At 43.1% G+C, this 144,179-nt stretch overlaps 6 protein-coding genes and 1 pseudogene across 9 annotated transcripts; 2 read left to right on the top strand and 5 right to left on the bottom strand.

The window, feature by feature from the left end:
* Positions 1-9,066: 9,066 nt before the first annotated feature.
* On the top strand, positions 9,067-17,842 carry LOC119655319. Its single transcript, XM_038061155.1, has 3 exons — positions 9,067-9,794; positions 9,991-10,327; positions 17,328-17,842. The coding sequence occupies exons 1-2, from the start codon at positions 9,704-9,706 to the stop codon at positions 10,239-10,241; spliced, it is 342 nt and encodes a 113-aa protein (XP_037917083.1). The 5' UTR covers positions 9,067-9,703; the 3' UTR covers positions 10,242-10,327; positions 17,328-17,842.
* A 6,470-nt stretch (positions 17,843-24,312) lies between these two features.
* Positions 24,313-51,461, bottom strand: LOC119654320 (tsukushin). Of its 3 annotated transcripts, none has more exons than XM_038059647.1 (2): positions 51,239-51,461; positions 24,313-25,958 (listed from the first exon to the last, which is right to left on the bottom strand). In XM_038059647.1, the coding sequence occupies exon 2, from the start codon at positions 25,912-25,914 to the stop codon at positions 24,502-24,504; it is 1,413 nt and encodes a 470-aa protein (XP_037915575.1). In that variant the 5' UTR covers positions 25,915-25,958; positions 51,239-51,461; the 3' UTR covers positions 24,313-24,501. The 3 variants fall into 3 exon arrangements, with proteins under 3 accessions (XP_037915575.1, XP_037915574.1, XP_037915576.1); XM_038059646.1 differs by lacking the exon at positions 51,239-51,461 and adding an exon at positions 41,097-42,044; XM_038059648.1 differs by lacking the exon at positions 51,239-51,461 and adding an exon at positions 40,955-41,067.
* Positions 51,462-56,061: 4,600 nt separating this feature from the next.
* Positions 56,062-58,333, bottom strand: LOC119655222 (glucose dehydrogenase [FAD, quinone]-like). Of its 2 annotated transcripts, none has more exons than XM_038061002.1 (4): positions 58,232-58,333; positions 57,943-58,113; positions 57,740-57,873; positions 56,062-57,681 (listed from the first exon to the last, which is right to left on the bottom strand). In XM_038061002.1, exons 2-4 carry the CDS (start codon positions 58,106-58,108, stop codon positions 56,149-56,151), a joined length of 1,833 nt encoding a protein of 610 aa, XP_037916930.1. In that variant the 5' UTR covers positions 58,109-58,113; positions 58,232-58,333; the 3' UTR covers positions 56,062-56,148. The 2 variants fall into 2 exon arrangements, with proteins under 2 accessions (XP_037916930.1, XP_037916929.1); XM_038061001.1 differs by having other exon boundaries at positions 58,171-58,313.
* A 7,026-nt stretch (positions 58,334-65,359) lies between these two features.
* Positions 65,360-76,630, bottom strand: LOC119654120 (glucose dehydrogenase [FAD, quinone]-like). Its single transcript, XM_038059283.1, has 4 exons — positions 76,607-76,630; positions 67,183-67,353; positions 66,951-67,084; positions 65,360-66,892 (listed from the first exon to the last, which is right to left on the bottom strand). Exons 2-4 carry the CDS (start codon positions 67,346-67,348, stop codon positions 65,360-65,362), a joined length of 1,833 nt encoding a protein of 610 aa, XP_037915211.1. The 5' UTR covers positions 67,349-67,353; positions 76,607-76,630.
* Positions 76,631-82,248: 5,618 nt separating this feature from the next.
* LOC119654121 (glucose dehydrogenase [FAD, quinone]-like) lies at positions 82,249-84,235 on the bottom strand. Its single transcript, XM_038059284.1, has 3 exons — positions 84,070-84,235; positions 83,839-83,972; positions 82,249-83,778 (listed from the first exon to the last, which is right to left on the bottom strand). Exons 1-3 carry the CDS (start codon positions 84,233-84,235, stop codon positions 82,249-82,251), a joined length of 1,830 nt encoding a protein of 609 aa, XP_037915212.1.
* Positions 84,236-95,192: 10,957 nt separating this feature from the next.
* On the bottom strand, positions 95,193-100,548 carry LOC119654122 (glucose dehydrogenase [FAD, quinone]-like). Its single transcript, XM_038059285.1, has 5 exons — positions 100,529-100,548; positions 100,351-100,445; positions 97,041-97,211; positions 96,784-96,917; positions 95,193-96,722 (listed from the first exon to the last, which is right to left on the bottom strand). The coding sequence occupies exons 3-5, from the start codon at positions 97,204-97,206 to the stop codon at positions 95,193-95,195; spliced, it is 1,830 nt and encodes a 609-aa protein (XP_037915213.1). The 5' UTR covers positions 97,207-97,211; positions 100,351-100,445; positions 100,529-100,548.
* Positions 100,549-115,356: 14,808 nt separating this feature from the next.
* LOC119654123 lies at positions 115,357-117,320 on the top strand (annotated as a pseudogene).
* The last annotated feature ends 26,859 nt before the right edge of the window (positions 117,321-144,179 follow it).

The raw sequence follows: 144,179 nt of genomic DNA on the forward strand, positions 1-144,179 counted from the left end.
CTAACGATGGTATCTACCGACCGTCTCTTCCACAAATTTTTGTTTAGTGCTTAGAAGGTCTGAGCTAGCTTCCAGCTGCATCTAAAGATATAGTTTTTTGCAATTGTTATTATTTTCTTGGACACTTTCGAATGTACGTAGTTTATAGAGGTAAATTAAAACTCAGATATCGAACACTACAGGTATGGAGAGATTAGCGACATAAAATGCATACCCAGGAATGGGCTATAATAACATTCGTGTATTGGATCATCTACTTGAAGATTATAGGACCGGATAGGTAGGTATCTGTGGCGCTGCGAGGAGCCCAATTAGCGCTGTGGTGTGTCGTTTTGATCCCACAAACTCCTAAGACCATGATCGCTGTTATGAGAGCAGGGAAACAGAGTCCAGCCGGCTCAGATCTTCAGGACAGCCGGTACCATTCACGAAAGAAAGCCAGCTCTCCCACCCTGCAGCTAGAAATCTCACTGAGCTCACCAACGAATGGTTTACCCACTCTAGTTAGTGCTGGGCAATCTGAGATGAAGTGTCTGAAGGTTTCCCCCCTTCTACGCAGCTTCGGCAATGCGAATTGTAGGGTATGCCGAGCCTGGTGAAATGATCTCCTATGGGCCAGTGCCCCGTGCAGACCGCCGTAATCTAGTATGCATTTGCACGCGTCTGGCTCAGGAGCTCTCGTGATCGATCTATGTTATAAGCGGGCCAGATCCTCCTTAACTTGGCACAGGTGGGAAGCCTTCGCAATCTAAGTTCCGCGGCAGCTAAGTAGTGCGGGTAGATTCCGCCCTTGATAGTCGCAGGCGAGACACCGACTGTATCCAAGAAGGACTGCAAGAGCGGAGTCCCGCCTGGCCAATCCGTCAGCCCGCTCATTTCCCTCTACGTTTCTATACTTGGGAACCCAGAGGAGGGTGACCTTGAACATGCCGCCCAAACTGTTCAGCGCGTTTCTGCACTACCCCGCCGCTTAGCTATTGGCCAGAATGGCTATGTCACGCTTGGACTCGGAGCATGCTTCAGCCATCGCTAGTCTTCCAGTATCGCCAGTACTTCCGCTTGGAATACACTGCCGAAACCTAGGAGACCATACGACTCGGATACACTGTGTGTATTCGAGACAATCCCTGCACCGATTCAAAGAACTATCTTTGATCCATCGGTGAAGAAACTGTGTCATAACCTTACAACACGCCGCCAGTTTTTCGCTTGGCCCTGGTTTGAAAGTCCACAGCAAAGTTACCAGCAGACAAAGGAAACGCAGTGGTCATCATGGACAAGAGAGCATACGACGACTTATCAGGTGTACTCCTAATTAATTTTCGGTTTTTTAGTTTTTATAGTTATTTTATTCGAAATATTTTCCATCGCTTTCTACACATTTTTCCACCTTTCTGGTAATTTGTGAATATCACGCCAGAAGAATTGACCGTCTTTAGAGTGTGCCCTTTCCGCAAATTTTAGTACGAGTCGAAGCGTTTCTCAGAAAGTGCGTGGCCCAACGAGGCAAAGAAGTGGTAATCCGATGGGGCCAAGTCTGGTGAGTAAGCCGCATGGTTAAGTACCTCCCACTTGAAAAGACTTTTTTTGTACCGTTGAAGCAGCATTTCACAGGTCACTTTTCGGTTCTCCATTTGTCTCTCGGTCAGTTCATACGGCACCCACTTTTGCACACTTCTGAATTTTTCCCATGGCTCGCAGACGTTTCGATATTGTTTGCTGTTGAATTCCCGACGTATTTGCAAGCTGCCGTTGCGTTTGCGTGTTGTGATTTTCGCTTGCCGGAGCCTGCGGCGTCGTTCAGGTCGAAATCTCCATTTTTGAATTGTCGAAACCACGCTTCACATGTTCGAAATGTTAATGAACGATCGCCATAAACTTCCACAAGTGCATAGTGGCCTTCTTTCCTTGATTGAACATGAAAAGAAATGCATGGCGCATATGCTCGAAATTAAGAGGCGCCTCCTGGCGGTCCTGGCGCCTTTTGAAGGCGAAAGGATTGGACGTGTTTGCCAATATTCATGTGGATGTTCAGCAACCAGATGCGAGCGACCGGTCTCCTGAAAATCTCATCGTAAGGGATGACTTTGAGATTTACGTCCTCCCAGGCGTCGCTGATTTTAGCGATACATGAACCGAAAAAGTCCCTAGAGAATTGGACCACCAGAGAGGCGTTTATGGCTCGTCGGCTGGCTGTTGCTGCTTAGTTTTCTCCAGATAGAGTTCGAGCTCTGGCTCACTCTGCTCCGCTTGTGATCTAGTTCGACCTCGTCTTGAGATCGACTGCATTTGAAAGCGCCAGGCATTTGCTGTTGTATTCCTCAACAATCGCCTGGTATTTAGCGAAGTCTTTTCCATTCCGTTCGTAGACAGTACCGGTCTCCTTATTCTTAGTAATCTTGCTAAGAATAATTCACTTGAGCAGGATATTAGTGCATCTTCGCTTTTTAGCTCGCTTTCCGTCACTTACATTCCTGTCAGTCTTTATTTTTCAGGAATCTTTCGACGTCGAGGGTTTCGGGTTAGGAGTACTCGCTACACCTAGCTCGACGGCAGTGGATTCCAGGCCGGAAACCACTAGTCCGTCTACGTCTCGCCTCAGGAGGTCCCTACGATTGGTTTCAGCACAGCGGTGCTGCAGCTGGCGAGTGTGCTGCTTTCCATGGCTACTGTCTCCTGGCTGGATGACAGCAGCTCGTCCTCCGATGATGCGTATGGCATCACCACCTCTTCTTCTATCGTCGGTTTATTGTTTTTTTTTAAATTGAGTCCATGTCTTGGTCCCACGTGTAATCCGGGAAGATAGTTTACCCTGGCTAGTCCGTCCACCAGTGTAAGGGTCTTATTTGAAACTGAAGGTGTTTAAGGTATTCAGAGTTCGCATACTAAAGACCAAGCTCCCCATTGGCCACGCAGCCATCGGCGAATGCTGTTCCACCTTGGCTTGGGGTTCAATTAGCTCCCTCTCGCGTGCAGGGAGGACGATCTTTCGTTCATCCCCCGCCAGATCCACTTGCCGTTAACATATGACCAGCAGACAAACAGATCTTCGTCAGTAGGCTCGTACTTTTAAACACTGGATTGACGCCAATGATTCGGCGCCCAAGCTTTGAAGGAAGCATTCTTGACATCACTTTTGCGTTGGAATCTCTGGCATCATCGGTGGACGGGTGGCGAGTCCTAGAAGACTTTTCAGCAAGTGATCACCAATACATCGTGTTCGAGGTGATTGACGCTACTTGCCTGTCTGTGGAATGTCGCGAGGATGAGCATCAGAAAGTTTGTTAAAGCTGTTGGAGCAGGCAGAGTTAAGCTGGAGGGCACTCCGCGGGGTGGTAGCATCGTAGCTGACACCGTCGCAAGTTCAGTGACAAGCCTTCTACATACTGGTGGAAGGCAGAAATTGCCGGCCTACGGAGGAAGTGTCGTAAGTTCCGCCGATTGTCACAACGTTTGCATGCCAGCGAGGAGGCATGCATCATAAAGGCACAGTATGCCCGAAGAGGTGCGGAGGTATGGGCTGATGCCCTTGACAAGGTAGCGCAGTGTAAGCGCCTTGCTTAAGTGCAGAGACGACCAGCTTTGTGAGTGGCGGCTGCTTATGGCACGCGACAATTTAAATTCGTGGCTGAATCGAACGCACGGTGAGATTGATTATTTTCTTACACAACTTCTAAGCGGATATGCTGGTTTTCAGTATTACCTACACAGGATTGGGAAGGTGCGATCTCCTGATTGTTTGTTCTGCGGACGACGCCGAATATACCTTTTCTTGTGAAAGGTGAGACGGGGATGCTGCGGAGCGCTAGCAGTTAGCGTCGTGTTGCGCATTATGTTAGGGTTTTTAGTATTGCGAAAAAGATTGAACTCGACCGGCGGAGGTACCGGATGGCAAGGAGTTTCCCGGAACTTACAACTCCTTTCTTTCTCTGCCGTCCCGTTGGTGAAAGGAATTCCTCTTCCCAAAGCCGGAAGAGCGGGAGGGTTAGCCTGAAGTAATGTGTCAAACGGCTCTAGGCTAGTTCTTTGATGACAATAAGGTGTATAGTTCGACGGCGTACTGTTGCGGGAGTCCAACCCTCTGTGCGTAAACGCATTCACCTGCCCTACTCCGTATAAGGCAGGAGCTCCTCTAGCTCTATCGCCCAATTTTTGATGCCTTTGTTGACGTTTTTCTGGAGGAATGTCGCAGAATGCATGCTATGCTATTCGAAGCTATGTGGTCAGCAGTTTCCACTGTGCCTCTTTCCGCAACAACAGCACTACGTGGTGCTGTTTGGGTGACCGTCTCCGTCCCAGGTGCTATATCACTTAGCGAGTGTACTTCTTTATTTGTCTCATTGGGTATTTCAGCCCTTGTTTCATCTACCGCTGGGCCAGCCAACTCTATCTCCATTCCCACTGCTTCCTCATCCATGTATGCAATTTTTATACTCCTTTGAAGTTTTTACCAGTGCATCGTGTGTAAGATAGCAGTGGTCAGGTATGAGTGTGCCCTTAGGGACAAAGCCTCTACCTCAGTTTCTTGAGGCCTGATTTACGCTTAGCTAGTCCCAGAACGAACCAGCGCTTAATCGTGGCACCACAGTCTACTAATACCGGTTTATTGTACACTATCCGACCAGGGGCTGCCTCCTGATACACGCCACAAACATCACCTTGGCAGAGCTAGGTTCACATCACCCTATTGACGTCGGCAAGGAGTTGCCGTGGAGCTTTCTCGACGCTACTACCTAGAATGGAGGTATAATACAAGCTAGGGGGTCAGTACTACTTGCTCGGCACCTCAGGAAAATCACTCCTCGTATCGTAAGCGAGATTGCATTCTTACAAAGAAAATTTCTTCCCCTATTTATTGGGATTATTGGGATTTTCTTCCCTGTGAACTGAAATCTCACTAAAAATATAGCCACAGTTGAGCCGTAAGACGAAATAATCTTTGAAATTTGCAGGTCGCGCACTTAAATATTCCGAACTCCGAACTGGGGTTCGATCCTTGACCATCCGTGGTTTACGGGGTATATAGTTTTTGGAGCGATTGTTATGTTGAATAAATATTAATAATAAAACTCCGCAGTAGCCGGTCCCAAGCCCAGTTGTGCAAAGGGGAGGGATGGATAGTTTCAGTATGAATGGCTGTACGCCACCGCTGCGTCTCAGAGGTAGGTGAGGAAAGTGCAGGGGCTTTGTAGTCTTGCAGATTACTCACTAAGGAAGCTATCCCCACACCTGTCAGCTAGGGATAAAATGCACCACCAAAAATGAGAGAAGAAGAAATTTGAGGTCCGGTATGGATAAACGGCAGGAGTCGTCTGACTTGGTGACTGAGTCGGGCTCTCATAATGGACAGCACAGCGTCGAAACCACTAGTCGTGAGGCGGTTCGACGTCTAGGTGCTACGACGAGCAGGAGCATACCTCCGCTGCAGCAGGTTCGCGTAGGCAGCGGATGAAATGGAGTGAAGAAATGAACTTCTTCATCGTCCGCTCCTACTACGAAATAACGGCGAAGGCGGGTACAGCATTTTACCGCTCCTTGTTGCATCAGAGATTCGTCGAGTGTTTTCCGCAATTCGCGCACGTGACTGTGCAGTGAGTCGCAGACCAGTACCACTTTATTACTCGTAGCAACACAATCTCGGCCACCATCAGGCAGCGTGTTCGACTTGAGGTCATCGGGGAAACTGGTGACCGACAGTCGATGGGGGCAGAGGGCCACAACATCACGCCGCACCGCAGGCGATAGTTTCAGTATTCGCCGAAGCACTCTTCTCCCCGTCTAGCTGAGGTTGCCGCTGAGGTTCGGGACGAATTCTAATGAACGTGTCTAGAATTCTTGGATGTGGATCCTTTGCATAGACCAGGTATTCCCACGCTCAATGCATTTCCAGCAACTCCGGGAATTCTATCTCAAATCAGTGATGAGATTGCATCTTGGCTGTGTGCTGATATATCGCTGCTGCAACTACAATCACTTGTGTATTGTGGCGCAGTTGCGGCTATCAGATTGCATGGTCAGAATAGTCGCTTTTGTGTTATTGGTTTGAGTGACCAAAGAGGTCCACCAAGGAAAATTCTTCTGGAACGTCGGCGGGACTCATTAAGGCAGAACATTGCTAGACTGAGCACTGGCAATGCCAGCAGACGGGTGAGAAATAAAGTGCAGAGGGTTTACCGAAACTATGCCATCCCCAGTGAGACTCCCGTAGTTTAAATTCTGGACACACTAAAGCAGAAATTTTCTGCCATATGCAGTCGGTTACGACGGTATGGCGATAGTCATTCTAAACATGTTCAGGATGCAACATTCGCGAGGAATCAGCGGAGCTTTTTCAGATCTCTCAACGAATCCCAACAGAGCGTCCAAAGAGTACAGTTTTCGGTGACGGAAGCGAAAGAGTGTTGGGGTCGACTTTGGGGGTTACTCGCCCAGCATGCACCCGCCATGCGAATACGCCTGGTATGAATTTTGCGGATGTTACCGAAGAGGAAGTTCGACGAGCCATAAATAGCTCGAAGAACTGGAGGGGCCCAGGTCTGGATCGGGTGCAGAATTTCTGGTATAAGAAATTTACCAGCGTACATAGTCGGTTGGCACACAGTATAAATGAGGTCACGAGTCAGCCGGAGGAATTTCCACCTCACTGCGGGGATTATTTACTTTATCCCTAAGAAGGATACGGTGCAGGACCCCGCAAACACAAGACCGATTGCTTGCTTACCAACCCTCTACAAATTCATAACGTCCATTATTAATGGCGGGATCAATGCGCACGTCGAGACCAACAACATTCTGTCCGAGGAGCAGAAGGGCTGCCGAGTTGGATGAAAGGGTTGCAAAGAGCAACTCATCGACTCGGTAGGACAAGTAACTAGAGACCAAAGAAACCTCTTTGGTTGCTATATCGATTATGCCAAGGCTTTCGATAGCGTCCCGCATACCTGGTTAATAGATGTCCTACATCTGTATCGCATTGATTCCCTTTCATGGCTACTGAATGATGCTAGAGGGCATGGTTTGGCAATAAAGTATGGCCTACGTGCTAAGTGCGAACTGACACACTTGATGTACTTAGATGACACTAAGCTGTATGCTGGTACTGATGACCATTCTTCTAAAGTCTGTTGCGAATAATAGACATGTTTAGCCGTGATATTCGGATGGAGTTTGGATTAGACAAGTGTCGAATCCAAGCCATCCGCAAAGGCCATCACGAGCCGCATACCGGACATAGCATTGGTGACCTCCACATCGAAGCTATGATCGAGACAGACTTCTAAAAGTACCTAGGAATTCTGCAAGGAACCCATGATCGAGTTTGTGATTGGAAGGATGCTCTGCTGTCCGAATTTCTGCGACGTGTAATGTTGGTGCTGAAATCGCATCTCTCGGGGATGAATAAAGAATAAAGTAAGCGCGTTGAATGTATTCGCTATCCCTTCACTGGCTTATGCATTCGTAATATTGTCGTGGACGAAGACCGATCTGGAAAACGTCCACCGGCGAATACGAACGAACTATGTCCAAATTCCGAATGCATCATCCAAAGTCTGCCGTGGAGCGGATGAACCTGCCTCGTGACATCGAAGGTAGGGGTGTGGTTGACGTGGCGGCATATCATCGCCAAGTCGACTCGTTACGCGCTTATTTTTACAGCAAAGAGCAGGCGAGTCCCTTGCATGCGGCTGTCTGCAAGGCAGAGTGTGGGCCGACTCCACTTAACTTGAAGGATCGATGTTTCAATCCTCTGAGTGGGGTGAAGTCGGGCCAAGAGTGGATCGATGAATAGAAGTCGAAGGCAATGCACGGTAAACACGTGAGTTGTTGAGGGGTTCATGTGTGCCATTCAGAACGGCGTGGTCGCTACCTGAGCTTACAAAAAGCTTATCATGAAAGAACGGGTGGAGAACGACCAGTGCAGAAAGTGTGGCTCAGCGTTAGAGACGTTGGACCATTTCATTTCTGGCTGTACTGTTACGTCACCGGTGCAATACATAACTAGGCATAATGCTGTATGTAAGGTTATCTGCCAGAACCTTGTATGGGCTGACCACGGGAACATGTCCGGTTTACCGATATGAGCCGGAAGCAGTAGTTGATAGTTCTGCTTGCAGCTGGTATTGGGACCGGCAAGTTCTGACTGATCGCTATACTCTACATAACAAGCCTGACGTACTGTTAGTTGGCAAGACGGGTCACTCCGCGTGTATTATTGATGTTGCTATCTCCCATAACAGCAACATCGAACGGAAATACGTGGAGAAGAAGGTGAACAATGAGGCGCTGGCTCGGGAAAACAAACAAATTTGGGGTCTCGAGCGGGTGGATGTAGTTCCCATAATATTGTCAGCTGCAGGTATTATGCCTAAATCTTTCACGGCTATCAAGGGAAGTTCTGGGACTTTCGCATAGTCTGGTTCAAACCATGCAGAAGTACACCATTCTGCATACGTGCTCGATGTTGACCATTGACCCATTGACCTGCCGCCGGCCACCGGTGATAAGTCGGAATAAAATAAAGAATGTATGTAGGAATATCTTTAAAATTAGTGATATGCAAACATAGTTGATATTCTGCGCTCCCTGAGAAATCTAAAAGTTTTTGCACTGTTGAGATTAAAGTGCTGCTTTTCAGCCAAGATAAGCACCATCTTAGGCGGAGCTGAGTTAGCAAATGCTCGAAGAAATGAGAAAGGAAAAACGAAAATCTCCATTTCTCACGTAAGCGTCGACCTTTCTTCTGAACCCCAAACTAATCTTACGAAGCAAATTCAAGTAAACAATAGTCAAGACTGCGCCACCAGATAAGCATTAAAAGCGTACAAACAACAACAAATTTGATGGAGCGGTCGTGAAGGTCGAACGGGGGAGCGAATCAGTACCACATTCTCCGTACGTGTACGGATCGTGGGCTCGCGGCCTCATCTTACAAAAGTAAGCGGAGAACGTGAGCATCATCTTCGCCAATTTAATCGCGGCCAAAGCAAAAACTGCTCCACCGAAGGTACGACTGGGGACCTCAAGATACAGATTGCGCTCTCAGATTCGGCTGCAATGGAGACTGTTCCCATGGCGAAGCCAGGCGGGCTCCAAAAGCGTGAATGCGTCCACGTTCGGGAAGTTGCTCGCTTTGCGTGGCCCCAACGGCCGCCACAGTTCGCTCCAAGACGGTTCCCAGTCGGTGTGTGTTTTGCGCTCGCTGTTTCGGAAGTGTGGAGGCCAGGCCGCCTTTGAAGCGACTTTTTGCACTGCATTTGCATACAAAGCGCGTTCCTCAGATTAGCGCGGAACCGTTAATTTTAGACTTCCGCCGTTAATGACTGGGTGGAGTGCAGTGGGTGTGAGTGGCAGTTGTGTGACACAGTTCGCAAGGGATGAAGTGCTAGTACTGCGCCCTGTTTGCGTGCGCGGGGGGACGGCTATTTCTGGACCACTCGAGGAACATCTGCTCCACAGGCACTTGTGAGGGAATTGATGGAAGCTGAGGATCCGAGACTAATGGGAAAATAAGATGATTGATTCGGTCGTCGCGAATCGCTGAGTCTGCCCATTTCGATTTATGCAACCCACGTACTCCGTCTTGAGGGGCAGCTCCACGTAGTGAAGTGCTCAGTTGACCTTTTGCCACCGAAAGGTAAATGCTCGCGCGGTAACCGTAGCAACGAATTGTTTTGTCTTCGGCAACAACAGTACCGTGTGTCGAATGGCCGGCCGTGACGAAAAGAACAAAAAGAAAAAGAAGAAGGAGCAAATGATGTCCAACGATGGCGATGGCGACGGGGAACAGGTTTCAGGTTAGTTCTCTTAGTTGTTGACCCACAAACATCAGCGGACCCAACCTCGGCGGCTGCATGGCAGTTAAGCGACATTCAAATGATGTACCGCAACGGCGGCCGGCGTTACCGGTCCGTGAAATTGCAAGAAACACGACACCGTCCACGACTAGCTTGACCCATAAACATTTTAACCCCGTTCCATTCTTGTTTCCAGAACGACGCTATGGTTGCTACCGTTTCGGGATAGTGGTCGCGGTCATCATCATTGTCATCCTAATAGCCGGGACCGTGCCCATAGTCTTCGCTATTGATAATTCCAACGTTATCCTGATTGTGATTATAGTGACGCTGGTGGTGGTGGGTATCCTGTTGTTGATTTACTGCCGATGGCAGCAGAAGCAGGCGGCACAAATGCGACAGAAGACGACTGTACGGGAGTTGGAGTACTTGGGGCAAACGGCTTGATTCGTACTGGGAATGAGTATGTGCAGCTGGGCTAGACCCACTGAAATAAGGCAGCTTCTAGGATACACAAATCCCGATATGAAGATGTGAGTATTGCACGTGCCTAAATGCCGGTTGGTTTATGTATGGAAAGAAGGGAGGGAGTGCAATTTGCTAAGAGCTATAGACAGTACTTGGGATAAAGTGGTTAGACATAGGCTGAGAATCAAAATAACATGCAATTTTAATCAATTACATACATAAACATGTATCTGGACGTTACAGGTTCATATTTGGTATAAAAATTGAATATTCCACTATAAGCTTGAAGGTCCAACTTGTCCTGAAGTTTCTGTTAAAGGAATGAATTTATCTCCTTCAAAAAACCCTTTACCATGTCCACTTAACAGTTCTGTTTTACAAAGACTTCTAGTTCTTCAAATTCTTGCACGCGCTGCACTGAGACCATTATGGAAACCTTTTTTTGTGATCCGTCTCTCGCTCCATTTTTGCGTTTCTACTCGTGGCATGCACACTGTTGAGTCCAAATATAGAGTTCTTTTGAAAAACACGTTTGAAACGCTTTCAGAAATTTCAATTTCCATCGTTAAAAGGCGAACCGTGAAAATTAATAAATTTTTACTCGTGACTAATACTCTGAAATCATTTCTATGCTCAATTTTTAAGGTTTTGTGCAAAATATGTTGAACCGTATCGAAATTGGTTCACTGTCCGTCTGTTTGTGGATTATGTGTAATTTATTCGAAAATGGGATGCATTTATGGGTGTGAAATTTTGTTGGAATTTCTCTCTCTCCTCTCCTTTGAAAGCAGTAGACGGCGCTATCTATTTGGCGTCAAGCTTAGGCGGAAGGAAAGGATGGCCTTTTCAGCTTTTTCTTTTCTGCTAACGGTGCCTGCTAGAGAATTCCATTGTTTCGGCAAACAAGATCCCGAGTAACTTGTCCAAAAATGGAATAATCGCCTCATGCAACACAGTCCAAGAATGAATTTAAAAAAGACTGCATTTTTGGCAACCGATTCCAATGAAACATAGGCACAACTACTGTCAACGGCAGTAACCTACCCAAAGCTGAGCTATTTAAATATCTCGGGTCAATGCTATCAGCCATTGGAGAACTGCGTTATGAGATTGCTGCACGTATTAACGTAACCTAGATGAAGTCTCGTTCCATAACTGGCGTTCTTTATGACCGACGTATCAACGAACGTCCCAAACCTAAAATTTACCACAATGTCGTCCATCCTGTCGGTCTCTATAGTTCTCAGTGTTGGCCGACTATAAAAGGCAATGATCGGCGTCTATGGCGTTAATGGAGACGGAGATGTTGCGTTGGACTAGTGGCGTGGCATGTTTTGATAACAGCCGAAATGATATCCGCGATCGATATGGGGTTTTGGCGTTTGTGGAAGACTTCGATGGTATGGTCACGTAATTCGCGCTAACGAAAATTCACTTGCCAAAATTGGTCTGATCATCGAAGTCGATGGTAAATGAAATGACCAAATGGTGAAGCCGATCACGACGAGCCAACTCCGCTTGTGAACGGGACCAAGGCTGAAGAAAAAGAAGAAGAAATGAGGTTATACAAATCAGCTTCAACCATTGCGGGGCAGCTCAAGACTTGCTCTCGCAGACCATCCGAGAGTTGAATGTGGACGTGGCGGTAATATGTGAACCTTACCAAAGTTACGTTGGTGCTACGTGGGTGAAAGACTCATCGGGAAACGCGAAGATACGGACATCTGGACGGCAAACTATCCAAGAAACAATAGCATTCCTAGGAGTCGGCTTTGTAAAGGCTACAGCTGTTATGCTTCTCCAAGTGCAACATTAGCGCAATATGAGGAGATGCTAGACAGCTTGGTGTTGGATGCTAGGGATCACAGCCCCAAAATCATTGCTGGCGATTTCAATGGGTGGGCCTTAGACTGGGAAGTCCGGCAACAAATACCTGGGACCAAATCTTGCTTGAAATCTTCGCGGAGCTGGACATTGTACTAGCCAACGTTGGATGCGTGCCCATATTCCGAGGCAGAGGGCTAGGCTCAATCGTCGATCTAACCTATTTCAGTACCTCGTTGGCTAGAGGGATGGTCTGGCGGGTGAGTGAACACTACACCAACTGTGACCACCAGACTATCGTTTTCGACATCAGAAATCGAGGAGACGACAGTCGAGTGAGCAGCAGAAGCGAAAAAACTAGGATAGCTGCGTGTTCCATTGAAGCTCTCGAGGAAGAGACATTCCTGGCGGCTTTCAAAAGAGGTTACGACCCGAAGGGAACGGCGCTGGAAAAAGTGAGCCAGTTATGTCAACGGGTAACTTGTGCATGCGACTCTACAATGCCGCGACGGAAGTTTCACTACAGGAGGAATCCACACTACTGATGAAACCAGGACATTGGGCTATTGAGAGTACGTGTCTGCGAGCGAGGAGGATTTATCAAAGGACCAGATGGAAGCCATAACATCGGCAGTCGGAGAAGGAATATCTTGATCTTCGCAGTAGCTTTAAGAAGGCTATACGGGAGAGTAAGCGGAATTGCTACAAGCAGTTGTGCCTTGAGGCAAATACGAACTCGTGGGACGCTGCTTACAAGCTTGTAATGAACAAGGTTCGTGGACAAAAATCACCTCAAGTGACGTGCCCGCGACTCTTGCTCAAAATAATCGCAACCATAACAGGAAGCAAGTGGATCTCAACCAACGGTGCAACAGAACGTCTTCACAATCTCAAGGGTTACCGAAGAGGAACTACGGGGTAACTATGGACTAATTGGGGATAATAAGGCTCCGGGGTTGGATGGGATTCCGAACAAAGTCCTGAAGTTGGTGGTAAAAAGTGGTCCGCATGGTTCATGAGTCTATTTGAATCGTGCATGGTGGATGAAGTGTTTCCCGCGCATTGGAAAAGGTAGAAGTTGGTTCTGCTACCGAAGCTTGAAAAACCACCTGATGCACTTTCTTCATATCGCCCTATCTGTTTTTTAGATACTATGGGGAAAATGTTAAAGAGGGTAATATACAACAGGCTGCTTCCTTCGTTTCGTCGAACTAGTGAGTGGTCTATCGGAGCGGCAGTACGGGTCTCGCAGAGCGCGGTCCGTGCTGCTCAACCAACTGGGGTTGGATTGCCTAAAATGGGTGTCCCTGGTTACTTAGCTCGGATGATCGAGAGTTACCTTTCAGAGAGACTTCTTTGGTACGAGACGGACGACAGGTTGAAGGAATATGTTTTGACAGTAGGTGTTCCCCGGGATTCTGTCCCGTTTGTGGAACATAATGTACGACGGGGTGCTCGGACTTCGCGTGGCAAATGTGGCAACATTGATTGGTTTTGCAGACGATCTGGCAGTGATAGTTGTTGCGAAAGACCAGCAGGACGTGGAACTGTATGGAAGTGAAACCATTCATGCTATCAAAGCATGGCTCCAAATAGTGAAATTCGACCTGGCGGAAGATAAGACGGAGGCAGACCTTATTACCAATCGCTGGAAATATAACACTGTCAAAATCCGCACCTGGACTATTCGCGCGAAAAGGCAGCAAAAGCTAGCTCATGTCTAGTAACGATGATGCCTAACATTGGAGGGCCAAAATCTAGTCACCGGCTGTTTATCGCAGGGTTGGTGAAATCCATCCTGCTATACGCGGCTCCTGCATGGGCTGGGCGTGCGCATTGGATAACACAGTGAACCAAGGAAGGGTAAGTTCGCGGGGATGATTCCTTTGGATCTTCTAGCGAATGAGGTACACTGTCTCTATCGGAGAAGGCGGGCAAATCCGATCGAAGTGACTACGAACTTCCGAAAGGCCACTAGGAAGGAGCTGTACAGGAGATGGCAGCTACGGTGGGATAATTCTGAAAACGGCTGCTGCACCCATACACTTATCCCGTGTATTGAGAGATGGGTCGAGCGCAATCATGGAGAATTAAACTACCACCTAATGCAGTTCCTTACGGGACACGGTAGATCTAGGAAGTACTTGCATCGCTTCGAATTGGATGACGATGCGCCGCTACAGCCGGAGACCCGGAGCATGTTATGTTCCATTGTCCGAAATTCTCGAATGAAAGACGGAGGTTAAGCGACGCTCTCAACGCAGTTTTTGGACCCTTTAATTTCGTGGAGGAGATGCTGAGGTCCGCATCAAATGAGTGCGATAAACGCAACAGTAACTGCGATACAGGAGAAGCTGAAGGAACCGGAATGAGCCCGGAAAGTGCCACGGACGCGTGACTTAGTTGCGCTGGTGCAAACTAGAGCCCTCCTCGCGAAGGAATACTTCACGGTGGTCCCGCGGGGATATGGGATATGGGTTTGATTTCAAGGAGACATTTGTTTTTAAAGACAAAGAGGTATATTTCCGGTACTTAAGCCAATCAGTTTGCTTTGTCGTCAGTTTGGTAGACTCGTAGGAATTGGATGGAGATTTGAAAAAGTTAGGAGAAGCAGCGAATGATCCTAATTTACATTAAAGTAGGGTTACGCAGACACTTGCCTCCTTTTTATATTTCTTGCTATGCCAAAGTCGATAAGGTCAGGTATTTTACCGCGATCAGTTGGCTAGCAGGTTGAGTGGCCACTCGATAACACATCGAATTCACAGTTCGTCGATGTAGCAAGCCAGAGGGTTTTGTCTCTCTGCGAAATCAGTCTTGAGTTCTAATACGTGCGTTTGGCATTGAACTCTCTAGCTACAATACCGAGCGTGTTGGAAAAGCTTATAAACTGTTCTACAGAAATGGTAAATCTTGGAGAGCAGTATACAGCATAAATTTAAGCCGGGTCATCTCATTCTACTATGCAAATAGATGTGCCTTGCATACAATCTTTAGCAAAATGTTCCTTGATGTAATGCTTTACTCAATGTTTAATAAGGATTTCTGAACCGCCATGACCTTTTCCATTAGGGTGCTTACTATCGATGAGTTTGTACCCGGGTATCTGCTTTGCCTTGGATATTGGAGGAGATTTTCCTGGCCGAATCTGGCTCTCGATTCTGTGGAACCTTCTGTGACTCCTTATGCTCACAACGTTGGGTTGGGTTTTAAGCGCCTCCTTTTCTAAGCTGCTAAATGCTACAGTGGTTAAGCCGTCTACCGCTGAATCATCGGAATTGAGGGATATTGACGATCGGGTCCTTGACCACTCCCAAAATCTGCCGGTACCAGGGCTCTGGGCCATATCTCATTCAACCGAAAAGTTTACGGGTTTGTTATTTTTTTTTTTTTAATTCCAACGATTCAGAGCTCTATTAAAACACTTTCTATTGGATTGGCATTTGTTGACTCAGATGACAGTTCGATTTTATTGACCTCTTTTTCGTTTCTGCCTTGGATGTAGAGTAGACTCTAAGATTATTGTCTTGCCGAAAACCCCAATTCCCAATGCCATATAACTTTTTAGCAGGCTTCAGCAAAAATCAACTCCCCAAAGTCTTATGTCGAAAAGCATCTATAAACATGGGCTACCGCAAGATGTTTGACATTGAAGGAACTTCTCACCTTTCTTGCATTAAACGGGATCGAAATTTTCTAAGAACCACCACGGTCTTTTTTTGTGTTTTTCCTGTGAGTAAAAGTTTCCATAAGGTACTTTTATGGGTCACATACTTTTTAAGAAATTTTTCTTAACTATTTAGGGATACGTTCGCATTATTTTTTGGCAGAATCTTTTTCATTCGTCAAAACGCTTTCAAAGTGTTCCTAGGCAGTAACAACCGAACCTCTTCTAGCGTTTCTGCAAAACCTTATTAGTAGTGATTCGGTGTCTGTCACGCCAGAATTATTCGACTGGACAGATTGTCACGATTGGTTAGAATGCGTGGCTTGTGAATCCTTACGTATAGCCAGTGGCGTCATTTTGTGTTGAGAGGGGAGCTCACCATACATGTGAAAAGGAGGTGCAATTTTTTTTCACAGAATATGGTCGTGTGGGGTACCAAATGAAAGGAATCAATCAGTACTTTTCAAAATTCATCTCATATTTGATATTGGGTGAAATGTAGAGGAGTGTGAGTTCAAAATATGATACCCAAAAAGTGTAACAGGTCTCGTTTTCAGAACCTATTCAACCGAAAAATCACAGTGGTGTATCTAAACAAAATCTAGGCCTTAAAATACATCCCGTTCTGAAATCTGCATAAATAAAGTTAGTAATAATGTATTAGCATAATTTAGAAATTTAGGGCCTTATACACTGCATTATGCAGATGATGTTTTTCTAGCGTCTAGTAGCAAAAATGATCTTCAGCAACTTGCCTAAAAGTGAAATCATCGCCTCATGCAACACAAGCTCAGATTAAATCTGAATAAAAGTGAGTTTGACGACCGATCCCCATAAAACAGGCATAATCACTGTCAGCGGCAGTGACCTACCCAGAACTAAGCGATTTAAATATCTCGGGTCAATGCTATCAGTGAATGGAGAACTGTGTTATGAAATTGCTTCATCCATTAACGCAACCTGGATGAAGTGGCGTTCCACAACTGGTATTCTATGTGATCAACGTACCAACGAACGCCTCAAATCTAAAATTTATCGTAATGTCGTCAGTTCTTTCGCTCTCTATGGTTCTGAGTGTTGGTCGACTATCAAATACGATGAACGACGTATTGCGGTAATGGATACGAAGATGTTGCGTTGGACTAGTTACGTGATACGTTTTGATAACAGCCGAAATAAGGATATCCGGGGTTGCACCAATCATGGAGAAATTATGAGAGAGGAGTCTTCGATGGTATGGTCACGTAATTCGCGCTAACGAGCATTCACTTGCCAAGAATGGTTTGAACATCGAAGTTGATGGTAAACGACCAAAAGGTCGGCCGAAACAACGGTGGCTTGATACGCTGGATGGGGATTTAAAACTCTCGGGATTACATCCAGATCAGGCATTTGATAAAATAAAATGGCGAAATCGATTACGACCAGCCGACCCCGCTTGTGAACGGGGCAAAGGCTGAAGAAAAAGAAGATACCTTTCAACGGGACTGTTCAATTTTTGACTATATTTTCTATATTGTAGTCCGTTTCTGTTGTTTGTCTTGGATTTAATAAACTTATCTTTTTTCTTTCAGATTTACACTGTTTAGCCCTTTCAATTGTTGATTTTGTCACAAAGAGCCTCATTTTAAAGCTAAGAAGCTTTCCGGAGTTGGTCATCGATTGAAACTTGAATTCAAAATTCTATTATTTGAGCGTATTTGTAACTCATACACTTTCCAGAAGTTTTCAGTGTTTACTGAAAAATCAGATGAAGATCGGGTGTTTGCATAGATTCTTATGCTTCGTGAGATATGACTTCAACGTTCCTGGATTTTCCAACATTTTCTACTTGTAATGTTCCGAAATATTTAACACTAAGAGAGGCTGAAGTAGATGGCAACTAAGCAACGGCTAGTCATTAGTTCATTCATAATGAATCCTGAGTTCCATGTAAATTTAATTTCGTAGAATTAATTCTTTAAGTTTAAGCACAAATTCTATCCTCCTATTGAAGATTATCTGTTGTAATCTATTAACATTAATTTATTGCTTTAAATTGTTATCGTGAAACGATGAGAAAATATACTTGTATTTTTTTACACAATCACCAGTGCATTGTTACTTGGGCTCGGTTCACTTTTTCCAACAGATTTTTCATTAGGTTAATTTTTCATTGATTGTGGATGTGGAACTAATCGATATTGATGGGCAGTTTAATGCATGGATTTAGATCAGACCAGGCGAAAGCAATTTTACATTGCCTTGATGGATTACGTACTTCTCTAAAATAACATGAGGCCAGACTCTGGCCACACCTTGCATAGAAACGGAGCGATAACATTTATCATGTGAAGAGTATCTGCGATATGGTGGCGTACTATACATAGTTCATAGAGAAACGTGGAATTGTTGAACGCTTTGATGCAGGCATATCAAGAGCAGTTCGATGTTCATGTTTGGATATTTTTGTGCAATCGAAAATAGGTCAAGTTCTCTTTTCCTATTTTCCCGGATTCAACTGAAATTGAATTCTATGAAGCAAAACCGCCTTTTTTGGTTAGAATGTTTGATATCCAATCATTAGAATTTGTATGAGAAATTCACGGTATTAGCAACGTGAGCGAAGCCGTTTTTGGTATGAAGGGTTAGTTTTCTCTCAACGTTGAACCCCGAATTTCATGCATTTTATCCTTCCAACAATGTTAATTGAAATTTGGGTTGAATTCCAATAAATTTAAGGTAGGCTAACTGTTGAGCTGTTTATGATGTATCCTTGTAAGCGCATTACTATAGTGAACTATCTACTATCAACTCTAAACTAGAAACCAAAACGATTTTAGTAGTTTCTACCAAGTCAGGAAAAACCCCCTTTCTCATTTGGAATCCTATTTAGCAAGTGATTGGAGTGGTGGTCAAAGGGTAGTATAGGTCACTGGGCGAAACGTGGATTGGTATCCACGATGGAGCATAAAACCTGGGAAACCGCTGCTGAACCAACACCAACAGCTGTACTATCAAACCCTATCTCCACCTCCACACGATGATCGCTGGGAGTTCTTTCTTTATGAAAAATTGCAGACGGAGAAGAATGAAGGCGAGTCTCCCGCACTTAAAAACGGGACAAAATGTACCAACTGGTCGTCCAGGTTGGAGGTTGGATAGGGCTACACGGAAAACAACTTGTTACGAAGCCACAACAGGAGCCTCGGATAGGATGGATTTCAAAACGACAAATCCGGCAATGACAAAGGAATAACGATTTGCGCATTTTCTCATGGATCGTGCGCTCCCTGTACAGCCGATACCCTGTCCCAATATAAGGCTGATCTAACAGCGTTGAAAGAGATGCGCTGGACAGGGACCGGTTTTCTGGAGAAGAGTCACTACACCATACATTATAGTGGCCATGCAGTAAACCATGTGGTCGGAGTAGGTTTCTTAGTCAGCCAAAAAATGAAACCTGCTGTTATCGGCTTTGAAAATATAAGCGAACGGCTATGCACTCTGCGTTTGCGAGGCAAAATTTAGAAACATGAGCCTCATAAACCTTCACGCCCCTACAGAGAAGACTGCAGAGTCGGAGAAGGATACCTTCTACGAGGCAGTTGAGCGGACCCTCAAAGCCTGTCCCAAGTATGATATCAAAATCATACTGGGAGATTTCAACAGGCAAGTAGGGACGGAGCCCCTATTCAGGCGATACAGTGGCTCCCATAGCTTACATAGGGATACTAATAATAACGGACTGCGGCTTATTCAGTTAGAAGTATCGTTCGAAATGGTTGTTGGAAGTACCTGGTTTGCGCGGAAAGCGGTCCACAAACATACGTGGGCCTCTCCAGACCAAATTGACCACGTGCTGATTGAACGCCGCCACCTCTCAGCCTTAATGAATGTCAGAACATATAGGGGGGCCAATATAGACTCGGACCACTATCTCGTTGGCATGGTGCTCCGAGCTCGAATAACAACACCCAGAATCCCCTTTGACAATCAGGTGAGAGTTAACACTGAAGCCATTCACAACATAGCCCTCCGCAACACTTATAAGAAGGAAATCGATGCCGCAGTAGCCACAGTCAACAGAGATCCTGGAGATGAAACATCAACAAATGATCTTCAGAACCACCTGAAGAGCATTATCATTGATACGGTCACATCGATACTTGGCCCCAGCCGCAAGAAAAGTCGGAACGGCTGGTTTAACGATGAATATAAGCTAGCAACGGAACAAAACCGGACGACGACCTAGATCCAATCGACGCCGGTAACGAGCTGTTGGAGGAAATGACGATCGAAGGTCAGACGAGGACTGACGAGCCCCCCACGCAAGCAGATCATGCTGAGGGTAACGCAGATAAATCTGCAGTACTCGAATCAGCTTGTCTTCCTTTTAGAGGAAAACATCGACATCGCACCAATACAGGAACCATCAAAGGGCTCCAAAACAAATATTTTAATTTATTCCACAGCACAGGAGACGCTGATCAGGATAGACCTAGAGCATGTATTCTCGCGAGGAAGAGTCTGCACGCTTTTATGTGTTCCAGCGACCTAGTAGTGGTCAAGCTGGAGCAGGGAACGTGTATATTTCCTTGGCTTACATGGCTCAGGACCGATCAGCCCCGCCAGAAGAACTACAACATCTGACGAACACCATAGCAACTAAGAAAGCCAACCTGTTGATAAGTTGCGACTCCAATGCAAGGCATACGCTTTGGGGTAGCTCGGAAATCAACGAGCGAGGTGAGTCATTCTTTGATTTTATTATTACTTCAAACCTATCGGTGTGTGCAGTAAACCAACTTTCCATTTCCCCTGCTCGGAGAACTGTGATGGTTGGGAGAAGGTCCTTGATATCACCCTAATAACCGATAATGGGATTCTTAGGGTGGAGGACTGGATAGTGTCTGACCAGAGATCCTTCTCTGATCACAGTTGGATATTTCTCAGTTGAGTAATTAAGAACAAATTCTCCGGTGCATAAATTGGTAAGATTGGCACGACAGACGAACTAGAGTCAAAGGTCGCGACTCTGGAAAAGGCATTCGATGCCGCCTTTAAAGTCTCGTGCCCTACTAAGTATAGCAAAAAGATACTACCACCGTGGTGGAATGGAGATCTGGAGATCTCTTCAGTCTCAGGAAGCTGACCAGAGAGAGAGAGGCAAAAATATTGGCAGCCATACAAGGACAGCCTGAAGAATTGCAAGTCGTCCATCAGGACCGCCAAGAGGTGGTCTTGGTTGGCGATTATGGAGAGTCTCTAAGTCCCAGTGTGCCTACCTGAAAGGAAAATCCACAGAAACCGCGCTCCACGAGGTAATTGGCACGGTTGAGCGGTTGCTACAATACAAGCAGTATACCCTAGCTGCCTTCTTGGATTACATCCATGCTAAGTCCCAGGATAGTCCAGTCGGATCTGGGAGGCAACCACTTGACCAGAGCTGTGAACAGAGGCACGCCCCAGGGTGGCTCTGGTTAACAGTAATGGACGCAATTTTACGAATATTGGACAGCAGCGGGGTGAAGGTGACGGTGTATGCCGACAACTTGGTGACATTAGTATCAGGGATGTTTCTGTTCATCATAAGCGACATCATGGAAGGAGCGTTGCGAAAGGTGTATCTGTGGGTTGCAAGATGCGGATTCAGCATAAACCCAACCAAAAGGGAATTGATGCTATTCACCACCAAGGCAAGGATACCTGTCCGTCTACCACGGCTAAATGAACAAAGATTGGTTCTTTCCTCTAATGTAAAGTATCTAAATTGTAGATTGAACATAGAACTGAGGATTAAGAAGGCCTTCTATGCCCGCAAGAGAACCTTTGCAAAGAAATGGGGTCTCCTGCCGAGGATGGTTTTCTGGATGTACACCGCTGTAGTGCGCCCAATCCCAACGTACGGCTCTGTTGTATGGTCGCAGGCTTTGAGAAAAAAATACAATAGTGTGCAGGTGCTACTGGGGCTCTGCAGTGCTGCCCGGAAGATGCTCTCAATGTATTCCTGCATCTCCTCCCCGTAGATCTCCTCATTAAACACGTTGTAGCGTGCAGGGTCGTCAGACTACGTAAGTTCGAATGCTGGGCAAGGGAAGCCCTACGGCAACAGCAACATCCTAGACGAAGTATATCGGGAAATTTGGGAATTCCTCACGAACTTCACGAGCAACTTTGCTGTGGCCTTTCCAACCATGGTAAAGTGGAAAACCGGCGGCGTGTTGCAAGGTTACGATTCAGTATTCTTTACCGACGGATCAAAGATGGCCTGTGGAGTCGGTGCGGAGGTTTTTTCGAATACATACAGCGTATCCAAGTCGTATGGTCTCCCAGGTTTCGCTAGTGTATTTAAAGTGGAAGTATTGGCGATATTGGAAGTCTGTCGATGGCTGGAGTGAGATTCGAGCCCCAAGCATAACATAGCCATTCTGACCGACAGCCAAGCGGCCGTCAAGGCCTTGTACTTAGCGACGACATTTTCCAGGCTGGTGGGCAGTGCAGAGACGCGCTGAACCGTCTGGGCGGCACACTCATGGTCACCCTTCTCTGGGTTCCCGGGCATAGGAACATAGAGGCGAATGAGCGGGCTGACGGATTGGCCAGGTGAGGGTCTGTTCTTGGCAGCCTTTCGGTGAATATAGTCGGTGTTTTGCTGACGGCTGTCGGGGGCCTAGTTTATTCGCACTACCTAGCAGCCGTGGGCCTAAGATGGCGAAGACTTCCCACGAGAGCGTGGAAATGCATTCAAGATTACGCCGGTCTGCACGGGGCACTGGACCATACCGTCAGGCTCGGCATACCTTATAATTCGCATTGCCAAAGCTGCGGAGAAGGAAGGGAGATCCTCATGCACTTTCTCTGCGACTGGCCAGCTCTAGCTAGAGTCAGGCTACGTACACTGGGTAAACCATTCTTTGGGGACCTCGGACAGATTTCTAGCTGCAGGGTGGGAGAGCTGCTTTCCTTCGTGAATGCTACGGGCTGGCTCTGAAGATCCGAGCTGGTTAGACTCTGCCTCCTTGTCCCATAACAACAGTCACGGTCTTAGGAGTTTGTGGCACCAACACGGCGCACCACAGCGGCAATTGGGCTCCTCCGAGCGGCCACTGATACCTATCCACCATGATTCTGGCAAATATCGCCGGGATCAATACTTTTCAGAGCTGGGGTAATGACTTATATAATAGACTGAAATTGATACATTTGCTAGTCAAAGGGCTGAAGAATTAGTAGTACACAGGGTATAGACACGTGTATTCCTAAATGCCCGTTTCATTGCTGGCAACATCCCTTCCAGAAAGGCGAATCTATAAAAAAGCTATAAAAGCCACAAGCCTGCGATAAAAATTGAGAAGGCTATATCTAAAGAGGAATACGCCTTAGACAACTTCAAGGACATTGAGGATGCCTACAACTTCTAGATCTACATATTGTCCGCATAAAAGTCTATTGAAATAGGGTTTCTTAGGAACTGGCCACAGGGAGGGGCTCTCCCTTCTTTCTAGGATGTACACTACCATAATAAAGCCCATTTTAATGTATGCATGCACTGTCTGTTGGACGCCGCTGAACTTTGTTAACAGAAGCTACCTGCTGCTTAAGATCCAAAGGCTCGATTGCCCCAATATTAATGAAGCGATGAGTATTATGTCAATCGCGACATTTAAAACTATCTTAAATCTCTTCATTGAGATGTGAAAAGGAAAGCGGTTAACAACACTTATAGGCTTGATACTATTGGTGTGTGGGAGGGCGACCAACTGTTTGGTCATGCGCCTATCTCAAAATTCGTTGGTCAACCAACATCAGGTGGCTCGAATGCCTGATGATCATATGATTTCCAGATTTATCTTTGAGAAGGCATACTTTGCCATAATCACTAAAAGAAAAGAATAATCGAGTTTTTTTAGATTACTGACTTAAGACTTAAGTCAGGCGGCGGAACAGCCTCAGGGGCATTCTCGGAAGACCAGACTAAAGAACTAGCTTCTTACAGAATAACGACAACATTCCAGGCGTATATACACGCCATTTTTGGCACTAAGTAGTAACCCCAATTTGAGGGTTAGGCTCTACAATTGTTGGACCAAAAACAGCATTTTCCGTCAGGTCATTAACTGTCAAGTCTGCTCTGAAGACTGAAGTTGCAAGGGTTCACGCAGCCGAAAAGAGAAATTTGAATTCTTGCCGGACGGCGAAAGACTTTCTGAAAGAACCCTGGGACTACAGAGCGGCATTTTCATTGTCCCTTAAGAAGTGAGACATGAAAACCGTGGTAGACGATTAGCGAGAGAAAGTGGACAATTTGCGCACTCTCTGCCTCTGGAAGGAGTTATCTGGTTTGCAAAAGCCTTTGAACGCCGCAGAGACCAAGCCGTTTAATATGCGATTTTAGGGGATAACACAGCGGGGCTAATAAAAGACCTGAGTTCTTAAACTTGTGTCTTTACTCGTCAAACTAACCTAACCCAACCCAAGTTCATATAAGTTTGTCCTGCAAAATATAATTAGTGGCCCAAGTGGGTGTGAAAAAGTAGGCGCAGGTCCTTAACGTTAACGATCAGCAAAATTGCTTGGTTCAAATTTCCGGTATATAAAATATATTTGTATTTATTACAGTATATACATAGAAAATATTATCGTTTAAGAATACTTTTAGTTCTACTTAACAGTAGTTCATTATATAATAATTAAGGAAACACATTTCAGTTTTTATATGTACATAAAAGTCTTAAGTGTACTAAAGCATATTCATCCCTGAAACAATTAAAAATGGTTCTCAGCGCGATTTGGTTCAATTGTGATAGGTGCGTAAGGACTACTGGGTCCAACTTTTCTCATTGATGAACGATGAAATGGTCGTAATCGGACCACAAGCATGTAGAATCCAACAGAACATACCACCAAGAAGACAATTAGCATCAATCCATGCATCGTGTGTTGTATCCAACCGGGCCAACTTTTACACTCAGCCTCGTGGAAGTTCATCTCCGATACTTTGCTTCCATGTAGAATCTTTGGCTCATGGCATTGAGCTCCTGTCTCAATGTCAAGATGTTTGATCCAAACCACTCGGCAATCGCAGTCCAGTGGCAAACCAGCCAAGTCGATGGTTTTCAAATTGCGGAAAACTGAGCTGAGTGATGAATTCAATGTCTCCAGAGCAGCCCCTCGAAGAATTAGCTCCTCTAATGCCAACTGTTCTGTTTCGTTGCCAGTTTGAATAGGTCCGAAAGCTTCAGGGTTGATTTTCTTCAAAGATCTTGAATTTTGGAAGCTGACTTTCTTAAGAGCTGGGAGACCATAAAGTGCGTATGGTCCAATTTCACGCAACTGGGGCATGTCTTCCATCATAAGTGTTTCTAATTGGTACATCTGCGGGAAGAATTTGGTTCCTATCACTTCAATGGGATTTCCACTCATATCTAAATACGTAACGCCACGTGGCAGGGTCGGTATGGATGTGAAGTTGTTCCATTCGAGGTAGATACTTGTAAGATTTGTTCCATGACTGAGGTCCAAGCTGGTCAAGCCACAACGATTCATTCTTATAGTTTTCAGCCTAGGAGTGGCTCCCAGTCCTAAAAATAGATCGACATCTTGCAATCCAAATGTGTCATTCAAATTTTGATTCCATGAGAGGTTGATCTCATCCAAGGCCACAAGATATGAAAATACATGGAAGGAAATTTTCCTGAGATGATTATGCGAAATGTCGAGCTTTTGCAAGTGACTGAGTCCAATAAATGCGTTTACAGATATGACTTCAATACTGTTCCAACTTAAATCTAGATCTCTAAGTTGCGGCAACTTATTGAAATTGTTATCATCCAGAGCGGTGACATTATTATGTGATGCTGTTAAGCGTTTTAAGGTGTTGCTGTCCAGATCGGGGACATATTCAAATAAATTCCATGAGATATCCAGCGTTTCACTCAGAGCAGGTAGTACCTCCCAGTTGAACGTTGTAATTGTGAACTTCCTCGATTGACAATCAATGTCGACAGTTCTTATTCCCCATGGCGAAGAACTATGGTTTTCGCACTCACATGCTCCTGTTTGGTTTTCATTGTTTGAGCACAACAAGGTCTCGTTTGTTTCAGCAGATAGCACTGAGTTTATGACCAATATGAGGACGGTGATGAAAACTAGTAAATATTTTGCCTTCTTGTCGTCCATGATGTGTTGGTGTAGATGTCATGTCATCACAGACAGTTTTAATCCTAAAATGAAGAAATTAGTTAATTAATTTAATTATTTTGATATAAAATACATGTAATAGAGGTGGACAAAAATGATTTAAGGAAAATCTAGTAAGGCTAACATACTCGGCATAGGTCTTTACGATTTTGATTGAATTTAAAAAATCGGCTGACGTTTCATCTACAATCAGTTTTTCGAAAAAGAAAGTTTTCACCGCCTCAAAAGAGGAATCAAAACGACGGATAAAAACTTTAAAATGGTTTTGTACATTACGATTCCAGAAAAATTCCGGCGGGAATCCCTCCCTTTCATCCCCCAATCCCCCCTCGACGGGTTTGAGTGTCAAACGAATACGAGCTAAAGCTCCTGATCTGCAAGGTGATATCAGGAACTAATGAAAATTTGCGATGTAAGGAGTAAGAGGCTTTCTATGAGGACCTGAATTTAGTGCAGGAGGTCGTAAGTGTTCTAGTCAAGAATGTTAATGATAGGCTGCTCGTTCAAGATGAGTTTGAGACCAGTAGAAATTCCACTTCTCGTGAATGAAGTGGCTAGGAACTAACATGCCGGCTACTCTTCCAAATAGAAGTCAACTTATTCGAATATCATTCAATATCCTCATTACAGTATCTTGCGTCAACGCGAGGTGGTGGTCCAAGCGATGAAACTGGCAGAGGCATACAGACGCCACTGCCGGCGAGTGGTGCCCCGTGTGACCCTAGACGTAAAACATAAGATGCAGGAGACTATTTAAAGAACCGTGCTGTGCTTTACAAGACCTGGGAAGGACAGCGCAGACTGAAGGTCACATCGATGGTGGTTCAGCGATGTAAGCGGAGTAAGAGGCTCTCTATGAGGACCTGAATTTAGTGCAGGACGTCGTAAGTGTTCTAGTCAAGAATGTTAATGATAGGCTGCTCGTTCAAGATGAGTTTGAGACCAGTAGAAATTCCACTTCTCGTGAATGAAGTGGCTAGGAACTAACATGCCGGCTACTCTTCCAAATAGAAGTCAACTTATTCGAATATCATTCAATATCCTCATTACAGTATCTTGCGTCAACGCGAGGTGGTGGTCCAAGCGATGAAACTGGCAGAGGCATACAGACGCCACTGCCGGCGAGTGGTGCCCCGTGTGACCCTAGACGTAAAACATAAGATGCAGGAGACTATTTAAAGAACCGTGCTGTGCTTTACAAGACCTGGGAAGGACAGCGCAGACTGAAGGTCACATCGATGGTGGTTCAGCGATTTGCCATTGGGCTGGACCTTTGGAGCGCCTTATGCGATAGTCTTTTACGACTCGAGGATACGGCGGTAATGTTGCGGCGCTGGTTAACGCATGTACGGTTGAGCACGCTCAGCGCAGACGGGGAATATTGATGTGGCGAATAAGCGGATGGTGATGGATTCTTCCTAGCTGTTTAGAAAATCGAAGTCGTTGTTCTGACCAAGGAGAGGTCTCCCACAGTTCTCCTTATTCGGGTTGGTGAAACCATGTGTTTTCGTCTGTCTCCACGGAGCGATTCGAGTGTTTTTTCAGGGCGAAGCACAGTCCTTTCAAGATTAATCACATCCCCAATGAAGTAAAATACCGACTTTTTGTCTCAGTCCCGGTGGACAACCAACCCATTGACTTATCATCCCAAAAGAGAAACATCAACCCTTGAAATACTTAGTGTTTCATGTCTACAGCTTAGTGGAGAGTAGAACATCCACACAGCTAGACTGTGCTTTAGTTTTATCATCGTCATACGCAACGCGCAAGCGATACGTCCATAACAGCGACGAAAACACAAGACGAACACAGACACCCATGACCATTGGGATTCGAACACAGGGCAGGAGATTGAGAGGGTGGCGCTCTACCTCCACAACCATTACGCCGTCGTATACTTGAAATGCTTGGCAATTCTAAATCTTTTTTCATACTTTTGAAATCCAAAATTAGCATTGACCTTTTGATTACTTGTAGTTAACAATATGTTGCTATGTATCTTTCCGTGATAGTGCACAATTAAATGTTTTTTTGCTGAACGGATCGTTGTAGATAATAGCATTTATGTATGTACTGTTGTGAAACTGCCGCTGCACTGCTAGTGTTGCGGCAAGGGCTGTCATTTTCTGTCGTTTCGCATGAGTGTCACAATTTGCGATGATCGTTTAAGTTTCTTCGTTTCGGTTGATCAGTTGGTAACTGATGGAGTGGGGGCAACTGGTCGTGCGAAGCGAAGAGTATCGATTTTTTTCCTTCATCTCGGGCGACCCGTGAATCACCTGACTGATCGTGGGCAGAACATTTTTCCATGCAGTCGACAGTTTATTTGTGGGAACTTTGCTTGAAAAAGGTAGCGAACAACTAATAATAATTTTGAATAAATCCGCTGCAAATTCGTGATTGACTGTAAATTATTGAAGTCAGGCGGACCAATTTACATTAAATTTGAAAATTTTCGCAACGACATATTAGCTGTGGATCAAACTTCGTAAAAGTTTTCGGTTCATTGGCCCAGAATGCGCTGCGTTGCTAACATTCAAAGGGATTTAGTTTTGCTATCCAAGTGAAGTTCTCCAAGAATCTAGACGTACAAGCAATCATTGAAAACGCGAGGATCGTAAGGGCTCCAAGGGTTTGCCATTTATTCCAAGCTGTAGTATTGGCATACCGGAAGCCTGTCGATAGCTGGAGTATAATCTGAACCCTAAGCATAACATAGCGATTCTGATCGACATACAATCGGTCATCAAGGCTTTTTACTCAGTGGCGACATCTTCCGCTGCTGGGGCAGTGCAGAGACGCGCTGAGGAGGCTGCACAGTACGCTGAACGTCACTCTCCTCTGGTTTCATGGTCGTAGGAAAATAGAGAAGAATGAGCGGGCTGACGAGCTAGCAGTCCTTCAGTGGGTCCCGCTGGCGACTGTCAGGAGCGAAATTTACTCGAAGCCTTTGACTTCAGATGGTGAGGGCTCACTCCCTGCGCTCAGTCAAGGAGGATTTGGCTTGCTTATAACAAGGTTTGAACGCAAAGGCTTTTGGGGTAGATTCGTGCAAACGCGTACAAGATTACAGCGGCCTGCAAGAGGCACTGACTCATAGGGAACCATATCGCCGGACTCTGCATACCTCATACCTCATACTGCCGAAGCTGCGGAGAGAAGCGTAAACCCTCAGGCATTTTTCTTTGGCGATTGATCAATTCTAATTAGAGCCAGCTTGCCGATACTCAAGGAGGTCTCTAGTTGCAGGGTGGTAAAGTTTCTATCCTTTGTAATTGCTACGGCAGCAGTTATGGTTTTAGGGAGTTTGTGACGCTACAACGGCGCAATACAGTGCTGATTGGGCACATCGAAGTGGCCGCTAATATGGTATGGATACTCATCTTTTGATCATAAAGCCGCACCTCATTGACACCTGCGAAAAAAGTAACATGGGATAGCGATATGATCTGTTGTGCGTCTCCCTCTTCGTGCGTGATGCTTAGGCCACGAGTTTTCCAGCTCCTTACACTGAGGCGGGCCGATATTTTTTTAAATTTTTCTCATTTTAGTTATGCGTGCGTTCTCGGTGCTTCTGGCCTATATATATCTTGGCCCCAGATCATAGGATACATGAAGTTTTTTTAATGGCTTGAGAGAGACTGAATAGCGCGAAAGGGGATTTTGGTCATACCCAACTCCTATGTTTGTTACAATTCCCAAGTTGGTAGTTACGCAATTGGCCAGAAAATAAACCCGTCAACTTGTTTACAAGTAATTGATGGGATTGTTGCTGAATATTGAAATGAAGTCATGTCCGTCAGCAATTCCTTTTTTTCAAGAGAATATAGAAAACCACGAAAAGATTGCAAGAAGCCATGGAGCAGGAAGAGCAGAAAACTTTAAACATTTTCTCGGAAACCTGTCGCCTACTCTGATTTCAAATTACTCTCATTGGGGTGTTGCGAAGAAGCATAATAGACCAGTGATTCGTGATACACTAATCCGAATGGAGGACAGCGGCTGGGCTTGCTCTGATCTTGAGGAAGGGTCTTTCTCTGGACCGCTCAATACTTAAATCTTGTACTTTAGTGCTCTGCTGCTAAACGCTCAGTTAATTGAGAATGAACTATTTAAAAAATTATCGAACCCAAAAATATATCTCTTATAATTGGCAAACTGTTCAGGAAGATTCTTCAATGTACCCTATAGGTGGATTATTCAATGGAACCTAAGCCTTGGTGTCTTTTCAAGAAATTGAACATTTTTTCGAATAACTATGATTCTGACAGGGGGTCAAAATTTCACATTTGCAGCATTGTATTGAACTAAGGGCTAAGGAGGAGGGACGCTCACAGTGCTTATTAACGAAAAACAACAATCGAGTTGCTCCCCGTCGCAGAGAAATAGAAAGCAAGAATCAAACAATAGGGATCGCGAGAATTTAGTCTGCTTCGTTTGAAGTCAGAAAAAAAAAGAGAGGATGAATCGTTGAGGACGGAAAGGCACAGCATGTATCCGATTACCTCCGTATTTCATCAGACTTCCTCTGTAAATCATCAGGGGGTTTTCTTACCTGTCACTTCAAACCTGAAACAAAGAGATAGCCGTTTAACATAAAAAGTAGAGGAAGACACTCCACAGAAGCTCTGACGGCAGACTTTAGGAAGGCAATCACCTACGAGACGTTAAGTCTCCAAGGCAAACACAACAAACGATTATTTCTTGTGGTATTCTACCAAGGATACTGCAGGAAACTCTAGAAGGTAGCAAGAAAAATTGAGGTTTAGGAACATTTGCTTCAGTGGGAAAAGGTGTGAAACACAAAACTAGAACGATGAAGTCCAGTGTACGTGGAACCTAGCCGAGAACACTGTTGAGAATTTATTGATTCTCTATCCGGCATTACAATTGCTTCACGTAGTAACGAAATCTAGATAAGGTGAAGGAACGAACGAACGCCTTGTCACCCTCTATAGCTCCGAGTATTGGCCGGCTACTAAAGACAATGAACACCGTCTCACGAAAGTGGAGATAAAGATGTTCTGTTGGAGACACGCTATAATTATGTCTACAATGAAGACATCCGTGACCGATATGGGCCCATCGTGGAGAAATTGCAGAAAAATGTTTCCTAGGGTATGCTTATGTATAGAATGTTGCTTCCTATGGTATGGTCATATCATAGAACATGCTAGCAAAATTTGACCGAGAGGAAGGAAAAAAAAGAAAAAAAAATAACAAAATCGATGTAGATAATACGACCCGCGTTATCGAAGAAGAAAAAAATAAAATCCGGATATGGATCTTTTAGGAATTTTTTCGGTTCTTGGAGAAAGATAGCTGCACACCATCTAAAAAATAAATTTGCTTTACGAATTTCAGTAGAAGCATTGCAGAGGGAAACTATGCATAACATATACCCAGCCATTACCAAGAATGGAACATTATTGAATTTAAATACTCGTCGTGCAGTGTATATATAGATATTACATAATTTTTACAACGTTAGATTTTATTATTCAAGTTTATTGCGTAGCAGGTAACAAATCATATAAAACCAACACTGACATAATTCAGAGCACTCAGCGTTTAGAATGAGGAACCTTGAATTTTTCTTATTTAGCGCTGATGGAGGTATTTCTTTTTTCAAGTCAATTTTCATCTCTGAAGAACAAACAAACGTAGCCTGAGTTGATGAAGATATGAAACCCTCATCCGGAAAAAGTCGTTGATTGTGGCTAAACTTTTTATTTGACTAAATTTTTATCACCTGCGCTCAAATTATCCCTCGATTCCAAATTTCTAGACATACCACAATAACGTTCATATATGGCGATTTGTAAACGTAGAACCTTAGAAATCAATATTCATTAGCAGAAGATATGGATTCAATTTTCGTTGGATCTTATTGTACACACAATTATATTCATAGGTATAAGATACTAATTAAATTTGGTAAGTATTTATCTTTCGAATTTGATCCATATGCCAAATTTTTAAGGTTTTGTGTAAAACAACACCTGATTAAAATCGATTCACTGTCTGTCTGTCTGTCGGTTACTCCTCTAAATTTGAAATTTGACAGAAAGGTGGGGCCTGTGAATCATATTGCATGTAGAGAGTAACATAGTTCCACGTTGGGTTTCAGGAGGGTCCCCATACATACAAAAGGGGGGTGTGAATTTTTTTCACCGAGTATAGTCGTCTGGGTTATGAAATTGAAGGTTCCGATTAGTACTTTACGAAGCTGATATTAGTTTTGACATTGCTTGCAAGGAGTGCAGGGGTTCGAAAGGGGTCAGTTACTTCAAGGATCCATTCTCAGAAACTACTCAACTCAAATATTTGAAAAGAAATATGGTGGTGGCCTCAAAATACTCTCCATGCCTATACCTGTTTGAATAAAGTTAATAATATATTATAGTAGTATAGCACCATATTGATTCCAAAAAAAATTGAAAAAAATTGACTGGGAACCCCTTTAAGTTCACTGACAGAAAATTTTCCCTGTGAATTCAATCTAGTTTCATAACGCAGTAATACAGGCTATACTATACATGATACTAGCAAGTTTGGTGGAAATCGTAGTATTATTAACAGAGCTAACAATAGGTCAAAATTGTCACTTTTGTGCAAATTTCTTTCATTCTAGGACTTGAATGTCCATCTCAAACGAAAGAAAATTGTTCGATAAACTAAATGCATAAACTTTACGAGCTAAATACAAATGAAACAACTGGTCATTCAAATATGCTTATCTAAGCAATACAGGTTAAATATCCGCTTGGGTCGCTTATCTCCCATTTACAGTTAATTCCGAAACATTGTAAACATTATTGAGTGCACCTGCATAACGGATGCACAAACTAATAGAATCATAAACATTATTAAGTGCACCTGCATAACGGATGCACAAACCAATAGAATCATAAACATTATTAAGTGCACCTGCATAACGGATGCACAAACGAGCGAGCATCGTAGGTATTAAGGTAGCAGTAAGATAATAAAAGGGAGAGTCTAGTTGGAACTGTGAGAGGATGAAGATCAATAAAATATATTAAATTAATAACTTCAAGTGTTATTAATTTTAGTTACACAAAACCTTTCATACCTGAAGCGTTCAGCTTGCGGTTTCCTGACTTGTTCCTGATTGTGAAGTTTTGAATCAGATTTTTTACAGCGTTTTCTCTTTACAAAAGTGTCATTTATCAAACATCGCTTAGTGCGTAGTTTAAGGTATTTTTGTTTGCTTCCCCGAGAGTTGGAGTTAGTCATTAAGCCCTACGGTTCTGATATCAGAACCCATCAATTTTGAGCCAATGCTATACATTTTGAGGAGGAATGCCATAAATCTTCAGGCTAGAAAGGAGGAACCCTCTTCCTTCTGCATACTCTACTCATCCCTTCCTCTTCCGAAATCACCATGATTATAGCAAGAAATTGCAATTTAAGGCGCCATAATTTTTGCTAAGGGGGGTGGGTGGGAGGGACCATTGCTGTGAATTTTCATTGCGTTTTGAAAGGAGAAGCTGCCTCTTCCCATTCCGTAACATCCTCACTTCCTCCGGGATGACGTTAAAAATTCAATTTTAACCTTGATATTTGCAGATCAGTAATTCAAAATACTTCTGACAAAATGTAAGAGTGTATCGAAATGAGTGAATTTAAATTGACGCGCTCGTTCTGAAGCAATAAGATTGACATCCTGTAAAAGAAACCCGGTTTCAAGAAATCTTAAGAGGCGGAAACCATACTAAAATATGTATTTTTTCTTTCTTTTGATTTTATTTAATTTTTTTTTGAGGGACAACAGTTTTCATGACTATCTTTTCTACGATTGTAAAAATTAGAGCCATGTAAATAAACCATAAACACTCCTACCAGTAATGCAATCTGTTTTCACATTCAGGGTGGGGAACAAATTGTAAATACCTGAACTTCCCAATAAAAACGTATCAAAATTTAGTGATTCGACCAAAAAGATGGAACGATAAGTTATCAAGAAATGATGACCAATTCTCCTAGTATATGCTGAATCATTGTTCATCATTTGGTAAAGATTCAATTAAATTCGATTGGTGCTGACAAGTGAAAATTTGTCACACGCTCTTATCGTATTTATAATATTTCCAATGTTCAAATTCCGAAACGTTAATGATGACAATAATTACAAATAAATTTTTCAGAGTCTCAGCATGAATAATGTACTAATTATTATCCTAATTATATTCAAAATACGGTTTGTCACCATTAGTTTCCAAGAATTAGACGTTCAACAACTGGCTTAATAGTCATTGCAACCATAGCTAAAACCTTTAAAGCAGTCTTTACTGCTGCAACGATACCTGGTAAAATTACTGTCGCTGGATGAATTTCCGTTAGTGCTAGTGATTGTCTTACCGTAGCGTTGTCAATATCCAAGGAAGTCTTCAAATGCTAACCAGTGTTATGTTTGTTTCTCGAAAAAGGGCCGAATTTCTCTGCCATGCCAGCATTTTTGCATATGGATTATATCGCCCTCAAAAGCGATCATGATCATTTGGTTTGCACTCTAAGGAAGTTCGACGGACGGTTGGAGTTGTTGTTAGATAAGGAGAGCAGGCCTTGAAGCTTCACTGTGAGCCTTATACTCAAGGAGAAGCTGGCGAACTCCTTTTTCCACCATTTCCTATCAGATACATAAAAAAATTCAAGCCAACTATGCATGAGAGGTCCAGTTTCCTAATAGGCAATTTTTCGCATGCCATTTGCATAAAGCTAACTTCCTTGTGTCCTGCTCAAGAAGACTATACACAGGAGGTGAAACTGCTTAGGCAAGCCTTGAATTTTTGCAGGACAAAAAATATAGCGTCCGTTGGACGGGACTTCTCAGTCCTGCCCGTAGTTGCGTTCTGTGCAACTTCATTGGCATTGGTTCCTATTTGTGTCATGGCGCTAGTGCACTTGGCCGCGTTTGATATAAGAATTTTCTAGCTTGGTGCCAAAATCAATCGTAGAAGACGGCGATCCGACTAATATCGCAAAGTCACTTTATCAATTTCCTATTGTATTTGTATATGTGTATGAACTGGTTGTTTGTAGCTGTTGCTTAGTTACAAGGATTCGCACACACAGAAGTGCTATAGAAACACGATACATTGCATAGGCGCAGAACACACTGTGATCCTAATTCGGCTTGAAATCGGATGGTTAATTTTTTTCACCGCTTTTTCACCCTCTGTGTGTATAGTTTCATCTTCGGTGTATAGTCTTCTTGGTCCTGCCACTATCAACTTATCCACTCGGTGTCACAGATGTCCATCTGGTTGCTCAATAGTGGTAGTAATAGCATAGCAACAACAGCAGCCGAATTGAAATGTTTGTTATAGAGAACTGACGATTATATGACTTGGTAGGTAGTAAACAATAAAATTGGCCTAACGTTGATTTTTTTCTAAATATTTCAAGTGATATTCTGATTGATTGAAACTAACTCTATTTTTAGGGAAACAGATGAGAAATATTTAAATGTTCTCCTTAGGCAAGAGTAGAGCAAAACGAAGGAACGGCTTGGATACTTTGTGGGCAACAAGGAACGCGGCACTACAATTTTTAGTTGGCGTGTTAAATCTAAAATAACAAGGATATATGGCATGCACTTGGTTACAAATAATCGGTAATGAATAGGATCTGTTTGACGAGAGTGAGAGAGGAAAGAAGTGATTTTCCCTGGGGCTGGGAGTAGAGACTTTGACGAACTAAAGCGATAAAAAGGGGACTCATATCCTAATCCTCCCAAAAAGGCAGCCTTGTATCAATAAATACTATGTTTTCATCAGAAGTTCGTTTGGAATAAGCCATTTTCCACAGTTCTTCCACAGTTTAACACCTGGTATTTGGAACAATTTGTGTGCTCACTACAAATCGAAGGAGGCAAGAGATGAAACTTTGGATCTAAGTGCAATTTCGCGGTGTATATAGTGATTAAATTATTTGAAATAATTAACACTTGCTTTTTTTTATTCGCTAGTGACATTTATTGTACTTGCAAATACCGTTATTTCGGGAACCACTTGTTCCCTTCATCAGGGCTAACAAGTCCTTGATGAAGGGAACAAGTGCCCAAACCCCGAAAACAATCTAAAAACCAGCCGGAACCAACCTAAAGCAAATCCAAAACCAGTCCGAAACCAAAAATCAACCCGATGCCAATCTAAAGCCAGCTCGTAGCCAACCTAACGTAAGCCCAAAACTAGCCCTATACTCGGCATCGACAACTGGCGCTGCGGCATGTACTACGAAGAGCGCTGGTGATGCTATATTACAACGTCACTTTTGTAATGAGATGATACTTGGTAATGAGATGATGCTTGATATGGGGTGATGCTTGGTAATGCGGTGATGCTTGGTAATGCGGTGATGCTTCGTGAGGCGGTAATGGTAGGTGAACATGATCCATTATGTTTGGATCGCGCCCGGTGATGATAATGTAATATCATACTTTGAAGTGATAACAGTTTTATAATATTACATACATCACCTACCCATCTTTAGTTATCAGTCAATGGTGAGCTGCATTATGAAACTGCCTCACGAACTTATAGGGCCCATACACTATCAAACAAATTGCACAACGCATGTTGTTGCACAATGATTGGCCAATGTATGGGCATGTTTGACGCGTTGCCCAAAGGTTTGATGAATTTCAAATATGTTTGAAATCTTTTGAGCAACGGAAACCTTTGCGCAACGCATTGTGTTGTGTATGGGTATTTTGCGTTTCGTTGCGCATTATTTTTCATTGGACGGTTGAAGTATAATTTTGGTGAAGGTTGAATTTTCAACCCTATCCCCGAATGGGGTGGAAAATTTATGGAAGGAAAAATGACTGCCTCTACAAAAACAATCAAGTTTTAGAGCTCACCCCCTTAAAAAATGGTCAATTTTGAATTTCTATGTCGATCCCGAGGGAAAAACAGGATGAAGAGGATACGTAGAAAGAAGAGAAAGGATCTCTCTTTCTAGTCCCGTAAAAAGATTGCGGCGGTTACTACCCGTTTATACCCTATAGCTCAAAATTGAGCTATATTAATTTTGAAACGTTAGTTGTGGTAAAGGAGAGGATGAAGAGAGATTGAAAAATCGTGGCGTCACTCCCGCTCTTAGAAATTTATGGCTACGATATAGTGGGAAGAAAAAAGTCCCGTCTTTCTGCTGCTGCTAAAAACCCATAACGATTACTATTTATTAAAAAGTTACGGCTCCCCGAAATTTTCGTATCATAAATAAGCTTGTTGATGGAGTTATCATCGTCACGATATCTAAGGGGGCTACAGAAGGAACCAATCCTTGCTTGTCCACTCCCTTCAACATTGAACTAGACTACATAAAAGTCTTATATGATACCATTAGATAAAATAGCTCTCGATGACATGTTGCTCGTACAACTTCCAACTTGTAACTAATGTTTGAACGAAATTTTGTGTATGGGAAATGCAATTGCAATGCAATTTGTTTGATAGGGTGTGGGCCCTATTAGATGAAGCGTTCTTTGCGATCAATGCATTAACGAACATCTCAAAACTAAAATTTATCGCAGTGTCGTCCGCCCTGTCGTTTTCTACCGTTCTCAGTGCTGGCCGGCTATAAAAGGCAATGAATGGCGCCTTGTGGTAATGTAAATGGCGTTGTTGCGTTGGACCGGTGGCGTAACTCTTCATGATCACATGCGAAATGAAGACATCCACGATTAATGAGCCGGTCTCACTTTTGAACAGGGCATATGAAGATGTGTATATAGAATGAGAAATACATCTTTCGCTATCGGAGCTTACCAATCCATGCCGACAAGAGGGAAACTTTGTAGCGTTTCTTTGTAAAGTTTGGCAGATCAATGTAGAAAATTATACTGCGCAGCTGTGATATATAAGCCAAAGTCATGGATCGAAGTAGAAAACAGATGACCTTGAGGTAGTACATTACCCAAGGAGATTTCATACAGGAGATTCCTCTCCCGGCTCATTGCTTGAATTTGTATGGTGGAAGAATAGCATTGGGCATGTTCGACGTTCTTCAATCACTTGCCGGCGGAAAATTTTGCGCAATTACTATGGTGTTACTGTCGTGAATGTGATGCTTGGGGTGGGGAAACATACACAAGAAAACAATTTAGGCCTCATCGACACATGCGCCAGTTAGCTATGTCGCCTAGAAACTCGATTTGCTCCCCCTGGATGTAGTCTCTTTGACACTACCGTTGGTGACCATGAGAGAGTTTCCAGAACAATCCCAAGATATACTCTGCATTGCAGATGTGAAATTTGGGCACTGAATGAGGTTTTTAAAAGTTAGGGGTATTTTCGTTAAAGTTGGCGAAATTAAGGATATTCATTTTTGATAATTAAAGTTCGAGAGTTCTAGTATGCCTGTTAGTTGTAGATTTCGTAACTTGACCACACCTGAAAGGCATTGAAGAATAAAAATCGATAGGGTCAGAAAAATCGCATCGTCAGGGTGAAGGCAGGTGGGAGAATTCCAACAACGTTGATACCACATCATGAAAAGCAACTAGTAGACCCGGTCATTGAGCTAAAGCGATTCAAGTAGTGCATTCTAGAATTTGAAATTTTCATTGATTTATTCTTTCCACTTACATTCCATTATCTTATATAAGTATCTGGAATATGGTCACGGATTTCGCGCTAACGAGAATTCACTTACCAAGATTGGTTTGAACATCGAAGTCGATGGTAAACAACCAAAAGGCCGGCAGAAACAACGGTGGCTGAATGCGTTGGATGAGATTTAAAACCCTCGCGATTGCATCCAGATCAGGAATTTGATAAAATAAAATGGCGAATTTGGGGAATTTTCTTCCACCTCTCGAATTCAGGCCTAGAGACGAGTGATCTTGGCTTTTACGATTCCGTGTTTGACATACTTTGCGCTGGACACGAAAGGCCTGCTGCTGGATCGTATGAATTCCCTCATAGTAAATTTTGTCTGACACTAACAAAATGCTCGATCGTATGAATAGCTTCAAACGGAAGCACTCTATATAAGGGGCATCATAAGCCACTGATTTCGCGTCTTAACCTTTTATCAAGGGGGCCCTCGGAAGACCCCAGAGAGTGCTTTTAGTAGATTGTAGCATAAATACGACAAACAATTAGACCTTGATTTTCTTATGTGTTCCAGAATAGTTAAAAATTAATATGATGTTAATATGGCTTCAATTCATTCTTCAAAAAAAAAAACTTAATAACATTTTAACGCAAACAAAAAAAAAACCAAGGGAAGAATGAGTTCTTCAAGACACTCCGGCTTGGTAAAGAACGTTGTCGGCATGAGCTTGGTACACATCAATGTGGGCTGATCTTATTTTCTGAAATAGTTCGAAATAGAACCCCATCTGATGGATTGCGTTAGTTTCTTTCTACCAGGGAGCAAACTTGTATTTGAATCACTACTGCCTCTACACGAAATAGAGTTTAAAGGGTCTTGGCACTAAGGTTGCAGGCGGAAACAATTTCGCAGAATTCGAATCTGTCTCCCTCCGGGTGTATGACTCGTTGAACGGAAGAATACTTCTTCTCAACGCCTTCAAGCTTTTCACCCCCAACAGTTTTCCCTCCGCCCCACTTCCACTGTTCTAATACTTATTGCATTATGCCAAGTGGCACAAAAAGCTATTCCTAACGAAATCGGATCGGACTTTTCAAAATTTGGTCTCCAAGACTGTTGGCATGGCTCGGAGCTGCTGTACTATACAGGACTAACACAGCTTTTCAGGGCGGACAGAATAAGGAATATTCCCTTCGTTACCGGTACTTGGGGAAAGCATAAGTGGTAGCCTATGTCGACAAGATTTTTATTGACAGATCAGTGAAGAAAATTGTACCGTGGGGCAGGGATACATAGAGAATAGTCGTGGGTCGAATAGAAATCACGTCAGAGAGATAGCACACTACCATTGGTGACTATAAGAAAGACCACAAGAGGGTTTACAAAACAACCATAAGCACAGACCACCCCATAGAGCATGCTGCAGATGTGAAGCTTGAGTACTAAATGGGATTTCTTAAAAATTACCAATTTTTCTAAAAGAAAGTTTCGAAGGCGAATTTTTTTAAGGTAAGGGTGGTAGAATTGATGTATGGCGGCCTGGAGGTTTTTGATACTTGAAGTTTGGAAAATTCCAGAATATCTGTTATGTACTTAAAGCTCACAAATCGGCCGCATCTGAAAGACATTGAAAAATGAAAATCGATAGGGTCAGAAAAATCGTATAGTCAAGCTGAAAACAGGTGGGAGAATTCCATCTACATTGATACCGTATCATTAAAAGCAACTAGTAGACGCAATCATTGATCTAAAGCGATTCAAGTAGTGCATTCTAGAAAGCTGGCTAGCAAATGTTGCGCTTGGATGAAATTTTCATTGATTTATTCTTTCGAGTTACATTTCATTATCTTATATAAGTGATGTGTCAGGAAAAAGTAGAATTTATTATAAAGTAATATCTACAATCTGAATCTAGAATATTCTAAGGTTCAGTCATATCCCTCGAATTCTCGACTTTTTCCGTATTATTAGATTATGCTTTATTGTGTGGAATATGTATTTATTAATGGATGTTATTGTGTAAAATGAGGTTTCAATTTAAGATGAGTTATTGAAAATGTTCTTATTTATAAGGACGATAAAATTAGATCATTAAAAGAATCAGATTTACAATGGGAAATAGCACAGAACAATTGAAAGAAAAGCTAGAAAAGATTTAAAATCTACACCGCGTCAAAGATAGAAATTGTTCTTGTTTTGAGGTAAACGTACATATAATGCACTGAGAACTTTCCGTACTAATTACACAGGGCTTTGCAAAAAGTAGTTCTTCACTTTTTTAACGATGAACTTAGCAAAGGAATGTTATCAGCATGGAAAATTTTCTCTATGCTTGGGGAAAATGTAAATATGGTACGTAATACGGCGTTGTATTTCAAAATATAGCCCACTGCATATGAACTCTTTCCTTAGAGAAAAAAGTTGAACGTACTTTTCCAATTGATTGAACGTTTAGCAGTTTATATCACTTTCACCTATCAAATTGTATATATTTTCACCATTGCACAGAATACGCGACAGAATTCACTTAATAAACTTAATAACAATATGGAAGTCGCGTAACACGCATTTACCTGCAGACCGGCGTATCAGCTCGAAATGTATGCTATTCCTTATCGAAGTTCAGCACTTAGAACTAAAGATACTAAAGATCTTTATTTGCCAATGAGAACTAAATTGGATGGGGTTCCAAAACTAACTTGTTTACTAATTCGATACTGGAAAAAATCACCAATGATCAATCTCGCGCAATACACTCTTTACACTGATTATTTCCGCGGATATTTTATGATTCAAGTATCTTTCTAAGGAATGCAACACTATTGTCGAGTGACTAATATTTTTATATTATTCAAGATTTGACGCAAACTTTTTCTGAACACTAACGTGAATTTCAAATCAAGCTATTTATATATTGTATAAACAGAAATATGTGAGGCATACATGTATGTGAACAATTAATGGTTATTAGTCGCAAAACAGCTTGATTGCAAAGATAGCACTGTATAAAGAATAAAGTGCACTGATTAGATTAAGATAACACGAACGATATCACATATCACTTGTAGATAGCTTTTTAACGTTCGCATCTGATAAAAACTGGTTATCGAAAGCTTCTTCACTAGAGTATCTAACGATTATGCGTAATTGAAAGCGAAATAAACGTTATGTACGTGCGCCGGTGTTCACGCGATCTGAACGTGTAATTTTACCTTTGCCGTGAATTTTATAAACAATGCAAATATGTTTTATGTACTTTGGTTACGTTTTATCAGAACGGGTCGTTGGATACGAGTTGCATTCATACAGAATTACATATATGAATGAGTTCTGGAAGAAGATACTTTTAACTACTTGCACAGATGTTGGTACTAAGTGTGGTTAATGGATGTTAACGTTTGCATCTTCACGTTACCGAATACTCAGTTTTCATTTTAGGCACGTTTCACTTTTAGCACAAACAAACGTGTTAAACTTAGACGCTCCAGGGAAAATGGACAACGGCCTTTGTTTGGCGAATCGCGCCAGTTAGTCAATACAAAATAAGCTTTTTCTGAATTGGATCTAGGGGTTGTTATCTTGCTTGTGAGTATCGTTGTTTGAACGAACTTTGGTCCGGGTTTCTCTGATGAAAGAAAGTTCGACGTTAGGAGACGCATTTATGGGCTAAAATTTGAACTTCCAGTCCAAATAATAAATCACTTCTTCAATCAAGCATCAGCAATCAGGGACTATACCGTTTTAGGCCAAAATTAATGATTCTAGTACATTGGCGGTATCTTGGGAACCATTTAGCCCCTTTTTCAGTGTAAGACATAAAAAAAATTGTTTTATCTAATTTAAAAGATTGGCTAAGAAACATACACCAGACTAAACAATGATAACTTGTTGGAGAGTAACCACGGCTTTGCGAAATTGATAACATTTTCTTTGCCTTATGCAATATTTCTTTGTTCGTCTAAACACCCCTTAGCCTTGCCAATTTACTTTTTTTCAATTTACCCATTCACATCCCTACATTCCAAATTTAACTTTCAACATGTAACTTTTAAATTGAGTAATTTTATTTATTTTATAAAAAAAACTAACTACTGATACCTTTCCCCTAACCCCAAGAATCTTTTATATTTGCACATTTCCAAATGTTATTTTAATTTCCCAAATAGTGCAAGCAAATAATGTGATAATGAACATTGGCCTCATCTGTTGGTACTTACATAATATTTGAACGTTATTGTTGGTTTGTACCGTGCTTTGGGGTGCATGCCCTAACCGTTCTGAATGTGGGGGTGTCGTTGTCGTTGTTGTTGTTGTCGCTGAGGCGGCATAAACTTCCAAATTCAAGGGCCTGTTTAGCGGACTGAGGATGAACGGGACCGAGACCGGCTGATCGATGGACAGCGGAATACCTGGACTGAGGAGTTCATGGTGTGTCTTGGAGAGAGTGAGACGTTTTGGGAGGTTGGAGATCACAAATTGTTGAAGTTGAATGGTGTTTTTAATTTCGACCTGCTTGTAGATTAAGGAACGAAAAGAAGACGTGTGGAGGATGATGTTCCTTGTAAAACGCACGTGAAAATTCTTAATTATGATTTTTGTTGTGCGGTTCCCCTTTCAGTAGTTTTCCCACGGTGTGGATTTTGGTACGTGAAGTCAATGTGTGGCTTTTTCCACGATTTTTCTTCACCATCAGGGAGAATTGAACTAACGAGATTAGCCCGGAAAATTTTCCGGAGTTAATTGTTTCGTGCAGTTTCTCTAATTTTAATAGACTTTATAAATTGAAAACTGGGAAAGTAAGCAATCAAACGTGGTGCAATTGATTTGAAAGTTGAGTTCTGAAGAGTCAATTGACTTGATCAAACTCCCACAAATAGAAGTGAAATTGGATAGAAGACTATTAGCACAACGGAGTTGTCGGGGAATGGTGCGCGTTTTCCGGTTGCCAACAATTGGAAAGATTTCGGTGTAAGGAAAGTTGATGGATATGAATCCGATAAGAGATAATAAACGGTAAGGGTTGTGGTCTTGAGGAACTGTGAACAACATGCGGCATTTTAGCGATTTCAATGCGGACGCACATAAGCAAACGAACATTGTGCAGCTCACCTGGTGTCCCTTGCTCTTCTTAGTGGCAAAGGAAGACGCGCAAAACTTACCCGTATACAAGCTTTTTAAGGAATGAAAATATATACTCGTATACACCCGGCTCTGAAGAAGGGAACAAGTTGTTCCCAAAATATCTACATTTGCTGAATAAAAAAAAGGACTGCTAGTGATGGAGACGGAGCTCCTTAAAACTTGCGAATACGCATTTATTATGAGCTTTTTTTATTATTTTTGATTATTTTATTCATTTGATATGATTATTTCCTTTCATTTTCTTTTTGTCGCTTTATTTTTATTTTAATCCTCTAATATAATGGCCTAAGGATGTCAAAGCAGGGCGGGAACCTCAGTAGTCGCGTCTCTCGAAACATCTGAGGCAGGGCAAACATCCGTCGTGGATCTCTTCCTTTCGATCCGGAGTTGTATGACTCCACGCGTGAGTTCGAGCCGATTTTTTAAATTTTGTTTTATTTTACTTCTATTATAGGTTTAGCTCGCGAGGTGTTTATTTCGTTAGGCTCGCGCGAATCCCTGTGTTTGATTTATTTTTCATAATACCGTGCGAAGCCCCGCAAAGAGATCCAAGTATTTAAAGGAGCCCCCCCCCCCCCCACATTCCCGATCCTAGCTAGGACAGAGGCGTGTAAGCATGTGGAGTACTTCAATGGAGCTTCAAAATTTGCGGGCGGTCAATTTCGACATTTTTTTTAGGTTTTTGGGATAGCACTACCCTTTTGGTCGTTTGAGGCCAATCAAGATGGTCTATTGACCATCACAATCTCAGTAGCCATTAAAGTATGCAAGAACTTATTGTACCAATGTGGATTAGAAAGACGCAACGCTTACAGAGCAGACGATGAGGCGGTAAAGTTATCACTTTACGGCAGGTGAAGGCTCAGAGTAGTTCTATCGGTATTCGTTTGAGATTAATTTAGGAGGACCCCCGCTTGAAATTGGTTTCTTGATATGGAGATGGTATACTTGTGGGACTACCCTTGTCACCATTTATGTAGCGACCAGGAAACATCTTTCTAGTCATTGTATTGCCCAAAACAGGGGCCAACAACTTGGCAGCCACGATGTTTTTTAATTTCAATGAGTGTCGTTGTTTGCGATAATGGGTTTGGTGATCGAGTCGGGCCACAGAAAATTTCGTTTGATTTTTTGACTCTTGTGGTTTTTGGCTTCTTTGAGTTTGTCTATCATCTTGTTTTGGCTGGCGTTTTCTTTTGGCTTCGATCAGACAATTGTGGTGGGAATTTACGATAGGTGACAAATGACAGTGCCTACTGCGCATGAAGCATGGCAAGAGTGGTAAGAGGCTGAGATGAAGACGCGTGAAATTTTTTTCGATGACATTTTGCCACAATATGTGTCGCTTCATGTTCGGAGGCTCAGGTGGCGCCGTCTTCTTTGGAACCCAAGCCTAGGATGTCTGCGGAATCTGCCGAGCTTCAAGACATTAAACGGAATCTACTGGGGATACCAATTTTGGCGGAGCCATCTGAATAAAGCTTTGGTGGAAAAATGCACCTGGTATTTAATATTTCCCTGGAAATCTATAAACTGGGTACACTGTCAGGGGACAATGGAGGGTTTTTTCCGAGATCACCAAGCTTCAGGATTTACTAACATCTAGACTGTTTGCAAGTCGCGATTTACTTCGAATACTTTGTAATCCTCCTCCTTGTTAATTTGCAGTTGAGGTGGCAATTTCAATTACACAGAATTTATATCGCTGTGGACGAGAAGCTACGCTTGGACGAACTCGTGTAACCGTTTTGGCAACAAGGGGACCTTCCTGATTTGGCCAGTAGGAGGAAGAACATAACTCTGCTCATATTTTCAACGATATTCATTCACGTATTAAAAGTTTTAGTTACATCGTCGTCCAGATCTCCAAACTACTTAATCACACACCACGAGCTATTTTCAATGCTTCCGCGCCAACGACCAGCGGCAATTCATTGAACAAGGTGCAGTAGAGCATACTTCCGAAACAGCTTCTTTTGCTTCCCACTCTTCAGAGATATCTTTTTCATTGCTACCTTAGCTAGCTATTAGCTAATCTCCGACGTTTGTACTTGGCTTAGGGCGGGATCCAGCCTCTGACGACTTTCTGTTCCGAGTGGATTTCCAATCCTTAACAACGCCTGGGGCAAAACGATAAGTGCTGATCGAGGTTGCCAGACATGTTGGCTTACATCAAAAATTGTTCGGGGCAAAATCGTTATCCAGTCTTTCTGGATATCTGGCTTGGCAGCTTAATATAGCGATTCTTTGCGCGGCTATGGTGAACAACCTACGTTCAGTATTATTGTTAACGGATGATTCCTAGACATATTGGACAGACTGCCAGGACTGGATTGGAATAATTTTGCAGAGATAATATCAAGTTCGGTACTTGTTAAATAGTGACAATGACTGACACAGATGGATGTCAACTGAGATGCAATAATTGGATAACTTATTCAAAGTTTCTCCAAATACGTTCCTGGTCATATATTTGTGTTTCTGCAGTTAAAAGCTGGCAATTTTTCGGGTAAATGGAAATAGGAAATTAAATGAGGACACTTCAGGAAATTCGAGTCGGAAAAACTTGTCATTGTCTGACCTTAAAAGTGCGTATTTCTCGAAACTTAAAAATATTAAAAATAATCCTTTTTCTCTCCGTAAATTAGCAAAGAGGAGCCTAGATCATGAAGATGATTTGAAATGGGAATCCATTCTACTATTTATTCTGGGTTTTTCCTCCGGCTTACCTATTTATCTACCACATTTTTATTGGGTTGTCCCATTTCAGACGTGACGGTGAGATGGTCGAAATCAACCTTTCAGTCTTTTGTCCCGAGGTCCAATTAAGGTGGATTAGGATAAAAACTAATATTTTTTTCAAAATATCTTTTCTTCGTCTTCATCGTAAGTTTATCGTCGATAATTTCAAAGTGTGAATCGTTCCCCATGTTTTATGTACGAGTATTATTGTTCCCTGGATAAGTCTAGTTGCTTTGAAAAGTTATGAGGCTTCCTCTAATAGTGGAATTAATTGCTTGGAAGGATACTCTCAAGTAACTTATAATCGATAGATTGACGTGGAGTAAAAATGGATGTAACTGCCTTATCCTTTTCATTCAATGATAATGAATATTGGATGGGCATAGGTTAAGTAACGTATATGGGAAGCAATGTAGTCAATAGAGTCTGCTTGTTTGTTGCATGTGAAGAGCGCCCACACTAAAAATTACAAGGTCAACGGTGCATAATTAGGGAGCCTTGCCCTTAGGATGCTTTTGATATGATTTGCGTGAACATGACCTTATTTTCTATCAGGAATTATATGTTTGGTATTCCAATAGAACGACATTTTCGAAATTCTTTTAGGTTTGCATTAAGGAAATAATTTGTAACATAAGGGTTGATATTCATGACTAGGCAGCTAGTGGTCTTCCGCTAGTGTGATGATGATTGCGAAGTGGAATAACACTGCATGTGTAGAAAGTGGGCTGTTTTTAACGACTTCGGTCATATCTCCAGTGGAGGGCTATGAAGATACAATTCTAGGTGGGATACAGTTCAGCTGAAACGTCTTAGTTGGTAAAAAAAGTACCAACAAGTCAGCAGGATGAAACACAAAGGCAGAGAGCGAAATCTGATTTCCGACAGAATGGGCATATTGGAGCGATGGGTTGAGTATTCTGATGAATTGCTTAACAACCAAGTTGGAGGTCCCGCCAACTGAAGACGACGGACAAATGCTGTCACCATCAAGCATAGAAGAAACAGTTCCTTCAATCCACCGGTTTAAAAACCATAAGTCGCCAGGAGCCGATGGAATTACAACCGAATTAGCTACATATGGAGGTGGCCAATTACACCAAGCGGTTCATCAACTGATGCTCAAAGTATGAGACAGCGAATCAATGCCCGACGTCTGGTAATAGGGCATTATCTGTCTCATGCATAAAATGAGAGATATAACACAGTGCAGCAATTATAGAGGTATCACGTTGCTGAGTACCATCTATAAGATATTCTCCCCTATCTTGCTAGGCCGGATAGCCGATCAGATCAGATTTTTCCTCTGCGGCAAGCGATGGAAAACTGTTAGAATGTGACCATCAGTTGCGCCATCTTTTCATTGACTTTAAAGTCGCCTATGACAGCATAGCCAGGATAAAACTATACACGGCCATGAGGGAATTTCGTATCTCAACGAAATTGGTAAGACTGACTAGGCTGACCCTGACCACTGTGTGAGTGCAGATAAAAGCAGTAGAATCACTCTCGAAACCATTCAACATCAACAACGGTCTACGACAAGGGGATGTCCTATCATGCGTCCTTTTTAACCTGGCCCTACAGAAAGTAATTCGCGATGCTGATGTAAATGCGAGAGGCACCATCCTCTTCAAGTCCACCCAACTACTGGCTTACATTGATGATATTGGCATCATGGGAAGAACAACCCAAGATGGACAGTCTACCTTCATCCAGGTCGAATAGGTGGCGCAAGATCTTGGGCTGCACATTAATGTCGGCAAGACGAAATAAATGGTGGCAATGTCAGCGCCAAAAACGAAAACAACTGGTCAATCGAAAACAGTAAAGATAGGAAACTACAACTTTGAGACCGTTGAAAGTTTCTTTTATCTCGGGATCAGGGTCGAAAATCACAACCGATAACAGCTACGATGATGAAATCCGCGAACGTTTGTTGGCAGCCAACAGACCCTATTTCACCTTACACAAATTGTTTCGCTCGAAACGTCTCCCCATAGGGTCAAAGTTCTTACTGTATAAGACTATGATCTTGCCAGTCCTCATGTATTCCTTGGAAACTTGGGTTCTTAGCAAGCCGCGTTCGAGAGAAGAATCCTCCGAAGAATTTTTGGTTCATGACGACGAAATTTATGGGCGATGACACGCCCGTCTGGTTGTGGATCAAATCCGGCTCAACAGGTTACGGTGGGCGGGTCACTTAATCCGTATGGATGAGGATGATCCAGCCAGGGCAGTATGTATGGTTGAAAAATAACACGAGGCAGATCCTGCTTGAGACGGATCGATGGCGTAGGTCAGGACTTCAGGTAGCTTTTAGGGATATCGAATTGGTGGACCTCGGCGCAAAATTGGGGTGCCTGCTGTTCCTTATTAAGGCAGGCCTAGACCGGATACCGGTTGTTGCTCCGTTGATGATGATGATGAAGTGTCTTAGGCATATTAATTTACTAGAATACTGTCCACAGAGCATGCATGATTGGCTTTATATTATATTTTAGATTTTTGGAAAATTTTGTAATCCAAGGATGAAGTTAAAAGGGGCTTTCCAATTAAATTTGAGAATGTTGTAATATACTATTATTAAACTTATTTGAACAGGGATGTCGTTGAACTCCGCGGGGACAAATTGTCTCCTTCTTTCGTGTGAAGTGAAGTGAACCGAAGTGAAGATAAAACAATGAACAAGGGGAAAGCTGGTTCCCGAAATACGGATTTGTTTAAAGTAGATACTTTTAGCCAATAGAACGGAAAAATATCTCCCAAGGCTATCTTTCATATTGAGTTGGAGTTTCATCAGATTAAGCACAATACTCATTGGTGGTTTTCCAAGGGGTATTTGCTCGAGAGTTTTATTTGGAGCAGTTGACGATACAAGAATCGTCAGCTGAAAGTATTACAACAAAACAGTTCGTAACATTTTTTGGTGAGCCCGGCGTTGAATTGAAATTATTACATACCATAAAACGGCAAAATGGATTTGTTTTCTGAAAGCAGGAAGCGATTGGGAAACAGATAGAGTCGCAAGAAGGATGGAGCCTCTAGAAAAACATTAAATTATTTTCTGGAGAAGCAGCAAAAACTAGTTCAGTTGTGGGTGATGTTCGAAAAAGGCGACAGCGAAATACGGAAACAGTTCGGGGAGAATCAATCTCATCTCTATTTTACGAAGCAGTCTTATCACCACATGAAGGAAGCCTTTCAGCGGAGTTTGCAGAAAACATTCAAAAGCTGCAAGGTCAGCCGAAACACAAAACGATTGATCCACAGTTCTAGGGGAAGTTGTAAAATGCTGTATTTTTTTAACTCAAAAAAAAAAAAAAATTGTTTTCTCCCTCAAAAGTTTTGGAATATTATTCATATTTTAAAATTCCTAAGTAAGTAAGTGGATGGCGCACTTATTGGCGGACTGCACCAGTTGCAAAGCAACATACTTTCTTGTTTGTGGTCCACGGAACCCTCATCCTTGGGCAAGCACCCAAGTTGCAAAATATATGACTTGCGGTTTCGTCCAGGGCAGAGGCAACTTATCAGATACTGTCTCACCTCTGCCCTGGGAGCAGCGTGATCGAAGTGATTACAAGGTGGTATTTGCTTCCTAGACCTAAAATTGTACAAGGCGCTTTTGTGTTCATTATAATTCAGATACATGTTACGTTTTTGAATTAATATAAGGGAGCAAATACCACCTTGTAACCACTTCGATCATGCTTCGATCTGATGAGTTGCCTCTGCCCTGGACGAAACCGCAAGTTATATTGTTTATATTTTTAGCTCTAATTTTTTTCAATAGAGAAGTATTATAAATCTGATAAAACTATGACATTTTTTAGAAAAATATTCTACCGATTAAGAAAATAGTTTACTGCGAATTGTTGAGTTACTGCTAAATATACAGTGAATTCGGCTATCTCATGTCCGTACTGACAGCCATATTTTTAAAGTCCGTCCCCCAAGAATTAAGTAGCGTGAAACTTACCTATTGCATACACACATGACGTAGCTCAACATTACTTTAAATTGCATAAAATTATATTAAGAAATATCGAAAGAACAGGAATTAGTTGAAGAGTGGCTGAGAGAGAAAAACCGTCTTATGAGTCGCATGAGTCAGTAGTTCTGAGGTTAAGCGTTGTTGGGAGTTGGTAGTGCTTTGATAGGGGACTATTTTAATTTTGGTTTTTTTTAACTTTATTTTTTACTTTTCTCAGTTTCGTTCACTCGATATAAAAGTGCGCAGACTAGGATAATGAATAAAGTAACTGCTTTTCGTACTTCATTTTAAATTTATTTTAATTGTGAACTTTTTACTGTTGGTGCTCAACTTTTGTCATGAATAGATATTGAAAAAGAGTGCACAATTGAATTTTCAGCAATATACAATGGTGTATTCATGTTCGGAAGGTTCCTTACATAAGAAAAGCACCTGAAGCACCCAACTTTCCAGAGTCTGTTTTGTTGCGACTTCTGGAATTCTCAAGATGGGAAACACGGGTTTAGCGACGTTATCTGACAGATTTCCATCGTTCTTGGGCTATGCAAACAGTTTTGCCTTCAAAGATAGGAACATTAAACTCCTGGATAAAGATTATGAAAAGCATCGAATTCAAAGATTGTATATCAAATCTTTAGACCCGACCCTAGCTTGAGCACCACCAAAGTTTGCAGTGCTAACAATACTACGCGCACTCGAAGTTGGCTTAATGTTCCGAGCTTACCACCACGTTTTCTATTGTTGTCATTACAACAGATCGTTCATTACACCACGAGCTATTGAGTTAAAGATGTGGATACCTAAGTTTGAGCTCACTGGAAGCATTTATCTCACCTTAAAAACGTTGATGACTCAACCCAAGCGATCTACCGATTTTTTCTTTTTACTGACTACCGTGTATTGGGAAACCGACGCGACGTGTTCAATACCGCGAATATGGTAGTTATCCACTGTTTTTCACTTTAGATATTCAAAGCTAAGATAGCGTCTACCAACTGGCTTAAGTCATCCAGACCGTTTTTATGATTGCGAAACGTTGACACCAACTGAAATGGGGGCTTTCAGAACTTTTTTCCTATATTTCTTGGATTTTTTTCTGATTAATGCGAAAGCTATTTATTTTTTTTTGTTGGTGAGGTTCTCTTATCAAGCAAAAAGATAAGATATCGTCGCTGTCGTTTTTGGTCGTATGTAGTTGGTGGGTAACTTCTAGTGCGGGAATTGGAGCTCTAATGTATGCAGATTGGGTTGTTTACATTGTTTCCATAAAAACAGTATCAAATGTTAGCGAGTTGTTCTTGGCAGCAGTTGGGCATGGGATAGTTGATAGTGGGTAAAACGGTTTTGAAGAGGGTTTGGTTTACTTGGAAGGTGAGATAATGAGTTTAATTAAAGAAGATGAGATAAGGCTTTGTGTGTGTATTTAAAAGCTTCCAGATTACTATAATTGTTTATATCGAAACCTGCTGTCTAATGGCCTAATATCTACTTTGGCTTTTAATTCGCACCTTCCGATTACATAACTTTTCAAGAGTATCAATCGTAATGATCGAAGTGGATATTATGAACCTATCCATATCCTATCTCAATGCAGTCGATCAATGCAGCTTGCAGCGTCAATGTCGGTGCTTTCTGAACATCAGATATCTACAAAACCATATGTATATATGCATATTCGACGCTTCAGATAACATATTGTATATATTTTGCCCCAACATCAGACAGCTTACGAATTAATTAATATTCAGACAACATATCCCCCAACAACTGTTGACTTAAGGAGCTCGCATTTCAGTGCATCATAAGAACTGGTTGAATTTTTTTTACCCTCATGCAATTTTTGTGGAATTCCTAAATACGCAAAATTAAGTTTATACATATGTATCTATATATTTGCATTGGATACATTTAATTTTTTGTGCCTTTTGGATTAAAATTCGAGACATAAACAGGGCGCTGTTCGATGAAACATACGCATGTGATCTAAATTGATATTTAATTCAAAGTTTTTGTTATCTTTGTAAAATCCGAAAATGAATGATAAAATATGTAGAGAAAAGCAAGGAAATATTGTCTTAGATTGTAAATGTTATGGAATGAAATAGTTCAAGGGAGGAGTATTAACGTTTCGAATATATTGCATAATTAACCTTTTTACACTTTTTTATCTGGATGTTACTTGCCAGCGGGGCAAGCTAGGGGTCAAGCAGTGCATTGTAGGATAGACCGACGCGGAATATAGCACCCTGAGGCCAACATATCTTTCTTAGAGGGTGAGCTGTCTCTCCTCTAGGGTGACGGCTTCCCAGGGGCCAAGCCTCTCGTCTATCAAGACTGTTAGTGAGTGGTGATAGCCACACCCTGTACGAAGTGACCCTACTATTAACAAAACGCTAGGGATCTAGACTGGGGAGTCGAAAAACACCTCCACCAATCCAGGGTGTCATGCGAGCCCGATAGTTTGCAGTCGGGGGTAACTGACTGTATTCGAACGGAGCTTCACTGGTCGCCTCAGTCAGTAAGTTAGACCTTACCGTGCTACGGGGGGCTATGGCACGGCAGACCTCCTAAACCCATACTCGTGGGAATCAAATGAGTGCCAGTAATAAAAATAAAAAAACTACAACCAATAAAGCGGGAAACCGTACCGCACGCAAACTGGTTAATCGGGCGGAGACACATCTCCGAAATTCTGAGAGCCAGGTGATTACACCCAAGAAGGGAGAAGTTGGGACGTCCAGCAGCGGAGCCAAAGTCAACATTGGTATACTCCATGGACAACAACTAACAAACGCTACTCCTCAAAAAGCAGGGACTAGCAAAAGCACGTCAGGAAGGAGACAGGTCTCAGTAGCGTAGGTGCTAAAAGAACCCTTAAGAAGGCTCAGGATAGACCTAAGCCATCTTTACCGGAGCCGAGAAAGCGAGAAGCATCAAAGATTAGCCCGCATGAAGGGAGTGCTCCCAAAAAATCCAAACCTGAATCAAAGGGGGGAAAAAACCTGGGCAGGTCAGGGGTGAAAGCAGGACTCAGCAAACTGGCCATTAGCATTGCTAGTGCGGTCGAGGGCTTTCGACTGGCCATACTGCCAAAAATGTTTCCCGAGCAAATACTCACTCTAGAGGAACAGGAACTCATCGAAGACGTTGTCGTCAGCCAGATGTGCAAGGAATTGACTGCGAAACTTGTGTTCGCCGGGATACGCTTTCAACCAGGTCATATACTGGTGGACTGCGTGACGGAAGACACTGCAGAATGGATTAGGACCATAGTTCCTAAATTGCCGGGCTGGGAAGGAGCAGAACTGTCAACATGTGCTGGGGATGATATACCAGGAGCACACAGAAGGAGTACAAAGCCGCGACAATAGAGACGGAAGATCTCACGAGCCATCTAATTGCTCAGAATGACGATCTCCATACGCGATTATGGAGAGTTTTCAGAAGCAAGGTTGAGGGAAAGGGTAAACTTCTCACGATCGGGGTAGATGACCGACCCCTGGAGGCAATCAAATGTCGGAGTTGCCATATAAACTATCGATTTGGCAACATACCCGTGCATGTGCACAGGGAAAAACTGAGGAAAGACACCTCGGAGGAGACACCGGGTGAAGCATACCGAGGTCCCCGAAGAATTCTCCAAACCTATAGAGGTGGAAAGGAGTGGATCAACCAGGGAAGTAGATCTACTGCCCAGTGAAGAGCAGAAGGTGGACGACCTAGACCTAGGACTCCTAGTGCGTCCAAATAATAACGGAGCCAATGACCAGCACTAAGATAGCCCAGATGAACCTCCACCATGCGAAAGCTGCATCTGCGGTAATTGCAAGGGCAAGTTCCAAGGAGAACATTAGAATAGTTCTGGCTTAGGAGCCCTGGATGCACCGGGGACAGATTCGCGGTTTGTAAGGAGCAAGCAGGCAGGTAATTTGGGACTCCTCTTGTGAAAAACCAAGAGCTTGCATAATTCTTAAACGCGATTTAAATTATATATGTATTTCAGAGTTCCTGATCGGGGACCCTGTGGCTATCCAAGTCTCACTGGAAGCGGGAGGAGCACTCTAGAGGCAGTCGTGGCATCGGGATATTTCCCTGGAGACAAAATCCCGGCTCCACCGGAACAAGTCGCTAAACTGGTGAAGTACTGTGAGAAGAGGGCCTTACCACTTCTCCTCATCTGCGATGCCAACGCCCATCACGAAGTCTGGGGAAGCAGCGACACCAATCGAAGAGATGTGTACCTTCTTGAATTTATTCTTAACAATAAGCTAGAAATATATAACATATGGAACACTCCAACATTTGTGACCAGCAGAGGTACTAGACATAACTTTAGGAAATGCTCTAATGAACGGGATGGTCAGGAATTAGAGGGTGTTGTATGAGCCCTCTATGTCTGATCACAGAATAATGAAATTCGACATTCAGAGTAACTCCGAAATAGAAAGAATAATAAGGAATCCCAGGAGAATGGATTGAGCATTCTATGGAACGCACCTGAGCAACAACATGACCCACATTCAAGGGGCGATGACATCAGGAGCGAACTGGAACTAGAAACAGGGGGGGGGGAAACCTCAATAGAGTCATCACTGACGCTTATGAGGCTAGTTGTCCGGCTAAGACAGTTAGGTTATCAAGGGATGTACCACAACTGGTGTTCTTTGTGATCGACATATCAACGAACGTCTCAAATCTTTACCGCAAGGTCGTCCTGTCGCTCTCTATGATTCTGAGTGTTGGCCGACTATAAAAGACAATGAACGGCGTCTTGCGTTAATGGAGATGAAGATGTTGCGTTGGACTAGTGGCGTGACATGTTTTGATCACATCTGAAATGATGGGGTGCTCAGAGGTGGCGGTGAGGAAGACGGAGCGGCAACCCTGTCGGCTGAACCAAAACCAAGTGGCTGAGGAGAACCTCCACAGTGGTGGCACCGGGAGACGGTGTATCGCATTGGGTGAAGCAGTAGGCAAATGCTCCAAAGGCCCTAGTCTGCACGGGGACTCATCTGAAGTGGCAATTAGTCACAAAACCTTACCAGGAGTATACAAGTACCATAGGAACCGGGATAGCCCCTGGACTCACATACTTCAGGAGAATTCCTGTTGTATGTGCTTTCAGCTCGGTTGTTTGCGGTTGGCCCCCAGTGGGAGCTTCATAGGGGTTGTGGTTGCGTGCAAGCGAACATAGACCTTCGGGTCTCAGCGTGGTGTTGCGTATCAACACGGGTGCCGTACTCCATAGTTCGGTAGAGATTTAGGTAATTCTTGCGTCCACCAGTATGAATACTAAGCCATGCACTTGGTATAGACTTGTACCGTTGTTGCTTGTCTCAGCGGGGCTCTGATTATGGTCACAAAATCAATCTGTGTCTTGAGAAGACCGTGGGATTAAGTCTCCATGACAGGTACTTACGTAAAACCCCCTAGGACTCACATGCGAAATGAGAGGCATCTTCGATTGTATGGTCACGTAATACGCGCTAACGAGAATTCGCTTGCTATCATAATATTGGTCTGAATATCGAAGTCGATGGTAAACGACCAAAAGGCCGGCCGGAACAACGCTGGCTTGATACGTTGGATGGGGATTTAAAGCCCTTTGGTTTCTGTGTAGTTGAACAGTGTTTTTATAGATAAAACTGCATATATTAGATAGATGGAGAAAATTAAATTAGAAAGTATTTTAAGTCGAATTAGATACCAATTTACGCTATTCACATTTAACTCGTTTTGATAAATCAATTATTCCATTCCTCTTTGATGAAATCAGCGCCTTTTGCTCCTATCACAGATACAGTTGCCTGTAAATTGGCACTCACGATTTCCGGCATAATGCTAGCGTCGATTACCCGTAGTCTTCCCACACCTTTAACCCGAAGTCTAGAGTCAACGACGGTTGCTTTATCATTAATTGGTCCCATTTTGGCAGTACCAGCTGGATGATAGTTGATGTTGTTGGTATGTCTTATGTAACAATCCCAATATTCATCTGTATCGAAAATAAAATCATCGCATTTAGGATGGTTTATCCGGTAAAGCTCCAACCCGTACTTTCTGAAGATAGGTGTCTTCTTAAGTTTTATTCCGAGCCTGATGGCTTCACGAAGAAGCCTGACATCTTCATACTCAGATAAATAATTTGGAAATATTTCCGGTTGTTCAAGATAATCTGTGCTTTTCAATTTTATGTACCCTTTTGACTTTGGGCATATTAGAACGAACAACATTGCTAGTATCTCGGTTTCTTGTACATCATCCCTTAGGAACTGTTGCAATGAACCCAGTATAGCAAATTCGGATTGTTTTGTATGTTTTGGATACCATAAGTGGTGGATTTGTATTGTGGGATATAATCCTGATTCATTGTTGACATCAACGAAACCGGCTGCATCTAACACATTTACTCCTGCCAAATATCCTGAGCGATGAATGAGGTAATCATACAATGTATCTTTCGGGTTATTTAGATGTGTCTCGATTTTGAAAACGAGTGTAACGGCAACGTGGTCTTTGAGGTTTTCGCCGACTGGTAGATCACTTATTACGGGGATACCATAAGATTCTAGATGCTTTCGACTACCTATCCCAGACAGCATAAGCAATTTGGGACTCTCGATGGTGCCAGCACTCAAAATTATTTCTTTAGAGTTTTCCGCTGTCAACTGATGGCGGACGTTGTCTTTATCTGTATATACGAAAGTGACGGATTGAGCGTTTTTGTCTTTATCGAAATTGATTTTGGTGGCAACTGCATTCTTGACTACTACGAGGTTTGGTTTAATATTCTGCAGGAAAGCTTTGGCGGGTGTATTTCGTTGTCCATTTATTATCAAACCATTCATCAGTCCATAACCTAAATAATGTCCATCACGAAAATCATCAACAAACTCATACCCGCCTTCTTTGGCCGCGTGGAAGATCAATCTTTTTATTTCTTGTAATCCTCCGTTAAATCGATCTACTACTAATGGACCTCTGGTTCCATGCACATGATATGGATTAGGAGCTTTGTAATCTTCCAATTTACGAAAATGCTCGAAAACATTATTCCATCCCCATGTTGGGTTTCCCATACTTTTCCAAATTTCAAAATCTCTTCGATTTCCTAGAATGAACTGCATACCGTTATTGGCTGAGGATCCACCTAACATTTTTCCCTGAGGCCAAGGGCAGAAGCTATTGGGAAAATCCAAACATGACTTATAGTTTGGTTCTGTTGTGTAATTCCAGTCAACTCTACCCCCCTGAAGAGCTTGTGCCATATTTGGAATCTTGAATGAAAAGGAATAATATTAGTGTGGGAATGAAAGGTTTATTTGGATACTATACTTCTGATTCGACAGGAGGATTATCCCCCGCTTCAATTAATAGTACCCGATAATCTGGATTTTCACTAAGTCGTCCTGCGACCACTGAACCGCCTGGTCCACTTCCGATCACCACAAAATCAAAGATTTCGCTTCCTGTTATATTGATGTATATACCAGTATGGTAAAAGGAGGTTGGTATAAGAACTGTATTTTGATTATCACCTTTGTTAACATAATGAGGACCATAATTTTCAGGCCATTTTTGACAACCGGTGAGTCCACATTGAGCGGCTAATAATGTCTGCAGTAAAGTATTTATAGCAGCATTTGCTGGACCAAGGCTACGTGCTGCGCACTGGGGGTTAAGTGATTCAACTGAGATGTTCATCTTTCCTGAAAAGGATAGGCCCATTAAATCTTATGACACTGTTCCAGAATAAACCGACAGACTTATTTGGACTAAACTCTTCGGCTAGATTCAGATTAAGATAACGATTAGCGAAAGGCCTACCGCAAAGTCTAATCCACTAGGTAACGTAGCTAGATACTTTCAGAACTAATTCCTATAAACTTGTACTCATCACAAGGGCTAAAAGCAACTACATATATGTTATGACTGAAATTAAAAGTAGATATTCACTATATTATATTATATTTAAACTAAGCTAAATTAGCGCCTTATCTTAGAATATTTTCCCTCGGAAAATTTCACATTCACACCCCTTAAAACTGATAATATTATAATATTATTGGGGGCAATTTTGACCTCGTGATATTTAATAAACAAGGTTACAAAAGAACGGGGTTGCCATTAGATTGTTGGAGAGTCTTCGTTTTTATTGGTGTCGTGAAAGTTATCTTTTTACCCATTAACAATTGTTTTACTTTATACAGAACCTTAAAATGTCATGTTTAAATATCTCCCTTCCTCTCCCTCTCTGTGCAACGACTATAAGTTATTCTATGAGGGGATAGAGGTAGCTTACTTTACCTAAATCTTATTTTTTCCATTCAGGCGCTTTTAACTGTATTTTTCGCTTTTGTTGGACGAACTCGTCTAAAAAATTAGTCGCATTTCAGTGTTGCATTTTTCACACTAAACTTTATGGTATCAATAAAAGGCATAAAGTTGTGTAAAACAAAACCTTATTAAAATCGGTTTACTGTCTGTCTGGCTGTTACACGCATTTCTCTCGGGAACGGTTATAGTGGTTGACATCAAATTTGGTGGAAAGGTGAAAGTTATGAACGCTCACACATACAGTGAACGTCGCCTCACCACCGAAACAGCTGTTCGTGTCAAGGTTAGCGTACTCCACCACGCCCGACGAAATTCTGGCCTATATCAGAAGCAAAACCAACTGAATTTTGTTACCTCTTTCCTGTGCGAAGCTGACGAAGGATGGCTCTCTTGACCGAGTGATAGCTTCCTTCAAAGTAGCATATCCCCACGACTGCGATGCTATCGTCCAATTTTCTTTTGGCCACAGGGGGTCTTCGTCAAGCGTTATCAGAGGTTTAAGCTTCGTGAAAATTTCCGGCCCACCCACCTGCCTCTCCGAACTTGAATGATTCCAACAACTATACGCTATTTTATCAAAATGTAAGGGGTCTAAGGACCAAGCTGTCGGATTTCAAACTGTCTGCCTTAGCATTCCAACATCATGCCATTTGCATTTTTGAAACCTGGATGACAGGATTTTAGATTCTGAGCTCCTCGAAGGTTACTCTGTCTTTCGTTGTGACAAAGACTGCGCTGCGCTTGGCAAGACAACTGGCGGAGGTGCCCTAATAGCTGTTAAGTCCCCTCTCCGTACCGAAATCATCTTTTCCTCCTCCTCCTACAATTCTGTTACCATACGTGTCCTTCCGCCAAACGTATGTCCCTTTATCATATGGTGTGTATATTTTCCCTGCCTAAGCCCGCCTGCTCTGTACAAGGATGTTTTCGACAGATTGTTGGAGGCCCTTCGTTTTGTTTCCCTCACTTCCTTTTATCCTCTGTGGCGACTTTAATCTTCCTATGCTCTCCTGGCCTTTCCTCCCTTCTTAATAACTTACCCACCCTTCCCTTCCTCTATCCACTTTCATGTATACCTGTGGCGCCCTTCAGTCTAACCTTTCTAGAAATCACTTAGATCGCACTCTTGATCTTATCCTCTCTAACCTTCCGGTGCGTTGTCTTTCCTAATACCTTCATGCTCCGTCTTACGTTGCCCCTGACGCCCATCATCCTGCTCACGAGTTCAATGTTCAGATATCCCGACTCCACCCTCCTGTCGCTCGTAGGCTTACCAAGTTTAACTTTCGTAAGGCGAACTTCGAAGGTCTGAACTCAGCCCTGGCGTCAATCAACTGGGTCCCTCTCCTCTCTCCATTTACGTGTGATTAAGCACTCCACAGTTTCTATACCATTTTATCTGATCTTCTTCCTTGTTACATTCCCTCCTCTCCTAAGTGCTTACGCTCTTACCGCGTCTGGTTCACCATTGAAATTCACAAAAAACTACGTCAAAAGCAGATTGCGAGAAAGAAGTTCCTGCCTTCCAGAAACGTTGCTGACTTAGTTTTTTTCAAATCTCTTCGTTCCTCGGTCAAATCCTTAATACGTAAGCCCAGTAACGAATATTTGTTCAGAGTGGAAGACTCACTAAAGTGCGGAATCCTGCAACCTTTCTAGTCCCACATTCGCAAGTCCCGCTGCCCCGCCCAGTTATCCTCTCCTTCCATTAAATTCTCTGGCTTCTCGGTTAACTCCCCCCAACTATTTTGTGATTTCCTCTGCCGCTACTTTTCGTCAGTCTATTTTCCCCTCTTTCCTCCGAATCCCTCCCGATAGTGAATGTAGCCTGCTCCGCATCGTTTACCATTCCCCTCCTTACCCTACCCTTGTCAAATACCTCATTGGCAAACTTGATGCCAATGTCGGACCTGGCAAACCTCTTTTTGTTCAAAACTGGTAAGTCCATTTCCCATGTCCTATCTCTTATTTTCAACAAAAGCCTCGAAGGGAATCATTTTCCCGGTTTGTGGAAAGATGCTCTCATCATCCCCATTCACAAAAATGGCGATTGTTCGCTTGCCGAGAATTACCGTCCCATTTCCCTCCTCTCCTCCTGTTCCAAAATCCTGGAAAGATATGACATATAGTGAAAGAGCAACACGGCTTCGTTAAACGTAGGTCCACTGCCTCCAAACTGCTTGACTTTACCAACTTTGTCGCCAAATGTCTAAATTCACGGCAAGAAGTGCACACCATTTACACTGAGTTCGCTAAAGCCTTCGACACTGTAAATCACAAGATACTTCTATCCAAACTCTCGTCCCTAAACGTTCCCATACCACTTGTTTTATGGCTTGCCCCTTACCTTTTCAACCGATTCTGCTGCGTCTCTTTTGACGGCTGTACTTCCCGCTTCTTCTTCCTCTCTTCTGGGATCTATTCTGGGTCCTTTGTTATTTTTATTTTTTATTAACGACCTTCCTCCCCTCCTTACTTGTCCCTGTTTGCTCTATGCGGACAACCTAAAGCTGTTTTTCGCTATATCGTCGCCTATGGACGGTGTTTCCCTTCAATCTAACCTGGACACTCTGGTTCGTTGGTGCTCGACTAATGGTTTAGCGCTAAACGTCAGAAAGTGTCACTCTATGTTCTACTCCCTGAAATCCTCACCCACTTCTTTCTCCTACTCTCTTAACGGACATTCCTTATCCTGCTTAAATTCCACTCAAGACCTCAGAGTCACTTTTGACAATAAGCTCCGCTTTGACACCCATTGCCACGATCGAGCAGCAAAATTGTCAGGCTTTATAGTTCGCTTCTCCTCTGATTTTGACTCCATCCAACCTCCTTAGCTCTCTGCAATTCCCTCGTGAGGAATACCCTTGAGTATAGCTCCGTGATCTGGTCACCCTCCCGTAACTGTAATTGTCTTGCCCTTGAAAATGTGCAACGTAAATTCACCCGTTCCCTCTTCTCTAAGAAAAGCTTCCCTCGTGTGGATTACCGCTCCCGCCTCCGCTTTCTGAACCTTCCCTTCCTACAACAGCGTAGATCTTATCTGAATCTATGCACATTCTTTAAACTTTCCTCCTTAAGACATTTTCAACGTGCCCTACGCAGAGCTCGGAGTCTACTTTCATTTCCCGATTTCTAGGCTTTGCCGAAATTACAACGCAGAACAGCTTGGTCCTTTGAATTTCTCTACTTTAAGTAGTTTTAAACGTAGGATAAGTTTTTTGCTTTCTCTTCCTCCTGAGGACAATAATTAATTGGAATTTACTCTGTTTGTTGTCTGTTAAATTAAATAAATAAATAAAAAAATAATCAATAGACTAAAAGAATGTTTACTTTATTTTTTATTTTGTTCGTACAATTTCATTTATTTTATTACACTATTTATCACAGCCTTTATAAAATTTGTTAGGATCACAAGACTTTTACTGCTTTTCGGATTTGACTTTCATTGGCCGGCGAGATTTGAGTCCTCTTTCTTTTCCTCTTGACAAAAGCCATTCTTGACATTTGTCATCCCTGTGTCATGTCAGTCCGTCAGATGTTTCTGCGGCCATTGAATGGTGACTGCAGCGGCGGAGGTGAATTCATAATGGCGCCTAGGTTCACGCCTCCAATGTGGGGCCACAGTACTCCGCCCTCAACTGTAACCGTGTGGGATCAGCTTAGCAAACCGTCTGCGTGATCCCACCAACGGGGGTCACTGGGTGAATCTGATGCTCCGCGAAAAGAGTAGATTCGAACTACGTTCTCTAGTTCGTGATGATTACGGCTGAAACACTAAAGCGCGGAATCCACCCTCTACGGAGGGTCTCGGCGCATGATTGTGCCGTAATGTCCGTCAGAAGTATTGCTTCAGGCCGCCGTATAAGCCTGTCGATGATTGTGAAGCAATACTTGTGTGGCGGTGCATCGGAGGCGCGAACCTGGGCGCTATTATGGATTCGCCACCCCTGCTGCATCCATTAGCCGCGGACAACAGCTGACGGCCTGACATAGACTGGAAGGCAAAGTGTCTCGACCGCCGCTAAACGAGGCCAGAGAACAGAAAAAGTATAAGCGCATTACAACAAAATAAAGTATTAAAGCTCAGTAAAAGTCGTGATATTAAAACAAAGGTTTGATATACCTATTAGAAGTTGGCTTTGCAATATATGGTTATAATTAGCCCTGCGCCTGCGGTTGCTCTGGACCCAGCCTGCGAGACGGAGTAGTTCATAGCGAAATGAGACAACTGCCCGGGACAAAGGCGCTCGTCCGTGAAGCATTGGGACGCCGTAGTTTGTTATTTAATTTAGCTCCGCGACGTTCGCTAGCGCCTACAAAGGGCACAGTCTTGCATATAACCGGAGTTGATCTTAGACAGAGGCCTGTTAATAGGGGAGCCTCAACTGTGTCAACAGCGGGGACTTCCTCATTGTCCTGTTCAACGCTGTAAGCCCTGTTAGAAGCGTCGGGAAAGTGATCTGCTGCCGAGAGCATTCTCGCAGAGATCGTCGTGGATCCGCGGAGTTTGTACTAGGTTAGTTCCGGAAATTGGTCCGCAGGTTGTAACCGGATCATGGCCGGGCAACATTCTTGATCGTTTAGAGTCCCGCATGGATCGTAGAATCTACAATGGCTGATCAACTTACATAAGAACAAATTTCTGAATTCTAGAGAAACATTCTCCCTATTCGAGCACTCACGTGGATGGGAGATAATATATTTTCCTTAACAAACAATAGCATTTCAGATCGTGCATTGAGAAATGTGGGGAGTTTGCGGATTCATAGTGTTAAACAAATTTCGACATTCCGCATTTCTCACGGTCAGGGTCATGACCACGCAATATTTTCTGGTATTGCCCTTTGCGCAAATTACATCTTCAGCAGCATTAATAGCATTAATGGTTGATCTGGCTCCACGGCACCCATACTGTCGATCTGAAATGCCTGCTTGGCCCTTGCATACCGGTAGCAATCTATTGCATATAACACGCTATAGCATTTTCCCCAAAGTGTTCAGAAGATGTATGGGTCTGGCGGGATGATTCATCAAGAGGTTTACCATCCTTAGGCAGCAGTACCAACTTCTGTTTCTTTCATCCTGTTGGAAACATCCTCTCAGACATGCACGCTTCGAGCAACTCTGTCCGGTCTGGATTTCATGCCAATCTTAAGGGGCTTATTTGGTATTCTGTCTAGGTCTGGAACTTTACTGTCGCCTATTCTCCTGCAAATTTCCATTACCACACTTCTAAAAAGGTTTGCTCATCAAAAGCTTTTGCAAACCAGCTTGACATCTTTCTCGCTTTGGAGCATTATAGACTTCTGCCCTGTGGCTCCGTCCAATGTTCAAAGAGCATTGCCTAGTGATTGCTGTGAGTGTAGTCCTCGCCGACGTACTAGTGCATACCACGCATCAGTGCAGAGCTGACGAAGGTCAGGTCTACAATTGAGACAGATCCTCCCTTCCAAAAGGTGTTTACATCACGTTGAGCAGGACTACATCGAACTGCGCAAAAGTATCTAACGGACTGCGTCCACTTGCATTTGTTTCCTTACTACCCTACTCAAGAGCCCAAGCATTGAAGTCACTGGCAATCGCCGGTGGACTTCGCCCTCTTATGTCGAGAACAAAATTTTCCAGTATTTCCTCGAATTCAGACATTGCATTGGGGCGTAGCAGCTGTAAACATATTCATCACCTATTTCCGACCACATAAAGCCACTGGTTGCCGGTTTGACATTGCATGGATTCTCGACCATACCCCCATAACGCCACTCTTCCCACACTCTCTCTAGTGGCAGTTGCTATAAGGTTCACATATAATGACAATTTCCAGCTCCGGTTTGTTGGTAGTCTGCTCATGCAAATCCTGAGCGACCCTGCAATGATTGAGATTTATTTGAACAAATCCCATTTTCTCATTGCAATCAATACGTTCCTGAATTGCGAGCATTTATCAAGGGGGAATGGATGCCGCAATAATCACAACTCACAGATGTCTTGGAGCTGAGGCATCAACAAATGATCTTTACAACCACCTAAAGGACATTATCGTTGATACGGTCGCAAACATACTTGGTTCTATCCGCAAGAAAAGTGGGAATGGCTGGTTCGACGATGAATGTAAGCTAACAATGGAACGGAAGAATGCTTCCTACCGAGTAATGCTGCATTCTCAAAGAACGCGGGCACGCTCAGAGACTTACGACGATCTTCGTCGAGCGGAGAAAGGACTTCACAGACGGAAGAAGGAAGCTTGGAAGAATCAACAAATCTGTGAACTCGATAAGTACAGGGAGTAACCGGCGCGGAAGTTTTACCAAGAAGTCAGCAGGATGAAACCTTAAACACCTCGATGCTCACCCTGACAATCCCTACCTGAGATGGAGCGATGACGTACGTCAGGACGCCAGATAGCTTCTAGGAATATCGAATTGGTGGACCTCGGCGCAAAGCCGGGGTGTCTAAAGTTACTTACTAAGGCAGGCCTAGACCGTATACCGGTTATAGCGCCGTTGATGATTATGATGATTTTTACTTGAGCATCGTTTCTTCTAGGTATATCAACAAAACCATATTTTATTATTCAGATGGATACTTAAAGGCTATTCAGGATCAGCTATTTCTATTAATTCAATTGTTCCAGTCCTCCTTGATGAAATCAGCCCCTTTTTCTCCAATCACAGCTACAGTCGCCTGTATGTTGGCACTCACGATTTTCGGCATAATGCTAGCATCGATTACCCGTAGTCTTCCCACACCTTTAACTCGAAGTCTAGAGTCAACGACAGTTCCTTCATCTTCTATTGGCCCCATTTTGGCAGTACCAGTTGGATGATAAATTATGTTGTTGGTATGTCTTATGTAGCAATCCCAATATTCATCTGTGTCGAAACAGAAATCATCGCATTTGGGGTGGTTTATTCGGTAAAGTTCCATGCCGTACTTTCTAAAGATAGGTGTCTTCTCAAGTTTTATTCCGAGCCTGATTGCTTGACGAAGAAGCCTGACATCATCATACTCAGACAAATAATTTGGAAATATTTCCGGTTGATCAAGATAATCTGTACTTTTTAATTTGATGTATCCCTTCGACTTTGGATTTATTAGAACGAACATCATGGCCAGGATTTCAGTTTCTTGTACGTCGCCTTTAAAAAACTGTGGCAATGAGCCGAGTATTCCAAATTCGATTGGATTGGCATTCTTCTGGAACCAGAAATGGTGGATTTGTATTGAAGGGTATAATCCTGTTTCATTGCGGACATCTACGAAACCGGCTGCATCTAGCACATTTACACCGGAGAAATATCCTGATCGATGCATAAGGTAACTATATAATGTATCTTTAGATTGATTTGTATTTGTTTTAATTTTGAAAGGAAGCACAACAGTGACATGATCTTCAAGGTTTTCGCCGACTGGTAGATCACTTATTATGGGGATACCATAAGATTCTAGATGCTTTCGACTACCTATCCCAGACAACATGAGCAATTTCGGTGTCTCTATGGTGCCAGCACTCAAAATAATTTCTTTAGAGTTTTCCGCTGTCAACTGGTGACGAACGCTATCTTTATCGGTGTATACGGAAGTGACTGAATGAGCATTTTTATCTTTATCGAAATTGATTTTGGTGGCAACTGCATTTTTGACTACTACGAGGTTTGGTTTACTATTCTGTAGGAAAGCTTTGGCGGGTGTATTTCGTTGTCCATTTATTATCAAACCATTCATCAGTCCATAACCTAAATAATGTCCATCACGAAAATCATCAACAGATTCATACCCGCCTTCTTTGGCCGCGCGAATGATCAATCTTTTTATTTCTCGTAATCCTCCCTTAAATCGATCCACTACTAATGGACCTTTGGTTCCATGTGCATGATATTGATTCGGAGCTTTATAATCTTCCAATTTACGAAAATGCTCGAAAACATTATCCCATCCCCATGTTGGGTTTCCCATCTTTTCCCAATTTTCAAAATCTCTTCGGTTTCCTAGAATAAACAGCATAGCGTTATTAGCTGAGCAACCACCCAACATTTTTCCTCGCGCCCAGGGGCAAAAGCTTTTTGGAAAATCTAGGCATGACATGTAGTTAGGTTTCGTTGTATAGTTCCAGTCAACTCTAGCTCCTTCAATCTCATAAAGCATACCTGGAATCTTGAAAGAAACAGGACAATATTAGTGTGGGTATGGAAGGTGAATATGGATACCATACTTCTGATTCGGTAGGAGGATCATCCCCTGCTTCAATTAATAGAACTCGATAGTCTGGATTTTCACTAAGTCGTCCTGCGACTACGGAACCCGCTGTTCCACCTCCAATTACAATAAAATCGAAGATCTCGCTTCCTGTGGGGGATAGAAAATTGTATCAGTATGTGTATTTGAAGAAGGGGTTTATTGATTTTTTGTCATAATGTGATAAAGAGGGGTATTTTGATTATCACCTTTGTTAATATAATGAGGACCATAATCTTCAGGCCATTTTTGATAACCGGTGAGTCCACATTGAGCGGCTAATAATGTTTGTAGTAAAGTATTTATAGCAATATTTGCTGGACCAAGGCTATGTGCTGCGCACTGGGGGTTAAGTGCGTCGATTGAAACGTTCATCTTCCCTGCAAACAAGTATAAAGCGAATATGTAATGTCGGTTGTATCCAATATAAAAATATTTCTTGATCAAATAAATCAACGAAGATCATAAATGAAACGATGCGAAATGTTAACCCCAATTCCTTTGATGGTTTGAAAAGGAAACGTTTGAATTTCCTAATACTGACACCAAAAGTGACCCAGTTGAAATATAAGATCAGAGGAATGGAAACTAAAAGATGGTTTCCTATTTGAGTTTTAAACAAATGCATCCCTGTGGTTCGTTATGCTATGTACTATGTATAGGTTACCGCGAATATTTGGAGAAAACTAATAGAATCTCCGGCCACCCAAGAGGGCCACTTACTTTGTCGTGGTGGGAGAGTTTAGTAAAGAAAATTCTTTGGAGAACTGAAATGAAATCTGAAGCTGAGTGGTAATTAAACCTCTGGGGTTTGATTACCATGTAGAGGAAAAAATGCCTTCCGACAAATCATCTGGAGTTGGAGCAAGATCCAGGGAAAGAAATTGACCGGGGAATTCGTGGCCAAAAGTAAACCGAATGGGTACCGGCCTTTTGATGGTTCCACCTCGTAGACCAGCAAAGGGAGCTAGGTTAGCAACGGTTGAGACTGCATGCGGAATTAAGGCTACCTGCCCCTCAACGATATGTGGGAAGGTGTACTCATTTATTGAGCTGCTATTGTTCAACTATGAACAGGGAGTCACTACGTTTGTGGTAGTGTTCATGGGTTATTTTTAGAACCTTTGTAGGTCTTATCTTATTGGCTACAAAAGTGATAGAGAAGAATTTGGAAAGTCTTGTATATGGTTCTATTGGATAGGGATAAAATTTAGATACCCGGTCTATTTCAAATCTTTTTTAAGAGTCGTCTGCAATGACTGTGACCTAATTATAACGGAAGCTATTAATGTTAGAAAAGTAGTATTTACTGATTCACGTACAATAGAAAGATCAGTTCCCTTTTATAGAATATAACAAGCTGGGAAAGGTATCAACAAAAGACTCAGAAAGCCAGCCGCCAAGCAGGCTTCCAGTCGTCGATATACCTCGACTGCAGTGCCTCGGTGATGCAGAACTTCGGCCACTGCTACAGGCAGCTTAGAAGCGTTTAAACCAAACACTCAGTGTTTAAACCAAACACTCGCTCCCTAGAATACCCATAACAAAAACGGAGAAGGATGTGCTCAAAGGAGAACAGTAGCAAAAGCAGTAGTGATGCCAACCGCAACCAAGCGTAAGGGGTTAGGTGAGGCTTCTCAGAATCTAGAACCGGACCCATTCCGGAGAAAATCTCAACGATTATGAGATCACTTCCAATATCCAAAGCGGGAAAATAAATGGGCTAAAGGAACCCCGTCAATATCTTAAAATGTGCGGAAAGAAGAATGGAGGTTGTGGAACAGAAGCCCGACCTGGAAGAGTCATACATCATTTTGGTGGGAGCGAAAAAGTTTGAGTTATAGGAATTTATCGAAGGTAAACACGGCTTTATTAAGCGTAGTTCCACTGCCTACAACCTGCTTCACTTTACCTTTACTTTGTCGCCAAATGTCTAAATTTACGGCAAGAAGTAGATACCATTTACACTGATTTCGCTTAAGCCAAACAAGATCCAAACTCTCGTCTCTAAGCGTTTCTATACTACTTGTTTTATGGCTTGTCTCTTACCTTTCCAACCGATTCTGCCGCACCTCTTTTGACGGCTGCACTCCCCGCTTCTTCCCGTCCTCTGGTGTCCCACAGGGATCTATTCTGGGCCTTTTGTTAATTTTATTTTTCATTAATGACCTTCCCTCTCTTCTTACTTGTCCCTGTTTGCTCTATGCAGACGACATTAAGCTGTTTTCCGCTATATCGTCACCTATCGACTGTGTTTCCCTTCAATCTAACCTAAACACTCTGGTTCGTCGGTGCTCGACAAATAGTTTAGCGCTGAACATCGGAAAGTGTCACTTTATGTGCTACTCCCTAAAATCCTCATCCACTTCTTTCTCCTACTCTCTTAACGGACATTCCTTATCCTGAATTCAATTCCACTGAAGACCTCGCAGTCACTTTCGACAATAAACTCCGCTTTGACACCCATTGCCTCGAAGTCACCAATCGAGCAACAAAATTGTCAGGCTTTATACTGCGTTCCTCCTCTGCTTTTGACTCCATCCAACCCTCCTTAGCTCGCTTCAATTCTCTCGTGAGGAATACCCTCGAGTACTGCCCCGTGATCTGATCACCCTCCTCCAACTGTGAATATCTTACCCTTGAAAATGTGCAACGTAAATTCACAGGTTCCCTCTTCTTTAAGAAAGCACCAAAATTATTCCTTCGACGGTCACGCAGTCAAAGCAGGTGACACCCAATATCGCATACGCATAAATAGGAAGAGAAAAAATCCGAGAAAAGGAAGACAAGGAATTCCGCAGATTTCCCAAAAAAAAAAAGGCGGATCATCCGCTTTGAAATCTTGAAATTGTGGCGTGCGGGAAAATAATGACTAGAATATTAGCACCACCAAGGGGGCCGATGTCTGATCAAATGGTACACGATGGTTGAACTATGATTAAACCAAAAAAGCAAAAAAGCAAAAAAGGAGAAAATGAGGATCCTTCCCGAAGCAATCATCATTTTAAGCACAGGTAGTATGTCCCACGCAGGCATACTAGGAAGGATGAAAGCTCACCATAAACTCAAAGACTTGGAGGAAATGTACGCAGGATGCTGAGGAACCGAAAGGGAGTTGAGAAGGTCCGAAGAGAACAAAGCCAAGGGTTTCCGCAGTCAAATTAAAAATTTACTTGAAGAAAGTGCCGTGCATGATCAAAAGTATGAGATCGGTATACAGCGCAACGATCTAGATGAGGTCAAGCTGCTAGATGTCGAGAAGGTCCATATTGGCTGGGTAATCAGTCACCTTAGAGAGCGAATCTCGTTGAAAAGATGCTTCAAGTGTGGCTTGTGCGGACACCTGGTGAGAGCAGTCGCAAGTGCGGTTAATTGGTCTCACCGATGCAGACGTTGTGGAGAAACAAATAGGTCACATTGCTACGGAATGTTACAAGGATCCCAAAATGCATGTTGTGTGATGAAAAGGAGGGCCTAGATAGCGGGTATATTACTGGAAACGGCAAGTTTCCTGAGTTCAAAAAGGCGGTAAATCCAGTAGGAAAGTGAGATTGTACCAAATCAACCTCAATCACTGTAAGGTCGTGCAAGACCTGGTCTCGCAGACCACCCACAAATCCGAGGTCGTAGCCAAAGTAGATACTTGATCCCATTTCAAAAAACAGCCAGACATCACAACGGTGAAATTAAAGATAAGAAGTGAACAGGGTGGTGAGGAGAATTGGTTTATTTTCCCTATGACCAGGACGAAGTTCCTAGTGGAGCAGTCATAAGAGCTAGACAAATAAGCGAAGAGTAAAGACATGGGTTTATTGAGAAAGTTCCTAGGCGATCCAGACTATATAATAGAATATCTACTAAGGATCGAACTACAGGTCTTGAACTTGTCAACTTGTGTGGCAAGGCGCAGAGAACAGATTGGGTGATGTATGTATAAACGAATGCTGAGTTTTCGTGTTAAGACCTCGGCGAAAGGTATAAAACTCATTCCCAGAATTGAGAAAACAACTCAGAGGGTCACAGCTAGTAAGAGAGAACTTTTCGAAAAGAGCTGTTCATTCAGTACGCCAAAGTAGAGCAACATACACGACAATGGTACTCCTCAACAGAGCTAGGAAATCGGATTTAGCTGTTGGGTGAAATCGATACAACCAGGCTCAAGAAGCTCTGCAGTAGAGTATCAGTATGGGAGGATCCTTTTTAAAATTTGCAGCCACTGACTAGGTAACCTAGGTTGATAGAGCGGGAAGTATCAGGTAGTTTCATATTAAATATCAAATTTCCTGTCAAGTCTTAAGAGTGCTTCCATGGTAAACAGACGTGTTTGGTAAAATTCCCCTTTAAATTCGATGTAGAACTATGTAACTCACTCTTTCCACTTTTCCACCAAATTTCATGTGAATCGCTGCAACCATCTTCGAGAAAAATGCGTGAGACGGACAGACAGACAGACGTAAGCTCTGTCCTTTTATACGGGGCACCAGTATGGGTGTCGGTGATAGAAATCGGAGAAAATCGTAGACAACTTCAAGCTGTATATCGGTTAAGCGTTCTCCGAACATGAGGCGCCTACCGAACAACATTCTGTGAGGCAGCATGCGTGATGGCGGAGATGGTCCCGGTGGATATTCTAACTGATGAAGCAAGTTTTCTGTCCGAGAATCAGGAAGTGGGCCTAAACACGCAAAGTGAGCGTATGCTGTCATTGGCTGCATGGCAAACAGCATGGGACCAGGAGGGGAGTGGCCGGTGGACACACTGGCTTATTCCAGACATAAGTATATGGATTATGCGGAGCTGCGGTTCCGGGGAGGATGAGTTTCGATTTGACTCAGTTCTTAACCGGGCACGGTGGATACAGGAGTTACCTCTATAGGTTCGGTCTAGATGAATTGTCCGATTGTCTTATGTGTGAGGGTGGAGTCGAAAATGCAGAACACGTTTTCTTCGCCTGCCCAAGGTTTAAAAGTTGAAGGAGAAAGCTTGAAACAGAGCTATTGCCCGTTTAAGGTTGGAAAATCAGATAAGGTACATAGTGCGCTCAAATACAGCATGGGGCGTGGTAGTCGCAATGCTGAAATGGATCCATCAGTAGCTAAAAGGAGCAGAAGCGCAGCCCAGACATAAATGGGAAGCTACTGCAATTAACGGCAGCAGCTCGTTTAGAGTGAACAGCTAAGAACTAAACAGCGCGAAGTCCCGTGGGGAGAGTGTGGAGAAAGTATGTGAGGTATTAGTCAGTAAGAGTTCGGCAAGCGTGCCCTAGATTCCAGTTGCGTATCCATGATGGATTCCCCCAGTCAAAAAAAAGACAGACAGACACTTAAAGTGGATAAATTTTCAGAAACTACAATATTATAATTTCACTTTTGTAAATTATGTAAATTACTGCAAACAGTGGAGGAAGCAGAGGCTCCCGGTGGGCGTCGCACTGACAAAATGGCCAGTGGGGAGTCGCCATTGGTATCTTTTAGCGCGAGTGACCACAAGCGGAGCGCTAAATTAGTGTGATCACCGCTAGCGAATTCGGCGGAAAACGCATGTTGGGCCAAAAGATTTACTGCTGAAGCCGAGGGTGACGCATTCACGAGGCTCGGGTTGATGATCAAGAATCTAATTAATCAACGTAATAACGTACACCGTGCGATTAAAGATCAGATGCGTTCTATCAGGGCAATATACTTCAAGGCCAAAGAGGACGCGAAAACAGGTGCAGAAGGAATAGTGCCGGTAAGCCAACAAAAATCGATGCTTGCTGTAGCAACCCAAACCTCGCAAAAGACATCTCTTTCAAAGAAGCTCTTTGGCAAAGAACTCTTATAAAGTGAAAAAGATATTTCGGAAACTCGGAACAAACGACAACTAGGTCCAAATGAAGAATACAATCTCCCCAACGAAAAGCGAAAAGGAAACAAGTCGGGTAACCGGAAGCTAGACGCTTCAGGTATGAAAGGTTTTATGTATTTCTTTTATGAAGAGAGATAGAGAGATTTCTTTGATAAAGTGTCCCATTAGCATGTAGTACGTAAAATATGCATATATTATGTGAAAATATCCACTTTCAAGTGATATTGACATTCATAGCCTTGAATTCGCAGAGAAGTGACAGCTTTGATCTAGTATAACTTTGTTAGTAATAGTGCGATTTTCACCAAATTTGGTAGGATCATGCTCTATGCTGTAGCCTACGCTGCCATTTTATGATTCTAGGATGAACTTAAGGGGGTTTTCCTGTCAATTACTAAAAATTATAGTAATGTACTATTATTAACTTTATTTGAAGAGGTATCGGTATGGAGGGTATTTTGGAGCCTAGGCACCATATAGTGGCAGCCTCTTGATTTTTTTTCGGATTTTTCGGTTGAGTAGTTTCTGAGAATGGGTCCGTTAAAGAAATGACCACTTTCAACTCTTCGCACTCCCCACCTTTCCAACAAATGCCAAACCTAAGGCCGGCTTCGAAAAGTACTAACCAAGACCTTCAATTTGATACCGCACATATTTGGAGGTAGGTGAATGCATTTACGCACAGAGTGTTGGATTCCTGCAACGGTATGCTGTCAGGCTACCAACTCAACACCTCAATATCGTCAGATAGCTAGCCTGGAACCGTTTGCCACATTACTTCGGGCTAGCTCCCGATCTTCGCCGCCCTGCAGAGCCTTCAAATTAGGGGTTCTCCTATCACCAAACGGAAGGAGAGAAGAGGAAGGCAACTGTCGGTTCAAGGAACCTCTGCTGTCCGGCCCCTCCACCGATCGAGCTCTATCTTCTTTGCAATGAGAAGAGCCCGAACGTAATGCACAATACGGCTTCACCTGTCAGCGCATCAGTATCTTCTCGATAATGTTGGCTGGAGAGAGATCCCCGGCGTTTAAATAGAGCTGCTGACGAATCTCATCCCACTTTCCACAAGAAAAAAGGTGTAATGGATGTCGTCCACAACTCTATCGCAAAACACACAATGAGGAGATGGTGCCTTTCCTGTCTTATGCAGGTAAGACTGAAAATGTCCACGCCTACCTAGGAGCTAGGTAAGGAAATAATCATTCTCACCATGTTTTCGATTCAGCCACACTTCTAAATTGCTAATAGCCCGCGCAGTCCATCTGCCTCTAGTTTAATTTGCCAAGAGAGTTGTCATTCAACTAATGTACGTTACCGTTCTTCATGAGATTGAGACAACACTGAAAAACGTTATCTCAAAACACCGAATCCAGACAAAGCCCTCCTCTTGGCCTTGGACAAGAACCTTAAGGTGGGTGCCTGCCAGACGGCAGCTGGCAGCGGTACCGGATATGTCGGGGTGAGGTAAGTGCCCCTTGAATGCCAACGCACATCCCCCTCGCGTACTCGCCTTTCTGAGCTGGTTCCTCTATCTTTGAAACTAATGGGTGAAGAGCAGACTCAAATAATTTTCCTTGTTAGTAAGCATACTAGTTTTCATTTAGTAGGTGCGATCTTAGCACCTTCTCCCGAATGTGACGTTCAACCAGTCTCTTCATGATTTGTCTGAAGTTCTTTGGATTTGAATAGGCATCTTTCCCAGGCTTCGGTATGAAGACTACCCTAACTTTCTGCCAAGAGGACGTGCCTTTTTCCAAGACATCTTCGAAAAATATTTCCAAGAAGTTGTTCTAAGTGGTCTATTCGCTTCTTTAGCATCGCTGGATAGATGCCATCCATGCCAGGTGCTATGAAGTGTTGAAAGGATAGTATAGTAACTCTCGCCTTTTCATTGGTAATAACCTTTTTTGCAGTGTCCTAATTCGCCTTGCAACACCTTCATGTTGAAAGGTTTGCAGAAACCGCCAATTCAATTCCTTCCTGTACTTCCAAGAGAATCTGTATAGACTGAACTCTAGTACCATCCGGGTTTCTAAAAGACTCCAACTTGGCCGACTCATTCTTATTAAGGACTCTGAAAAGCAAATTTGACCCGCCTTCGGGCACGATTTAAAAGTCGCCTGGTTGATTTCTTGAGTCTTTGAAGTTCTCGGTTCCACCATGGAACCGTTTTGCCGCGTTGGCATTTGGTGGACTTACTATTATTTCTTCTCACTGTTTCTACCTCTTTTAGATGTTCTGTAAATTTTTTGGTCACTTATCTTTTAGTTTGTCCTACGTAAACCTTTGGACATTCAGAGAGATACCTTGTATATTGTGCTCATTTCCGATATTTGTTTTGAATCTTTCGGATCTAATCGGATAGTTGGTCTTATAATTTGCTTCTTTTCGCTCAGTCTACCTTCCGTGGATTCCAAAATGAAGCGAATAGAGGTGGATCAATGTCCATTATGAATGCGTCTGTCTTATATGTCGTTCGATATCCACCAGAAGGGATGCCACCATTATGTCGATGACTTATCGCCTGGTCACATTTAATGAAGAGGGTTTACTGCGCCAATTGAGAACTTGCAATTCAGTCCCTACTAGATATTCTAATAGTCTGGAAAAATCCACGGTAGGTGATTAGAATTTCCTCAACAAATATTATGGGATTTTAGGATTGTATCCTGGTGTTATATGTATGGCTTAATTCTTGGTATATTGGGTAGCTCTAATGAGGGTCCCATAATAAGCAGAGCACTTATAGCTCCGTTGACTTTTTGTGGTTAATTCAATCGTTGTGATAAATACGGTCAGGATTAGCACGTACAGCTTGCAAATCTCAAGGTCGTTGAAGAGCTAGCAATCCGCTTGCTCGTGACCATTTTAACATCTGGTTCAGGGACGCCACTAGTAAGGAAAGTTCTGTTCGGCATATCAGCATCCAAGCAGTGGTGTTGAAATTATTCCAGACATCTTTAAGTCAGAGAAAGCACTTACTAATAAAGGCAGCTCAGTGACTTTTATTCTGAGCTAGTCGTGCACTCACCCACACATTGTTGCGCGAATCGTTCGTACTTTCGTCGCGAAAAAATGACTGCAAAATGTTACGGTATCCACCTATATGATGCCTTGCGATGATGCAGTCCTTACAGCTAGGAAAAGTTGATTTTAAAACAGTTGATCTGTTCACTATCGAAATCTAATGGGTTGCTATCGTCATACAAGTAAAGGCCGAACCTTCACTGCTGTTATTTGGATTGACGAGTTGGGATCGTCCGAAGACCACAAAACTTCGGTTCAACCCTTAGCTGCAAGTGCCTCAGGCGATCGTATCATTGGTTTAATTGCTATTTCGCTTCATGCTTCACCTTTAGTTCACCTAAGTATTTTCCTTGCTGAGCTTCCTTACCATAATCGCCGCACGTACTTGCCGAGGAAGAGGCTGTAGCACCTGCTTTCCGGGACGTCAAACTACCCAGCCCTTCATTCAAACTGAAGGCCGTAGCTAGTATTAGATTCTGCTAGTTGTAATAAGTTAATTTAAGGAAGCGTTCAGGATAGAGTGAGTTTTATGACACAGATTTCGTGTAGGGCTATGATTATGTTTTCTGGTGTTTGGGTATTTGGATTCGTGAAACCACTCACTAATGAAGGTATTTCATTTGACACTCGCAGGGTTATATTCGTAAACTCTACGCAGGATAATGCTATTCACTGCATGCGCACATAATCTGAGGAGCTGAGGGAATGAATGAATTTATCTATTTGAAGGTCGAATACACTTAGCATCTGGGTACTTACGAGACTAACCACTTTTAACTTGTGTTCATGAAAAGAACTTATGTACTGACATGATTTCCTCTCTACGATAATATATTTAAACTAAATTAAATCAGCGTCTTATCTTAGAACTAATTCACCGCGGAAAATTTCATAATCACTTTTCTTGAATCTGGTTAAACAATAATACAATTAGGGGCTATTTCGACTACGTGATTTTCAATAAGCAATGTTGCAAAAGAACATGACAGGCGTTACATTGTTGCAGAATATCCATTTTATTGGTGTTGTTAGTAAAGTCAGCTCCCCAACCGATGAAGTTGGTTTAAGAAAATCTATCAGTTATTTTGTTTTGCATAAAGTTCCATTTTCGTTTCAAAAGTTTTCTTTTTATTCGAGGGATGCAGTTTGTTGGGAACCAGCTGTCGTTACCACCAGCTAACGCTGTCCTCCAGAATAGAGACAAGTAGCTCGGTAACTACCGTGGCCATACGGGTGCCGCCGTTTCGACGTAGGAGCCCGGCAGAATGGTTCCTCCAACTCGAGGCCCAATTCCACTTACTGACAGAGACCGTGCGTCAAGTCAACTACTGCGTGTCATCCTGGCACGTACGGATTCGGGGTCTCCGGACATGTTAGCTGCCACCGCTGACAAAATTCATGAGGTCTACTTGCGATCCATGGCTGGTGAAGTGCCTCGCGACAATTCATGCCAAGTGGCTCAGATGCAGTAGATGATGGCAATATTAGCAGCTACCGTCTCTGAGTTGGCAGAGGTCGTTGGTGTTTTACGTTCGAGGAATAGGATTAGATCAAGGTTTAGATATGTCTCCCGAAATGGCGGTTGGATAGTAGGTCGTCGGGACCTTCGAGTACCATCGTGTCAACCCCCGCTACCCCTTTCTCTTCCAAATATTAGTAGTTTCTCTGAGCCCATTAAGCATGGTGTGCAAAGACACATCAACACTATCGGTTCCCCCATTTTTTCTAACGTGCTGGGTGCACCACCGCAGAAGCTCTTAATTGCGCGGAAAGCGTTCGAAGAACTTCTTAAGCAGGGTATTTGCAGGTCTTCAGACAGTTGTCGTAATGGGAATGGAGACCTTGTGGCGATTATAGACGTCTGACCGTTCAGATGATTCCAGACCGTTACCCCTTCCCACTCATCCACGATTTTGGACACTCTGTCTCAAACTGCCTTATTTTCCCGATTTTGGACTTAGTCAAGGCATACCATCAGATACCTGTAGCAAACTTTTTAGAGATTCGTGCGCTGTGAAACCTCAACTTCTGTTTTGTATATTTGGATGATGTTCTGGTTGCGACTTCCTTTTTGCCCGATCATTTAGATCACCGGTGCATTTTTCAACATCTCCTTGATCTCGGTCTAGTACTTAACATTGAAAAGTGCAAATTCCTATAATTGCAGCTGGAATTCCTCGGTTACCTGATTACCATTGAAGGCATCGAACCGGACTCGGACAAGGTGCAAATGATTTTGAGTTTCCCGCTTTCGGAAACTGTTAAGGACCTGAGAAGGTTCTTGGGCGTGCTAACCTTCTATCGTCGTTTCTTACCAAAGGCTGCCCACCATCAATGGATCCTTAATGCCTTCTTATCTGGGCCGAAAACCAAAGACTCCTGTCTTATTGTGTGCTTTCCAGAGACTATTCAGGCGTTTGGGACTACCAAGCAACAGCTGGTGGATGGATTCTACACTTCTGGTATTCTCTTACCAAGATGCACCCCTAGCCGTACTCGTCGATGCCTAAGATATTGCCTTAGGTGCTACTTCCCCAAAAAGCGAATTATATTTGGAAGCTTCTTCTCCAAACAGCTCAATCCCACCGAACGGGACTACAGTACTTATGAGCGTGAGTTATTAGCTGTGTACCTGGCAATTAAATACTTCCGGTATTCTCTTGAAGGCAGGCCACTTTTGCCTCAAAACAAAACCCCGACAAAGCATCCCCTCACCAACTTGGGCACTTGAGCTTTATCAGTTCACTTCCGACATTCAGCAACTGTCTGGAAAAGATAACGTGGTTGCTGATGCTTTGTCACGTGTTGCAGAGGTCAAGATCGCTGCCACCGTTGATTTTCCGGCAATCGCCGAGGCGCAGAATAACGACGTAGTTCTTCAGAGCTTGAGGACCAACTACAAATACAAATTTAAGTAGTTTCCTACCTTCGATTTCCGGAAGGAAGTATTCCATGCCGTTTACGATCTGACGTATCTAGGCATTCTGACAACGAGTCAGTTAGTCACCGTGAAGTATTTCTGGTCGTTCATGAACAAGGACATTAATTATTGTGTCAGACAGTATATCGTATGCCAGAAAGGCAAGACTACAAAGCATGTGACGAAAGAGGTAGGAGTGTTCCTTCAGTCCATCAAGCGTTTCTACACAAACCACATCTATATCATTGCTTCTTTGTAAGACTTGCGGTTTCAAATATTGCCTCACAATCATCAATAGGTTCACCTGGTGGCCCGAGGCGATCTCTGAAAGAAATTACTGCACAATCTTGTGCAGAGGCACTCGGTTGAGAACGGATTCCCCGCTTTGGTGTGTCGGGGATTGCAGTTTGAGTCCCCTCTTTTCTCAGAGCTGGGCAAACTTCTCGATTTTAAACGCCATCGGACAACCGCGTATTACCGGCATTCCAATGGGATGCTCGAAAGGTGGCAGAAGACACTGAAGACCGCTATAATAGCATTTGATCTAGAGATACATCGAAGTTCCTCCTTTCTTCCACAAACCCTGTGAATTGGAAGGATACGTGCGTGGTCTTTCGGAGTTAAATCGCAGTTTGGACAATGGCCGGTGAGAAACTAGTCTTTCGGCTTTATTCGCTTCCGATAAAGGAGAGATGGATTCGATATCATATATGTTCGTCAAACGCCAAGATTTTCAGTTAATGCGCTTGGTGATGAGGTCCGCTTCCGCGAGCGTCAGTTCAGCAAACCGTGAGACACGCAGAAACAACGAACTCTAGAGGTCCATACCAGAGTTATGGCAGAGCGTTTGGTCTCGCAATTAGCTTTCAACAATGGCAGCGAAATAGGTGGGAGCCCCAATCGAGACCAGGGACTTCTGTATACAGCCCCAATTGGCCGGATTGAATGTAGTTTTCATGTGTAAGGTTACTAATACGCAATGTTTGCTGGTTCTACCCTTTCCATGAATTGCATTTTCGGCCAAGCCAATAACCAATTTGATGGCATCAGTGGTGGATCTGGTTTTACGGAAGTCATGCTATCGACCTGAGAGGCCTCTTTGGCTCACACCGACCCGGGCACATTTATTTTAGATCACCCGCTCCAGCATTTTTCCATGGTGTCTACAAGACAAGAATTGTAGTCACATCCAGAGTTCTCTGAACGGTGTCAGCGCCTCTTTCTAGCTGGGGGAATAACCCCTGGATGATTTTCAACAAGAGACTAGGATACGCGATCTGCGGTGGCACATTTATCGAAGGCCGGGTAGATTATTATTTCACCAGAAGTTGGGTATTCCATCGGGGAATGTGCACCTCCTAGGCAATGGCGCGTCACATGTTTTAGAATGGATTGTGTAAAATGGAGAGTTTTTCCGTGGGACCACTAGCCTTAGTAAGTTAGTCTAGTTACACTTCCATGAAGGTTTGTCAATGCAGTATTTCTGCGGACCAGCATGATGTCCTTCTTAGCTTTGGATATGTTATTTGCCTACCGTGTGACTGTCTTCTTAGCTCAAAGATACCACGCGCCAGTGCAGGGATAACATAGGTTAGGTCTACGATTAAAGCGCACTCTTTTTCCTGAAAAGTGCTTACATTACCTCATTGGTCAGAACAATATCTAACTAGGAAAAGACCTCTAACAGACTTCGGCCCTCTGCGTTATTGTTTCAGCTTCCCCATTCCAGGCTCACACAATAAAATTACTGGGAATCATCTTTGGACTTCGTTTTCTTGCGTTGTGAGCAAAGTTGTCCAACATCTCTTGAAACTCAAGCAATGTGAAACTGAACGGGGCAACAGCTGTACACGTACACGACCCTAATTTTTTTCCACACAAAGTCACCAGCCGATTAGCTTCTCTCACATTGTATAGTTTGCCGAAGGCAAGCCGATATTGTCACTTCATCGGTCGAGTCTGTGAACCGCTTTCCGCAGACTTACAATGGATTCTTCACTCAGTTCCTCCAACTTACATTGGTCTTTCAGCACGGTGCAAATTTATCATCTCGATGTTACTTGGTTGAGATCCTTGCACTGTATATAAATCTCATATTTCTGGGCCCGCACCGTAACATTCTCCCCAAGCGAGTTCTGAACTTGGTTATGAAAGTCATCAGTTTTGCTCAAGCTGGATTTTTTTCAGCTCAAACATGAGGTCACCTTTCTGGGTCTTTGGGATTTAGCTGACATTTCTGTCTAGATTTTTTAAAGTCGGGTTCAGCTTTGAGGTTTTTTAGTATCTCCTCGTGCGACATATTGCCTTTGCTGGAGGTAATAATTGCCTTTGGGCGAATTCGTACCTTCGATTGCTTCTATGCCATTTTATGAATGATCTTGGTCCATCCTCCACTTTCGGTTTGCTTAGGTTTCTCTTTGAATGCCGACGATCGCTGGAAGTGAATGCATTGATGATCTATAAGTGCTCAGATAAGCGACCACAAGATAGTGGCCTCTTTTGAGGTCACTTTCGGCAGCCTTTTGGTCCCGCACATTCAGACGACAATTATTCAATCTAATGCAGTGATCTGCCCGGATTTGAGTGATTTAAATATTTCGGGTCAAGGCTATCAACCAATGGAGAACTGTCTTATGAAATTGCTTCATACATTAACGCAACCTGGATGAAGTGACGTTCCACAACTTATGATTCTTTGTGATCGACGTATCAACGAACGTTTCAAATCTAAAATTTACCGCAATGTCGTTCGCCCTGTCGCCCTCTATGGTTCTGAATGTTGGCCGACTATAAAAAGTAATGAACGGCGTCTTTCGGTAATGGAGACGAAGATGTTGCGTCGGAATAGTGGCGTGGCACGTTTTAATCATATCCGAAATCCGCGATCGTTATGGGGTTGCATCGGTCGTCGAAAAATTGCGAGAGAGGCGTCTTCGATGATATGGTCACACAATTCGTACTAACGAGAATTCACTTTCCAAGATTGGCCTGAACATCGAAGACGATGGTTAACGACCAAAAGGCAGGCCGAAACAACGGTGGCTTGATAAGCTGGATGGGGATTTAAAAGCCTCAAAATTGCACCCAGATCAGGCATTCGATAGAGCCAAATGGCGAAACCTATTACGTCGAGCCGACCCCGCTTGTGAACGGGACAAAGGCTGAAGGAAAAGAAGAAGATATCAGCTGTATATTTTCGGTAGGCCGATGGATGAATTCCAACCATAGTTCAATAGTCAGCTGTTGCTCGGGTACAATGTGCAATCCGCTAGACCTAAAGCAATATGTAGATACATACCTGTATATTGGCTTCAGCCCTCACATCGAAGGAAAAAACACTACGGCTTCTTATATATCTTTTCATTCAGATAAAATTATATTTTATTAGGCATATGGACCAAATAATATTAGACAATTTTGTAGTTGAATTTAAAGAAAGGTTTGGATAAAAAGGAATTCACGCTCGATGGTTTCTATCAAGTCAAATGATCCAATCTTCCTTGACGAATTCAGTACCTTTTTCTCCTATTACAGTTACAGTTGCCTGTGTGTTGGCACTGACGATTTTCGGCATAATGCTAGCATCGATTACCCGTAGTCTTCCCACCCCTTTAACTCGAAGTCTAGAATCGACGACGGTTCCTTTATTTTGAATCGGCCCCATTTTGGCAGTACCAATTGGATGATAGATAATGTTGTTGGTATGCCTTATGTAACAATCCCAATATTCATCTGTGTCGAAAACAAAATCATCGCATTTGGGGTGGTTTATCCGGTAAAGCTCCATGCCATACTTCCTGAAGATTGGCGCCCGCTGAAGCTTTATTCCTAGTTTGATAGCTTGACGGAGAAGCCTGACATCATCATACTCAGACAAATAATTTGGAAATATTTCCGGTTGTTCAAGATAATCTGTGCTTTTCAACCTTATATGTCCCCTTGACTTGGGGTTTATTAGAACGAACATCATTCCCAGAATTTCGGATTTTTCCACATCCTTCACAAACTGTTGCAATGAGCCGAGCACTACAAGTTGGGATGGGTTCGTATGTTTTGGAAACCATAAGTGGTGGATTTGTATTGAAGGGTATAATCCTGACTCATTGCGGACATCCACGAAACCAGTTGCATCTAGCACGTTAACGCCGGCTAGTGGTCCTGATCGATGGATGAGGTAATTGTATAATGTATCCGTAGATGGTTTTGTATGTGTATCGATTTTGAAAAGAACTGTAACGGAGACATGATCTTGGAGGTTTTCGCCGACTGGTAGATCACTTATCACGGGGATACCATAAGATTCTAGATGTGTTCGGCTACCTATTCCAGATAACATGAGCAGCTTTGGGGTCTCTATTGTGCCAGCACTCAAAATAATTTCTTTAGAGTTTTCCGCTGTCAACTGATGGCGAACGTTATTTTTATCGGTATAGATAAAATCCACTGATTGAGCGTTTCTATCTTTATCGAAATTGATTTTGGTGGCAATTGCATTCTTGACTACTACAAGGTTTGGCTTCATATTTTGGAGAAAAGCTTTGGCAGGTGTGTTTCGTGTTCCATTTATTACCAAAGCATTCAACAACCCATATCCTAAATAATGTCCATCACGAAAGTCGTCAACAGATTCATATCCACCTTCTTTGGCCCCTTCAATGATCAGCTTCTTTATATTTGGATACCCTCCGTTAAATCGACCTACAACCAACGGACCTCTGGTTCCATGCACATGATATGGATTAGGAGCTTTGTAATCTTCCAACTTACGTAAGTGCTCGAAAATATCATCCCACCCCCATGTTGGGTTCCCCATGCTTTCCCAAATTTCAAAATCTCGCCTATTTCCTAAAATGAATTCCATGGCGTTATTAGCTGAGCAACCACCCAACATTTTTCCTCGAGGCCATGGACAAAAGCTTTTTGGAAAATCCAGGCATGACATGTAGTTAGGTGTCGTTGTATAGTTCCAGTCAACTCTAGTTCCTTGAAGCGCATACGCCATACCTGGAATCTTGAAAGAAAAAGGAAAATTTCGAAATGAGGATGAAAATTACATTTTTGGGTACTATACTTCTGATTCGACAGGAGGGTCACCACCTGCTTCAATCAATAGAACTCGATAGTTTGGATTATCACTTAGTCGTCCTGCAACTACTGAGCCGGCTGTTCCAGCTCCGATTATGATAAAATCAAATATTTCGCTTCCTGTGAGGGATAGAAAATTGTGACAAAATGTAAATTTGGGAGGGGTTTATTAATTTTTTGTGAAAATGTGATAACGGGAAGGTATTCTGATTATTACCTTTGTTAACATAATGAGGACCATAATCTTCAGGCCAGTTTTGACAACCGGTGAGCCCGCATTGAGCAGCTAACAATGTTTGTAATAAAGTATTTAAGGCAATATTTGCTGGACCAAGGCTGTGTGCAGCGCATTGGGGGTCAAGTGATCCAACTGAAAGGTTCATCTTTCCTGTAAATAAATGTGAAATGGAAAAAGGAATAAGTGAACCTGTGGATTTTTCAATTCTACACTGAATGGTTGAGGTGCGGCAGAACTATTCACTTTACTAGAAAAGCAACTGATCGAACTAGCAACCACAGCAATGAGTCCTGGAAATTCGATTAGATCATTACCATCTTATTGTAGAAGGTCAACACAAATAGGGGCGTAAATTATAGGTTTTCAGATTGTGAATCTCAAAGTCATGCTATTTGGGTTTCCTACAGGAATTGAATATGATGTTTTTTTATCTGCACAGAAACTATGAGGGACTTCATAGTATCCATTGGGTTTGTTGAATCCTGAGGTCAAAGTCCCCAAAGTCCCCTTTAACGGTCGACCTGCCCCACCTCTCCTACCTATACCAATATCCGTAGAATCTCCATTCTGGTCATGCTATAATTCCGTTTAGGGTTTGAGGAGTCCTGAGTCGATATTAAACTAAATCGTTGTCTTTCTTTTGACCGTGTCCTCTAATCTTGGAAGGTCAGTAGTTGCTCGGCGTCCGTATATATTCTGCTCCTCCATTGTGCTCTCGGTCGTCCTCGTAGCTTCACTCCGCCAAAATGTCGTCCCTTCACAACCATTTCAGGCATGGAATCGTCGCTCATTCGTTGGACATGCCTTGCCCACTGAAGGCGTTATAGTTTAGCGGATTTCGAGACTTCTAGCTCATCGTACAGTTCATATAAATCATGGTTGTACCGGGGCCGCCATCCATAATGGTCGCGAACTGCTCCGAAAATTCGCCGAAGCACTTTCCTTTCGAATGTGTTTAGCAAATTTTTGGAGGTTTGGTTTCATGATGGTTTTGTATACGCTGAGCTTTATGTTTCTGTGCACATGCTTCGATTTCATTATTGGAAGGACCGAGAGGAAAGTCTTATTCCCTAGCTGTATCCGTGGCTTGACCTCGTCAGTCTCATTGACGTCCTTTGACAGGCTGCTATCCAGATATATAAAGCTGTCTACCAATTCGATGTTGAGGTCACCTACGAGCGGGCCTCCTGCTTCTTAATTGCATCGTTATTTCCGTTTTGTTCTTGTTTATGCGTAGTCCAACTTTTTTCACTGTACTGTCAAGGGTATGTTCTTCTGCGTCGGTTAGTTTTCGATGACGTAATGTTGATGTCATCTATGTACGCTAATAATTGCGTCCCGTTAGTGTTGGTATCCATTGCTTGGATAGTGTACTCGAGTGCTAGGTTGAAGAGCGTCGGCGCCAGTCCGTCGTCCTGCTTCAAACCAGTACGTGTTTGAGAAAGATCAGTCAACCTGATCTGGATCCTGACCTGTGAGGTGGAGTTGGTCATAGTCATCTTCGTCAGTCGTACTAGTTTGTTGTACAGTACTCCACCATCTATTCTGTCGTATGCCTGCTTGAAGTCGACAAAGATTTGATATATGTCGACGTTATATTTCCAACAGTTTTGCAGGATTAGTTTAACGGTAGCAAGCTGGTCGCCTCGGCAGTCGCCAATGAGTTGTTCGGCGAATAGACTTGCTTAATTCTCCGGAATTTTCCTCGGTATTTTATAGCACGAATAGACTAGTGAAATGCCTCTGTTGTTTTCACAACGCAATCTATCTCCTCTCTTGTGGATGGGACAGATGATGCTCCTGTGCCAGCCGTCTATGATCTCCTCGTCCTCCCAGGTTCGCAGTAGTAATTGGTGTATCGCATTTAGTAGACACGTTGCACTGGATTTTAGCAGCTCGGCTGGGGTCTCGTCCGCCCCTGCACGGCGAAATCAACTTCTTCTGCTGATGGAAGATGTGTAGATGGGCCAGTATCACCAATACCGCTATTGAATTAGGCTACTTGCATGAGGACACACGTGTCGGAATCAGAAGCTCATAAAAATAGGACGCCCAGTGTTTGTTGATGCTGTCGGCATCGATAATGATGTTTCCATCTTTGTCCTTGCAGAGGCTAGTCCTGGATTGGTAACCATTATTAATTGTATTCACTAGTCTATATACTTGTCTGGTGTTTCTATTGGTTAGGTTTTCATTAATGTTCAGCAACTGCTCGTTAAAATGTGTCCGTTTCTTACGTCTAATTATTCGTAGCTCGTCATACTTTTCTTTTTGACTCTGGTAGAAGGTGATATAGATATATTGTCTGCAGTCATCGTCAAACCGGTCAATTCGCGTTCGCCGGAATTCTTTCCCACGGCCTTCTTTCGGACTTCTTTGATGGTGCCTTTAAGTTCTCCACAGAGCCCGTGTACATCTATGTTGCCGATGTAGTGTAGCATAGGTGATAGTTTTGCTCCAGGGCAGCTGTATATGCCTGCGCCGTAGCATCGCTCAGGAGTTTATTAGCCGCGAAGATTTTGGTAGAGTTGATTCTTGATTGGTCCACTGAAGAGATACTGCACCGATATGTTGCCTTCACCAGATGATGGTCTGAATCGTAGTTTGTTTCTCGATAGGATCGTACATCTAATACACTGGACGCCCATCTTTTACCAAGGATGTGGACAACTTGGGTGACGGTCTGTTTGTGGATGCGCCGGTGTGAAAAGCATGTGGACTAAGCACTCTAATTTTTTTAAAAAAAGGAGAATGACGATTTATCGTTTTTTCCAGGGCAGAGGCAACCCATGAGGCACTGCCTCAGTTCTATCCTAGTAGAGTCCTTAGATGTTCAAAGTGATTTGTTAACTTTGCAATATAACTTATTTGACATATTACTTTCATTTACTATCCGTATGCCTGGTATTTTTCAACTTAACTAGATACGGAAGACAAGATTTATTGAATGTAATGACAGGTGTACTAACTTGAGGACTCTTCATCCCCTTCTGCTTATTTGACTCTCATAGAAATGAATAGCCAAAATATCTTTGAGCCTTGTTATGCTGAGTCTCACTATTATCTGAGAAAAATTAAATAATTCGAAGAAGTTATGATTCGTCGCTGATCTTCCCTTCCTCAATCGCGGCACACGGGCACGCAAGTTTTCTGGTCTATGTCGTTATGAAACTCTCAGACTCGCTAAATTATATTGGCGGCACATTAGGGGCTAAAGTCTTCCGAACTTTGAACCTTTGGCTAATACAGAAAGTGGTGTGTTTGCGTCTTTAGTAAAACCGCATTTAAGTACTGTTGGATTTGCAGAGCAGGCTTTTCGCGACTTTTCTGATTTTTCAAATAGCTGTGCCTTCAAAACAGGTTCAGCTTGGATGATGCTCCAGCCTTTTCAGCCTTTCCGGGACCCTGGTCGGGTAGTGTGCATTGAACCGGTGTTAGTGGACCGCGTTGCCTCCAGCGAGTGCTTATCCGTACTTGAGTTCTGGGATCAACTAAGCGTGGGTCAGGCTTCTGGGAACTGTGGTAGGGGCTATGCCCCAAGGGTATACCCGCTCCTGACTATTGCAGCCGACTCCCTTACCCCCCATTGTCCCTGAAATTTCCATGGACAATAAACCTAATTATACAAAAAAATCGACGAAATAGCAGGGATAGAGAAAGAGTTGACTGCATTTAGGTCCAGCGAGAGCTGAAATAGTCGATGTGAGGACGGGACGTCTACATAAAGACGAAGTCTTACCAAGTGGCACGATTGACGGTGCGCGGAAAACCACTCCAATACCCAGTAGTGTCCCTATTCCGGAAAAAAAGCCCAGTCAGAATCGCTAGTTCTGAGCAGGTGGATTCGGACACGAACCGAGTAGAAATGCATTCGACCGTCCTAGCTAGAATCGAAGAGGAAAGGCTCGTCAAGAAAGGCGCGGCAGTGGTGAAGCGGTCGGCAACGTTCTTCCAGAGGAACATCAGCAAAGGCGTCAAAAACGGGCTGATGGAACTGAAGGAAACTACTGAACCGCGTCTCCTTCTACAGCGAACGTGGAGAGCAGCGGAAGGTGTTTGGAAATCAAAAACAGCCGCATTTTTCGCTGAGAACACTGCTAGCGCCGAACGAATCGCAGGTAGATCACTGGGGAAAAGAGGAAAGAGCAAGATGTGCCTGAAGGAGGTTTTATCGAAGTAGTTTCCAGGGTTTAAAAACAGAAGGCGAGTTCGCTACACCAACAGAAGCCCGTATGCCCAAGGACAAGGAGGCTACAAACCAAAAGCCAATAACAGAAAAGACAAAGAAACGAAGAAGGAGTAGACCGTCGGCTCTGCTCATTTAGTCGACGGAAGGAAAGACATTTGCGGAAGTCTTTAGTGAAATCGGCTACAGGATGAAACTCGAAGACAACGAAGTAGAGGTATCTTCCATACGGAAAACGAAGGGTGGCGGAGTCGTCGAACTGGGTCCGAAGACGACTTGCAAGAGTACGTTCTGCGAAGCAGTCAAAGGGTTACTGGGGAAGAAGGTTTTTGTTTCTAGTCTAGAGCGTATGTTCTCTCAAGAAATTCAAGATATTAACCACCTCACAGAAAAGGTCGAAGTGGAGGTGTGAGTGTCCAGAGGTAACCACTGCCCCAATATATATCACCTCTGTAAATGCTCGAGGGCAAAGACTCGCTGTGGTGGAAGTTCCCGAGCAATATGCGAGGAAACTCCTTAGCATTGGGAAAATCTAAATTGGATGGGTAGTATGCAGGGTACGAATGCGGGTAGTCCCCAGCAAGGGCTACAGGTGCCTTGACTATAGACACACGTCAGCAACTTATAAGCAACCAGACTGGAGGACATTATGCCGGTGATGCGGCAAGGTAGGTCACCAAGCGAAGATCGAAGAGCGTTCTTTCCAGGGATCGTTGGGCGTCTGATGAGAGCGTCACAAACACTATGGGTTTGGGACGGTGTCCAATCTTCAGGGTGGAACTTGAAAGGGCTAGGCGCGAATAGCATGATTTGCATTTTATAAATTAACATGCATCGGAGTGCACCCCTTCAGCAGCTGCTACCACAGTTCGCTGTGGAGGTAAAGGTAAATGATTTAGTGCTAATCAGTGAGAAGCACCGCAACTGGCACCCGACTTTATGGCATCCCGCTTTGTCAGGTGCCGCTGCCATTTGGGTTTGGGACGACGTTCGATTTCGTGTTCTTGCCCAAGCTCGAGGAAATGGGTTTGTCTGGATTCGGTGTTAAGGCATAACGTTTTCTAGCGCTTATCTCCTGCCGAATGAAACGATTTTAGACTTTCGTCGGCTTGATGCTTCTCGGAGGACGCTGTTTCGGGCATGGAGGAGCGAATTCCTGTAGGCGATGATTTTAATGTTAGGGTTCTGGGAATGACGGCAAGAAACGGACTCGTAGTTTTAAACACCGGATCCACGCCAACGGTTTAGCGCGCAGGCTGCGAAGGAAGCATGCCAGACATCACTTTTTCCTCGGAATCTCTGCTACTCTCGGTGGATGGGTGACGTATCCTAGATCGCGCTCGAAGTGCTTGACGCTACTTGCCGGTGTCCACCAACCCGAAGTTCCCTCTAAGTATGGAATATCGCGAGGGTGAACATCGGAAATTTCGTCAAAGCTCTTAGAACAAGTTACGAGCTGTCCGTTCCTACTTTTTAGTGTAAGCCAAAGGTACACCTCTAGATCTCCTATGGGAGAGCGGATAACCGCTTGCGAGCTATTCGCCCATGTAGCAGTTTCGAGGCCTATAGTCTTCTAACACAACACCAGCGGACGACCGTGATATTGGGTCACACCACACACTATTATGCATCCTTTATAATTTGGCCCTGGCAAACATGATCCGCACTCCCAATGTAAATGTGAGAGACAGAATCCTCCTCACCTCTACCTAACTATTGACTTATGCTGACGATTTCGACTTTATAAGAAAAACAGCCCGTGGTGAAAGATGTGAAGATAGTACTCGCTAACTTCAATGTGAAGTTTGGAAAGGAATTAGCCCGCTGAACTGAACTTCAGGATCATGAGCAAACACTCTGCAGGACAAGGACACTTGCGACACCTGTATAGTAACGAGAGATATCGTTAGCTCACAGTCATCAATAAGAGTAAAATCTAACTCAGTAGATGGCTGTGGGTGGGTTAATTAGCCAAATGGGGGAGGGGGAATTCCGAAGAAAGTTCATATGGAAAGGTCTATGGTGAAAGACGGTCAGGTCTACTCTTCTTTTGGTGGAGCGATGTATGAACGTCTAGATGGGGTGCCGGTTGCTGCAAAGTTGATGATAGGATGAAGGCGTATGCCAGGACCCGAATAATTTCTGAGCCGGTTGTAATGGGATTTGGCTTTGAAGGGTAAGTTAAATAAACCACATCGTCAAACTTGTATGGTCTTATTTTCGCTAATTCCTGCAATAAGCATTGGTAATATTCATAATTATATAGAGTCAGTTGTGAGGATAAAAAAATAAAGATGGGAAGTTAAAAAGTGATCAAATTTATTTACCTCAACGTCTAAGCACTTGGTAATGTAGCTATCATAGATACTTTCGAGACTAACCACTATAAACTTGTATTCACGACAAGAGCATTTATCTTATGCACTGACATTAAAAGTGGATTCTCTTCTCTATTATATTTATACTGAGCTAAATCACTGTCTTATCTTAGAACCTATTCCACTCAAAAAATTTCGCAATAACCTTCCTTAAGTCTGGTAATATAATAATACAATTAGGGGCAATTTTGACTGTGAGACTTTCATCACGGGGGCTACATTGTTGCAGAATATTCGTTTTATGGGTGTTGTTACGAAAAACATGTTTCTACCCGATAAGGTAAGGGTGGAAACAGTTGTTTTGTTTTACACAAAACTCCAGGAAAGAAGTTTCCTTTTTGTTGGTTTTTTAGGTGAGTATTAATGGTTTTTCGGGAATCAGTTATCGACGAGAGTTAGTTCTTTCAATTTAAGTTCTTTAAACAAAGTAGTTGAAATAATAACGGAATATGTGGCGTTTCGTAGAAGACGGTAATCATCAGTAGACAAAAAGGACGAAAATTTCGAAGTATGATAACTGCGGCAAATTTCGTTATAATTTTAGACCTATCGGCAAATTCTGCCCAGTAGTATAGTTATTATCACGAGTCCTACACCTCAAGAATTCTACTGACCACGATCCCAGTATACATGTTCCATTTAACTTATGTTCTTCAAAGGTGCTCACCTTTGAAAGCGACAAGTTTACTTGACAAGACTCTAAGGTAAGAAACTTGAAAGATACCTACGCAATCTGTCACAAAGTAAACAGGACTTTTTCAATAGGGATATTTATGGTGCTGCCATCTTTCTTGATGTGGCTACAGGCGTTCGAAAGGCACTTTCGTACGCGACCTCCCAGTCCTTGTGAATTATACTCTTTGGGGGGAAGCATCACCCTTGTTACTATTGGCGTTTGCCTGATTTCTTTTGTTTACAATGTGTTCTATCAATGCAGATGACCCTGAATTCGTGGATTATGTGGAACTTGTTTTGATGATGATGAAAATGAACCCTCTGATGAACATTCGTCAAGTAATAAAGAGGATATAGGATAGTGAAGCTTCAGACGAAATTGAAGGGGAGTCTTTTGATGATGAGGATGAAAGGGAATATCATCATCATCGACGGCGCAACAACCGGTATCCGGTCTAGGACTGCCTTAATAAGGAACTCCAGAGATCCCTGTTTTGCGCCGAAGTTCACCAAATCGATATCCATAAAAGCTGTCTGGCGTCCTGACCTACACCATCGCTCCACCTCAGGCAGGTGTGCCTCGTCTTCTTTTTCTACCATAGATATTGCCCTTATAAACTTTCCGGGTGGGATCATCCTCATCCTTACGGATTAAGTGACCCGCCCACTGTAACCTATTCAGCCGGATTTTATCCACAACCGGACGGTCATGGTATCGCTCATAGATTTCGTCATTATGTAGGCTACGGAATCGTCCATCCTCATGTAGGGGGCCGAAAATTCTTCGGAGGATTCTTCTCTTGAACGCGGCCAAGAGTTCGCAATTCTTCTTGCTAAGAACTCAAGCCTCCGAGGAATACATGGCAAGATCATAGTCTTGTACAGTAAGAGCTTTGACCCTATGGTGAGACGTTTCGAGCGGAAGAGTTTTTGTAAGCTGAAATAGGTTCTGTTGGCTGATAACAACCGTACATGGATTTCATCATCGTAGCTGTTATCGGCTGTGATTTTTTACCTTAAATAGGAGAAATTATCAATGGTCTCAAAGTTGTAGTCTCCTATCTTCATTCTTCCCGTTTGACCAGTGCGGTTTGATGTTGTTGATTGGTTGGTTTTCGGTGTTGACATTGCCACCATATACTTTGTCTTGCCTTCATTGATGTGCAGCCCAAGATCTCGCGCCAATCGTCGCCTGCTCGATCTAGATGAAGGCAGTTTGTACGTCTCGGGTGGTTCTTCCCATGATGTCGATATCGTCAGTATAGGCCAGTAGTTGGGTGGACTTAAAGAGGATCGTACTTCTTGCATTTACATCAGCATCACGGATCACTTTCTGGAGGGCCAGGTTAAAGAGGACGCATGATAGAGTATCACCTTGTCATAGACTGTTGTTGATGTCGAATGGTCTTAAGAGTGATCCTGTTGCTTTTATCTGGCCTCGCACATTGGTCAGGGTCAGCCTAGTCAGTCTTATCAATTTCGTCGGGATACCGAATTGTCTCATGGCCGTGTAGAGTTTTACCCTGGTTATGCTGTCCTAGGCGGCTTTAAAGTCGGTGAATAGATCGTCATATCCATCATATCCAGGGTATATTTTCCCTGCCTCAGCCCCCACGACCGAAGTGCGAAGTTGTAGAAGAAAATTGATAAACTTAGGAAATTGGAGGATCCATTGATTGGTGCGACTGGTGGCGAACGTGCTGCAAATTGCTCCGCGTTAATGTTTTCCTCATGTTTCTATGTGGGACCGCCACATGGAAAGTGGACATCCTTGTTACTTAGAAGGCCGAAGTGCAGTGGGTGGGTGATACTTTAAGAAAAAGTTACTTTTGGGAAAAATCGGAATATTTTTGAAGGACTTTTAATTTTGAGAACTTTATTCGCGAAATTCATTACCAGGAACTTGGAAAAGAAAAAGGGGTGCAGAATGATATAAAGGATGAGTTTAACGAACTGTGCAGAAGTAATTGCCAAATATAGATACCCGACTAAAATAACGGTATAATTGATGTAGAGAGGAAGCATCTCAGCAGATTACATGATTCGTGATTCTTCTTCTAGCCTCTGATATTGCGCCAACTTTCACCATATGACCTTAGGTTGATCCACCTGTCGACTTCACAATACCCGCGTATCGTCGACGATCACCTACTTTGTCATGGTAAGTAGTAAGGAGGCTCTCCGGGAAACTAGAGGTGGTACCTGAAGCTAGGCGGTAATCGACACCCTAAGGCAAGGTGTGACTACTGCGCCGAGAATTGAATGGTCACTGGAGTTAAGACGCGGCCTTGAACGGTGAACTCTGGGTACCAGGCGACCTCCAGTTTTGACTCATTATTCTTTTACACTACTCTACTCTCTTAGAGAAAAGAGGTTCTTCCGAGTTTGACTTATTTTCCCCTGTAAAACATCTTTTCGATGGAGAACCTGAGTCTAGACTCTGATTCTTCACTTATTCAAGTGGGAAGCAACCCTATTGGGACCCAGTCCTTAACGGCCGAGCCGAAGCTGTCCCGTTTTGTCAGCCTCGCCTCCGAGCAAGCGGCCTTCGGGCAAATCGCCTCCGGGCAAAACACAACCTCCAGATTGTGCCAATATTGGAGGCTTCTCGTACCAAAGAAGTCGCTCCGAAAGGTAACTCTCGATTATCTAAGCTAAGTAACCAGGAACACCCAGTTTAGCCAGGGTGCCCATAATCCAACTCCAGTTGCCTGAGTTAATAGCATTCCAGACATACAGCGTTATTACCGCGCAGCACTTACCAGCGGCCGATGATGTTCTGGCTTCCCTCTCGCCTTTAAGTAAAGCCTCCTCGCTCGTAAATACGATGCTCTCAGCAGCGCGATTTCTTGATTCTGCCAGTAGTTTGGTTTCCTACTGTGATGGATAAGGTAGGTTGAATTGACGATTGAGCCTAGTTCTCTGCCTCGAAAGGTGGGCACGCACCCAACGTTGGCTAGTACGATGTCCAGTTCCGCGAAGGTTTCAAGTAAGATTTGGCCCCTGGTGTTTGTCGCTCGACTTCCTCAGTTTAAAGCCCACGCGTTGAAATCGCCGGCAATGATTTTGGAGCTGTGGTCTCTAGCGTCTAACACCAAGCATCTCCTCATATTGCGCTAATGTTGCACTATGTGGAGAACAGCAGCTGTAGATATGAACGCGGTTGACATTCGCCCGCAGAAAGCCGGCTCCCGGGAATGCAGTTCACATGGCCATATCTCCGCGTTTCCCGATGAGTCAAACAGCAACTACATATAAAGTCAGTGATGTGAAGTTATCATCAGGTGCTGCTGAAACTTGGCCGACTGAACAAACCAATACTAATGTGGGTGCCGAGCGCTCAAACATCGCTGTTCCGCTCGCCAAGGTGTTGGTGGGTCCAGAACCAATTTTTGGCTTCCGGCGATCTACTGTCAAGTCTACTCAGAAGGGGGTAATGGCAAGGATTCACGCAGCCAAATGGAGAAATGTGATCTTCTGCCGGCAGGTGAAAATCTTTGCGAAGGAACTCGGGTCGCTAGAGCGGCATTTTTGTTGGGGATAGTACAATGGGCCTAACAAAGGTCTGAGTGCTTGGAGCTGCGGTTCGCCTCACTAAATTAAACTTACTAACTAACTACTCGCTCATCAATCTTTGATGTATCCAATTACTTGTAGTCAGTAATAGATCGGGAACTGCCAATTGTTCTTTGCAAATAAGAGCTTGAAATACTTAATCCTGCTTCCTGAAAAAAAAAATGCTATGAGCCTCTTAGATTCTTGTTAATCGTATTTTTCGATTTTTCCATTTATATATTGGCATTTATATTGCAAGATGAATTACATAATAAAATGAGTAAATGACATCGAAAATTATAATTCAATCAGCTCCAATCTTCTTTAATGAAATCAGCACCCTTTTCTGCGATTGCAACTACAGTTGCCTGGATATTGGCACTCACGATTTTCGGCATAATGCTCGCATCTATTACTCGAAGTCTTTTCACTCCTTTTACACGTAACCTTGGGTCAACGACGGTTCTTTTATCCTCAATGGGTCCCATTCTGGCTGTACCCGTTGGATGGTAGATTAAGTTGTTGGCATGTCTTATGTAACAATCCCAGTATTCATCTGTATCGTCGCCGAAAAGAGAACACTTGGGATGGACTTGTCGGAGATGTTTGATTCCGTACTTCCTGAATGTCGGAGTCCTTTCAAGCTTTATTCCTTGTCTTATTGCTTCGCGGAAAAGTCTAACGTCGTCATATACAGAAAAAAAATTCGGAGATATCTTCGGTTGTTCAAGGTAATCAGTGCTCTTCAATCTTATGGTTCCTCTTGATTTTGGATTTATTAGAATAAACATCATCCCCAGAACGCTATTTTCTATAAGGACGTTCGGTATTGACAGTGACTGTGAGCCAAGTACTAAGAGTGGGGATGGTGTACCTTGTGGGAACCATAGGTGATGGACTTGCATTGATGGATATATCCCCGATTCATTGCGAACATCCAGGAAACCAGTTGCGTCTAGGACATTTACGCCGGCTAAAGGACCTGTTCGATGAATCAGGTACTCAAATAATGGATCAAAAATGAATCCGGGCTCATTTGGCTTCATTTTAAAAAGAACTGTAATAGTGGCGTGATCTTCGAGGTTGTCACCGACTGGCAGATTACTTATCACGGGAATACCATGTGATTCTAGATGCTCTTGATGACCAATTCCAGAGAGCATAAGCAACTTCGGAGTTTCTATTGTGCCAGCACTTAAAATAATTTCCTTTGAATTTTTTGCTGTCAGCTGATATTGAGTGCCTTTTTCGTCAGTATAGACGAAATTTACCGATTGAGCCCTTTTGTTTTCATCGAAGTTAATCTTCGTGACAATAGCGTTCTTGATTACCTGCAGGTTGGGTTTCAACGTCTGGAGAAAAGCTCTGGCGGGTGTATTTCGTGTCCCATTGATTATCAAAGCATTCAATAGTCCATATCCTAAATAATGACCATCACGAAAATCGTCAACATCCTCATATCCACCTTCTTTAGCTGCTTGCATGATCAACTGTTTTATATCCTGAAAGCCTCCATTGAATCGATCTACAATCAGTGGCCCTCCAGTTCCATGTACATTATATGGGTTGGGAGGTCTGTAATTTTCCGTTTTACGAAAATGCTGATACACATCGTTCCACCCCCATGTTGGGTTTCCCATCTTTTCCCAATCATCAAAATCTCGCCGGTTTCCTAGGATGAACTGCATGGCATTATTGGCTGAGCATCCACCTAACATTTTGGCTCGAGGCCACGGACAAGATCCTCCAGGAAAATCTAAGCATGACTTGAAGTTAGGTTCCGTTGTATAGTTCCAATCAACTCTGCTCATTTGAAGCATGAGCCCGTAACCTGGAACCTTGGGTAATAAAGCTACATTTAACATGGATATGAAATAAGGATAGTATTATTAAACATACTTGAGATTCGAGAGGAGGGTCACCTCCTGCTTCAATCAATAGAACTCGGTAGGCTGGATTATCACTTAGTCGCCCTGCAATCACCGAACCGGCTGTTCCACCTCCAATTACTATAAAATCAAAGACTTCGGTTCCTGTTGGGGACAAGGTAATCAAAGAAAGGATACTCATGAAATGGTTTCCTTAACTATTCTATGATTTGTTCTTGGAAGAATTGGTTCTTACCTTCTGCAATGAATGAATGAATGATTTCTTACCTTTGTCAATATAATGAGAGCCATAATCTTTTGGCCATAGTTGAGAAGCTGTGAGCTCACATTGGGAGACTAGTAATGCTTGCAGTAAAGTTGTTATTCCAATGTTTCCGGCCCCCGCACTGTGTGCTGCACACTGAGGGCGTAGTAGCTCAATTGTACCGACCATCTTTGCTGAAAATATATATGATACAGAAATATTATGTGTGAGTATAAATTGAATCAAGTGAAAGATATTATAATAAAAGTAAATTGCAACAAATTAGCGGCCATTGTAAAAATTGAGCAGCGTGATTTCAGGTTATTCCTGTAAAAGAATCAGCGAGCTCTTGTAGTGTAGTGTACCAGTGGATGCGAGGTCTATTTTATACCTCTGCCACAAATAAGAGGTGCGGCACCCGAGTTGTACAGCGCAACACCGGGCTTGATCTCACAAGGAGCTCTGACCGCGATGTCGGCATAACCACAACCAGTTTCAAACTTCCACAAGAGAGCCAGCCGCAACTGGGCCGAGAGCAGATCCTCCCGGAATTCGGCTGGAGCATATGCTCTCATAGGGCCATCCACCAGTACGGTACTAGCACTGAGGAAGTAGGCATGTGCTCTCCGAAAGAATTGTATGCGGGAGAAAAAATAAAAACATTTACAGTAAAAGGAAAAACACCTAGTTCTTTTCTTAACTTATATACCAACTGTAAAAAAAAACATGTATATTAATTTCAACGTAATACTTTTCCCAGTAGAAGGCCCAACTGCACGTGGAATAGTGAATTGTCAGATCTTCGGTTGGCGTGCCATCGGACCAGAGGAGCGGCTCAGGGAGCAATGTGTAGAATTCATTAGGAGGTGAAACAGCGAGCTTACAAGGAAGCCCAAAGAAACCTCAAGCTGGCTATACAGCGAAGCAAGAGGCATTGCTTCAAGCAACTCTGCGCAGAGGCGTATATAGGCCCATGGGGAGGCGTCTACACTGTTGTGATGGGGAGATTTAGAGGTCAGGCAGCTCCACAAATTATATGTCCCAATCTCCTACTGCAAATCGTTCAGGGTTTGTTCCCTCAGGAGAACAGTCTTTAGGCATCTTTAGATGTGGTTGTAATAAACCCAGTAACGAAGGAAGAAGTACTGGTGATTTGCGGTAGGCTGGGAGACAACAAAGTGCCCGGCGTCGACGGCATACCAAGCAAAGCCCGTAAGCTGGCCTTTAAGTCGAGGCCAGACATATTCGTACAGTTGTTTGAAGCATGCTTGGCCTTTGGGATCTTTCCTGAGGCAAAGAAAAAACAAAGGTTAGTGTTGTTGCCAAAACCGGGTGAGCCTCCTGGTGAACCATTTTCCTACAGGCCTACATGTTTATTGGACACTATTGAAAACATGTTGGAGAGAATAATCTACAACATATTGGTCCTGGCTGTAGAAAGTCTGGCAGGCTTATCAGGCCGAGAATTCGGCTTCCATACGACCAGATCAACGGTCAACGCCATCAAACTGGTCACTGGCTTAGCTGAAAGTAGAAGTATTATGTTGTGGTTACCCTTGATTTGCAAAACGCGTTCAACTGTGCCAGTCGGAACCTTATAAGGAGGTCATTGGCGACGATTGGTGTACTAAATTACCTAATTGCGCTAGTTAACAGTTACTTAATAGATAGAAGGCTCTGGTACGACACGGACAATGGAACTAAAGAATACATTGTCTCCGCGGGTGTTCTACAGGGCTCTCTGCTGAGACCGCTATTATGGAACATCATATGTAATGATGTCTTTAATGTCCCAGTTGCTAGCGAGGCCACAATAGTGGGTTACGCCGATGACGTAGCGGTGATTGCTGTTGCAAACGATCTGGCGGATGTGGAATTATATTCATCCGAAGCAATCATTGCTATAAAGAAGGGGCTGAAAGATGCAGGTCTTGCACTCGCGGAGGATAAAACAGAGGCGGTGCTTATCACGAAGCGGCGTGGGGCAGCATATTATCAATTCAAAGCCAGCAATTAAATATCTTGGAGTGATGATAAATGAGAGGCTGAATTTCAAGCAACACTTTCAAAATGTTTCCACCAAGGCATCCAATGTTAGTATGGCCCTGGCAAGGATGATGCCAAATGTTGAAGGCCCGCGATGCACTCATAGACTGCTTATAGCTAGAGTGGTAAGCTCTATACTGCTTTACGCAGCGTCAATTTGGTCAACTACAATGCATACCGCATGCAATGCTCAAAAGATGAGAGTCTAGAGGAGACATTGGGAGGAACACTAGCACCGGAAAATATAATTGGAAAAATACTTGCATGCCAGGAGAGCTTTGTGGTGGTTCGGCGGGGAAGAGGACAAGAGTTGGGGGTGGTTTTAGTGGGTAAAAATCCCACACACTGGAACATGTATGTGTATCAGTGTCTTTGGAAGATTTCTACCTCCGGAAAAAAAAAGACAGACGGACAGATAGTAAACCTTAAAAACCGGGCCCGGGGTGAAAGTTATACGTCCCAGGGGTGAAAATTATGAGGGCTCCCATATTTTCCCATTTGTTGCTTGAACTCTCTCAAGAAAACACCTGGCCCGGAGGTATCCTTTTCCACGCCCTCTCGTCAGGTCTGGGGTTATGTGTACCACATAAAGTGGCAACGATTGTAGTTAAAAATATGATATGAAAGTCAATGAACACAAAAATTTTTGTGAAATAAATTGAACCCCGCTGATAGCAACGCTTTTATTGTGCCTTGCATGGGTAGCACTAACAAAGCCTTTAATGGGGCGCTGACGAAAACTGGGATTGTGGTCTTAGCTATTTCAGTCGATGTGAGGAAGGGAAAGAGACGTTCCTGTATTTCATATGAACCTGCTCGGCTTTCACAGACCTCAGAGAACGTAACCATGCTAAGGTGTTTTTCAAAGAAAAATGCTTTGGGAGAGACTCCTGGATTCCAAAAACTTGCATGGATGACAGACAGGACGCAGTGTAAACAAAAATTTCGGGTTCAGTACAGTGCGCTTGGAGCGGCGACTTGATAATAATTTTTAATGATGATGAATGATGGCCTTGGATCTATGTTCTAGAAAACTGACGATAGCAGCTACTTTGTATTCTTGAAATGCTAATTACCATATAGTTCTAGGTGTATAGTAACATAACTCCTTATAATAATAGTATAAAGGGAAGTAGCACTGCATGATTTTAGGAAAGATCTGGGGAGGGTGAAGGGGAATTGAATGGAGCACTTTGCCTGATGTATACTTTATTGTATACCGTTTTTCATTAGAAATAAATAAAAAATATGATTAATAAATTAATGAATATATATTTCCATACTCACCTTAAGGTATTCCACGATTTGAAACGTAACTATAATTTCGTGTGTAAGCACTTTGTGCTTTTGATCATGGCACGGTTTAACTAAAATTCCAGAAACTATATTTAAGCTTATACTCTGCGCTGTTTTTCAGAGTATATGCTTTTCCCTATTATGCTATATTTGAACTGAGTTTAATTACCTCCACATCTCTGATTTTATTCTCCACGTTAGCTTCCACAGTTACTGCCTGAAACCTGGTAAAATAGTAAACAGGAAACCAGAGAAAATTATGAATCTGTGTTTTCGGATAAACAGAATGATGAGTGAACAAGTGGCTTTATCGTAATACGAAGATGGTTTGAATGTTTAGTTTTATTCTTGTTACTATAAAAATCATGTTCGTCTGTATCAAGGCTAGAGTATGCAACATTTTAGTAAGTTTTGTTTGCGATATGTAAGACTTTTATTCCAATGACAGAACGATATATTGTAGAAACAATCTTAGAATTTATTGAAACAAAAAAAGTTGAAAACCGGAAGTGAGAAATATTTATCGTTTTCTTTTGAGGTTTTCTTAAGTATTATACAATTTGGGTGAATGTCTGTCCCAATGGTATGAGTTAGAAAATGAATTGTGCTTTTTTACAAGCTGCATTTTTGGAAATTCACTCACTACTTCTTCTTATTCTAAAGTAACTGAATCTTTTTTACAATTATCTATAAGAAATTAAATAAAAAGTAAAATATTCTCATCGGGTCTCCCATCTAACTACTAATTATTCTAAATGACGCTTAACTTTTCTGAACAGATAAAGGCTCTGTCAGTTGGAGCTCAAGAATACCCTCAAAGTACGATTTTCAGGGATAGAAATTTGTGGGCTTCGGATAGGGACTAAATACACAGAAGGATGTATTGTAGGAGCAATTTGTTTGCAAAGAAATAGAGCCCCCCCCCTTTCAATACGGGCCTATTTCGTGATCCGGCTTGCGTCCAACAGTGCGAAAACTTTCTCTTTACGCAAGCGGCCATTCAAAATACCTTTGGCTGAGACGGATGAAGTTGTGGACCTTGCTCCAAAAACAGTACAATACCTTACTGACTATGGAAGCAAGGAGACGGATCGATGAAGATAGGGAACCGAGAAATTTATTGATGCAAGGGGAGTTGACCGCGACACACTGGAGCTCCGTTGCCGTGATAAAGTGCGAGAAGTACAGTATAGTGAACACCATGTTAGAAAGTATGAAACCTTTGCGTTGGCGAGGGAAGCAAAAGCTGTTGCAAACCGCAACAATATTGTTACCGAAAAGTCGGGGTTAGGCTTCTCATGTACGATGATGGGCAGCTGAAGAAGTCGAGGTAGCACTTGTTACGTACGCGACTACTGTTGCCCCACGTTGGTCACCAATTCTGTTACGATGAGAGTTCAGCGTTGGATCACCTTTGCACCAACATGGTCACCAAGGCTACCAACCAGCTAAACTCCTCTAACAGCTTTGCCAGTCGGGAATACCCACTGCGTGAAATATATGGAACCCGACGCACGTGCTAGAGCTAACCCGAATGCTAGCAGTTCGGTGTTCTCCGTATCTCATGTCTGGACACAGATATTTTAGTGACGTGAAGTCTCGAGGCGGATTGATACTATTTTAAATTTCATTCTAAAAGGAGCTACACTGCCTAATGGCCTAATAAGGGAGGGGACACAATCACAAAAAAACCCTAACGCGCGCGGAATGGATGAGGAAGGATTAGCTCCGAGCATTTTCGCGGCGAATGGCCCCCTGTCTTCCTTTCAACTTCATGGGGGCCAGATGATATGGTGGCTCTGCGGCGGCCCAGCCCAACCTAATTGTTCGCCCCCTGCCACTTTAAACATGATGGGAGAACCCCTAGATAAACGAGAGGACTGACGCTTTCTTGGGGTGGTTAGATCACAAACAACTTAGGTCATTGCATGAAGCAAGAGTTGAGGTATAATCGATACATGAATTTAACAGATCTATTTCAAATTTAATTCTAGCTTAAGCTCACATTTTTCTGAAAGATAATGTTTTTTTTTCTTTTCGTTTTCTTTCCTTAGGAAGCCAAGTGACCTTTGACTACGATTTTTAGTATTTCAAAAGTTTGTTTAATGTAAAGATAACAGATATATACCACAAAGTTATAATATCTTTTCCATGTCAAATTTGAATTTAAGTTTGCATTTTTGTCTGTGTTCTTTTCTTAGAAAGCTAATTGATCCCTGGGCCACAATTTTTAATATTTCCAAATTGTGCTTGAGTTAATTGTAGTACATATTTTCCTAAAGGTTACTTGCGTATCATTCATCATTCATTTCTGTACAAAAGCTCTGCCAAGTCCGGGTTCGTTGAATCGCTTTTCCGAATTCACGATTGAGGTCCTGCGAATCATAAGTCCGCAAAGAATCCAATATTTGCCGTAGATATGATCCCCTTGCTACGCTCTCGTACTGTTGGTGTCACATAGGGCTTACCATTTTCATAGAGCCACAAAGATATTTCAATTTTTCTGCTGTGGCCAGGCTTGACGCCTCAAATTTGAAATTTCAGATCTAAATATCGGTATTTGCAAGAATAAATATTCACACCAACGAAAAAGAAACAACAAGTTTTTATTATTTCAAATGAGAACCTTGGTTTTGTTGGTGTTTATCTTCAGTCCAACTCTACTTATTTCTGTTTAAAAATCCGGAGCACTTTGGCCACGATCCATGATCCGATAAAAGAGCAAACAGATGTCATCAGCGTTCATCAGCGTTTGAGGAAAGATGTCATTGTTCATTCAAGTCTCCGGACAAGGCAGCATGAAGAATATCACCGATAACATGAAGAAACAATATTAATGACGGGATGCAACCCTCGCGGACCCCGTTTTGGACCTCAAAATCCTACCAGATTTTACCTCGGTGCAGGACGTGACAATTGCGCTATCATAGGTGGCTCTGATAATAGCCATTAATTTCTCCAGAATGCCCTTCTACGTAGGACAGTTCAGATATACGCCCTGTTCACGTTATCGAAAGCTTTCTTGAAATCGATGAAGAGCAAGTGCAGCGAAAGTCTAGATTCCGCCCATGGTTCCTAAATTATGTGTAGAGTGTTGATGTGGTCAATGCAGAAAGATCAGGAGCGGAATCCAGCCTGCTCTCTGTTGATCAAGCTTTTGAGATATTCTCCGATGCATTCCAGAATTATTTTACTATTATCTGCAACGGCATATACCCCTTCAATTTTCACACTCGGGTCCCTCTTTACTGGAATCTCAACGATCATCCCTTTCTTCCACTCTTTGGGAAAGATTTTAAATTCCCGAGATGTCCGTATGAGTGGCACCAGCAAATCTGCAGTATCTGTAGGTGCAACGATAAATAAACTGGTGGGGAGACCATCAAACCCAGTGGCCTTATTCCGTTTGAATGTATTGTCAACCGAAAAAATTTTTTTTTTTTGCTTGGAGCAATAGTCCGTATCAGTATGTTATGGCGATTAGCTATTTCTTCCACAAGAGGAGGAATATCACCGGATGCAATATGGTGAAGAACTATGGTGAAGTGTCCTTTTCTCCTCTTCAGTTGTTCATCATCGCGGATGTAAAGTCAACCATTAATGTCCTTCAATGCACCATCGAAAGATGTGCGATGTTCATGATGCGGTATATACCTCTGAAATCATTGCGTTCTCCGGCATCTTCCGGTTTCTTGACCAGTGCAACAGCCAATTCGCGCTGAACTTCTCAGGATTGCGCTCAGTATCGAAGTCCGAGGGTGTCCGCCACAGTGGTCAGTAGGGCCTTCAACCCCTTCCATCCATCGGTCTTTTTCCACGACCCCGCAGTCAGTCAGATCTTATGACGTCCCTTTGGGACGTGGTTGATGACCTGTGCAGTACCTAAGAAAAAAGCATTTTTGATAGCGGCCCAATGCTCATTAATATTCTCAGTAGCGTTACTTAATAGATCTGCCGCTCGATGAGCAAAATAGCTCTCACATTGTCGAGCGATAGGTGGGTTGTACAAACGGTCGATGTTGAACTTTGGAAGTCGCAGCTCCCCAACTCTCCGATAAGATAGACTTCTCTAGGTAGGTCTGGTATATAAACTTGGCAAATGTAGCCTAGAACTAAATTTCGTCTCTTTCTTAAGGGATCCATCAGTCGGCTCTCAATTGGTGGGTAAGTTTTTTTCCCTGGACCCATTTTAGAATTAAATAACGGTCTCTACGGGTATTTTGAAAATAAAGCCGAAGATATGATTTAAATTAATCTAAGAAATGATGATATGTGAGTGATGCTTGAAAATCTATCTCCCTTTGGGTAAGACGATTTTGTTGTCAGTCGAGAGTATCAATTCTCTCCAATTAGAGGTGAGCTTAGGATAGCCTCAATCAACAAAAAGAAATTGTTTTGTTAGCTTAGGTATCTATTGTGTTTCCGTGTTACGAAAAGGAAGCTAGAGAAGTAGCGTCTAATGAATTACCTGTGCCTTCGAATGACATCGTACTAAATGTAGATATGAATGAATAAAAACCATACATGCAATACACATTCATTCAGATAAATACGTACATATGAACGTGTCATTTAGAATGTTTAGTAAAGATACTCGTATGTGATACAATATCTAACATAGGTACTTGCAGTTAACATATGTTGCGTTGTTTGAGGTTGAAATTCTGTAAGCAGGTAAAGCTTCTTAAACAAACCATTAGTTTTGTTTTTCCGGATTTTGGTATTAAAATAAATAAATTTAAAGATAAAACTAACATTAAAGATGCATGAGGTGTTTGCTCTTATAAAAGACTACCTAAAGTTAATTGAAGCATAGTCAGTTCGTGTCAGTGGTTGTATACCCGGTTCCATGTTTTGGGGGAGAGAAGAAAAGCGTTAGCGTTTTGTTGAATGTGCAAAATACTAAAAGGGTTATATTCTTTTAAGCAGGTATTGTTGGATTATATTAGAATTTCTGTTCTGTATTTCCAAAAAAAATATTCTTATGTGTGTGCTTAGTGCTTATGGAAAATCGTTTCAATTTTCACTTCCTATTAAAAATTTAGTGTCTTTAATAATTCCTTCAATATTTTTTCTTTTCTTTTTTATTGTGTTGATGTAGTGGTTATTGTAATGCATTGTGATGAAGTGACGTAAATCTAAAGCCTTCCATAAATTCAATTCTTCGTCGATTGCGTTGATCATTGTAATTATCTCAGCAAAAGCTCAGCAAATGCTTTTTCTTGTGGTGCATATTGAGTATATCTTGGGCACTAGAGGCTTATAACTATAATATGCGAATGTACTAGGACTACCCTTATGAAAAACTATCTTCTTCAGAATTTCAATTGGAAGGAATATTATTTTATAATTCAAATTATTTATTCCTACCTCTAACTATGACCTTCCCCCTCTTTTGTGATAAATCTTATTAGCCTAGCGGAAAAAAACTTTACCATTTGAGAAGATCCTTTGATGGATCCAATATTTCACTTCTGATAAAAAGGATTAGGGACACGGAAGCTCATAAGGCTACCTGCAATGTGATCCAGACACGTCGTGGGTGCGACTTACATCCACTTGGGTCTGCCCTGGACGAAACTGTCGGTCGTCCTATTTCGAAAAAGTTGAGGTACTTAGACCAAAAAGAGTGGTCCGTGGACCAAAAAGTGGGTAAAAGTTTCTCTCCAATCAGTCTGGTCTGTCATGTGCACTGAAGTGCTACTCCAAAAGTCTACGCTGTATTGAACGAAACAAGTGGTGTTCAGAAGTGGCTTCTTCTGATGAATACTAGCATTAATTGACACGAGATTCACGTTTACTTCTTTCAGGCTTGTCAAAGTAAAATAGCACAATACAACAAGAGGGAGAGAGAAGCTTTACCTAAAGTCCCACTGTCTTACCTCGCTTAACTCCAGAATGTACAGCATGTATGTCTAAACCTAGGGCAAACGACCCAGGGAGCAGGAAGCGTCATCACCATTATCGAGGAGAATTTGTGCATTTAAGAATCCAATCATAAACCGTTGACGAAAGTAAAAGGTAATAGCCGAAAAATCAATTAAGTTCGTTTTGCAGGCTTGACCCTTTTGATTTACGCTGCTTGCCGCTTTCTTGCCTCGGATTCTGAAGGGTTAGTTTTGTCCTGAGTCTTCTTAAGGGGCTCAAATTCCTCTGCTCTCTCTTGCCGCCTTTCTTGACTTGATGTGAATACTTTGAGTAAATTCTTAATCCCCCAACTCACAGAGGAGTCACTAAGTTGTTGGGGCACCGACTTCTAGCCTTCATAGTGAATACAATGTCTCTGGGTGTTATACCCCTTTTCAGGCTGTAAGGGCTTTTCCTCCTTTTCTCTTAAAAGTGCTTAGGACAATCAATAGTCACATAGGATATCTTTTGAAAAGTTTCTTGTAGTGTTGCCTGTTTCCTAACATTCCTATACAGAAAGCCAGTGTTCTCCCAATCCCTTGAGGATTGGGGCATTTTTTGCAACCTATTATCTGATAGTGGAAATGGAGAGCTTGTTACATTTGCAAGGTCCCATAGCTATTAGCACTGTAAAATCTTGAATCAACTCGGGTTTCAGTGAGATCATTTTGCATTGGGGATTAGTGAATTCCCATTACAATTCGAAGGAGCGAGTGTTCTGTGCTACACACGTTTCAACGTGACGGAATTCTCAGCACGGTTCGATCCTAGCCTCTCTGCGGAGTTATTGCACTCGGGTAGGAAATGAGATTATATATAACTTTAGGTTCTAAAGAGTTCATTTATTCCCAACAAAGACGTTTGACTCCCCGGTATTAAACTTATCATGGAATCTCGTATATCTTGTATCGACCAAACAAGAATCATTTACTAGGACCATTCCATGTTCATATTTGCTTTCATTTTCAGTTTCTGATTTTTGGATTTTTTGTTCCATTTTTTTCTGATGGCAGATGTTAAATGCCGCGCGGTACCAAAACCAAAAATCGAAAGGTTTTGGTGGTAGTGGTAAGTTATTGGGAGGAACCGTCAGGCTGCGCGAGAGTCCCAGGCTATCTAGCTACAATAACTGTAGCTGGCAATATTATGGGAACTGAAACCATTCTTTCTAGATGCTAAATTTCTCTGATTTCCCCACCTGCACAAAATTGTCTGTTTGACAAATGTAAATCGACCAATAGTTGCCAGAGAGAATTCACGTGTTTAATTTGCATTGTTTTCGACATACACTCATCTTTCTGCTCTTTGCCCGACCTCATCTAAGTCGTAGAATTGACAGATTGGTTCCTTAAATGAAGTCAGCTGCATGCAAGAGAGTCCGCTGGCCACTCTTGTCAAAATAAGGCCGCAGTGGATTGACTTTGCGGTCATGCTGTGCCTTAACGTCCACTGTGCTCGTGCCGCTGCGTCACAAGGTGAATTCATCCAATACAATGATGCATTTGCAATTTGGACACAGTAGTTTGTATTTGCTGCAAAGATGCTTTCGATGATTTAAATTCGACACCAAGTTCCATGCAAATATCACCGCCATGTCTACTATACGCAACAGATTTCTAAGATGGTCACAAGCGCCAATACACAGTTGTTGTTTAGGATCTGCGGGATCCTAAGTCCCCATCCACTTGATGGTGGACCGGACTAAATGAAGAGCAACTTACTCCCTCGTTTTTTAGTCCATGGATCCCTAGTATTGGAGCGTAGCACCCCAAGCATTAAGAATTGAAAAAATCAAAAATTTTGACTGACGGTTTCGTGCAGGGCAGAGGCAACTCATGAGACGCTGCCCTGGGAGCAGCTTCGGTCACACTGCTCCCAGGGCAGAGGTGAGGCAGCGTCTGATGAGTTGCCTCTGCCCTGGACGAAACCGTCAGTCAAAATTTTTGATTTTTTCAATTGCCAATACACAGCTTTATGATATATCATCCAAGTATCAAATGTGTCAGCCTGCACTTTGCACGGAGGCTATATTTGACTGCAAAACTACTCTTTCTAACACCTATAATTCAGTGCCGTACAAAACCAGAAAGTACTCAATGAGTCCCTTTGGAAAATGCCTCTCCGTATAAGCTTGCGTTCTGATTGGTACCAGTAGATTGGTGTACTGACAGTCTGCCACCATTCCATAACTGTCGCCAAAAATTCTACTAGTTTCGGATCAACGAGATAGATACGAAAGGCATTGGAAGGTAGCCAGATATGCAGGACCATGTGGAAAACCTGGCCGTAATCGATATAGCAGCTCTCTAGGCCTCTAGTTGTCTTCAGTCAATTATGAACTGTTCTCTGCAACATCTAATCCAATTTGGCAGTACTTGCACTCCTCAGGCAAAATGTATTGGCCTTAAAGAGCGCATTGACCCCTCAACTCGTAATGGAGTTATAAATTTGTAAAAGGTTGGGAAGCAAGTAATCGGTTCCATGTCTGCGTTCGCTTTTGGGACAAGATAAACAATCCCACTAGTGCGGAAGGGTGGAAATTCCTCTGGCCGAACAACGATGTTCTTCGAAATAATTATGGTCTAATAGTAGGGGACGCAATATCAACTCAAATCGTCAAACACATTTTTGCCCTCTGCACTTTATTTTTCATTCGTTTGCCGACATTGTTAGGACGAATTTCGGTCAGTGTAGCAATGATATTTCAAACAAATTTTCCATGGTGGATCTTTTCGATCACTCAAATCGATAATATGAAGGCAGATGTCCTGGCTATGTAGCCTAATAGTATCACAAAACACGAGTGACTCTAGTTGCAGCGACAACCAGGCCTGACGAAAGGAGGAGTGGAAAGGAGAGCAAGAAGTTTTCTTGGGGCCTGAAGTAGACAAATCAGAAACAGATCAGATTTTCTCTCTGCGGCAAGCGATGGATAACAGTTGCACCATCTATTCATCGACTTTAAAGTCGCCTATGATAGCATAGCCAGGGTAAAACTGTACACGGCCATGAGAGAATTCGGTATCCCAACGAAATTGGTAAGACTGACTAGGTTGACCCTGACCAATGTGCGAGGCCAGATAAAAGCAGCAGGAGCACTCTCAAGACCATTCGACATCAACAACGGTATACAACAAGGGGATGCCCTATCATGCGTCCTCTTTAACCTGGCCCTCGAGAAAGTGATCCGTAATGCTGGTGTAAATGCAAGAGGTACGATCCTCTTTAAGTCCACCCAACTACTGGTCTATGCTGACGATATCGACATCATGGGAAGAACCACCCGAGATGTACAAACTGCCTTCATCCAGATCGAGCAGGTGGTAATTGGCGCGAGATCTTGGGCTGCACATCAATGAAGGCAAGACAAAATATATGGTGGTAACGTCAGCACCAAAGACGAACCAACCAACAACATCAAACCGCACTGGTCAAACGGGAAGAATAAGGATAGGAGAATACAACTTTGAGACCGTTGACAATTTCTCCTATCTAGGGTCGAAAATCACAACCGATAACAACTACGATGATGAAATCCGCTCACGGTTGTTGGCAGCCAACAGAGCCTATTTCAGCTTACAAAAACTATTCCGCTCGAAACGTCTCACCATAGGGTCAAAGCTCTTACCGTACAAGACAATGATCTTGCCAGTCCTCATGTATTCCGCGGAAACTTGGGTTCTTAGCAAGAAGAATTGGTAACTCTTGGCCGCGTTCTAGAGAAGAATCCTCCGAAGAATTTTTGGCCCCCTACATGAGGATGGACGATTCCGTAGCCTACACAATGACGAAATCTATGAGCGATACCATGACAGTCTGGTTGTGGATAAAATCCGGCTCAATAGGCTACGGTGAGCGGGTCACTTAATTCGTAAGGATGAGGATGATCCCACCCGAAAAGTCTATGGTAAAAAAAGAAGACGAGGCAGACCCTGCCTAAGATGGAGCGATGGCGTAGGTCAGGACGCCAGACAGCTTTTAGGGATATGGAATTGGTGACCTCGACGCAAAACCGGGATGTCTGGAGTTCCTTATTAAGGCAGGCCTAGACCGGATACCGGTTGTTGCGCCGTTGATGATGGTGAACGTTAGTTTTCCATGTAGGGTTGTCAGCCTTACCCAACCCCCAACCTGGAGGACCAGTTGGTACAATTTGTCCCTTTTCGTTAAGAAAGAGCTCTTAGCGGCCACCACGGGGAGGTGGAGATAGGGTTTGATAGTAGAGCTATTGGTGTTGGTTCAGCAGGCGTTTCCCAGGTTTATGCTCCATCGTGGATACCAATCCACGTTTCACCCTGGAACCTATACTACCCTTTGACCACCAGTACGTGTTATATTAGATGTAAATGAGAGAAATGGAGACTAAGTCCATTCGTAAAGATTATTCAACCGAATTGTTTAGAAAAAATTATGATGATGGTCATATGATAGCTAGGCCTTTCATATCTACATGTTTTAGTTGTCTAATAAACTGCTTGTAGCGCATCGCGACCGGTTCCCTGGGAGGCGTTTCAGCTCCCTCTACATCTTCTTGAGAAGCTTGCATTCATACTTAACTATTCTGCGCCACACGTTCCTAGGATCACCCACGCAGCTATTCTGGAATCGTGGATTCCATTGCAAAACATAACCAGCAATAGAGTTCTGGCTCTTTTTCAATTTGTGGCTTATCTACTGTCACTTTCAAATAATGCATCCCAGGATATCTGGCCTGTACACTGACGAAGCCCTTTATTCGAAATTACGTCGAGTCGGAGTAACTCGATGAAACGCCGAGGGTGCCTTTTAATAAAGCCTTGCAGCTTACGAATGGCAGCAGCGGAAACTTCACATGTCCCTCCTATACAACAGCACAGATAGAAAATTGAGTTCAGGCCACCGTCGACAGATGCTAGACAAGTTGTTCAATGCTTTCACTGCTTTACCCGTTCATCCAAATAGGAAAAGTGCGATGAACTTGGCAGACTGATAAGCCGTCCTTTGTATTTAGTTTGACTTTTGCTGCCTTGCCAAATTCAGAATAATTTGTTCAAGTTGCATGATTCGGCGTGAGAACAGATCTCTACCATCAGCGTAGTCGAGCCCATTGAAGACACTTGAAATTCTAAGGAAATTTAACAACAGTCCAGCACGTGACATTTTGCTATAGCTTTTAGTCTCTCAGGAATGTCCCCTTCCCCGGAAATATTCTTCCAATTGCCGCAAAGAGGACGAGTGCCCTTCGTCGCAATCTTGACGATCATTCCCCCTACTCTCTGGGAAAGTTCTTCGCTTCCCACGATTCACGAATGAGTGGAAGGAGGACCTATGCAGACACAGCAGGAGCTGTGATGAAACTTCCGCGAGGAGACTGTCAATGCCAGCGGCCTTGCCTCGTTTGATTGCTTTGGAAGCAATTGCGAACCATAGGGAAGTGTTCCGTTCACCTCTTCAGCTGCTCGTCATAGTGAAAGACCATCGAAATATAGTATATTTGATAGCATGCATAACAGTGTATCATGGGGATGTTTTTCATTGTAGAATGGAATCTCGCAGTTAATATTTTGTCTTATAATGGTTCCCAGGACATGAAGGTATGCTTAGCAGACGCAGTAAGCATCAATCAGATGCCGGATTTACGCTTACCTTCTTCAGGCTTCCCAGAGTAAACTGGCACAGTGCCGCAAGACCAGGTTCTATTTTATTTTCGTTCAGTCTCGTCTGATATTGAATTTTAACTAGTGCGAGCACTAAATGCCAAAAAACAGGAAACCGGTTATTGGTTGCATCTTCTGAGAGCCTTCTCAGCATGAAGCACGTTTACAGAATGATTTTAATCAGAATGCGCGAGGGTGCGAGGGCGTCTTGGAAAGCCAAAAGGGATTAAGGTGCAATAATTGCAGCTGGAAGTATTGTGGGAACTACTATGATTGCCCGAGCCTGTAATTTTTAGTCCATCCCCTTTTGTATCCTCCTTGTATATCTCCTTATTGTAAACATACAGAATACAAGATTTGTTGTGTGGTATATGACTACCAGCTCAAATTTCACAGCGCTTATACATGTCGTAAGTAGAACTGTCGAGTAATGCCTCTGGTTTATATCGGAAACAGGATATATTTCCGTGATCAGTTCATGGTTACATACAAGGTTCTGATCAATCTCCTCATGTCCATTGTGTACTACATTGGTGGCAGTCGTTTCCGCAGAGGACTTAGCACACAGCCATCTGATCAACAGATGGCTACAGATAATTTACGTTTTCCACATCGGTCTTTGTCCATGGCAATATTCCGAATGATATATTTCAGCTTACAAAAACTGCTCCATTCGAAGCGTCTCACCATAGGGTCAAAGCTCTTACCGTACAAGACGTTATCTTGCCAGTCCTCATGTATTCCTCGGAGACTTGGGTTCTTAGCAGGAAGAATTGTGAACTCTTGGCCGCGTTCGAGAGAAGAATCCTCCAAAGAATTTTTCGCCCCCTACATGAAAATGGACGATTCCGTAGCCTACATATGAGCGATACCATGACCGTCAGGTTGTGGATAAAATCCGGCTCAATAGTTTACGGTGGGCGGGTCACTTGATCCGTATAGATGAGGATGATCGAGCCCGGAAAGTCTATCATGGCAATATCTATGGTAGAAAAAGAAAACGAGGCAGACCCTGCCTAAGATGGAGCGATGGCGTAAGTCAGGACGCCAGACAGCTTTTAGGGATATCGAATTGGTGGACCTCGGCGCAAAACCAGGATGTCTGGAGTTCTTTATTAAGGCAGGCCTAGACCGGATACCGGTTGTTGCGCCGTTGATGATGATGATATACTTGACATCTTCCGGAGAGGGGTCATATCATTGCCCATTTCAGACGTCGCATAGGTCCCTTGCAGAATTGGATACCTAAAGAAGTCTGTTTCGGCCGTAGCTTGATACTGAAGTCACAAATACTATTTCCGATATTTGACTCATGATGACCTATTGCCGATGGTTTAAATTCGACAGACAAATTCCATGCAAATATCACCGCTGAACATGCTGCACTATGCCCAACAGGTTTCTAAGTTGTTCATAAGTCCTAACACTCCTTTATATCGTCCAAGTGCCACTTAGCACGTAGACCTTACTTGACTGCAAACCATTCGTTCTAACACCACTTAAAAGCCATGAACGGGGGTTCAGGGTTATACAAAACCGGAGAATACTCACTGTGTCCTTTCGAAAAATGCTTCTGCGTATATGGATGGGTTCTGATTGATACCCGTAGATTGGTGCATTGAAAAGGTGTTTTGCCTTCCATCCATAATTGCCGCCAAAAACTTTACTGGTTTGGGATCAGTGAGATAGAGACGTAGGACATTGAGGGTAGCAAGGTTGCGGGAAAGCTTCGGCTTAATCGACATGACAGCTCTTTAGGCCTCTAGTTGCCTTCCCAATCGATAATGGGCTGCTCTTTGCAACACCTTGATCCAACGTGGCAGTACTTGCGCTTACTTGTTGACCATCCTTAATATATGACCTATCTGCTGCGATTTCTGCCTTCCGTGCGTATGAGTGCCAGGCCTGTGCGCCGACCAAGTTTTTCGTTTGTGTAACAGAGGAGTTCATTTTCCATGCGCTACTCTCATATAGCAACACAGAAAGCACACTAGTACAGGACAATTTCAACTTGATCTTCGTACTGTGATGACAGCATTTTTAGATTTTAGGCAGAACAGCGAAAGAAGGTCTAGCGTTGTTAATGCGAGCAACACCTAGTTCGGTGTGGCCGTCGGCAGACACTACGCTTCCTGGATATACAAATTGATCGACCCTTTCAGTGCTATGCCCATTAATGGACTGGGCTGACCCGCCAGACTGAGAACCTTGGTTTTGTTGCTGTTTATATTTAGTTCAACTCTACTTGTCTCTCTTTCCAAATCCAAACTCATTTGGCCAAGGTCTATGACCCGATGACAGTGCAAACAGTCTACGTATTTGAGGGAAGATGTCATGGTTCATTGAACTCCTCCGTGCCCTCCGAGCAAGACAACATGAAAAACATTACTGATGTACCTCAAATTCTTCTGAAATTTTACCTCCGTGCAGCACGTGACATTTTGCATCATCATCATATGTTGCTCTAATAATAGCTATTAGTTTGTCTGGAATGCCCCTCCTGCGTAGAGTACTCCAGATGCACTTCCTGTTCACACTATTGAAAGCTTTCTCAAAATCGATGAACAGCAACTGAAGCGAAGATCTAAACTCTATGCACTGTTCTCAGATTGGTCGTAGGATGTTGATGTGGTCAATTCCAGAGGACGTTATAAGTTTGTCAAGTATTGGTAGGCAAGTAGTCGGTCTTACGTTTGCGGGATCGTGCATCGTGCCCGTTTTTGGGGCAAGATAAACAACCCCCAACTCCGGACGAACAATGATGCTCTTCAAAATAATTATGGTCCAGTGGGACTCAGTACCAACTCAAACCTTCAAACGCGTTTTTGTCCATTGCACATTATTTTTCATTTGTTTACTGGCATTGCTGGCGCTAACTTTGGCATGCCTAGCAATGATGTTCCAAACGAATTTTCCATGGGGGATCTCCTTGATTACTCAAACGAATGTTATGAAAGCAAAGGGGCCCGCATAACCTTAACCCAGATCCGTATAACTTTCATCCGAGATCGGTTTAATTTTACCCGCGCCCGGATTTTCTCTCTACGGCCTTGGTAACGACCTATCAGTACGCAGTTGGAATGCAGATAGTATTATAAAAGTTTCTGGAGATGCATGAAGCCTGAAAATGCCTGGTCAATGTAAAGGAACCATCTCCGGTCAATTCTAGGTCACCGGGATCCGCGGTCGGCTCAAACCGTACACGCTCCCTGGTGATATCAGGGGTTGTGTTTGATGCGATGAAATCACATTGAGAGGAACATTCTACGATTCTTTAGTGAGGTTGCACCTGGAAAATGGAAGACTGTCTTTGGGCCTGAAATTTGTATATCTGTTCGAAATTGCACCAAATGTATCTTTATTCTCTTTAAAATATTTACAACAATATTTAATTTATAACATTTAATTATGTTTTTTGACCACTCAATTTTCAGATATATCAACAAAGTGAAAAATGTTGAATTCAACTTTTGAGGTACTTAAACCCCTATGTGCTGCGCAGAGCATTGGAGTTGGAAACCTGGCGATAACAGCCCTTATTCAATATTTGATTGGCTCTTATTGCGGAATAGCTAATTATAATTGGCCACCTGATTATGGGCCAATCTTTCTTGCAACGAGTAATACAGGGATTTTTTTATTACATGAACTTTATAACTAACGGAAACTTATTTCTCCAGGGGCCAGTGTTTATGACTACATTATTGTTGGCGGTGGAACAGCAGGATCCGTTCTAGCAGGTCGTTTGAGTGAAATTAAAAGTAACCGAATATTGCTCATTGAGGCTGGAGACGATCCACCAGTTGAATCAGAGGTAATCCATTTTCAGTTTAATTATCCATAAATACAGGACACTCTTAAACATGCTTCTTATTTCCATACCAGATACCAGCAATTGGTACCCTTTTAGAAGGAAGCACATACGATTGGAACTATGTAACCAGGACAAACAATAAATCGTGTCTGAGCTTCCCGGGTGGAGCATGTCCTTGGCCACGTGGGAAAATGCTGGGTGGATGTTCGTCGATAAACGGAATGATATTTGTTCGAGGAAACCGTCGGGACTTTGACCACTGGGCTGAGTTAGGCAATCCGACCTGGGATTGGGATAGTGTTTTACCTTACTTCAAAAAAACTGAAAATTACAGACCACCAAATCCATACGGGATACATGGCGAGGGTGGTCCTATGGTAGTCGATCGCTTTAACGACTTCCCAGAAATTAAGGAGAAAGTATACAATGCTGCAGTTGAAGCAGGGTATGAGCGTGTAGATGAGTTTAGAGATGGACACAATTTGGGTTTCGGAGAATTAGATTCCCTAATTATAGATAGTCGAAGAAATACTCCCGCAAAGGCTTTTTTGACAACTGTCAAACCAAACTTGGACATTATCAAGAATGCAATTGTTACGAAAATTAATTTCGACGAAAATAAGAGAGCAAGGTCAGTTAATTTCGAGTACACCGATAAAAAGAAAGTAACACATAGCCTTGTTGCTGAGGCTCGCAAAGAGATCATTGTTTCCGCTGGGACTGTTGAATCACCGAAATTGCTCATGCTATCCGGTATAGGCCCTAGAAAACACTTAGAATCATTGAATATTCCAGTGCTTTCTGATCTTTCCGTTGGAAAAAATCTTCACGATCATCCGATCTTGCCTATATACTTTTCATATAAAGGACCTAAAGAGAATCCATTGAATGATATGTATAATTATTTAGCGCACGGCACAGGACGTTTGGCGAGCATTCATATGATAGATTTGACGGCTTTTCTAGACGTAAATAATAAAACTGGGGTTTACCCAGACCTGCAAGTTCACCACCTTTGGTACGGGCATGGAGCTTTCCCACTAGTACCAGCTAGCAACCCTACGGCAATGTTACTGCTGAATAAAATATATCTAACAAGTGGAATCTTAGGGTCGTATTTGGTGGTGGTTAATCCAGATTCAAGAGGGTATATAAAACTATGCAGTACAGATTATCGTCGGCAGCCAATCATACAACCGAATTATTTAGGAGACTATCGCGACGTCCAGATATACATTGATGGCATAAGACGTCTTCGAGAATTGCAGAAAACTCCAACGTTTTTAAGGGAAAATATCAAATTCGTTAGAATTAACTTACCGGAATGTTCACAGTATCCATATGATTCAGATCGTTACTGGGAGTGTTATATACGGCATAGTTCATACTTGATTTTCCACCCAGTAGGCACAGTTAAAATGGGACCAGACAGTGATCCTGACGCTGTAGTTGACTATAGATTACGCGTAAGAGGTGTTAAAGGTCTACGAGTCATAGATGCTAGTATTATGCCAAAGATTGTGAGTGCTAATCCAATGGCGGCTACTATTATGATAGCCGAGAAAGGTGCTGATTTTGTTAAGGAAGATAATTAATATTATTAATTCGAATAAAATAAATGTTAGTATGATTAAAATCTTCTGTTTTTCATTCATTTTCCGGGTCTACGGGTATAAGGCTGAATGTTCACAAGGATAAATATGGCGTGGAGAACTTTGAGTATTAGGCGGCCCCAATTTTAACTAAACTTGGCACAAGAAGGGTGGCGTAGTCCATTCATTTTCTCCATTGAAATAAGGATTATTTTCAATTATTTACGAAAACTTGACAAAAGAAACAAAAAGGTGAAGCAAAATTCGACCTTAGCCACTAAAATTTAAACGTGAGAGTAAAGCTGGGTTTGGCGATTGGAATATGAGTTTAGACTTACATTCTCCATAAATTTAATTTAAATTAAACTAATCCCAATCATCACATTGGAAGCTAGTCCCGAACTTTTGGACGGCTCATTCTCATCATATTATGGGCCAGTTTTCAACTGGCTTGCCAGAACAGGCTAGCATAGCTTAGATGAGGCTACAATCTCACCCAGAGACAAGCATCTTCGTCTGTTGGGCAGAATAACACTCTTGACCAGGATGTCCTTTGGTTGTTTCTCCCTCTTTCCCTGATATATGCTTTCCTTTGGTGGTGAAAGGGCAGTATAGGCCTCAAGGTGAAACGTGGACTGGTACCCAAGATGGAGCATAAAACCTGGGAAACTCCTCCTGATGTAACAGCGTAAATGCGTTGAACAGAGACCGGTTCCCTAGAGAAGAGTCGCTACACTATATATTACAGTGGCCATCCAGTAAATCATGCGCTCGGAGCAGGCTTCTTAGTCAGGCAAAAAATGAAACCTGTTGTTATCGGATTTGAAAATATAGGCGAAAGGCTATGCACTCTGCGCTTGCGAGGCAAATTTCGAAATATAAACCTCATAAACGTTCACACTCCTACAGAGGAGACTGCAGAGTTGGAGAAGGATACTTTCTACGAGGCAATTGAGCGGACTTTCGAAGCCTGTCCCAACTATGATATCAACATCATACTTGGAGATTTCAACAGTCAAGCAAGGATGGAGCCTGTATTCAGGCGAGATGTTGGCTCCCATAGCTTACATAGGGATACCAATGATAACCGACTGCGGAATATTCAGTTAGCAGCATCGCACGAAATGGTTACCTGGTTTGCGCGGAAAGAGCTCCATAAACATACATGGGCCTCACCAGACGAGATCACTTTCAACCAAATTGACTACGTGTTGATCGAACGCCGCCACCTCTCAGCCTTCATGAATGTTAGAAAATATAGGGGGGGCCAATATAGACTCGAATCACTATCTCGTTGGCATGGTGCTCTGAGCTCGAATTACCACACCACATACAATCCCCTCTGACAATTAGGTGAGAGTGAATACTGAAGCCATTCACAACACAGCCCTCCGTAACACCTATAAGAGGGAAGTGGATGCCGCAATAACTTCAACTAACAGAGATCCTGGAGAGCGGCTACAAATATACTTGGCCCCAGCCGCAAAAGGAGTCGGAACGGCTGGTTTCACGATGAATGTAAGCTAGCATCGGAACGGAAGAATGCTGCATACCGATAGCTCCATACAACCTGAACATCATTGGCCCATACCAAAGAGGCTTCACTCCGGGCAAATCAGCAAAAGATCAGATTTTCTCTGTGCGGCAAGCGATTGAAAAACTTTTGGAATATGGACATCAGTTCCACCATCTACTCATCGACTTTAAAGTCGCCTAGGATAGTATAGACAGGGTGAAACTGTACACGGCCATGAGAGAATTCCGTATCCCGACGAAATTGATAAGACTGACCCGGCTGATCCTGATCAATGTGCTATACCAGATAAAAGCAGCAGGATCACTCTCAAGACCATTCGACATCAACAACGGTCTATGACAAGGGGATACCCTATCATGCGTCCTCTTTAATCTGGCCCTGGAGAAAGTGATCCATGATGCTCAGGTAAATACGAGGGGTACGAGCCTCTTTAAATCCACCCAACTACTGACCTATGCTGATGATATCGATATCATGGGAAGAACGACCCGAGACATCCAAACTGTTTTCATCCAGATCGAGCAGGCAATCGGCGCGAGATCTTGGACTGCACATCAATGAAGGCAAGGCAAAATATATGGTGGTAACGTTAGCACCGAAAACCAACCAATTAACAACATCAAACCGCGGTGGTCAAACGGGAAAACTAAAGATAGGAGACTACAACTTTGAGATCGTTGATAATTTCTCCTATCTAGGGTCGAAAATTATAACCGATAACAGCTACGACGATGAAATCCGCGCACGGTTGTTCGCAGCCAATAGAGCCTATTGTCCTAACGTCCCACCATAGGGTCAAAGCTCTTACTGTACAAAACAATAATCTTGCCAGTCCTCATGTATTCCTCGGAGACTTGGGTTCTTCCCAAGAAAAATTGAGAACTCTTGGCCGCGTTCGAGAGAAGAATCTTACGAAGAATTTTTGGCCCCCTACATGAGGATGGACGAATCCGTAGCCTACATAACGACGAAATCTATGAGTTGGGAGTTGGGGAGGTTGTGGATAAAATCCGGCTCAATAGGTTACGGTGGACGGGTCATTTAATCCGTATGGATGAGGATGATCCAGCCCGGATAGTCTATAAGGGCAATATCTATGGTAGAATAAGAAGACGAGGCAGGCCCTGCCTGAAATGGAGCGATCGTGTAGGTCAGGATGCCAGAGAGCTTTTAGGGATATGGAATTGGTGTATCTCGGCGCAAAACCGGGATGTCTGGAGTTCCTTATTAAGGCAGTCCTATACCGGATATCGGTTGTTGCGCCGTTGATGATGATGAATGCACCCGGTGGCAGTTCGGCAGAAACAATGTTATCTACATCTACTAATTGTTCCATGTCCTCGGTGCGTATGGTCACCAGTCAGACGGGAAACCCTGATTTCCTCAGAGGTTATCTTTAATACAAGTGTAGTTGTTTACTTTGGCTAAAAATCCCCGTCGGCAGGAAGCAATCAAATACCCCTGAAATTATCACACTCAAGATGGACGCTCTTCATCATAATTTTAACGATTATGCCTTTTTAACGTTTTGTGTAAAAGAAAATCTTATTAAAATCGGTTTACTGTCTGTCTGTCCGTCTGCCAGTCTGTCTGTCACACGCATTTTTCTCGGAGACGGCTGTAGCGATTGACACCAAATTTGACGGAAAGGTGGGAATTGTGAACGCTCACGCATACCGTGAGTTACATCATTCCAGGATGAGGAGTCCTCATACTTGCTTGCAAAAGAGGGGGGGGGGGTGTAAATTTCTTTTATCACCAAATAGGGTAATGTGGGGTATCAAATGAAAGATCTCGATCAGTACTTTCCGAAGCTGGTTTCATAGCTTAAGCGTATAGCTTCCGGTTTCCCGACTTGTTTTAAATAATTGGGATAGATTTCAGATTCTCAGGACTTGCGAATGAGGGAAAATAACAATTCTGCAGAGATTGGAATAGCTGCATGGAATAATTCTACAGGAAGATCGTCAAGACTGGCAGCTTTATTCCGTTTAGTGGCGCTGATGGCATAAAAAAATTCGTTTCTGTCGGAAGTGGTAGCCTCTTCCATTTCTTCAACTGCCAATCATTGGGGACGAGTAACCTAACGAAGGGTTGACGATCACCTAAAAGGTTTTTTGTGGTGAAGTGGAAGCTAAATCTTTATTGTTTGTGGTCGTTTGTGCAGCCTATCACACTCACCCCCGCTGCTGTCATCAGTAGTGCATCAGCAATCACGATTCCGCAGTCTTTAACGTACTTTTGGGACCTGGCCGATAATGTGGTCCGCACCAAAGAAAAAGGGACATTTAATGGCGACCCCGTGCCCATAAATATTCCCGGGTGGCTTGTGTAGAATTTACGTCGTTTCCGTAGCAAGAAAGCTTTCCCGTTGCTGGACGAGAGTTTGATCGCAAATATGAGTAGACACGATGGCAACACATATTCAAAGGTAAGCGACCAGCAGATGTTGGTCCCCTTTGAGGCTGCGGCCCTTACATTCGGAAGGCAGTGTGAAATGATATATCCGAATAGATGTTCTTTGCGGTCAGTCGAAATCCAGCTAACTTTGTGGTAGATCTTGTACTCCTAGAATGCGGCGGTGAAAACAGCAGACCTCTATAAAATTTTTTTCTTTTTTTGTTACAGTCAACATCATGCTTCCCCATAGCTTGTCCGAAAAACGTGTTATCAGCGCTCATTTTTGTATTCAGATCACCCATCACGATCACAGGAAGGAAGGGGCTCTTAACTGTACGTAATTGTTCATAGAAAATATCCTTTTCTTTTATGCTCGAAATCTCCTGTGGTGCTTAGCACTGCACAATTATGATGCTTGTTTTTCTGGACCGGAATCTTGCATTCAACGTCTTGTCAAAAACCGATTTCCAGGTTAAGACAGCGCGCGATGCCGTAGTTGACAGCAAGAGCCTAATACCGAATTCGTATCTACAACCATTCGCATAGGCCCAGAATGTCCAGCCTATATCGCCGGAATTCTGAAATTCACACTAAAGTTGGAGAAAGTGAGCATTCTAAGGGTCTTTGATACCAGATTTGTCGAGAAGCATACACATATTCCAGAAACAAATCATAGACCGTTTACCATAGCCAAAGGTAGCAGCTCAGAAGTCAACCCCTATTCAAGGCGTCGTTGACTTTGCTGCAGCATGCTAGTCTCGAAATTTCCAGGTTCCAACTCCACAAATTTCTGTTCCTTTTAGTATACGTCTAAGATTTACACTAGTGCTAGGCATGTTCATATAATTCCTCAGTCTTCTTGGGATGCCATTACTTGGTTTAAAAAGAGCGCAACCCCATTCCAAATGTGATAGGATGCATCAAACATAGACTTGGAAACGAATACGGAAGAGCTGGATTTTCCAAACATATCAGTCAAGGTCAATCAAGCACATACAACTCTGACCCCTTCTTACATAAGCTCATGTTATCTGCCATATGTATGCTCCTTCCTTTCGAAATCTTCTGCTCGTACTGAACATTTAGCACGTACTCTATATTATAGGGGTGCCAAATCCTTTCCTACGGCACAGCTTGCTCTCTACAAAAGAACCATAAAATTTTCTCACCCCATAGCTAAAATTTAGTTCCTCGCTAATTGTTAATAGAATTTTTAAAGTTTAATGGGCAAAAGTTTAGACCTATTGAAAGTAAGACTGTCTGGTTCAAGTTCCTTTTACATCTAAAGTTCCTCTAGTTCAGAGAGCACAACATGGACAAAAAGGAAGCCAATGGGAAAATAGCATAGTCTTGTTGTGTAATGTACAGGTTGGGTTCCCGAATGTTAAAATTTAAATAGCCGCCGGGCTCTGGATGTTCTTGTAAAAATAGTTCCTTGCATGGGAGGCATCCAGTAAGTTCCTATCTTTAGCGCAGAATGAATGGCAGTAAAGTTTGAATTTTCCTGGCGGGAAAAAACTTGAACTTTCCGTTGAAACTAGAATCAGACATTGAACTTCATGCGATATGATGCACAAAACGGAATGTTAGAGTTTGTGCCAGAAAATGGAAAGGGGATTTCCCTGTATTTATGACTCCTTATGAGGAGCCGAAGTTGCAGTTCCTCGATTATCGTAATTTATGATCATTATTTACAAAACATGAAAATGCAAAATGCTGCAAGGATCTAAACTTGTCCAATATATCGTCGTAAACATTTTGTTTCACTAAAAAAGTTACAATAAATTTGTTCTTCTAAATTCTGCTCTTATCAAACTTCTACAGTTCAGTCTATTATCGAATATGTGTTCGCGCATATGTTCATGCATACAACAAGAATTTGGTTTTCCTGGTGAGATCCAAGGGACGGGCAATCCCATCTATTGTAAGCCTTCGCCGACTATTTGCGTTAGTCACTGAACTTCCACAGTTCAGTTATATTTGTTAACATCCAAGTTCTGATGGACTAAGTTGTAGGAAGAAGTAAGTACGGCCAGGATATCGCTACTGTGGAACAGCTCAATTGCCCACGGCACAGCAATTTTGATACCATTCCAACTCCACCCAGCGAACTTTAGTGGAAGCAAATGGCGTGGAGTTACTAGTTTTGCACGATGTTGCAGAAAATAGGGAAAGTTAAGGAACACAATGCTGTAATGCTGTAATGTAAGACTTAAAGTAGCGTAGTGGAACTCACGCAGGGTTGCGAAGGAAAGAAAAGTTGAAAGTTAGAATTCAAAGTACGCTAACTTTTGATCTCATCCGCGGGCGAAATAGCTATCTGAAGTTTTAATAATTTCGATTTTCATCTTGTTCGTTTTTGTTTATAATTGTTCAGATAGTTCATGTTTCTATTATAACGAGAATGACATCATTACTGAACGGGTCGCCCCAAAAGTTAAGCAATGACTGAATAATTGAAGAATAATGGGACCCTAATTTTGCTTTTAATTAAGGACAGACCAAACGCAAGAAAAATAAGAAAATTATCTGGTCATACCCGAAAAACAATTTTCCCTGTCAAAAATTGTTTTTTGGGGCTTTAGCCAGGAACCAGACCTACGGCACCCTCAACCCGGTTGCCGCAAGTAAAAATGAACGAGTCACGCGCCCCTCCTCCTGGTTGCACTTTCTTCGTTGAAGAAGGGCTTTAGTCGAGCTAAGGAGACTTTCTTGAGCGTGCCCTCGACGTTGAGGTTATGATAGTATGGCCCTAACCCGTGGACTTGGAAGGGGCCCTCGTAAGGTAGCATCCCTTCTAATTAGGACATGCCTGCAGAATTTGAGATCTTTGGGCACGTCATCCACGGTTTTCGCGTGATTGGCGGACGGTGTCGGCAGACGTAACAAACCGGAAGTGTTGAGTCCCGACCTGATGTCGCGAGTAGAGTCGCTAGGGAGTCTCAGGTTCTCTCTGTATACCAGCTCCGCGGGACTTGCAGCATATTCTTCTCGATTGGCTACCCGGAGGCCAAGTAGAACGAGTGGCAGGACCTACGAACAAGAATAGTTATCTTGGGCACCTGTGTCACCTTGCGAACATCTCGTTGGACTGCGGGCCGTCTGCAGTTGTTCGGTGGCAGTACATTCTCGACAGATTACCTCAGCACAAGATTGTTCAGTAGTGTCTCGGAAATCGGGCGGAATATATGGCCTTGGTCCCTTCTCTAAGATATTTCAGTATACACTGGATTCTGAGCCGAAGATAAGAAACTTCTTAAATGTGTATTTAGAGTTGGTCCTCAAGCTCTGAAGAATTATATCTTCTTTCTACGCCTCGATGTTTGCCGGAATACTCAAAAAAAAAAAATAGTGGGGATGTTGACCTCTTTAACACGTGGCAAAGCGTTAGCATCTTTTCCAGACATGTTGAACACATTGAATGTCGGCAGTGAAGTGGCTGATAAAGTTCAAGTACCGAATTTGGAAAGGGGACGGTTTGTCGGGCTTTCGTTGTAAAGCGAAAGTGAGTGGCTTATAATCCGTGAACACTGTGAACGGCTCAAATACTCAGGAAGTACTTAGTTCCGAGATACGCGACTAATAACTCAAAATCATAAGTGCTGCAGTTCCGTTGAGTGGGATTCAGCACTTTGGAGAAGAAGCTTAACAGCTGCCAGTTTTGGTTCACCTTTTGATGAAGAGCAGCACCTACGGCAATGTTTGAGGCATCGACTAATACAGCTAAGTGTGCATCTTGCTGAGGGAATGCTAGAGGTGTTGCTTCCACCAGCAGTTGCTTGGTGGTCTCAATCGTCTGGAAGGTCACTGGGAACCACACAATCAGACTAGAGTCTTTGGTCTTTGGCCCAGACAAGAAGGCAGATCGACTGATGGTGGGCGACCCTGGGCAAGAAAAGATGAAGGGAGATTAACATGCATATTCCTGTTTTCAGAATATCTTCGGAAGTTACAGGGATTTAATGGTATGCCTTGACTAAGTCCAAGGTCGAGAAAATATGGCAGTTTACGATGGGGTGCGCTAAATCGGGATCATTGGGATGGGGTATCGGTCTGGAGTTGTTTGAGGATTTAGGTCTCTTTCGTCGAAACAAGGTCTCCATTCGCCACTGGGCTTAGGGACTATGTGAAGAGCGCGCGCTAAATCGCGATGAATGGGATGGGTTATCGGTCTGGAGTCGTCTGAGCATTTAGACGTCTGTAGTCGAAGTAAGGTCTCCATTCGCCATTGGGCTTAGGGACCATGTGAAGTGGTGTTAACCAACAACTGTTTGAAGGTTTGCAAAAACCCTGATTAAGAAGTTCTTCGAAATCTTTCCGCGCAACTGCAAGCTTTTGCGGTGGCACCTTAGAGAAAAATGGGGAATCAGTAGTGTTGATGTGGTGTTAAACATTCTTAACGGGCTCAAAGAGGCTACGCTCGGTAGTGATGTTGCGGTTTTTTTTGTAGAAGTGTGCGAATAGGTGCATCGACATCTTCTAAAACGACGGAAAAAGTGCTGGATGAAATGAGATTTTTCCTGATGACCTAAAGAAAATTGTGGGGTCAATGAGGGACATGTTATGTATATTCACTAGCAATCTATAGTGGAACACGCAATTTTCCCAGTTGCATCACCCCTCTACCTCTTCAGTTACTTAAATCAAAGGTTTCAGATTTTTTGTCATTTTGAGGTTTTGTGTAAAAGTAGAACAATCGAGCGTTTCATCTAGTCCGAACCTATAGAGGTAATTCCTGTATCCACCGTGTCCGGTTAAGAACTAGGTTAGATTGTAACTCGTCTCATTGTGGTTCCGCATAGCCTATGGGATAAGCTCGTGTCTCCATCGGCCATTCTCCGTCCGGTCCCATGTTGTTTGCCATGCAACCAATGACCGCATACGCTCACTTTGCTTGTTTAGGCTCGCTTCCTGATTTTCATACGGAGGACTTGCCTCATCGGTTAGAATATCCACCGAGATCATCCCGGCAATCACGCATACCGCCTCATAAGATGTTGTTCGGTAGGCGCATCATGTTCGGAGAGCGCTTAACCGATATGCAGCTTGAGGCTGTCTGCGTTTTTCTTCGATTTTACAGAGTACAGAGCTGACGACTCGCGATAAGAGTAATCGTCGACTATGTTTCGGGGCGCCTACATTTGTCGGTGTTGCGCTAATTGTCGCCGCTTTCCGCCCAGTAAGCTTTAAGTAGTGTTTAAAGATCAGCTTGGAGTCGAATGTTACTTTCAGGTATTTCAGCGATGATTGGATGTTATGACCGTTCCGACGACAACGGCTTGTTCAGCTACTGGAAGCCGTAAAGGATATTATACATTAAGTTCCATAGCAGAGGGCCCAGAATAGACCTCTGCGGAACTCCTGCCGTAATTACATACATCTTTGACCTTTCGTCCATATCATAAAGTAGCTTCTGCTGTCGGAAGTAATCGTTCTTGATGTCAAGAGCCACAAGTGCGCAGTATTTCCATTCGTTGTTGGCTTTTCTGACCAGCTCAAAAACCAGTTTGGCAGCGTCAATCGCTAACCGAGCCTTCCGAAAGCCAAATTGCCTATTTGATAAGTAACCGCCACTATCAGTTAATAGATATAGCTGGTTATAGATTACCCGCTCGAGGACCTTGCCTAGAGTCAGATAGGTCTATAGGATGTTGGTTCACCTATCGGCTTACCTGTCTTCGGGATCGATACAAGCTTTTGTAGTTTCCACTCTGCGGGAAATTACCCTTCTTTTAGGCGGCCTGTAAATACCTGTGCTAACATTCTTGGTGCCATTTTCGTTTCCAGTGTTTCCAGTGTTGTGGATTCGATCAATGCCGGGGGCTGCGGTATACCGGACTCTTTTCACTGTGTTCAAGACTTCGTCTGTGGTTACTGGAGGTATGTCTTCGGCGCTCATTGGTATCATTGGGAAGATTGTTTCCGGATGTTGGGGAAACAATGTCGAAACTATCTCCCACAATAATCTAGGGCACATAATAGGAGGGAATCTTTTGCCTTTTATTGCCGACATAACCTTTATCTTGTACGCTCCTCCCCATAGATCTCAGTCAGCCTCATTACAGAGTCGTTTCGCGTCACTGTTTATCGAGGTACCGTTGTTCATACTCAGGCGTGTTTCTGCGGCGTTGACTCCGCCTTCTGGCCTTTAAGCATTCCGTACGACACTTCGCTATTTCAGCGTTCCACCAGTAGTTAGTTTTGCGCTTGCGAGAGTTTGTATATCTTGGCATTGAAACGTCACAATGTATCCTCATCAAGTGCTCTTGATGATGTTCCTCGTTTCTTCAGGTGACGATTTATTGTTCTGGGTCTCTTATCAATGCCTGTCTGTTTGTCCGTCGCACGCATTTTTCGCATAGTGATCCGAGTCTATATTGCCCCCCTATATGTTTTGACATTCATCAAGGCTGAGGGGTAACGGCGTTCGATCAACACGTGGTCAATTTGGTTGAAAGTGGTCCGGTCTGGAGAGGCCCACGTACCAGGTACTTCCAACAACCATTTCATATGACACTGCTAATTGAATAATCCGCAGTCCGTTACCATTTGTATTTTGCTGTAAGCTATGGAAGCTTGCGTTATGCGCAACCATGGGAATTCCCAATATTATTTGGACCACTTTCTGACTTGGCATAGGGGATATCGCCTTTATTTATTTTTTGGACATCGATTTCCGCGTCTGGTCTGAATGTGTAATTGGACATGAGGACGAGATTTATAAGTGAGAAGAAGTAGCTTGCATTTCTCTCCAGGAGACCTTTACAAATGGATACGATCATTCCACAAACGCTACTATTCCTAAAAGTAAGGAATGTAATTAGTGATATCATAAGCTATATTCAGAAGAAGCTTCGAAGGGCGCCTACGGAAAAGCAGCAGGGAGAGGACAATTCACACCGCATGGGTAAGCGGGTAGGGTTTTTTGCCGTGTTGGTCGGCCAGATTATCAAATTACACTCGTTGCCTTATTTAACAGTCCTAAATATAATAGTAAGTGGTATAAAAAATAGAACGAACTCGACAGATTGGATGACCCATAAAAACTCCGAGAAACACTAAAATTGTTAAGCCCTCATCTTCGAATACTACATCACAATTTTTCCAGTGTTGTATCACTTCCAGGTGAAACACAAAAATGCAAATATTCAGCATTTCAACAAAATTCAAAGCTTTTTTCCAGAATCTGTAAAGTATCTTCTTCAAATAAAACTTGCTCTCAAAATCTCCTGAGATGGTGGAATCCACATTACAATTCTCTATCTCGCAAAATGCAAATATTATTCAAGCAATACATCCCGCATGCAATATTTCCACGAAAACTTTTCTTATCTCATTTTCTACTTTTCTTGGGAAATATTTGAATCGTTATGAAATTTCGTTAAGGATCAAATGCACACAAAAGATAAACGTAATGGCAAAAGGTAAGAAATTTCCGTCTATGGTAAAATTTTACATAGCTGAGAAACCGATGCATACATCCAAAAGTACATTTTGGAATTTCTAGTTTTTTTATAAAGTTTAAAGGAAGAAGAAGACGAAATAAAAAAATAAAAGAAATATACATAAAATGGGAAAATGCCATCCTTTTGAGGAAACGAAATATTCTTATTGAAGCGGAAAAATAACGAGGAAGAAGATGGTAGAAATCAAGGTTTTTTCGCTTTACTTTTCCATAAATAGTATGTGAATGTGTGGATGTACCCTCGAAGTTATTTTGTCGATATGACAGGAGAGAATCTTCACAAGAATATGTGGATGGATACAAAGGAGTATCGGCAAATATGGAAAGCATTTTTCTTGATTACTTGGTACATTTAAACCGATGACCTGATTGATGATTCGAGTTTTCCTTATTTATCCACCTTCTTTTATGAAATGAATTTGGTTATAGGTACGTATGCATATATTCTTCTCAAAGGGAGGATGTGCTCAGAATTTGTTATTCAAAGTTTCCTGGCAATATTGTTTTACTGAAATTGATTAGCATCTACAGATTTTATGATCTATCTATATAAGGGTGTGCATACTACGTATATGTATATTGGATGTTACCTAAAGAGACATAGAACAGCCAACCACCCCTCATTTATCGTCTCAACTCAATGACAGTCCCCATGAATTTCTCACTTTGATAAGTCACTAGTTATGCTCAGCTTGAGCATCCATCCAAATTAATAGAAGACGATCGACGGACCGCACGATTGTCTAATATGCTAGATGGTAACTTGGAAACCTCTTGACTGCAGACACATCCAATATGGTCGTCATTTTCCCGAGAGGGCGAACCAGTTCCGTACTCAGATTTGCCGAGAGCACCCTTGCATTCGACCCGTTTTCCATGACTGACCCGTCGGTGAAGATTGTTAAGTCTGTAATCCCAAAAGACTCGTGGCCATTTATCGACCATACTTTGCTTTTGGTCATTCTGATGGAGTATGTCTTTCGAAGGGGAATCAGGAAACCATATGATCGGGGGGCATCAGAGCCACCTGATTTTTGCCATGAAATTTTAAGATAGGTGCATGACCGTATGATTGACCGCTTTTCCACGCGCCAATAGTATCAACCCTATATGCGTCGTTAGCTGCTTTCCGTTTCACCTCCGAATGGACTGGCGGTAAATTCAGAATAGCTTCAAGTGCCGCGGACTGCGTATTACTCATTGCTCCGGTAATACTTAGGCAACCGAGCGTCTGAATCTGCATCTGCAGCTTCCTGCTATTAGCAAAGTTCAGTCTCGGCTACCAGACGATGCATGCATACATCAAAATGGGGTTTATTATGGATGTATTATCCAACGAATCCGTTTTGGTGAGTCTCTAGGTCTGAGCTATCGCAATCCAGCAGCACCAGAACAATCTGCGGAATTTCTGGTATTGTTCCTGGATATGGTGCTTCCACATTAACTTGGAGTCGAAATATACTCCTAAATGTTTGACTGTTTATACCAGCTGGATTTCAGTTCCTACAAAGGTGGGTAGCGTGTAGCGCCTAAGGCAGATTCTTGATTGGGCATCGCTTTCTCGTTTTTTGCCATTAGCTCACGGAGTGCTGTCCTCGTGAATTTGACTTCCTGGCAGCCATGTTGCATATGGTCAAGTGGCCACCTAGGGATATATGTATCCCTTGTGAACCGATCTATTAGTCCTTCTAGTCGTTTTACAAATTGGAAGGTAGACTGATCGGTCGGAAGTTTTTCCGTCTGTGTAGGTGGGGTTTCCCGGCTTGGGAATATATTTACCTTCACATCACGCCAGCTAGGTGGAACATGAGCGTGCGCTAGGCGAGCACGGTATATACTCCAAATATGTAGACCCAGGGCATCTATTCCCTCTATTACCAGAGCAGGAATAATGCTATCCAGACCTGCAGACTGTATGTATTTGTCGGCCACGAGATGAGATTTTGGATGCAGCCTGGAAAGTAAGCAAATGAGCAAATGGTTTGCCGTTTCTTCATGGCTTTCTGTGTACCTCCCGCTCTGTAAATGTAGATAGCCCAACTGCTGGCTACATTTTTTGACAAGGACCCGCTTTGACTTTGAGGTTGTCTCAAAGAAGTTGATCTCTTCGCAATAGCGTGCGTATGATGATTGTTTGGTCGACATCATGTTCTTATTTAGAGTACCGAGTTCAGCCAGCGACTGAATCAGAGTTTAGAGCTCGGTTGAAAAACACCCTTGCTGTTTTCCGCTGTTTCGCCAAATCCAAGTTCTACTATGGTGTTTTACCCTTCTTAGGCATCACGAGTGGACAGCTCTCTTCGAAACCTTCTCTCATGCTAATTGTGACCATCTGGGCTGTTCCTTCGATTCCAGCAATGGATTTGATGCGTCTCCCATGGATCGCCACTCGGTCGCCAGTCCTGTTTTGTATGTCGCCCCATCTGTCTTACGTGGATTCCAAAATGGAGTAGGTGGAGGTCGATCTATGCCCATTACGAAATCAATGCGCCTGTGTTCTGAGAGCGTGCTATCCAAAACCAAGAAGGATCTAAGTTCCTCCAAAAAAAAAGCCGAGATTGGACTGGCCCATGCTTTCAAAAGTTAAAAGTAACCAAAATCTGGATAATTCGTCACAAAAAAAGCATTTACTAACAGAAATCCTCATATTTGAATTATAATTTTTGTTCTCTGTGAACTCAAAAGGAGGGCAAAAATCCTATTTCGTTTGGCTCCTTTGAAATCAAAGCAATAGCACGAACATTCAAGTTTACATACATACATATCCAAAATAAACGTTAAAGTGACTATTTCAGTTTCTATTTCTGTCCAGCAAACTTTCTTTCCAATTCTTTGATGTTCATATACTTATCAGCCTGTGCTGTGTAGATTTTGTGAAAAGGGAGTTAGTCCACTGTCGGAAAAGCGAAAGGGAAAGGATAACAAGTTCACTTGATGTTTTTCAATTACAGTTCAAGCACGTTAAGTGGGTTCCGAGATGCTTGAATGTCAAAACAGTTCAGACAAATATCCTGCAGACACAAAAGCGTTTACAGTGGATGCAGTTGAAGTGCAGCAGATATTCTGGAGACCTAAGTCCAAATCCAAAAAGCGGAAATAATACTCAAAATTGCATTTTAGATTGATTGGCATTGTAGGGTGCTAGCGGATTAAGTTGATAAATTAATTGATATAAAAAGATCCTTTCAATAGTATTCTCCTGAGGACCATTCAACCGTTTATTGATTGGATATGGATTCCGTCGCCAACTTTTCTGTTTTCTATCAATGACTTCCCCCGACCTTCCTACGGACACTACTCTAGCCTTTTCCACAATCTCACTTAAAGGAATGTCCAGTCTGGCAGTTTCCTCATAACTGAGCATTTCATGCACTTTTTGCTCTCCGTGATATCATTTGGCATCTACTCGACAGAAGAGTGAATCGCTATGGACGGACGTGCGCTTGGACCTGCTTTTGAATCCAAGAGCAGGGGTTCAATTTGTGTAAATGTAACCAGCCATTTTAGACGGGGTTCGTTTTCATTCTTGTAGTCGTCCACATAAAATGAGGTAATAAACCTCCCACCCTCTGTGTCTACTGTTGGAGCTGTTTATCCTCTTTCCGATTCCGACTGTGTGCAACCACGTCCACTTGTACAAGCATTGAATTGATGGCATTTTTGTGCTCCCTCTGGATGTCTGTTAAGTTACGTTGTTGCACACATATCCTTGCACATTCCATCGTGAAATAGAAATCGAAGATGGGGATTTTAGATAGCATTCTACCAAGTTGGTTGAATTCAATCAAGTTGTAAACAATTTTTACGATTTTATGTAATTTTTGGAAGGAACGACCGTAGTGATTGGATAAAGTCTATTCTGGGCTGAGAAAAGTAATTTCAATGTTGTCTGAACATGGTCACATGTGCAGCTTGGACTCAGTTTAAGTCTGAGGTGCGTATGAGTTCATGGACTGACATGCCGCATTTTAGGTCATAACCTAGCAAAAAGAGGAAGTTATTTGCTGGAAATATATACATAAATATTTTAAGACCTATTTGTCGGGTTAGACTCTTTATCATCATCACCAGTGGTGCAACAACCGGTATCCCGTCTAGGCCTGTCTTAGTAAGGAATTCCAGATATCCCGGGTTTAGGCCGAGGTCTACCAAATCGCTATCCATAAAAGCTGTTTGGCGTCCTGGCCTACGCCATTGTTTCATCTAAGACCTGGTCTACCACGTCTTTCCGGGCTGGATTATCCTCACGCAACCGTCAATCGCAACCTGTTGAGCCGAATTTTAACCACAACCTGGTGGTCGTGGCATCGCTCATAAGTTTCGTTGTTATAGAGGCTATGGAATCATCCATCCACCTCCGCCGTGCCTGTATATGCCATGTTTGGGAAACGAGGAGGGAGGTATAGCTGTAGTCTGAATAGCTAAGTTTCACCTAACCGTCTCAGGTGAGCAAGGTGTCACGAACTACGTAACCAGACCTGCAACCTGTTAGAACTCTGATACGTTTCGAACCACCTGAAGCAGCTATCACTGGGGCCACCCCTGTTTTGCGATGGGCCAACAACCGACCCATGTAAAAATTAATCCATGCGGGTCCTGGAATGTATGCTCCTTGAACAAATCAAGGGCCGGCAATGCCCTCCTTCAACAGGTCGTAATTTACAAATTGCGCATGATTGTCATCCAGGAAACGAATTGGATTAGTAACGAAATAAGCGATATGATTTCGCACACAATTTTCAAAAGTGGCAAACCATCGGGTCACAAAGAGTTCAGAGTTGCATTTATAGTGAGTAAACAACTCAGGTCGCATGTCACCGACATCAAACCTAAGGTTGAGTGCGATTCGTATCAGGACTCATTTTTCCAACCTCCGGTTCATCAACGTTTACGCCCCAACTGAAGTCAAGGAAGATGCAGTGAAAGACGGGTTTTGTGCACACCTGGACACACTGTTTGACTCACTCCCAACAAACGATCCCAAAATACTGTTGGCGTTTTTTCATGCGAAAATCTTAAACGAAAGCTGGAATCGCGGAGGACTCACCCTCCATGAGGAATACAATCATAACGGCCAACGATTAATTGACTTTGCAAATAGTATAGATCTTCTTGTAAGCTCCACATACTTCCCGCACCGGGGCATTCACAAACAGAACTGGAAATCACCAGACGCAAATGCGGTCAACCAACCACGTCCTCATTGGTAAAAGATGAACGTCCAGTGTATTGGATGTACGGTCTTATCTAGGAGAAAACTGCGATTCAGACCATTACTTGGTGAAGGCAACATATTGATGCAGAATATTCTCAGTACATCAATCGGGAATTAGCCCTACCAAAATCTTCGCCGCTGATAAACTCCTTATTGATGCTATCGCGCAGGCATACACAGTCGACCTAGAGGAAAAACTATTGCCTATGCTGCACGACATCAGCAACACAGATGTACACGGATTCTGAGAGAAAACTTAAAGGCACCATCAAGGAAGTCGCGGAACAGGTCGTGGGAAACAAATCCCGGCGAACGTGAATTGACTAGTCTGACGATGAATGCAGAATATCACTCGACGCAAAGAACGAAGCCTACAGACAACACATGCAACCAGAGCCAACATGCAACCAGGGCCAAAAAAAGTGTAGACGAGTTACGGAAATATTTTGACGAGCAGTTGCTGAAAATTAATGAAAATCTAGCTAATAGAAACATCAGACAACCATATAGTGTTATGAATACAATTAGGAACGGTAACCAACCCAGGACTAGCCTCTGCAAGGACAAAGACAGAAATATCATCAGCGGTGCCGACAGCATCAACAAACGCTGGGCGTCGTATTTCGAAGAGCGAAGCGAATCTGGGAGAACGAGGAGATCCCAAACGGCTGGCGCCAAAACACCATCTGCCCATCCACAAAAATGAAGATAGATTGCGTTGTGAAGACTACAGAGACATTTCACTAGTCTGTTCGCCTATAAATTACTGACGAAAATTCTGAAGAATAGAATAAGACCATACGCCAACGATTCATTAGCTAGTACCGAGAAGGTGTCAGGCCTACCAGCTTTTTACCGTTAACGTAATCCTGCAAAATTGCTGGGAATATAACGTTGACGTGTACCAAATCTTTGTCGACTTCAAGCAGCGCTCGCAATTCTGGTAATCAATCTCTCCCTTCTTCTATAAGTTTTGCTGATTCCACTGAAAACTCCCCACAACAATTCTGCGATCTTCTCTGCACCTAATTCTCTTCAGTGTTTTCTCCCTCGACCCCTCCACCCTCTACACCGCTGCCAACTGCAGACTGCTCAAAATCCCTGGAAGTTCCTCTCCTTACGCCTTCCTTGGTTGAGTTCCACATTGGTAATCTTGACCCCAATGTCGGACTGTTTTTTGCATGCTTAGTAGTGGCAGCATTTGCCGGTCGATATTTTGGTCGTTGAGCAGTTGATGAAAACCCATCGCCATACTGTCCGAATTGAGACTTCCCACTTTGTCTCGGCGGGATGACCATCGAGGTGTATAAGGCTTCATTCTGCTGACTTGTTGGTAAAACTTCCGCGCCTGGTGCAGTTGCTCCCTGCAGTTTTCAAGTTTACAGAATTGTTGGTTCTCCCAGGCTACCCTTTGCTTTCTGTAGAGTCGCTTCTTCACTCGGCAAAGTTCGTGATAGGTGTCGGGGCGTACCTGCGCTCGTTGAGAGTGTAGTATTCTCCGGTATACGGAATTCTTCTGTTCCGTTGCTAGTGTACATTCATCGTGGAACCAATCGTTCCTAATTTTTTGCGACTGGGGTCAAGTATGTTTGTGGCCATACCAATGATAAAGTTCTTCAGGTGGTTTTGAAGATCATTCGTTGATGCTTCATTTCCAGGATATCTGTTAGCGGCGATTATTGCGCCATCCATTTCCCCCTTACAGGCGTTAGGGAGGACTCTGTTATGGGTGGCTTCAGTGTTAACTCTCACCTGATTGTCAGAGATGGATTGAAGGTGGTATTGTTATTCAAGCTCGGAGCACCATGCTAATGAGATAGGGTTCCGAACCTATATTGGCTCCCCTATATGTTCTGATATTCATTAAGGCTGAAAGGTGGCGACGGCTCGTGGTCAATTTGGTTGAAAGTGGTCCTGCAAACAAGGTACTTCCAACAACCATTTCGTACGACACTGCTAGTGGGATAGTCCGCTGTTATTGTCATATCGCCTGTATACCGGCTCCATCCCTACTTCGTTGTTGAAATCTCGAAGTATGATTCAGGCAGGCTTCGAGATTTTGGTTTACTGTCTTGTAGAAGGTATCCTTTTCCGACTCTGAAGTTTCCTCTGTAGGGGTCGGGAAGTTGAGATATGGTTTGGTAGTATAGCTGCTGGTGGTTCAGCAGGAGTTTCCCAGGTTTTATGCTCTATCGCTACGCCCTGGGACCTATAATATCCTTTGACCACCAAATTAGGCAATAACAGCCAAAAAATAAACAGATGCGAAATAAGTAGGTGAAGACGCAGGACTATTCCCATCAAACTACTTCTGAATCTTCACTCCTTATGCGTTGTGTGTCGCGGTTGCTTAATGCAGGTTAAATGTCCTGAAATCAACGCACGGTTTGTAAAATGTGTATTCCGTATAATACTTTGATTAGTAGTTGGAATTGCATAGATGATGATGAATATCTATACCAAATATAGAATGCAATCGTATCTTCCCTGAAGCACTATGCAATCTATAATTAAATTTTAATACATTACAAACCTGAGTGAAAAAAAAAATTGAAAAAATTCCCTTCCATTCCTCATCAATCTTTTCATGCAGAACTAATTAAAAACTGAATGAAAATTTTCCTCTAATACAAATTGAAATTATTCGCCGATTTTCAACTGCATTACATTATCTAGAATCTAGGAATCATGTATGCACGCCACCACATCTGATCATGCAGAAGCCCTTCATTAGGTTGAAAATTCTCGGTGCAATTAAAATCTGATTGGATAGTGAAGTGTTCATTTGATTTCACATTTTATAATGGATTTTCTATTGGAAAAGGTATTATCTCGTTAAAGTCGTCGTAATCCGGCTTAATAACGTGTTCAAACCATTTCAAAGAGTAACGGGATGGAAATATAATGCACGGTCGACCTGTTTCGCCATTAAGTAAGTAGTAGCCTCTAAAACATTCCATTGAAGGACATTCAGAGCAGAGTATTTCCAGCGAATTCTAACAGAATTAACGATGGGTATTTGCGGGAGGACACCACATTTTGAAAGCGGGGATTCTATGCATTCCATATTTTCACTGAAAATATCTATCATGTAAATAATAATCAGTTTGGGAAAATTCCCCGTGGCATAAACCATAGTTCAAAGAATTCACTTACAATAAATTGTGGTTTTGTGTACATCCACGGTAATTAAATTGTTGCGTTAAAAGATGGAAGCAACCACCTATTGGTGTGGGATTTTCAAATAATTAAATAAGGGGCATTCTCCATTGTTATAGTCCAAGAATGCCAAGAAAGGGTTGAGATCTTAAGAGGCTGCGCCTCCTGAATTTGAGGTAGGAGAGACATCCATTGAGGACGTGATCCGTCGTGGATCTTCCCTATCTATTGACTTTGGCCAACTTGTATATTCTTCTGTCCATATCTTTATAAGGTTTTGTGCAAACACAAAACCTTATTAAAATCGGTTTACTGTCTGTCTGTCCGTCACACGCATTTTTCTCGGAGACGACGATTGACACCAAATTTGGTAGAAAGGTGGGAACTGTGAACGCTCACGCATATAGTGAATTACATCCTTTTACGTCGAATTTAAGGGGGGGGGGGTCCCCATACATGCAAAAGGGAGGTGTAAAAATTTTTTTCAAATATAGTCATGTGGGGTATCAAATTAAAGGTCTCAATTAGTACTTTTCAAAGCCGATCTTAGTTTTGACATTCGTTGGAAGGGTGGGGAGCGCGGGCGGTTGAAAGTGATCACTTCTTTAAGGGGGCCATTCTCAGAAACTACCAAACCGAAAAATCTGAAAAAGGACGAGGCTGCCACTATATGGTGCCTGGGCTCCGAAATACCTTCCATGCCGATATCTGTTTAAATAAAGTTAATAATAGTATATTACTACAATTTTTTGTAATTGGTTAGAAACCCCGCCTTAAGTTCACTCTAGAATCACAAAATTTTGCAGCAATGTAGGCTACAGTATAGAGCATGATCTTACCAAGTTTGGTGGAAATCGCACTTTTACTAACAAAGTTATAATACCTCAAATTTGTTGCCTCTTTGAAAATTGAAGACTATGAATGTCAATATTACCCGAAAGTGGATACTCTCACATAATATATGGATATATTACGTGCTACGTACTAAGAAATACACAAAACCTTTCGTACCTGGAGCGTCCAGCTTCCGGTTTCCCGACTTGTTTATATTTGATGTTGATTAAATTGTTCGCATTTGCTAATAATATTAAACTCAGAGTGTGAAGCGTATGAGGTTGACTATTTCAATACAGTGCTTTCCATCAAATGATTTATTTAAATTACTTTCTACAAAATAGAGGCCAATAGAATTTTTAACTATGTGACACGGAACTGTCAGGCTCATCGCTCTTCACATCTTTTTCTTTTTCTTCAGCCTTCAGTTCACAAGCGGGGTCGGCTCGTCGTGATCGGTTTCGTCATTTTATTTTATCAAATACCTGATCAGGATGTAATCGCGAGACCTTCAAATCCCCATCCTGTGTATCATGCGACCATTGTTTTGGCCGGCTTTTTGGTTGCTTACCATTGACTTCCATGTTCTGACCAATACTGGTTGTTGAATTCTCGTTAGCGTGAATTAAGTGACCACACCATCGAAAACGCCTCTCTCGCAGTTTTTCCACGATGGGTGCAAACCCATATCGATCGCGGATATTCTCATTTCAGACGTGATCAAAACGTGTCACGCCACCAGTGCAATGCAACATCTACTTCCCCATTACCACAAGACGCCGTTCATTGTCCTTTATAGTCAACACTCAAACTATAGAGAGCGGCAGACGGACGACATTGCAGTAAATTTTAGATTTGGGACGTGCGCTCATACGCCGATCACAAAGAATACCAGTTGGGGAATGTCACTTCATCCAGGTGGCGTTAATACTTGATACAATTTCATTACGCAGTTCTCCATTGGCTGGTAGCATTGACTCGAGATATTTAAATCGCTCAGTTCTTTCAATGGCAGTAATCTGCCCCTCCAGATATTTAAATCGTTCTGGCAATGGCGGTAACCTGCCCAGAAGTCATCATCATCATCAACGGCGCAACAACCGGTATCCGGTCTAGGCCTGCCTTAATAAGGAACTCCAGACATCCCGGTTTTGCGCCGAGGTCCACCAATTCGATATCCCTAAAAGCTGTCTGGCGTCCTGGCCCACGCCATCGCTCCATCTTAGGCAGGGTCTGCCTCGTCTTCTTTTCCTACCATAGATATTGCCCTTATAGACTTTCCGGGTGGGTTCATCTTCATCCATACGGATTAAGTGACCCGCCCACCGTAACCTATTGAGCCGGATTTTATCCACAACCGGACGGTCATGGTATCGCTCATATATTTCGTCATTGTGTAGGCTACGGAATCGTCCATCCTCATGTAGGGGGCCAAAAATTCTTCGGAGGATTCTTCTCTCGAACGCGGCCAAGGGTTCACAATTTTTCTTGCTAAGAACCCAAGTTTCCGAGGAATACATGAGGACTGGCAAGATCATAGTCTTGTACAGTAAGAGCTTTGACCCTATGGTGAGACGTTTCGAGCGGAACAGTCTTTGTAAGCTGAAGTAGGCTCTGTTGGCTGACAACAACCGTGCGCGGATTTCATCATCGTAGTTGTTATCGGTTGTGATTTTCGACCCTAGATAGGAGAAATTGTCAACGGTCTCAAAGTTGTATTCCCCTATCCTTATTCTTGTTCGTGCTTGTGTTTGACCAGTGCGGTTTGATGTTGTTGGTTGATTCGTCTTCGGTGCTGACGTTGCCACCATGTATTTTGTCTTGCCTTCATTGATGTGCAGCCCAAGATCTCGCGCCGCCTGCTCGATCTGGATGAAGGCAGTTTGAACGTCTCGGGTGGTTCTTCCCATGATGTCGATGTCAGCATAGGCCAGTAGTTGGGTGGACTTGAAGAGGATCGTACCTCTTGCATTCACCTCAGCATCACGGATCACCTTCTCGAGGGCCAGGTTAAAGAGGACGCATGATAGCGCATCCCCTTGTCGTAGACCGTTGTTGATGTCAAATGGTCTTGAGAGTGATCCTGCTGCTTTTATCTGGCCTCGCACATTGGTCAGGGTCAGCCTAGTCAGTCTTATTAATTTCGTCGGGATACCGAATTCCCTCATGGCCGTGTACAGTTTTACCCTGGCTATGCTATCATAGGCGGCTTTAAAGTCGATGAACAGATGGTGCAACTATTGTCCATATTCCAACAGTTTTTCCATCGCCTGCCGCAGAGAGAAAATCTGATCTGTTGCTGATTTGCCTGGAGTGAAGCCTCTTTGGTATGGGCCAATGATGTTCTGGGCGTATGGGGCTATCCGGCCTAGCAAGATAGTGGAGAATATCTTATAGATGGTACTCAGCAACGTGATACCTCTATAATTGCTGCACTGTGTGATATCTCCCTTTTTATGTATGAGACAGATTATGCCTCGCTGCCAGTCGTCAGGCATTGATTCGCTGTCCCATACCTTGAGCACAAGTTGATGAACCACTTGGTGTAACTGGTCGCCTCCATATTTAACCAATTCGGCTGTAATTCCATCGGCTCCTGGCGACTTATGATTTTTTAGCCGATGAATTGCACGGACTGTTTCTCCTAAACTTGGTGGTGGCAGTATTTGTCCGTCGTCTTCAGTTGGCGGGACCTCCAACTCGCCGATGTTCTCGTTGTTCAGTAGCTCATCAAAGTACTCAACCCATCGCTCTAATATGCCCATTCTGTCGGAAATCAGATTTCCCTCTTTGTCTCGGCAGGATGAGCATCGAGGTGTATAAGGCTTCATCCTGCTGACTTGTTGGTAAAACTTCCGCGCCTGGTGCGGTTGCTCCCTGTACTTTTCTAGTTCGCAGACTTGTTGGTTCTCCCAGGCTTTCTTTTTCCGTCTGTGAAGTCGCTTCTCCGCTCGACGGAGTTCGTGATAAGTCTCTGCGCGTGCCCGCGTTCTTTGAGAATGCAACATTACTCGGTATGCGGCATTCTTCCGTTCCGTTGCTAGCTTACATTCATCGTCAAACCAGCCGTTCCGACTCCTTTTGCGGCTGGGGCCAAGTATATTTGTGGCCGTATCCATGATAACGTTCTTCAGGTGGTTGTGAAGATCATTAGTTGATGCTTCATCTCCAGGTCCTCTGTTGACTGCAGTTATTGCGGCATCCATTTCCCTCTTATAGGTGCCGCGGAGGGTTGTGTTGTGGATGGCTTCAGTGTTCACTCTCACCTGATTGTCAGAGGGGATTCTAGGTGGTATTGTTATTCGAGCTCGGAGCACCATGCCAACGAGATAGTGATCCGAGTCTATATTGGCCCCCCTATATGTTCTGACATTCATCAAGGCTGAGAGGTGGCGGCGTTCGATCAACACGTGGTCAATTTGGTTGAAAGTGGTCCCGTCTGGAGAGGCCCACGTATGTTTGTGGACCGCTTTCCGCGCAAACCAGGTACTTCCAACAACCATTTCGTGTGACCCTGCTAATTGAATAGTCCGCAGTCCGTTATCATTTGTTTTTTCGTGTAAGCTATGGGAGCCAACGTATCGCCTGAATACGGGCTCCTTCCCTACTTGGCTGTTAAAATCCCCAAGTATGATTTTGATATCATATCTGGGACAGGCTTCGAGGGTTCTTTCTACTGCCTCGTAGAAGGTATCCTTCTCCGACTCTGCAGTCTCCTCTGTAGGGGCGTGAACGTTTATGAGGCTTATATTTCTAAACTTGCCTCGCAAGCGCAGAGTGCATAGCCGTTCGCTTATACTTTCAAAGCCGATAACAGCAGGTTTCATTTTTTGGCTGACTAAGAAACCTACTCCGAGCACATGGTTTACTGGATGGCCGCTATAATATATGGTGTAGTGGCTCTTCTCCAGAAAACCGGTCCCTGTCCATCGCATCTCTTGCAACGCTGTTACATCAGCCCTATATTGGGACAGGGTATCGGCTAGCTCCTTATCAGCTTCATCTCTGTACAGGGAGCGCACGTTCCATGAGAAAATGCGCAAATCGTTGTTCCTTTGTCGTTGCCGGGTCCGTCGTTTTAATATCCATCCTATCCGAGGCTCCTGTTGTGGCTTCGTAACGGTTGTTTTCCGTGTAGGGTTGTCAGCCCTACCCAACCCCCAACCTGGAGGACCAGTTGGTACAATTTGTCCCGTTTTTAGGCGCGGGAGACTCGCCTTCATCCTTCTCCGTCTGCAGCTTTTCGTCAAGAAAGAGCTCCCAGCGGTCACCACGTGGAGGTGGAGATAGGGTTTGGTAGCAGAGCTGTTGGTGTTGGTTCAGCAGGCATTTCCCAGGTTTTATGCTCCATCGTGGGTACCAATCCACGTTTCGCCCCGGGACCTATACTACCCTTTGACCACCAGTGTGAGCGATTTAAATATCTCGGGTCAATGCTATAAGCCAATGGAGAACTACGTTATGCTCCTCACATAGGGAAACACAAACAAGCTTCCGTTTTCCCGACTTGTTTACAATTTTCTATGAGACTATATAAAGTTCTGACTCCAATCTCATTAAAGTACAATTAAGATATTCTGAATGGCCGAATATTTCAACTAAGAGATAATTCAATACTGAATCTTAGGGGACAAACGCAAATAATCGAGCTGAGAACACACGCCTTAGGAATTCTCCTGAGGCATATGAGCTCAGGGGACTATACCGGTTCCCATGATAGCACATAACCTCTGGTTTGGTTTCGCGGCTGAAGCCACTGCAAATGAGCCCTCGTGCAGACTTGGGTCTGATCGGCCTAATTAGGCCTTGGAGCATTCGTCTACTGCTTTACGACCAAAAAGTCAGAGTGAGTATAGCGTTTCCCGGTGTCACCAGGTGGAAGTTGAGGTGTTAGAGAGAACCAACAAAATTTACTGAGATTTCGCACGGTATGTGAGTACTAGTCACTCTAGTCCGTCTACATCGACTGCTTGAATTTGTTAGGCATATTTTCATTTGCTTTAACGAGTTCCAAACTTTTCAGGCTTCTCTGATAGATGCTCAATTCTGCTAGGATTTGTTTAATCCTAACTACAACGTTCTCCTAATAGAGCCAGGCCAGCAGACTTGTACTTATGGAATGCACCAACAAAGTCTTCCGATGCAGAGGAGAAGGGGGTTTGCTATATGCAACTGAAACTAGTCCACGAGCTCTGATAGCTCTGATGATATCTTGCTCGTGTAAGTGGAAACCACGGTCTTGGCGGCCGTAATGACAATGGTGAGGTTTGTGAATTTTTTCCTACTTTCATCACGTTATCACTGGTGGTACGCTCCTCGACACAGAGCCGCCAAAGGTTCAATTGGATTTCACCGGACCGATAACGTAAGTCTAAGCAAATCGATCCCATCACGATCAGTGGTAGATTTAGAAATTACCTTTTGGATGTGTGTAACAAAAGAGTCCCTGACATCTGCCTCCAGCAAGATCACGATTGGATGATCGCTTGTGTATTCCAGCAGTATTTAAACGCAAGGTTGAGAATCGTGACCCTTTATCTTCCGCTTTTGTAATTCAGCTGTCATTCACTAGTAAGTAAACTACTTATCTCTGTGGATGACAAACGGTCACGCAGTTGTTAGCCACGTCCGGATGAGGAAGATCTGACTGACTGGGAAAAGTTAAAAGTCGATCCCCGCGTGTAAAAAATAGAAGGGTCATTACTGGCGCTGGGAGTGAAGAGGAAAGTGGAACGCTTGAACTTTGGTACCGCGACAAATCACAGGAAAAGCAATATAGTATGTGTTGTAGCCAAAAGGAGTATATTAGTGTTGTAGCCACGGAGCTAGAAGCTTCCGCATCATGAAAGAACGTGGAGATGGTGGCAAGTTTTCTGGTGCCTCGATAAATTCACCATTTCTACCAACGGAAATTAGTTGATCACATTCCAAGTCGGCTTAATTAAGTGTGTTCACGGTGTGAGAGACCTTACTCTTAAGTTCCTGGTCATCTGATCCTATAACAGATTCGTTGAGCATTAGCAATATTTTTGCTAATTTCTCTCGGGTACTTCGTTACTACAATGTACAAAGGATTTTCATAGCCACGGGGTGTTGCTTTGAAAACATTGGGAAGTATTGCTGCTGGGGTCTTCTGCTGGAACGACCCCGGACTTCTTTGCTCTACAACATTAATATACTTGGCTGAGCTTCTGGCAACCCTATTAGAGTCCAGAGTTGTACTTTTTGTACTGGAGCTCCCACTACTGAGAAGAGAAGGGA

The sequence above is a fragment of the Hermetia illucens genome, chromosome 4, assembly GCF_905115235.1.
Source record: "Hermetia illucens chromosome 4, iHerIll2.2.curated.20191125, whole genome shotgun sequence".
In the NCBI taxonomy this organism is placed as follows: Eukaryota; Metazoa; Arthropoda; class Insecta; order Diptera; family Stratiomyidae; genus Hermetia; species Hermetia illucens.

Bases quoted from the DNA above. Each gene is read 5' to 3' on its own strand.
- LOC119655319 (XM_038061155.1), top strand. From the start codon at position 9,704: ATGGCCGGCCGTGACGAAAAGAACAAAAAGAAAAAGAAGAAGGAGCAA. The intron at 9,795-9,990 runs GTTAGTTCTCTT...TCTTGTTTCCAG, and splicing joins CGACGGGGAACAGGTTTCAG to AACGACGCTATGGTTGCTAC.
- LOC119654320 (XM_038059647.1), bottom strand. From the start codon at position 25,914: ATGGACGACAAGAAGGCAAAATATTTACTAGTTTTCATCACCGTCCTC.
- LOC119655222 (XM_038061002.1), bottom strand. From the start codon at position 58,108: ATGAACATCTCAGTTGAATCACTTAACCCCCAGTGCGCAGCACGTAGC. The intron at 57,874-57,942 runs GTGATAATCAAA...TCAATATAACAG, and splicing joins TCCTCATTATGTTAACAAAG to GAAGCGAAATCTTTGATTTT. The intron at 57,682-57,739 runs GTATAGTATCCA...TTTTCATTCAAG, and splicing joins ATCCTCCTGTCGAATCAGAA to ATTCCAAATATGGCACAAGC.
- LOC119654120 (XM_038059283.1), bottom strand. From the start codon at position 67,348: ATGAACGTTTCAATCGACGCACTTAACCCCCAGTGCGCAGCACATAGC. The intron at 67,085-67,182 runs GTGATAATCAAA...TATCCCCCACAG, and splicing joins TCCTCATTATATTAACAAAG to GAAGCGAGATCTTCGATTTT. The intron at 66,893-66,950 runs GTATGGTATCCA...GTTTCTTTCAAG, and splicing joins ATCCTCCTACCGAATCAGAA to ATTCCAGGTATGCTTTATGA.
- LOC119654121 (XM_038059284.1), bottom strand. From the start codon at position 84,235: ATGAACCTTTCAGTTGGATCACTTGACCCCCAATGCGCTGCACACAGC. The intron at 83,973-84,069 runs GTAATAATCAGA...TATCCCTCACAG, and splicing joins TCCTCATTATGTTAACAAAG to GAAGCGAAATATTTGATTTT. The intron at 83,779-83,838 runs GTATAGTACCCA...TTTTCTTTCAAG, and splicing joins ACCCTCCTGTCGAATCAGAA to ATTCCAGGTATGGCGTATGC.
- LOC119654122 (XM_038059285.1), bottom strand. From the start codon at position 97,206: ATGGTCGGTACAATTGAGCTACTACGCCCTCAGTGTGCAGCACACAGT. The intron at 96,918-97,040 runs GTAAGAAATCAT...TGTCCCCAACAG, and splicing joins CTCTCATTATATTGACAAAG to GAACCGAAGTCTTTGATTTT. The intron at 96,723-96,783 runs GTATGTTTAATA...TTATTACCCAAG, and splicing joins ACCCTCCTCTCGAATCTCAA to GTTCCAGGTTACGGGCTCAT.